General features: G+C 44.0%; 1 protein-coding gene, 1 long non-coding RNA gene and 1 other non-coding gene across 3 annotated transcripts; 1 reads left to right on the forward strand and 2 right to left on the reverse strand.

The window, feature by feature from the left end:
* Positions 1-32079: 32079 nt before the first annotated feature.
* On the reverse strand, positions 32080-79666 carry LOC125097831 (uncharacterized). Its single transcript, XR_007126628.1, has 4 exons — positions 79094-79666; positions 76914-77042; positions 33413-33496; positions 32080-32477 (listed from the first exon to the last, which is right to left on the reverse strand). It is a non-coding gene; the product is annotated as an uncharacterized LOC125097831 (long non-coding RNA).
* Positions 79667-79704: 38 nt separating this feature from the next.
* On the forward strand, positions 79705-93650 carry ERRFI1 (ERBB receptor feedback inhibitor 1). The gene is made up of 4 exons (XM_047725909.1): positions 79705-79862; positions 89657-89848; positions 89958-90034; positions 90970-93650. Exons 2-4 carry the CDS (start codon positions 89727-89729, stop codon positions 92127-92129), a joined length of 1359 nt encoding a protein of 452 aa, XP_047581865.1. The 5' UTR covers positions 79705-79862; positions 89657-89726; the 3' UTR covers positions 92130-93650.
* Positions 93651-107079: 13429 nt separating this feature from the next.
* LOC125099481 (U6 spliceosomal RNA) lies at positions 107080-107183 on the reverse strand. Its single transcript, XR_007127207.1, has one exon. It is a non-coding gene; the product is annotated as a U6 spliceosomal RNA (small nuclear RNA).
* Between the last annotated feature and the right edge of the window lie 5836 nt (positions 107184-113019).

Raw genomic sequence — 113019 nt, forward strand, 5'->3', positions numbered from 1 at the left:
GGATAAAGTAGTGCTACATCATGAAAGCAAAGAACTTCCAGAAATTCCTGGCAGATTTCCCAAACAACTCAGAATCATGTCACCTGATGGCCACCCCTTGCTCCAGGGGCCTCGAGAAAGGTGGGTATCCTACCAGGGTAGCCATGCTAGCATGAACAGAACTGAGCTTCTAGTAATTAGGGAAGAGGGGAGAATGGCTATCAAGTAGGCAAGTAGCTGTGTCAGCCACACTCAAGCACCAAGACGTGAGTGACTCCTAGGAAGGCTTGGTCTTGGCCTAATGGGTCACACAAGAGATGGAGTGGCCCATGAATCATGCCTGGGGGACTGTGTCCACGGGAAGGCCAAGGTTCTAATCAACCTGTACGTGGAACCTGGGATAGGGCTCAGACCATCAACAAGAGACCATCCCAGAACCCTGCTCAGAGCAGCTACAGAGGGAAGAGGCAAATGGTCCAAGGCACAAAGCTCCCAAAATTGTTCTAGAAGGTGATATGGCAACTCATGTCAAAAGTTTTGAGAAATAGTAACTTCTGCTTTGGAAGAGGCTGCCCATTTGTCTCTGCTCCCCAGGGAGTCCCTGGAGCTGCTCTGAGACCTGGTGACTCAGCTTTTCCTCCATCCTTGATCCCCCAAGACCACCAGAAATGTTCTTTTGTGCCTTCCTCAGTCAGAACTGGCTTCAGTGGCAGCCTTAGAATTTTCACGCCGAGGGCCTGAGGGGCAGTGTTCTGGTAGAGATTGCAGGATGTGCACAGCAAGATGGTGGCATTTTCAGATTATGGATTATTTCGGTTGTCTGGGGTGAGCGTGGGTCAAGAATCAAAGTCCGACTCCCGCACTGGCTCTCACTGTTGCAATGGGTTGATTTCTATGGCAACCCCAAAACCCAACTTATGTAAAAATATTTATTTCGACTTTACCATATTTAAGGCGAGACATATACTATTTTACTTAAACTAATCACATTAGGGAAAGTATGATTTATCAACGAATTTTAAAGTGATCTATTTTGTGATAAATGTAGGCTCAAATGTAGATTAGAAGATACCTATGTATTACGGCATCAAAAAACCCCCACACCTATGTTCTATGAACTGCTTGGAATTTTTACGCTTCTTAAAAAGAGTTTTAATAACTGAGGTTTTTTTGGTGTACATAAGTCTCCTATTTTGCTTCTAAATGACAAGACAGAAAGTTCCAGACAGCTTGTGGAAAGCGCTCTGCTGCAAAAACAGAACGTGGGCGTGGGTCATCTTTATTCCTGAAGAGTGACGGACAACACTCGATGTCATTGTGTTATTACATTTTTAGCTTCTCATATTGACGCATTTAATTTTGATCCAATGAAAATGACTAAGAGATGTGGGAAAATTCACATGGGGGCCCATCTATAGAAATGTTAGCATTCTGTTCTCTTCGCCAGCCCTCATTTCCAGCATCATGTTCCTCATGTCTGCTTTCAATGGGTGTCATTTTCACAACTGAAATGGTTTCCTGGTGTCTGCTAGGTGCCCTGAGGGCTGACTCAAGACCCAGCTGGAGGGCATGATGGGTCAGCACCACTGACTGCTCCCGCCACTTGAAGGTTAAAAGAACTCTAATAATTGTTTGAAAAATAGAATCTGGAACACTTTTGTACCTTCAAGGATATGATCCTCTTGGGGTCCACTTTGACAAACTTCATTCTGCCCCAAATCTCTGTTCACTAGTCCCAGCTTGAGGAGCCTCTCTCTACAGCCAATGCTGGTCAGACATGGCGAACAAGGAAAGCCATCCCTTCCAGCCGGAGAGAAGCATCCCGCCGTGCTGGCCCCCAGTCAGAATGAACTCAGCCTTCGGTCCCCAGGGACCTGGTAAGTCAGCAGCTGTAGAAACATACGGTTCTGTGTTTCAAAATGCAGATGACCACATTTCCCTGACCTGGGTGTTCTCTGAAACATTCCCTACCAATGACTGTAAATCCTGCTCTTGGAATGTGGTAAATTGAGGAATTTAACACAAATACACCAAGCAGATAACCTTCCTTCTGGCTTTTCCCAGTATTGTTCCTGGAGATAGATTTTAGAAAATGAGTTCCTTTAGGTTGGAGGTTTTAGGACTTTTTTTTTTTTTAAGCCAGAAACTGTAAATTTTTGCGTAAGAGGATTCTTCTCTTCCCTGAGGTCAAGGGACTACAGATCAGTGTTGGGTTTCAGCTGTCCTATAACCAGTCTTCTGCACTGATAGCACCTAGATTTCCTTTTATGGGATAGCTTCTTCCCCTTTGGGGCAATCTGATGGAATGAAAATCCCAGCACACTCCTCTCACTGAGGGTGTGGAAGGAACTAGATTGTTTCCACTTCCAAGCCCCCCACCTCCACCTCACGTCCCATCCTAGAGGTCCTGAGACCCTTCCAATACAGTCCCTTTTGCTTAAACTAGACTCTAGGATCCTGGTGTCTATCCTAGGAGTTCACCCCTATTTGCTCTGAACCAGTTTCCTGGGCAGAACCTCGTTCTATCTCAAATGTATGTTCTTCAGTCAAAATGCCAGAGTTTCTCAGACTTGGTGGAACATGGGCCCATTGTTGCATTCTCAAGAACCCACAAGGTCTTTTTTAGTTTTTCAAGATTATATATTTATTTATTTGAGAGAGAGAGAGAGCACAAGAGAGAGAGAGCAGAAAGCACAAGCGGGAAGGTGGGGATACAAGGGGCAGAAGGAAAGGGAGAAGCAGAATCCCTGCCGGGCAGGTAGACCCACACTGGGCTCAATCCCAGGACCCCAAGGTCATGACCTGAGCCAAAGGCAGATGCTTAACAGACTGAGCCACCCAGGTGCCCCCAGTGAGATCTTTACAAAAATACTTTACAGGTTTGCTTTTCTATGAAAAACTTCAAAGGATCAAAACAGTCATCTCATGCTGGGTTGATGTTGCTCCCCAGCACTCTGGCTCAAACATTCGCATTACACGGTTCTGACACAGAATTGCAGAGACAACTGCTGGGACACTGACTTTCCAGAACAGTAGGGATCTGGAGGCAGCAACGGAGCTTGGAGAAGCCCAGATTTCCAAAGTCTCTTCCCCCCTAAGGAATTGCCCTTGCTGAAGCTGAGTTTGGTTGGAGAAAGAGGAGAGCACAATGTTGGGTCAACCTTGTCTTCAACAACAGCCAACGATTGCTAGAGCAAATTCTCCTTGAATTGTGATAGTAAGCGCAGCGCATAGAAGTTCAAGGGCATTGCAGTACTCATGGATAATGATGATTCGCCCCCATTGGGGAAACCAGGGGGGGCCTCCAGGGCTGGTCCCTGGGGAGCAAGCTTCTTCGTGCTTCTAGGAGCCTCAGTACCTGCGCTGAAATAAATAGGGAATTTAATCTACAGGGATTAGTGGTCTCTTCCTACTGGACATTGATTCTCGTGACTTACTACAGCTGGTACCACTGTGCTCACAGTAGTTAAGAAGCTGAGGAAAGATGTAGCGAAGTCAGTGTTGCTGAGAGAGACTGGCCAGCCCTCGGTATGAGGCCAAGGAGTGGGAAGGAGTTACACCAGTGGATTCATCCGGTTTTCCTGCCTGGAACCTTCAGGCTCTGTGATGAGGACAGCTGTGGTGGGGGTAGCATAGCCTGAGGGCTGTTTCCTGGCTTCTCCCAACCCCATCAGCCTAGGACCAAAGGATAGGTTAGTTATCCTAACCTATCCTATTAGTTAGCTCCCACAAGGGAGCCGAGAGGGAAGGAAATGCAGGCTTTCTTGCCAAATGACAATGACTACCACCACCACCACAACAAAAACGAAACCCTGAATCTTATCAAGCCTCTAGAGGTCATTTCCATCATACCAGGAAGATAGAATGGGCCAGATTCAGAACGTGGGGAATTTTCTACCAGACCCACAGCCAGGTTTCTTTGTCATGGGAAAAAATAATTTTTTTAAATTATAATGTGATTGTTTTTATTATTGATTTATAACTTCTATTTTATATAAAATGTTTTATAAAATTGACTTATACATGTTATTTATTTATTAAAAAGTGTGTGTATGTGAGAGAGAGAGAGAGAGAGAGAGATTCATAAATCAAAGACACCTAAGAGAAGGAACAGTCAAAGGCAACCTGTGCGTGTTTTGGGGACCCCCGTGTGAACAAATCAACTGTAAAAACCCATTATTGAGGCACAGGGGGGGCATTTGAACACCGGTGGGGAATTAGATGATCGCATGGTGTGTACTGTGTCATCTTGGCTAAGCTGGACCTAGATGTGCTGAGCCCCTTTCCTGGGGTCACTCTAAGCTAGCAGCGGCCAGAAGAGGAAGTCCCATGGGACTTGGTGGGGAAGGGAGAACTGCCATTACTCTCCAAGACTGTTATGATCCGATGCAGGACAGACAGACCCAAAGGGGTCAGTGAATTGCAGCTTGCCCTCCCTCTCCTGTGTCCCCACTCAGCCCTTGTCCCTGACCACCAGCTCTGCTGACCATCTGGGCCGGAGCCAATCTCCAGCTGTTTGGCTGAGTCCACTGGGGCCCAACTAGTCAGTATGAAAGGATTCTTGTGAATTGCTTAGGTTGATAATGGCATTGCACTCGCGTTGGAAGAAAGAGAAAGTCCTCATCTGTTCCAGGCACATACTGAAGTACTTAGCGGTAAGATTATGTCCCATGTAGAATCAACTGGAAAATGGCGCTGGGAAACAAGAAGAAAGGTTGGGTTTTCACCACACACACCCCACACGGAGCGATGGGAAAGACTGGGGCAGCTGGGGGGCTGGCAGGGTCGGGGGACTGCTGCCCTCGCTGCCCCCGCTGCCCCGCCCATCTGCTGTATTTCTGTGTGTTCGCCAGGGAAAACGGGGAGGCAGGAGGGTGTGGAAGAAATGCAAAAGATCCTCAATGCCCCCTGAAGAAACCCCCACCCCAAATAGCAAACTTGCTCGATTGGCCCAAGTGTGAGATAAGAGGGGGTTGGGAGGGAGAGGAGGAGGGACTGGAAAATCCTTCCAGGCTCCCTGAGCACGTGGGTTAAAAGTGGGGAGGAAAATCTAGGGGACGCAGGAGGCAGATTAACAGGCTCCCACCCAGAAGGGAAAAGAGAACCAACAAAGCCTCATGGCTGTTTTCAACCCGGAGTGATACATCTGAACGTGTGTGAGCTGGTCTTGTGGTTCTTCCACAGGAGGGGATAGAATCTGGGACCTTGGGATCCTGACACGAGTTCAGGCTACTGAGTTTTTTAAAAATGATGTTTGGAGGGCTGGGTTTTAGACCAAAGGATGCACTTTTTAAAAGGTACCTTCGAAATTGAGTTTTTTACATATTTAATTGAGAGACAGAAGCTTTTTTGCTTTTTTTTTTTTTTTTTTTTCTTCCAGGAAATAATGCAGAAATCCTCACTCTCCCAGGCACTGTTTTGGTGAGGGCAGAAGAGGACGGTGCAGGACTGGCCCTGCCAGCAGCAGGGAAGATGGCGAGGGGCCCGCCCTTTGCACAGGCTCAGCTTCCTGGAAAGGGATTTCGTTTATACTACACCTCCCCCCACCCCCATCCCCCCACCCTCCATCCCCCCACCCTCGCCAGTTTCCACTTTTGGGTCATTTTAGGATCTCAGCTGGTGAGGATCTCAGAGCATCCTCAGGCTTCTGAGCCAAACTCCTTCTTTTGAAACAGTGAGCATTAGTTAGAATGGGAACTGCTTTCTAAATGGGAATTATTCACCTAGAGGAACGTTAGAGGGACAGGATGAAGCAGAAGGGAATTTTTTTGTGTTGGAAAAATAAATGATGGGTGCGCATCCCCTGGGTAAGGTCCGTGAATTCAGACAAAACGTGAACCCCATGGAAACAAAGTCAAGAGGAAAACTACCACGTGAAGTTTTAAAAGAGTTATTCTGAGGGCCCTATCTCAGGATAGGAAGTGGGAAAAGTGGACGGCAGGTGGGGTCCCCAAGGCAAGAGAGAGGGAGGTGCGTGGGGGCTCGCAGACGGAAGGAGGAGAGACTGAGACTGTGAAAGGCCAGGCCTGAGAGGAGGGCCAGGTCAGTCCTCCAGGGCTCTAACTTCCGTAGGGCAGTCCGGTGCGGAGCAGGGATACCAAGTCTTCTAAAAGGTTTAATTGCTGATGGTTTTCCCTGTGAAAGGGGATCACAATACACCACCCCCACACTTGCCTCCTTAGCATAAAGTATTATTTTGAGTTGAAAGCCGCTGAGAATCAACAGGGGCAGAGAGAGTTCTCTGATCTCCTGTCAACTGCCTAAAAGCAGGGCACAAATTTCCCTTTGCAAAGGTGTCTCCTAGTCTCCCCTGCTCCAAACTGGCCAAATTCCATCCCTCCCCCACCCCTCCACTCCCTCCCACCCGTACCAGGAAGAGGAGAGAACTCTTATCACCAGAGACGGAGACAAACAAGTTTGCAGAAACAGACTTTGCTAAAAGAACCCTGATCTTTCATTCATTTCATCTTTCATTCAAACTATGTTTTCTAGTTACCTCCTCATGATTCATCATCTTCTAAAACCCAAACTCTTTCCTTTGTTAAAATGGTATAGAAGTCCCCAAGTCAACTGCTTCTTAGAATTTCACTTTTTTTTCCTGCGAACTCTATGTACAGAAATGTTAATAAGAATTGTGTGCCTTTCTCCTGTTAAACTGTTGTTTTGTTTTAATTTAACTTGCAGGCCCTCAGGACTGAACCAAAGAGGGTAGATGAAAAATATTCTTCTTTGACAAATGTATGCAAACTCGTTAAACACACAAAATGGAGACCACTGGGTTAATTACCAGTCCCCATGAAAACAATTCATCTAAGGTAATTAAGGTCCTTGAGGCCACCCATGTCCTCCTGACAGCAGGTAGAAATACCGGCCCAAGCCCTTTCCAAGTCCAAACAGAAAGTTTGATACTGGATGCCCAGGTGGCTCAGTCAGTTAGGCATCTGCCTTCCACTCGGATCATGATCTCAGGGTCCTGGGATTAAGCCCTGTGCCAGGCCTTCTGCTCAACTGGGAGTCTGTTTCTCTCTCTCTCTCTCTCTGTGCTCTTTCTCTCAAATAAATTAATAAAATATTTTTTTAAAAAAGGGAAGAAAGAAAGAAAGAAAGAAAGAAAGAAAGAAAAATTTGATACCAGGTTGACCTGTTTGGATTTTGACACAGCCAACAACAATAGTACTCATTTGAGTATTATTGGCACCATAATTTAAAAAAAAAAAAAACAGCTTTATTGAGGCATACAAAAACCAAACAAAATAAGCTGCACATTTAAAAGTATACAGTTAGAGAAGTTTCGACATATGGGTACACCCAGAAACCATCACCACAATCAAGATAGGGAACGTACAGGAGTCTCTGGGGCTCAGTGGGTCAAGACTCTGACTCTTGATCTCAGCTCAGGCCTTGATCTCAGGGTTGTGAGTTCAAGCCCCTTGTTGGGCTCCATGCTGGAGCCTGCTTAAAAAAGAAAAGAGAGAGTAAATGTACTTGTCAGGGCCTAAAAGTTTTCTCATGCCCTTTTGATACCATAGTATTGTTAGGTACCAAAATAGCGATATGTTTGTGGATATAAAACCATTGTTTTAGATGTTCATAGGCAATTTGCTTAGACTTCTGGCTCTCTCTTCAATCGCTTTCCCCTGTGGACCCTACCAACCCCCTCCCAAGCCTGACACACTCACCCCAAATCCTCCCAGCTGTCATCACCACTGGCCTCCTGAACCTCCCACAAAATCCCCTTGCCCTGTCCCACAAGGGCAGTGGCTACTCTGTGAGCTCATGTGGCTCTGAAGGTGCCCTGAGGAAGGTTCTGGGTGGGAAGGAGAACAGCAAAGCCAGGGTAAGCCAGACTCTGGGAGATGTAATATCTTTATGGAGGCTAGGTTTGATCTAGTGCCACAATTACATAAATTTGAAAGGTTTTAAATAGAATACTGATGTTACTAAAAATGGTGTTTTGATTTTACTTGAGAAAAACACTACAATGTCAGTGTTGTCGTTTTGGTATAATCCCAGCAAAAATGCATCTCATGAATAAGGTGCCTTTGATCTCTGAGCTGCTCATACACTTAGACTGGAATAAAAACTGGGGAATGAGACGTTGTAATCCACACAAGGATCTGGATATTTATAGTAGAATTTTCTGTGGTTGTCCTGGTCCTGCTTCTATTTCAAAAAAAATTCCTAAAATGTGCCACTTCCCAAACGGATATATTTAGGAAGGAGGTCCGTGTAATGTAAAATTCAAATTTCAACGGAAATATGTTAAGGATCCAATCATTCCAAGGGCTTTTTGGTTTTGTTGGTTTATTAATTCTAATGGAAACAGACAATACTGGCCCAAGCTTCCTTTTGCAATGTTACACTTAAAAGGAAGGGGCATACCCTTAACCCATAAGGTCTCTAAAAATTTTTACTATTAACTTTAGCATTTTTCTGGCATTCTTAATCAGTTTTAAGAAAGTTAAATGGATCCAATACTCAGGGGATGAAAACCTGATGAAACCATCTGAATTAAAAGAGAAACAATGGTGCTAATTCCCATTTTTAAAAACGGACAAAACCTTTAAAAAGATACACTTATCTGTATTTTTTTTTTCCTCTCAGAGATATGATCTCATAATTGCATGAAATTGCCTCGGAGATATCAGATGTCCCGTGCCTCTGTCCTTTGTGTTCTTCTGGAGGGATGTTAAAATTCTTCATGCTTTTCTGACATGAAAGGCTCCTCAGCAAAGCTGACAAACCGGATCTTCCGGAACTGCACACTCGGAGCGGATTCCAAGATGGCTGAGCCCAGGACAGATGGGTCTTCAGATACAAAAAGAGAGGTCGAGGGAGGGGCGCAGAGGTGGTTAAATCAGGACATCTGTGCCACATAAGCATAAGTTCTGAGACAACCACGTATCATTTAGTGCTCTGAATGCAAGAAAACGGAAGCTTAAAAAAAAAAAAAAGTAATTGGCCCTTCCTGTTCTCCTTCATGTTCCTCTCCAGTTCCTTTCCTTCCCCCTCCCCCTTCTCTCCTTCTGCTTTCCTTCTCTTCTTGTTCCTTTCCTCAGCAATTCTGCCCTAAAGTCCCCAAGGGTGGTAGAGCAAGGTTTTTGTCTGTGAGGACTCAGAGCCCAGAAGGGGCAGGAAAGGCCTGTGTGTGGGGCAGGCTGGGCTGGCAGAGCAGGGCAGGTCTGAGGAGGGGTCCACATGGTGGGGGGGAGGGGAACAGAGATTGGTTCCACACAGAAGCTTGATCAAAGAAATGCATATGCTCAGAAGAACGGGAGCTGGGCCTCTCACTTTGGAGAAAGGAGTTACAAATGTGGAAAGGGAGAAAACCAGAATGAACCCTGTGGTTGGGGGTCAGAGCTTAAGATATTGGTATAAGGTCAAGGATTTCAGTAAAAATATGGAAACAGATGTGTGTGTGTCGGTATATTTCTAGCTAACTCTGTGAAGGGGCCCTTGGAACAACAAGAACTCAATAGCAGTGAGCACATCTGATGCCCAGATCTTGGTTTCTAAATACCACTTGCCATGAGAAGCTCCTTGGAGAAGTCACTGACGCCAGGGCCAGTACGGAGAATGTAGAAGACAGGCCTGGAACATCCATCTGTGGTAGAAATAAAATGTGAATGCCAGGAGGGTGACTGGAACATGCAAAAAGGACACAGAAGTCAGCCTGCGGGGGTTGGCCACCTATCAAGTCTACCAAACATAGGATGTTTTGGGTATCAAAGAAAAGAGGGTGACAGATTACAATCCAGTGGATAAAGTAGGAAATCATGAAATCATACTGAATCAAGAGTCCAAAGAGAAGTGGGATGTTTCCCAGCACCTCTCTCAAAATACACATTAATTACAGAGGACAAAAGAGTAACTTCACTGTGAGGAAGACTAGCAGATGCAACCTAGTGAGATGATTGGTCATGAGAGAGGTTGAAATCCTGCCCCCATGTGAGGAGGCAGGGAGAACACCCCACCACTTCTGAGCTGTTTCTGCTACAAGTATGCACTGAAATCCGATCACGAGGGAGCCTCAAACAAATGACAACGGAGGGATGCTCTACAAAGCAACTGTCCAATTCTCTCCAAAAATTGCATGATCACCAGGGTCAAGGAAAAGGCCATGTTGACCATGAACTGGATCTTTTCTCCATGAAGGCCATTCTTGGGATGACTGGCAAAACTTGAGTGGGGTCCAAGGATTCAGGGGTGTGAATGGGTCACAGCCAGTCTCCAGAAGCTGATCGTCGTGTGTCAGTTACGCAGGAGAATGTCCTCGTTTGCAGAGAATGCACACTGAAGTCTTGGTTTGATGAGTCATCAGCTTGGCTCTGGGGGGTGAAAAAAAGTTTTTTGTAGTGTAATTGCAGCTTTTCTGTAGGTTGGTGGGGGTTAGTAAAAATATAACAAAAAATTAAATAAATAAGTCATCATGTTTTTTGTTTTGTTTTGTTTTGTTTTTTAGATGCATGTCTTGAAGAGAATCATTCACCACCTCACAGAAGTCAGCCTTGAAGGAGCCAGACAGTCAGAGGGAGACCTCCTCGGGTCTGGATGAATCATTCCCTCCATTTCCCCTTTCCTGACTCAAAGTCCAGGCAGAAACCTTCAGCAGTTTTTGCCTGACCCTCGACTTTGCCCATCACAGTATTTATCATACTGTAATTGTAACTGCCCGTTTGCCTATAAATTCCACGAGATTAGAGACATTGACTTGCTCACCACTGTATTCCTTAAGATCAGCACAATTTGTAGGTTGTCTAGGAAAACCACATTCTTTCTCTTCTCAATACGTCACTTCTCACCCCAGATGTGGGGAAGGGGCTTCCCACACCAAATAATTCTTCAACCCTCCTGCAGACACTAACTGGGCATCCTACCGTTTCTGACCCTATCAACCCGGAGGGAGCGTCAGATATCATGGGGGAAGAGTTCAGTCCCACAAGACCGAGCCCACGTCACAGGCCAACTGCCTATCCAGGTTCTCCCCTGTACTTCTGAGAGACGGGCCATAAAGCCTCCTCAGGTTCCATCATACCCTAGAACAGCCCACAGAACTCAGGACAACACTCGGAAGTTTATTATCTAATATTATCTAATAATAATATTATCTAGTAGAGGAAACAGATGAGAAGCCAAATGAGGAGGTGTATAGAGCAGAGTGTGGGAAGGGTCTCTAGTGCCACGGCTTGTGTCCCAGGGGCCTGTGGATGTGTTCACCAATCTAGACACTCTCCAAACCCTGTACTTTCAGGAATTTTAGGAAGGCTTCATCCCATAGGCATGATCATCCATTTAACTCCATTTCTTTAGCCCCTTCTCTCAAGAATGGGGCAGGGCAGGGGGCAATGCTGAAAGTTCCCAGCTTCTGAACATGGTTCGGCCTTTTTGGTGACCAGCCCCCATCCAGGAGCCATCCGGGAGTGCCCTCATCAGAACAGAAGACACTCCAATCACCCAGGAAATTACATGGGTTTTAGGAACTCTGTGTCAGGAACTAGGGTCAAAGACCAAATATTAGAACCTAGGGCAGAGATACACATGTCTGTTTCTTAGTATGTCCCACAGGTATTTTTTCCTTGCTGAATGAAGGGAAGAAGAGTTCCCATGGACCCCCAAGAAGTCTTTCCTGTCGTTTTAGAATATTTTTCATTTGAGAATTAAAAGGCAAAGACCAAGGGATCCAGCTGAATGATCAGCACGTTCCTCAGCGCCGAGGGGCCCTTTGCCTTCCATCACGGAACCATCATGAGATTTTACTCTCGGCTCGAGTCTTTGCAGAGGAGACTGGGCAAAGCCTGGTGTGAGTCACTGCCGTAGATCAACGTGACCTTGTTCTCTGGAGGGCTCACCGTGGGGAAACCTAAAAAGGAAAAAAATCAGAGCATCGCCAAACCTCCTGAGCAGAGCAAGGGCTCCAGCCCAAGTTCCGGACTCTTAATAAATACAGTTATCAAGGCTGCAAGCCCTCTCTCCCCACCCAAACCACCAAATCATGGCGGGCCTTCGGAAATATGCAGAATGAGTCTCTTTAAAGAAAAACTCCGCCGAATAACCCAAGGACAGACATTTCTGCCTAAGCCTCGAAAATGGCTGCAAGCTGCCCACAGAGCAAATCTCCCTGTATTTTCTCCCTGCAGGTCTGGGGAGCCTGGCCGGCCTTCGGAGACAGGGCTGGCTAGTTCTCTTCTGCTCAGCCTCTCCACCCGAGAGCCTAGGGGTGAAGAGGAAGAGAAGCCCGTGCTCTCCCCACAATAGGGGCAATTGTTCAGAGCTGCCACGGCCCATGAAATGTTTACCTTTTGTTTCACAACCTCACAGGAAGTGAGGGGCCCAGTCATTCTGATTCTCCTAGTCCCCTCTGGTCCAAAACAAAGGAGGCAGGTTGTTTCTCTGGTTGCTCCAAAAGGAAACGTTAACAGGTAGGAAGTTAGCACTTGGCCAAAGACTCTGGGTCATGACTTTGGGTTTCAACCCAATTCTCCTGCTATTGCATGAAACGCTTCCCAGGAATGACATCGAAACGAGCCTTGGTCCATGTTCTCCTAATTTGCATGTGCCTCGGGGACCTTGAGAGGGCAGGACTGAGCATTTTAACCATCTTTCTGTTTGGTCTATTGGATGCCATCCATGGTTAAGATCAAAGGTTGGGCAGAGCTCATGCTCTGAGGGTTTCACAGCGCTCAGCCCTCTGCGGCGGGTGTGCTCTTTCCATGCCAGAATGCCACCCCGCGTGGCTTCTGGGAGCGTCAGTGTTTGCTTCAAGTTGCATTTCCAGAATGGTCCAGCCAGAATGGGCATCGGAGATGGGGATGTTGTCACCGCCTCTGCCACTGAAAGGCAGAGCGAAACATCTCTAGGCTAACCATTCCTCCACACAGGTTTAAGCCATACTGCAGAATACCTTTGAGGGCACGCACAACTTTTTCATTGCCTTGAAAGATAGCGAAAGTTATTTCAAAAAAATTAAAAATTCATAATTCTGTCTCAAATGAGATTGTCATAACTAGAAACCTATGGTTTTTAATACTTTGATCTATTTCTAGATTCAAATCTCAGTCTCTGAACTTGGAAGGTTGGGGTTCAGATCCTGTCTCTCCCACTTCTTGGTTGTGCAACCCAGGAGAAACCACTTAACTTCCCTGTGCCTCAGTTTCCACATCTATAAAATGGGGAAGGAGGAATGAGAAGATGTTTCATCGGTTTTTGTGAGGATGAAAAACGTTAGTACATGTTAAGTAGTAACCAGCACGTAGCAAACACCCAAGAAATGCTGACACTCATCCTTATTGTATTGCTATGACGTTTTTAAGAATATTCTTTTTGAGAAAGAATGTGTTTATATAAAACAGAATGAAACTAAAATGAACAGATCTGCACACCAAGTGAAGACTCGCACTTTCAAATCTCAAATAACTTCTTACGAACATGAAAGTTCGATCTGATTTTTCAGACAATGGAGAATTCACTTTTGCCTTCCTGATGATGTCTGTCTTGTATTTTTAAGTCTCTTTCCATTGAAAATGAACTCAAACTAGCAAGAAGAGTTAGAGTGTGGGTGGGCCCAAAGAAATACATTGCAGGAAAGACAAGGACAGAGTTGGAATCAGGAGGTAGATGAGACCCGTGTCCCCTGAATGTCCCCTCGCTCTCATCTGCTGAGGACTGCAACTGGTGTTACTCGGAGTGCCTGGGTCTGATGCCGCTTAAATGTCATCCATCTGGAGACAGTCCCCCCCGCCCCACCACCACCACATGCAGGAGCCCTGACCAGAGGCAGCTCCCAGTGCCGTACCCTGCTGACTCTGGGAACATGGAGAGCATGGGTCTCCTTTCTCTCGGATCCAGCTTGAAAACTCTCAAGGAAGAACTCTGATTGGTGTCCTTTGGGTCATCTAGAACCTACACCAGATCCCAGAGCTGGTCCCTGGGGGAGAGGTGGGTGGACTGAGGAGGGAGATGGATCAAAATAATAGCAGAGAGGGAGGCAAACAAAACCGTCGGATTCCACTGATTCTCCGAGGACACCAGGCCCACTTTCGTAAGTGCTTTATGGATCAGAGTGCCTATGGATTAAATGGACTTTCCAGCCGGAAATCACATGGTCTACACCGCAGATTCGGCTGTCCCAGGGACACATTTCACGACCATCCATCCACTCATCCTTCACGGAGAGGCTCACAGGACATAACCTTTTGTTCATGCCCACGGGGCCCCAGACGAGCACTGGGCAGAAGAAACACCGACCAAGCCCTGCTCTCCCCAGGGATGCGTCTCAAGAGCTAGGGAGCCACTAACCCAGTCCTTGGGGGATGACTTCCTGACTAAATTGGGAATTGATGAAAACAAGCCGTGTTTCAGATACGCCTCAAACTGCCCGAGTTCCGTGGACTTCATGTTTATGTGATTTCCACTATCTAAATCAGTTATAAAGTTGGGTGAAATTTTTTTTTTCGTCTCGCCCTGCACTTTGACTTCCTCACACTTTCAAGTTCATCTCTGGTCCCTCAGGCCCGTCTGGAAGTTCTAAGAAAGACCTTTTTAAAAGATTTTGCTCAGCGCTGCAAAGGAACGGTTTGTTTTCATTCGTCATATACTGACACAGGCCCACCTCCAGGTCTCTAGGGAACCATATGAGGCATTTTCCAGAGTTATTTCCAGAATAAACAAGGCTTGAAAGGCTGGCCTTGCTTAACCACTCTCCACAGCTCTACTTCTCTGCTCCAGGCGGGAGGGAAACTCCTTGACCTTCTGTAAATATTTCAACGCAACCAATTCTCTAAGGAATTAGAATTTTTTTTTTTTTTTGGTTAACTCTGAAACATCCGCAGTAAAGACACCTTTTTTTTTTTAATCGCTATATGCATGTTATTGATGGTGAAAAGTTTCAACGCTGTATTTTTATGGCCGTTCACAGAGGAGTTTCACACTCCAAGACCCTCAGGCAAAAAGGGCACAGAAGAGTCTAGATAATCAGAAGGTAGGAGTTGCTTTTATCCATATGTTCCCATACACATGGGAAGAACTCAGACACACTCCATGCGCCTGAGAAACGTTTCTGGACACTGGCGTGGCCTGCTACATTGGAAATACCAGATACCCTGAAAATGGAACTGATTAATGACACACAAAGATGGCAAGAAGGCAGAATGTCATGTATTAAAAATATGTAAACAGCCCAATTTGTCACTTGCACATATACCCTGGGGATTATCTGTGGCTCGTGCTCAAAAAGAGATTCCTAACCCTTCCGCTGGTCCCCAAGCCCTCCACATGCTTGGGAAGGGGTCCTTAAATGGATCATCACAGGATAAGGGAAGCCTGAGGCATCTGGGGAGTAGAAGTAGTTCCATGTGTGGCAAAAGGTGGGAATTTGAACTTGCTTTTGCCGTCCACCCTCCTCAGTCTAGGGAACATTCGATGAATCTCGAGGTGTGCAGACCATGTGTCAATGACTTCAGCCTCATGGTGTCGGTAAGGCTCTGGGTTTGGAGGGGACCTCGGTGAGCTGAGAGGACATATCTGCCCCAAAAGACAGTCCTGCTGACCTCCAGACACTTGCTGGCAATGCATCATTTTGGCAGGCCCTTCTGATTTTTAAAGAGAAATCAGAAATCTCCGGGTTTTCAATATTGCCAGCTAATTAAAATTTAAAAGGCCGGGGACCAACACAGAAGAGTGCGATGACCAACAGAGTTCTGCTCTTCTCATGAGGACTCCTTAGTTACTTTTCCTGAAATCTCAAATACAAAGTTTCTTCCAAGAATGCTTTGGTACCCAGCCTGTTAGTCAGCTGCCTTATCCCCATGGTACTGGCCAAGGAGGAAGCAAAGATACCAGAAGGCACCTGTGGACTAATGTGAACTCTTTGGTCTTCTCCCCTGTTCCTGGAACACATAGCTCCTAAAACCCATGGAATTTCTTGAGTGATGGGAGTGTCTCATTATTCATAATGAGTCCCCTTTGATCACACCTGAGTTTATGCTAATGAGGTGGCAGGCTGGGGCCCCTACATGGCTTCTGTTGTGCTGGTCCCCAGAACGACCAAGAGATTAGAGGGTTGGAAGTTTCAGCCCTACCCACCGACCTCTGGGAAGAAGGAGGAGCTGTGGAGTGAGCGCCATAAAACCCTTGAACAAGAGTTGATGTGCTTCCCAGTGCATGAGCACTTAGAGTTGCCAATAGTGTATCTAGAGAGGGCATGGAAGCTCCCAGCAACCCACCACTCCCCCAGACCGTGCCCTATGCCTTTCTTCCATCCCCCTGTTCCTAACTTGTGTCCTTTATGCTTAACTGGTAAATGTATGTGCCTCCCTAGGAGTCCTATGAGCCATGTTAGCAAATGATGGACCCTTAGCAAGGGGTCTTGGGAACACACACTCTAGAGCCAGTCCATGAGAAGTGCAGGTGGCCCAGGACTTGCGACCGGCATCTGGGTGCAGACAGGCTTGGACTGAGTGTTTACCAGCGGGATCCGCACTAATTTGAGGCAGTTAGTGTCTGAATTTAATTGAACTGTTGAATGCCCAGTTGGTGTCAGAGAATCAGAGAGTTGGTGGTCCGTCTTGGAAAACACTCGAGAGCACCAAATCTCAAGCTCTGGCTTTGGGCTTTGTAAGTCAGTGCATCTCACATCCGGTTTGAAGCTCTTAGGGTCATTTTCTGTTATACCAAAGCTTCAGCCAGGGGTATGTGTGTGTGCACGCACGTGTGTGTGTGTTTGGTTCTGGTTTGGGGTTTGTTTTTAAGTAATCGTCTTTGCTCACCCTAGAAAGTTAAAAAGGCAGCTGGCGTAGACATCCAACCATGGCATGGGTGTCTACCTAGACGTGGTCTTCCCCTGGTTTTTGACTAGTCCGTGTCTTCTGTGGAGTCTGGAATTGGGACAATGGCTAGCTCAAGTGAATTTGTAGTTGAGTAAGCAGCCTGAGGAGAAGTAAGGAGGAGTAAGTAGCCTGAGGAGGAGGACCCGATAACAAATAATCTCCTGCAATCAGGCAGGTCATGAACGAGGCTGACTGTAATTCCATCATTAAAGAAAGGATAATGTCACAGGACAGCAAACTCCCCACATTTGGGTTACATGAAAAACATGAAGACACAGCTGTCCCTGGTCCCTGTCTGCATCTCCTGCCTTCCTTCTCTTTCCCAGCCTTGGCTCACCTGCCCAGGCTACGTAGCCTTCAGTCAGGCTCTGGGATATGTTACACATGCCGAGGAATAAAGATCGCCTCCCTGAATTACCTCAGGGCCCAGCAGTGGTCTAAAATGTATACCACTATTTACAGTTTCTGTGGGGTTTTTAATTTTAATTTTGTATTTATTTATTTTTAAACGAATAGACCTTATTTTTTTGAGCTACTTTAGGTTTACAGAAGAAATCATGTGAAAGGTCTGGAGTTCCCATGTACCCCCTTGGCTCTTCCAATTTATCCTCTTATTAATGTCTCTGTTAGTGTGTATTTATTGTAGTTGGTGAGTCAATGCAGACACATTGTTTTTAGCTAAAGCCCATTTACATTAGGGGTCACTTCTGGTGTTGTACATACCGTGGGCACATAATGACATGCACCCTCCATTCAGGCATCACGCAGAATAGTTTCAGTGCCCTAAAAACCCTTGTACTCCTCCCTTCCGCCCCCAGGGTCCTGGCAACCATTGAACTCTTTAGAGTCTCCATCGTTTTGCCTTCTCCAGAATGTCATAGAGTTAGAAGTCATCTGGTACATACACTCTTCAGATTGGTCTCCTTCACTTAACAACATGCATTTAAAATTCCTCCATGTCTTTTGCTGGTTTGATGGCTCGTTTCTTTTTTTTAAGAAAGTTTTTAACAAAATTCCATTGTATAAGTATACCAGTTTGTTTATTCATTTGCCCACTGAGGAACATCTTCGTTGCTTCCAAGTTCTGGCAATTACGATGGAGCTACTGTGAGCATCCGTGGTGGGATTTTGTGTGGACATAAGTTTTCAACTCATTTGGGTAGCTGCCAAGGGGTACGAGTACTGGATCATGAGTGAAGAGTATGTTTGGTTTGGGGAAAAAACTGCCAAAGTGTCATCCAAAGTGGTGGTACCATTTTGCATTCTTTCTGTGCACTTTTAAACCATATGTTTTGGACTTATAAAATCTACACATATCTATTTTCTCTGGTTTGTTTTTTTTCCCCCATATTCTAATATAGGGGACAGATTGACTTCCTTCAAAACTTCAATCTTGCAGAGAATTTCTTGACATCCCTCCAACACATCATCCTTATGGACCATGCCATCTGAGCTCATCTCCCGTTTCAGGAGTAGGGGCGGTGAAGGGATTTCCTCCTGGGCACCACCAGATCCACAAAGCCTCTCCCATCAAGGTTCTCTTTCCTCCCTGCCGTGCCCCTCCTCCCACGTGTCTGCCTAGATGTGCTCTTCCCCTGGTCTTTAATTATTCCATCTCTCTTCTGCCTTTTCTTCAAACTCTTCCTCTCTGTGGGATCATAGTTGTCAGCACTCCAGCCTTCTCCATCCTCCAACAAGAAGATGAGGAGCAAACAACCCAACGCCCTCCTTCATGACCTTCTCCCTCTGACAAGGTCATGTCCTCAAGAGTGGTCTGCACATCTCTCTTTGACAACTTCTTCTTAATATTTTTAAACTCTCTCTCCCCTAAAGTCAGTGTGCCTCCTCTCACCTCCAGCCCAAGCTTCTATTCCAGACAGCACCATGGATGAGTTTTTAACAAACATCTAATGACAGAAAGTCCCTCTTATGCAGATTGTTTCAGTAGAAAGAAAGAAAGAGAGAGAGAGCGAGGGAGGGGGGAGGAAGGAAGGAAGGAAGGAAGGGAAAGAGAGAAAGAGGAAGAAAGAAGGAAAGAAGGGAACAAGAAAAATAGAGGAAAAAATTGCCCAACTGGTTTAATGAGAAAAATATAACTCTGATTCCCAAACGGCAGACTGGACAAAAACATTAAAAGAAAAAACAAAAACCAGGCCAATTTCACTTATAAACAGAGATGAAAAATCTGGCAGTGAAGCTGGATATGCGAATTATAGAAGGAGATTCACTACCAGTCCGATAAACTGAGAGAATATTTAAATTTTATTTAATTTTAAATAATTTCAATAATAGTTATGCATTAAAACACTGTGTTCCATAAATGTACCAGTGGATTAACATCAGAAAATCCACATATGTAATTAACAACATTGACGATTTAATAGAGAAAAATAATATTATTTTAATAGACACAGAGAAAACATCAGATAAAGGTCAGCATTTATTTAGTGCAGCTCTACACCAAGAATAAAAAACAAATATTATGCTTAAGATAAAGAATTGTAGATACAAAAAAGGTCAATTGTAAGAACAACCGTGAAGACAGTTATAAAAGAACAATTGTGAAATACAGACAAGTACACACACACACACACACACACACACACACACCCATAATCTCACTGTGATTGGCAGAATTCTAAGAAGCAGTCCACAAAAGCTCCAGACCCCTGGTGCAGTAGCATCTTCTTCCCCTTATTCAATAAAGCACTAATCTAGGTACTACCCTGCAGAGGATTTGCAGACTGATTAAGGTAGCAAATCAGCCTAAATTAGGGAAAAGATTAAGTCAGACCTGATTTCATCACAAAGCCCCCCCCCCTTTTAAGTATTCTCTCTTTACCCAACTTGGAGCACAAGAGTCACGTGCTCTACCCACTGAGACAGCCAGGTGCCCCCCAACCCATGTATGCCTCTGAAAGCAGTTTTCTCTGGTCACAGAAAAAGAGTGAGTCCAGGATTTGGGGGTTTCATCACGTGAGTGCTGGCTTGAAGATAAAGCAGACCACGTTGGAAGGAACATGGGCAGCTTCGATGTGCTGAGACCAGTCCCTGGCTGACAGCCAGCAAGGAGACAGGACCTCAGTCCTCCAACCCCAGAGCTGAATTTCACCAACAGCAATGAACTTAGAAGCAGATTTTCCTGCTGAACCTCTAAACGAGATCGAAACTCAGTCCATACGTTGATTTCACCCTTGTGATATGCTGAACAGAAAACTCAGCTACCCCATACCCAACTTCTGACCTACAAAACTGTGAGCTAATAAACAGGGTTGTTTGAAACTGCTACGTTTGTGCTAATTTGTTACATAGCAATAGAAAACAATCCCTCCATCCACATTTTTTTCTCAGAGCATTAATGCATGTTGTGGATGTGCATATTTTCTTTTTACAAAATGAAATCTTATTGTATATAGTATTTTATAACCAGCGAATTAAAGATTCAGCTTGCCAGGTTCCAACAAAACACAAACAATTTGTTGACATTTTCACTGGAATAACAACCAATAAATCAGATAGAAGACAACTGACATGTTTAGGAGATTATGGAAATAAGTCAGACAAAGACAAAAACTGTACGGTATCACTTATACAGTGGAACCTAAAAAAGCCAAACTCATAGAGACAGAAAATGGGGGTTGCTGAGGGATGGGGGAGATGAGAAAATGTTGGTCAAAGAGTACGAACTTCCAGTTAAAAAAGTAAACAAGGTCTGGGGCTCTAACAACAGCATTGTGATTACAGATAACAGTACTGGGCAAGACAGGCTGGTAAGTTGCTAAGAGAGGAGATCTTAAATGTTCTTGCCACAAAGAATAAATGGTAATTGTGTGATGTGATGAAAGTGTTTGCTAACACTAAAGGTGGTAATCATATTACAAGAAGTAAGTGTAGCAAATCAACACTGTTCAGTTTAAAGTTACGCAATATCAGAGGTCACTTATATCTCCACAAAGTTGGGGAGTGTAAAAGAGGTTATGTCTTCAATGAGGTAACTCTCCATTTACTTAGGTCTTAAATATCTGTCCGGCAGATTTTATAATCTCCTCTCTAAAAGTCTTGCTCACTATCATTACGCTTATCCCAAAGCACTATTGCAAATGGTATCATTTTTATTATCTATTTTTCATTGATTGTTGTTGGTTTAGCAACACCGTAGCAATGTATTAGATTTTTGTTTTTTTTTTTTTAAAGATTTTATTTATTTATTTATTTGACAGACAGAGATCACAAGCAGGCAGAGAGGCAGGCAGAGAGAGAGGAGGAAGCAGGCTCCCTGCCAAGCAGAGAGCCCGATTTGGGGCTCGATCCCAGGACCCTGAGATCATGACCTGAGCCGAAGGCAGCGGCTTAACCCACTGAGCCACCCAGGCACCCCAGATTTTTGTATTTTGATTTTGCAGCAACCTTTCTTTTTTTTCCCCCCTAAAGATTGAGTAATTGATTTTAGAGAGAGAAAGAGACAGAGAGAACATGAGTTGGAGGGGGAGGGGTATAAGGAGAGAATCTTCAAGGAGACTCCCCACTGAGCAGGGGGACCAATGCAGGGCTCTTTCTCATGAGCCATGAGATCACGACCTAAGCAGAAGCCAAGAATTGGAGGCTTAACCTACTGAGCCACCCAGACACCCATCCAGCAAGCTTTCCAAATCCCCTATTAATGTATGTATACACTCTATAGGATTTTTCTAAGAAGCCAAATGCACCTCAGGATTTTTCTATAGGATTTTTCTAAGAAGCCAAATATATCTCAAACAGTTTCTGTTTTATTTTTCCTTTTCAATTCTAACGTTCCTTTTTCTCTTCGTCTTACCGCGCTGACTAGCACCTCCATCACCATGTGGAATGTAGACGAGCGGAGCTAGGACTTGGTGTCTTTGAGTTGTTCTGAATTTTAAAGAGAATGTTTTTAGTGTTCCAACATTAAGTTTGAGGTTTGTTATAGTTTTGTTTGTTTAAACCATCTTTATTATGTTAGGGATATTCTCACCTACTTGTAGTCTGCTACTTTTTTTGTTTGTTATAGATGAATGTTAAATATTATAATTTGCTTCTCTGCATTGATTGAGGCAATCCATAATTTTCATTCTTTAATCAAACTGAGAGGACAAATTACAATAGATTTTCCCAGACTCAACTTCGTCTTCCTCCTCCCTTCCTTGATTTTGTTTGTTAATATTTGGTTTAGGATACTTACAGCTACGGTCATAAGAGAAGTTCGTTAGGAATTCTCCTTCCTTGTACGATTCTTGCTGGTTTTGGTGTCATGGTTACACAAACGGATTTGAGTTTCAATCAATTAGTTAAGATGTGTTCTCTTCGTCCCTATTACTTGAAATAGTTTGTGCAATGTCAGAATTATTTCTTCCTTGAATGTTTGATAAAACTTATCTGCAGAATCACCTGGGCTTGACAGTTCCTCAAAAGAAGGTTTTAACTTATGTTTCTCTCTCTCTCTCTTTCTTTCTTTCTCTTATAAGATTTTATTTATTTATTTGTCAGAGAGAGAGAGTATAAGAAGGGGGAGCAGCAGGCAGAGGGAGAGCCCAATGTGGGACTTGACCCCATGACCCTGGGATCATGACCTGAGCAGAAGGCAGATGCTTAACCAACTGAGCCACCCAGGCGTCCCAGTTGTGTTTCAATTTCTTTAATGGGTTTACAACCAGTCAGGCTTTCTATTTCTTCCTGAGTCACTGTTGATAAGTTGTATCTTCCTAGGAACTGGTCAACTTGTAGTCCTTGAAGATGTTTATAATATCCTTTGCCCCATCTGTATTTATGTGTCCTTATCCATTCTTGGTACTGTTTATTTGCCTTCATCAATTTTATTGGGTTGTGTGCTTGGCACAGGGCATGTACAGTGCTTGGAACAAATAATGAATAATTCTCCTATTATAGCATGTTGTATACATTATGATTAGCTATGTTATATACAATATGGCTAATGTATTATTATATTTTGTACCAGTCATTAAGTTACACTGCTGTTTGGGCAGAAGGTAGGAGGGAGGTAGGATTGGCACATCTCCCTGGTGATGGTCAAAGCCAATAACCTAAGCCACAAAGGACCATATCAGTGACCAATTCTTGTCCCCTCATGGGCTAAGATCTAATTTCTGGATAAAAGACTAGAAAAATCTTTCATTTTACTACATACCAACTTTGGATCTTAACGATACAATTCCATTTTTTTTTTTTTTACAATGACTGAATAAATGTATTACTAAACACTAAGTATTAGTAAGTAATACTAAGTACTACTTAATATTAAGAAGATAATCTAAATTATAAAGTCTACATATATTCTATGGCTCTCAAATCTATTTTCATTTTAAATTGGAGAAAATCCCCCCAGAACATTTTCCTTTTTCCTTCCCTGACCTCACACAAAATGGGTTCTCACTGCTGGACTAAATAATCCATTTATTAGTCAATTATGGCCTTCCAATCAAGAAGCTTCACACTGGAAACCAAAATTTAAAAGACAGACTCCACATGCCCAAGAATCTTGGTTCAAGGAATAAGAGAAGGTATACATTTTAAGTAGAAAAGTTCTTTTGGGGTTTGTCCTGAGAGCCAGGAAGACAAGTAATTCATTAAATTTGTTCATTCATTCATTAATTCATCCATCCATTCATTATGTCTTCATTTAATGGCATGATAATATAATTTGTTTGTCTCCAACATCCCTACAAATGACCCCCAGCATTCTGTTTGACTCGATGACTATGATTTATAGATCTCCTTCCTGGGCTATAATCAACACCTTGAACTGCATCTTCCTCCTAAATATAGTTTAGGTTATATTTCCTTAAACATATGTACTACATACTTATCCACATGGTGCCCATCTACTATTTGTCCAATCACTCACGCTGCCCATGCAACTCGTCTCCTCTCCATTACCTTGAAATTTTAAGTAGCTGTGGCCACATGGTGTCTTTGTGCTGTTCCTTTATTTGGTAATCATAATAAGTGTTTATCACATTAGGGTCCTCAATAAACATTGAAATAATAACAGATTCCATCCTTGATAATCACTGACTTCACAAAGTTAACTAGGCATTGGCCTTTGTACCTCAATATATTCTAATACAAACTGTAATTACTTGCTGCTATGATATCTATGTGCCAATGACAGTATGAAATTGGATGATTTGGAACATGTGTCTTAGCTGCAAGTCAAGCTGTGAATTCAGGCTTATCAAGGTTTGTCTATAAAGGCAAATTGTCTGGCACAGGAAGTCAGTGTCCCTGGGGCCTCAGGCAGTGTCCTGATCCTGATCATAGTCTCCTTCCCTTTGACTTACTCTCTTCCGCTAATGAAAGGACTTTCACTTCTCCTTTCTGTCTAATAGAAATTCTCCTTACCTAATCTCTTCCTTCCTTCCTGCTCTTACACTTCATTATTCTGCGATCAGTTTTTTTTTAAGATTTTATTTATTTATTTGACAGACAGAGATCACAAGCAGGCAGAAAGGCAGGCAGAGAGATAGAGGAAGAAGCAGGCTCCCTGCTGAGCAGAGAGCCCGATACAGGGCTTGATCCCAGGACCCTGAGATCATGACCTGAGCCAAAGGCAGAGGCTTTAACCCACTGAGCCACCCAGGCGCCCCTGCAATCAGTTTTAAATCCCGTGAGGTGGGGGGTGTTGAGAAAACATGCCTACTGCAAGATGGTAGAGTTGTGATGGCGAAAAGCAAGAAATAACAGGAGTGATAGCAGGTACCACAAAGAGTGATGTCAACGCAGAAACTGGGACATGTCAGGTGAGAGGGCAATGGGGCAAAGAGGAAGGCTACTACGCACTACAGGAGATCACTGTAATGGCTCCTCAAAAATTATATTTGAATGGATGAACCTTGAGGACGTTATGCTAAGCAAAATGAGCCTGTCACAAAAGGAGAAATACTGTATGATTCCTCTTCCATCAAGTACCTAGAAGAGCCAAGTTCAAAGAGACAGAAAGTAGAATGGCGATTTCCGGGGCCAAGGGAAGGGGAGAATGGGAAGATGTTTAATGGGTGCTGAGTTTCAGTTTGGCAAGATGAAAAGAGCTCTGGAGATTTGAATTCTTACAGTACATACTCTTGTGCATCTGGCTTCTGTCAGTCAACATATTTTTAAAATTTATCCCTGTGAGTCATCAGTTGGTCCTTTGTATGGCAAAATAGTGTTTCATTGCATGGATGTATCATGATTTATTTATCCATTCCCTGTGGATGGACATTTTGGTTGTTTCTAGTTCTTTGACAATTATGAATAAAGATAGTATGAACATTTGTGCTCAAGTTATTATGTAGACATATATTTTCATTTATTTTGGGTAAATTCCTAGCAGTGGAATTGAATCATGTATATAGCTTTATAAGACACCACCAAACTGTTTTTCAAAGTGATTATACCATGTTATATTTCTACCAGTAATGTATGAGAATTCCAGTTGTTCCAAGTTCTTACCAACACTTGGTATTGTCATGTTTTTAAATTTTAGCCATTCAAGTGGGTAAGTGTGGATTTAGTTTGCATTTGCCTAAGGAGGTTGATGCTCATGTGCTTATTGTATTGCAAATACTGTCTTCCAATCTGTGACTTGCCTTTTCTTTTCTTAACAGCATCTTGCCAAGAGCAAAAGTTTTTCATTTTGATGAAGTCCATTTTTCAATTTTTTATGGTTCATATTTTTTTGTCTTTAGTTTATATTATAAGGTATGATCAATTTCAAGTTAATTTTGTATGGGATATAAGGTAAACATCAAGGTTCCTATTTTTCATGTGGATATCCAGTTTTTACTACAAATTTGTTGAAGAATCTTTCCTTTCCCCCTGGACACTTGGTCAAAAATCAATTGACTACCTATACATAGATCTATTTCTAGTACCTTTTAAGCTGTTCCACTGATCTCTAAGTCTATCTTTATACCAATACTACACTATGTCATCATGCACTGAAATAAAGTTCTCAGACACCAATCTGAGCAGCCATGCAGGGCTACTTCTGGAAGGGAGAGCAGCAGCAGCTGAATTCTGCACATAGCTTTTACTTTGTATTTTATCAGCAAAGCAAGGACAGATGTACCAAAGCATGGGGAAGGAATACAAAGAGATGACAGTTAAAGACCCAGAAAGCAGGCCTGTATCCTCCCCTATGCTCAGGCATGCAGGGAGGGAGTTATGGGATAAGGTAGGAACAGGATGTTCATGCTAGCAATTGCCTAAGGCAGGAAGGAGAATTGAGGGTTTCTTTCATAGCTCCTTATCTATGTCCCTCCCCAGGAGGTGATGGGATCCTGTTCTTTCCGGGCCATTGCATTTAACAGCCGGAGAAGAGGAATGCTGCTGCTGTTTCAGCTGCTTCCACAGTCACCCCTTAGGGCTTACAATATACTTTCTAGGAATAACCCCACACACTGTCTTGATTACTGTAGCTGAATAGTAAATGCTGAAATCAGATAATGTGAGTCTTCCAATTTTGTTCTTCGTTTTCAAAATCACTTTTGCTTTTTGTAGGTTCTTTGCCTTTCCATATAAATTTTAGGATCATTTTGCCAATTTCTGCAAAAACACTGCTGGAAGTTTATTGGGATCTATTGAATCTACAAACCAATTTGGAGATAATTAACATTTTTTTAAAAATAATTGAGTCTTCCCATCCATGAACATGGTCTATTACTTTGTATCTTTTAAAATTTCTCTCAGCGATATTTTGGAATTTTCTGTGTACAGGTTTTATATATGCTTTGTTAAGTTTATCCCTGAGTACTTTATGATTTTAGAAACCATCATAAATGGTATTTTTATTTGAATTTTCAGTTGTTCATTGTTAATATATGGAAATTCAATTGATTTTTATATATTGACCCTATATCCTGCAACCTTATTAGACTCAACTATACCTAATAACATTTTTTGTAGATCCTTAGGGTTTTCTACATATAGATCATGTTGTCCATGGATAAATGTTGTTCTACATCTTTCCAATTTGTATGTCTTTTATTTCCTTTTTTTTTTACTTATTGCACAGATTAGGACCTCCAGCACAATGTTGAATAGGAAAAATGAAAATGGACAACCTTCTTTGGTTCCTAGTCTTATGGGGAAAGTATTCAGTGTTTTGCCATTATAAGGACATTGTCGGTGCTAAGATTGTTGACATCCTTTATCGGGGTGAGATAGGTCTTTTCTATTCCTAACTTGTCAGCAGTTTATAAATAGGCATTTTTGCCAACAGTTTTGTTGTTGTTTTGTTTTATTTATGTGGGAAGGGAGTACATCAATGGAGATATTTTTTTTTTAAAGATTTTATTTATTATTTATTTGACAGACAGAGATCACAAGTAGGCAGAGAGGCAGGCAGAGAGAGAGAGAAGGGGAAGCAGGCTCCCCGCTGCCCAGAGAGCCCGACGTGGGGCTCGATCCCAGGACCCTGGGATCATGACCTGAGTTGAAGGCAGAGGCCTTAACTCACTGAGCCACCCAGGTGCCCCCATCAATGGAGATATTGCACAGAAAAGAGTTAACATAGCAGGTCTGAGCCTGCTACACTTTGGAAGTCCTGTTTGCTTTAGCTGCCTTCTAGGGACTTAGATTTCAGGCAGGTTCTCACCATACCCAGAGCTGGTAAGGTTGGCTTGCTGTGCCTGAACCAGTTGTACAAGCAATGTGGTTTATGCTAAACACCTGCATTCTTCCTTGGATCTGGAGTCTTGGTATATGCCACAGAGTGCCTGTGTGACCAGCCACCAAGAAAAACCTGGGCAGAGTCTCTAATGTTCTTCCTTGGAGGACAGCAACTCACAGGTGCTGTCATAACGTGTTGCTGGGAGAATTAAGCACAGAGAGGACCCCTGGAAGGCTAAACCTATTATTTTCCAGACTTCATCTCATTGCTGATTTTGCTTTACATCCTGTCACTGTGATAAATCTCATCCATGAGTATAACTATATGCTGAATACTGGGAGTCCTCAAAATCACAGGATCTGAAGGTGGATTGGGGATCACCTACACAAATACATAGTTTTTCTTCTTGGTTCTGTGAATTATATTAATTGAATTTGAAAATTTAGCCAATCTTGAATTCCTGGATATAAAATTAGATTTGATTTACTAATATGTTGTTAAGGAATTTGCCTCTTATTAATAAGGGATATTGGCCTATAATTTACCTAATTTATAATAATTCTGTCTGGTTTAGGTATCAGAGTAAGTGAGCCTCATGAAATGAGTGGGAAAAGTGTTATCTCTCCTCTTTTCTGAAAGTTTGTGTAGGAATACTATTAGTTCTTTATTAAATACATGGCAGAATTCTTTAATGGAGTCATCCGGGCCTGGTGTCATCTTTGTCAGCTGTTTTAAAATTACAAATTTAATATCTTTAATAGACATAAGCCTATTAAGAGTTTGTATTTCTTCTTGAGTCACTTTCAGTATTTGAATCTTTCAAAGAATTTGTCTCATTCAAGTTGTCGAATTTGTTGGCATTAATTATTCAAGATATTCCTTCATAATCCTTTTTAATATCTGCAGGGTTTATGATGATGTCATTCTTCCATTCCTGATATTGATAATTTGTGCTTTCTCTCTGTTCTCCTTGATGATTCTGGCTAGAGTTGTATCACTTTTATTTATTTATTTGTCAGAGAGAGAGAGAGGGAGAGAGAGCGAGCACAGGCAGACAGAATGGCAGGCAGAGGCAGAGGGAGAAGCAGGTTCCCTGACGAGCAAGGATCCCGATGTGGGACTCGATCCCAGGACGCTGGGATCATGACCTGAGCCGAAGGCAGCCGCTTAACCAACTGAGCCACCCAGGCGTCCCTTATTGATCTTTTTGAAGCCTTGACTCTTGCTTCAATTGATACTTCTCTGTGATTTCTATTTCATTAGTTTCCGCTTTTATTTTTACTTATGCAAATGTTTGGTTTAATTTGCCTTTTTTTTCCATTTAGTTTCATAAGTTGGAAACTTAGATTATTCATTTTAGATGCCTTTCCCCTCAATATATGTACTTAATTCAATAAATTTCCCCTTGAGCTCTGCTTTAGCTAAATGTCACAAATTTTTATATAATGTGTTTCCACCTTCCTTCAGTTCAAAATATTTTCTAATTTCCACTGTGATTTCTTCTTAGACTCATGGGTTATTTAGAAAGGGGTTGTTTATTTTCCTAATTATTTGGAGACTTTATAGAGATTTTTCTGTCCTTCGTTAAGCCTTTAATTTTAGCCAAGTCCCAGGTGGCAGGGGATTGGTGATAGTTGGTGCTGTTGCTTGGCTGAAGCTCTCAGACCCTTAAACTGTTTAATTTACTTAGCCAACAGTTTTTTTCCCAAGGCACCTGAAGAAGTAAATTTCAGACACATGTTCTGAAATAATGAAATCTTAATGTTGACATTTAGTATTTGATATTGTATACTTTAAGCAAAAAGCATTCATGATTTTAAACAACCATTAATTTTAAGCTAAACACTGAGTTCTTGTACATTTTTAAACTTCGAAATTTTACCCATATTTGGATCACTTAATTGGAAATTAAAAAAAATAAAATGTCTGAGTAAGCAGAGCACAGAGATTTTTAGGGCAGTGAAACCAACCTGTAAGCTACTACACTGGCAGATACATGTCCTTATCCATTCATCAAAACCCATAGAATGTACAATGTCAGGAGTGAACCCTAGTTTAAACTATGGACTTTGGGTCATTATGATGTGTCAGTGTGGGTTCATTGATTGTGACAAAGGTACCACTCTGGTGAGGGACTTTGATAGTGGAGGAGGCTGTGTGCATGTGTTGGGGGACGGGGGCAGGGGAATTCTGTACTTTCTACTCAGTGTTACTGCGGACCTAAAACTGTTCTAAAGTAAAAATAAATTCTATTTTTTTTTAAAGATTTTATTTATTTGACAGAGAGAGATCACAAGCAGGCAGAGAGAGAGGAGGAAGCAGGCTCCCCGCTGAGCAGAGAGCCCGATGCGGGGCTCGATCCCAGGACCCTGAGATCATGACCTGAGCCGAAGGCAGCGGCTTAACCCACTGAGCCACCCAGGCGCCCCAAATAAATTCTATTTTTTAAAGTAGTATCATAAGGGCATGTATTGCATGGAGCACTGGGTGTGGTGCATAAACAATGAATCTTGGAACACTGAAAAAAAACCTAAAAATTAAATAAATAAATAGATAAATAACTAAATAAAGTTGTCATAAGGTCTTCTGACAGGCTGAATATTTGATTAATGTTTCATAATTATTTTCACCTTTGTGACCACTACTAGATTAGATTCTCGAATCCCATAAGGTTTCAAGTGTGACTTTTAAGGATCCCCCTTAAGCTTTAATAAGCTTGACCATTTGACAGTAAAATAACTTAGATTCAGTTGTATTCTTTTAGAAATGAAGCATTTTGAGGACTCGGTCAAGTCCCTGGGATGTGAGTCAGCTATTAAACTAATTATGATCTTAAGGAAAAAGCATCCCTTTTACTACTCACTCATTTGCCTTCCCTGCTGAGTGTATAAGATTAGCATTACATGTGTTCTCGGGTTGCCTCTCCTAGGAGTCCAGTGGAACTTGGTAAATAATATCAGAACTGAGTCATTTATGGTTGAATGACACAGAATGAAAAATAAATGACTTTCAGGCAGTTCCTGTTGCCTAATATGGACTAAGAAGCAGACACTTTAAGTAAAGCGCCCCACCTGTGACCCACTTGAACCTTTCCCTATAAGGATATTGATGGGATTTCCTGATCAAAAGAAGGAATCCAGAAACGCAGTATATGATCTCTCTGGGCCTGAAAGCGGCCACTTTTCTCTTCCCAAAGGCCTCATCAGTGTAAATATGCCACATTTACGTCTCAACTAGCTGAAGGTATTTTGTCTTGTTTTTACAGTTAAAGCAGGCATTCCATCCTAGTGAAAGGTCATATCGCCCAGCAGTCGTCCAGGTGGTTCAAGTTTACTGCACTGGGAAGAAGAAGCAAGATGGCTGAAAAGAGACTTCCTATGTAGAACTTAGAAAACCAGGACTGGTATTTCTATAGGGTTTGTTTGTTTCTTTGTTTTTTTTCCGATGCAACCTCCATTCTGCAGGGACCCAGACGCCCAGAGCAGTGACATCTCACACAATTTACACCACTAGTCCCCAGCCTCTTACCTAGCAATAAAGTTGACGTTGGCATATAACATCCTCTTTCTCTGCGAGGTAGGGGACATGAGGCTACCTTGATAGCTTTCAGATAACTGAATCAAACTTCAGAAAACCATAAGGAAAAGGGAGCCCTTCTCTCTAAGGAAGTGACAGCAGATTCGTAAACCGAATGATTCATCAACTGCTTTCAAGTTGCAAAACTGATTATGAATCACCAAAGAAAAACTTCAAGTCTCACCAAATCTGAGTTTTCTTTTAAGAATCAACAAATGTAGTCTCTGCTCTTCATGAACATATCCTTATTCACCAACCTGAAATAACCTCCCGGGGTAAGCTAAAATAGGTCAAACTTGTACAACACACTCCTTAGAAATATTTGTTTAAAAACCTTGATTTGGCTCTGGATTTCTTTAGAATGAATCATAAGAGTCTGGATGATAAAAGGAATTATGTTTAGAGACATGTATTTGAAACAGGCACTGGATAAGAATATAGGAATTTCTTTTGGTAGGAATCTGTGGGTTTCTGAACCCTTCTCCAGAAGGGCTGTTCCCTTGAAAAAAGACTCTGGTTGAATAACAACCTGATAAAAGAGGAAGTGGCCTTGACAATCATGACTACCAGTCAAGAGGGGAAATGTTCAAAAGTGGAGATCTATGGGTGGTTCTTTATATAAAAACCATTCATGGGCGCCTGGGTGGCTCAGTGGGTTAAGCCGCTGCCTTCGGCTCAGGTCATGATCCCAGGTCCTGGGTTCGAGCCCCACATCGGGCTTTCTGCTCGGCAGGGAGCCTGCTTCCTCCTCTCTCTCTGCCTGCCTCTCTGCCTACTTGTGATTTCTCTCTGTCAAATAAATAAATAAAATCTTAAAAAAAAAAGAAAACCATTCATAACAGGTGAAATTCTCTCCAGATCAGAATCCATACTGCGCCATTTAAGAATCTACCTTATGCTGTTTCAGAACTGCACGCTAATGGATGACCCAAGAATGTTCCCAAGAAATGATGAATAATGTCCACTCGAATATTTTAATCATTAACTTTAGAGCAACCTTAGACTTACGTCCAGTGTCAGGAGCAGGTGCAGGAGGATGGTGGTCAGAAAGAGGACATCTTTTCCAACTGACTAGAAGCTTCGAGATAGGGAAGGTAGATAAAAGTAGTATTTGAGTGCTGGGAATTTCTTCTCATGTTTATATAAGGGCAGTTTTGCTATCGGCATTTAGGAAATTGAAATATAAATAGACAATAAAATTTTATCTAGACCATGTAAACATTATGGGTTTTACAATTTGGCCTGAAAATCTCCTAAGATTTGCTTGCTGGATTTCCATGTGATAACCTCGTTGAACATTAAACCCCAAAATGGAGAGGGTGGGTAGGTGACAAGAGATTCTGAAACCAAACAGCCCAGAGCTCTGAGGTCTGTTTATCAAGAGGATTTTTAATTCTGTTCACTTCAGGGTATAGGTACTTTGTTTCCATAGGCTCAGATGAGTCCGTTTCTGGTGTCTTTTCTCATGGGGCAGCCTTGGTAGGGTAGAAGAGAGGAGAATTTACAACCGGAGCACCTAGGCTTCAGTCCCCATTCTACCACTCACTAGTATGAAGCTGGGGAAGTTACTCAACCCGTCGGAGCCTCAGTGTCCTCATCTCTAAAATGGGGCTGATAAAACAGCCTCATAAAATTGTTGTGGTCCCCGAATTCTGTAAAATATTCCACTGCATGTTGTGGGCACCCCATGAAGTTTCAGCCTGAATAAATCTTAAAGCTCATGGGAGTCCTTATTTTATGTTTGTAGTATTTCCTGGTTAAAAGTATTTTAAGAATCACAGTTTTGGGAGCTGGGGGTAGGAGGGATACTTTCAGTGTCATTATCAACCAAGGATACTGGTTTCCAAGACTGCATTTGTGAAGGCTGCATCGCACACATACAGAGGATTCTAAGTTCTGTCCTTCAAATCCCTCTCACGACCTTAGAAATTACTCTATATCAATACATATATTTATCATAGCAAAGAGCAGAAATTCTCTTTTGTGCTGAAAACAATCTTCTAACCATAGCCACTACTCAACAAACACGTGTTGAGATGAGTGTATGCAGGAATTTGAAGGGATTCCAGTGTTTTCTTCTACCCTCCAGTTCACTGCCCTGTGGAAAGCATCCCTGGTGCTGGGCCACAGGACCAGCCACCAACCTCTCCTGATTTATAGCCTTGTCCTGTGAACTGCTTCTCTCAGAGCTAAAAGCAGGATATTACATTCCTATTTGTTTTACTTCTCTCCTCTCACCGGGCGTTTAAATCAACTTGGATTAAGAAACCAAAACGTCCACCATGCTTTTTGATCTTTGGTGCAAGGGGAATGAGTGAATTATTCTCACTAACTACGGACACTGTGCCCTGCTCTCCCCTCCAGCGGATGGTGTGGGTAGCGAGGTCCCATCTCAGTGAGGAATACAGACCCGCCCACTCTTGGGGAACCAATGTGTCTCCCTCCAAGTCCTTGGTGGCTCTCACGAGAGTGTGGCATCCAAACTTTTGGGTTCCTTTAAGAAAGAGAGAGGAAAAAAAAAAAGTCATTAAATCTCTGCCAAGACTTAAAAAGTGAAGTCGTTGAAGTGACTTCATGTTTGAAATAAAGAGGCAGTTCATGGGGTGGAGTTAATGAGGGCAGAGGTGAGTCATGGAGTCCTGAGTTGTGCATATAATTACAGCTCATTTAGAAATAAGCACGTATGTACATGACCTTTATTCTCCACCAAAGCTGCACAAACGTCCACTTCCATGCTGACACAGACAACCAATGGAAATAAATTCAAACAGCAGGAGCCCGACATCTGATCACGTTCCAGGAGATTAGATGGTGCTGAGCGGATGAGGCGTTGAGAAATACCACGCGTCCATTAATCACACACCTTCAGAGGTCAAGGTGCCCAACTGACGACGGCTGGTCTCCGCGACTCTGCAGGCTTGGGTTGATAATCGTCCTCCAGACTGACACGGCACCTTGAACTTCCCTATTCCGTGCCACTGTCTTCCAGGTTCCTGCACAACCAGCCCTTTAGAGGAATCTTTGCCTCTTCCTTCCCTTCCATAGTCCCTGATCTTGGGATTCCTTTTCATGATCCCCGGTCCCTGGTCCCCAAGTCGTTTTAGTCTTTTCTTCGTAAGGTTTCATCCTTGCCCATCTCTCTTGTTACTTCCTGTTCCCGCTGATCCTCTCCCCTCACCTCTAACTTCCTCCACCCTTCAGTTCATCCTCTATCTCACTGCAGATCTGTGTCCCTAGAATGCCTTTTGCAAAGGTCCCAGCTCAGCTGGGACAGAGATCACCCCTCCACTAGCCGCAAACATCTAACCTGACTTTCAAGTATAAAATCTGGCCCAGGGGCGCCTGGGTGGCTCAGTGGGTTGAGGCCTCTGCTTTCGGCTCGGGTCATGATTCCGGGGTCCTGGGATCGAGCCCCGCATCGGGCTCTCTGCTCAGCGGGGAACCTGCTTCCCTTCCTCTCTCTCTGCCTGCCTCTCTGCCTACTTGTGATCTCTGCCTGTCAAATAAATAAATAAAATCTTAAAAAAAAAAATCTGGCCCAAGTCTACTTTCCCAGCGTTTTCTCCCAGAGCACACCCCCCTACCCCCGTCCTAACTGGTGGCCACCCTTCTCTAACACACCCAGTGGGTTTCAGGTGGGGCACTTGGCCCCGTAATGTCCTCCTCTTGTCTCCCTTGTGCCTGTGAAGCCCTCGATGGCAGGTGTACCCCCTCTGAGAAGCCTTATCCAGCCATCGCTTGGCTTTTTTATCTCCTCTACTCGAATGCACCACAGCCCTCCCTCCCACTCATCCACCCCCAGTCATCGGCTCCTCCACAAAGCATTCCTGGTCTCTGAGCCAGAGGATTCTCCCCACTGTCACCTCCACAGCCCCCCCATGACTGCTCATGACCCATGACACATACTGCCTGGTTTTATAGTTCTTTCTCTGTTTGGTTATAAGCTCATTGGTGACAGGCACCATGTCTACTCATCCTTGAAGACTCTGGAGCACCCAACACAGTATATTATCAAAAGATATCTGTTGAATGAATTAAGAAAGCATTTAAAGAATCTTATCAGAGCAACAGACACCTTGACCCTAATGGACAGAGGTCCTCTAGTCCCGTCTTCCAGGCGACATCTGAACTAACCCTCCTGTATCTTTAAGGAGGATCCACCAGAGTCCGCCTCGTTTTCATCAAGAGTTGTGCCAACTTATTGGGGATTGCAGAGTTTTATTTGAAAAATTAATATGTAATGAAGAAAATAAGTATCTCGTACCTCTATATACCTACGACGAGCCATGGCATCTCTGCTAGAGGTCAACCCTGCCAGCCTTTCGAATACACAGCTCAAAACCACACATTATTCAAGTCAAATGCACCAGTGGAGTATGAATAAGGTAGAGAGGTGACACAGGCCCTGGTGCCAGATCCCGGGCCCGGGAGGCGATTTACCTTAACACGCACCCTCTTGGTCCCACATCCTGCTCAGGGACCGTCCCTTTTTAAAAAGCAGCATTGCAAAATCCTGGCCCGAAAACATCAAAAGGTCCTGAAGTTAAATGTCATTCTCCACACCACTCATCTTCCAGCTTCACACCAGTCACTCCCCATTGCCCACAGTTTTTCCTGTCCATGAGCCTTTTCGGGGCTAAAATGCCATGTGTTTCCTATAATAGTGACACTAATAGGTCATCACCACGGTTCTGTGTCATGCCTATTTCAAAGACACTCCGAGTATTTTATGACTGTCACACTATTAACATGTTATTAATTGACAAAATAATTCCATAAAGTAATTAACAATTACGCTCCCCACGGAGGAAACTAAAGCTCAAGATTTACGTAACCAACCCTAGGATATTACAAGGTCAAAGTCAGGACCCGAACTAGAAACAAGGCCTCCTAATTCGGTGCTATCCTTGGAAGGTCATGCTTGCTTTTCTTTACCCCATGTGTTCTCTAAAAGATACAAGAAACCAGGAGCAGGGCATTTAAAAAAAAAATGCCAAGTTCTAAAAATAACATCACACATTTAGTCCCCAACTGCTCAGTTATGTGAACGAGTGCTCTGCTCTCTTATTTTTCTTTGTCTGGGGAGACCTAGCCTGTCTTTAAACACTGGAAATGGGCTTTCCCTTCTTCACGAGAGTTTCTGTGCTACAGTCCCTGGTTTAACAGAGCCTCTCAACCGCCCTTTCTGCTTTGGGTGGGGAGACGCCCACCCAGAAGGTCAGTTTTCTTCTCAGTTCAAAACCTTCCAACGATTTCCCCATCCATCAGAGTAAAAGCCAAAGTCCTTCCTCTGAGGCCTTTCATGATGTGGCCCCTGTTCCCTCTCTATCCTTATTCCTCACTCCTCTCTCCCTCATTCACTACATTCCAGCCATGCCCTCCTGTTCCTCAGAAACACTCCTGCCTCAGGGCTTTTGCACGTGCTCGTCCCTTTGCCAGGAACACGCTTCCCCAGATGACTCAGATACCACTGAGGGCTTTACACAAATATCACCTCCCCAGCAACGCCTTCCCTGGCTACCCAATCTTTCATTTCAGCCTCTCTTCTTCCTCTACCCCAGCAGGTTCAAGATCTGCCTTTGCCCAACATTTTTCCCCCTTAATCCTTGACATTATCCAACATATTTTACTCATGGATCTTGTTTGTTGTCACTACCCAGTAGGGCAGCCTGGTGGACACAGTTGGGACGGAAACACATGTCTTTGTGTGAGGGATCTTGTGTGCGATGGTGACTAAGGCTGTCCTAATGGGCTGGCTTGCCTGCTCTTTATGCTACTGTGAAACGCTATGACAAAGTCACTGGTGGTTTGAATTACTTTAAGACTCAGAATACTATTAATTTCCGGTGAACAATTCCAAGAAACATGGTACTTGGGGAAGAATTAAGATGTTTTTGGAGCAGCACAAAGGGGCTGCCTGCTGTGAATCTAGGGGAAGAAGACCATCCTGCTGAAGTCATTTTCCTGTTTAGCAAACCACAGTGGGCAGTTCGGGGGATATTTTGAGATTTACTGTACTCTGATTCATTCAAAATGAGATTCCACATGATAATTTGTTTCTTTAAAGTGTTTTGGAAGAAAGTCGTTTCCATTCCATTTCATATTTTTGTTTTAAAAATAAAAAAGCATTTATCATGTCTAAGCCTAGAAGTTACTGAATTTATACCAAAAAGTTTTTTTTTTTACAGGTTACTCAGTAAGACTTTAAAAAGAGAGTGAGAGAGAGATTTTGGTTTTTAGTATTTATTTATTTTTTATTTGTGGGAGTGTGTGAGAGAGATTTCATTTTTTTTAAAGATTTTATTTATTTATTTATTTGACAGAGAGAGAGAGACAGAGAGAGAGAAAGCACAAGTAGGCAGAGAAGCAGACAGAGGAAGAGGGAGAAGCAGGCTCCCCGCTGAGCAGGGAACCCGATGTAGGACTTGATCCCAGGACCCTGGGATCATGACCTGAGCGGAAGGCAGACGCCCAACCCACTGAGCCACCCAGGCGCCCCTAGAGAGATTTTAAATGGATGCATCTTTTCAACTAAATTAGCGTTTGTCGAGTGCCTTCCAAGGTGTGTCCTGGAGCAAATTATTGAGCCACACTTTGCCTCATTTTGTGCATGACAAGGGGTGAAGGGTTCCTGTGGCCTTTTGTAAATGCTGACTGCAGGTGCCCCCTCCACCCGTCTCACTGTGGGGTGGAGGGATGGAGGCCTGTGTAGTGCTTGGTGGCCCAGGTCAGCGAGGTGCCCTGCTCCCACCTGTGTTTCAGGGGCTGCTGCCTGAGGTGAGACACACTTCCTGATGCTGTCCCCCATTTGGCAGCAGAGCTCCGGGCCTGCGGTAGCTCCTATTGTCTTCTCACATATTCCCTGATCCCTCTCCATGACCCTGAGCCCACACGACAGCTGCAAAAACCACGGTCAGCTTCTCTCCAAGGACTACTGGTTTTGAAGATTGCTGCATTTCTCATATGATTTGGAGCAAACAAATGGGATGATGATGGGGTTCTTCACAGGAAATCCCCTCTCTGATAGTGTCCCAGTGTTCCTTGAATGCCCGAAAACACCCACAGCCAGGCCTCTGTCTTCTTCATGCCTTTGTTCTCAAGTATCTAATGCAATAACTTGCAGGTAATAAATGTTCGATAAATAGGTACTGGACTAAGGCTTTTGTGGGATGAATTTTTCAATATTAAATGTCTTTTTTTTCTAATGTTAAAAGTCTTAAAGGACATTTCTCTGTCTATACAGAAAGCCTCTACTTGTGTTTTAACACTGAGCTTTTGAATGAAAAGCACTATGCGGGGCACCTGGGTGGCAAATCAGTTGAGCGTCTGCCTTTGGCTCAGGTCATGATCCCAGGATCCTGGGATCGGGCCCTGCACTGGGCTCCCTGCTGGGCAGGGAGCCTGCTTCTCCCTCTCCCTCTGCCTTTCCCCTCCACTTGCTCTCTTTCTCAAATAAATAAATAAAATCTTTAAAAAGAAAAGCACTATGCATATATGCACAAGGCAATGTGTTTAAAGCTGAATTATTTAAAATAATTTAAAATATATGAAGCACGGCATGGCAACACAACAACACCAGGAGATTCTGAACCATCAGATGGAGAAAGTCTCACTCCCTAGAAAGGGAACGCCTTCCCCGTTCATCCTGTGTACACTGGTATATTTACTGTTGTGTGTTAATGCAGTAGAAGGAGTGAACTAGGGATCCACACCATGACATGGATGTATTCCAAAGACAGGCCGAGTGAAAGAAGCTTCACACAAGAGTACACATTGTATAATTTCATGTATACAGAGTGTAGAACAGGCCAAAGCAATTGATGTCAGAAAAAAGAAATAGGATACCAGCTGTCTCAGAGCTAGAGCAGGAAGTAGCTGGGAAGGAGGACAATGGAACCTTACGAGGTTATGGTAACCCCCCCATGTTTTCTTAGGGATTTGCCTCACTCAAGTGTATACATTTGTGAAAATGTATCCAGTGGTACACTTGAGATTCATGAGTTTTACTGCATGTGACTTTTACCTTAAAAGAAACAAAAAGGGGGGAAATGCCTACAAATTGGAGTTTAGCTAATGACAGTTATGCTGAAGTGTTTAGGGTGAACACATACTGACAGTCGCCACTTACTGTGAAACGCACCATAAATAAGATGGATTCACAAAAAAGAGAAAAGGAGGGGATTGTGAATCTACTACCGTGTGCAAAAGAAGTGTAGGAAGGATAATCCAGACACAAATGAGATCGATCCCCTGCAAGGAGTAGATGGGAATGTGGAGGGAAGAATAGGGGAAAGGCAACACTTCCCTGGGGGGACATTCTGTATTACTCCAACTTTAGAATATTGGTCCCCCACACATCAAAAAAGTAAGTATAAATATTTTGAATCAACCAAGATGTGGAAGAAATCCAAAGCAGAACACAAGCAATAACAAGTGAACTTGACTGTATTACAAATGAATAACACAACCGTGAAGAGGGTAGGGAAGAAAGGAACGAAGCTAAACAACTTTTGGCTACAAACCATAGAGCTATAGACAAAAGGCTAGTGTACAAATATTGGACTCTGGTTAGCAAATTTGTCTCTCTGGCACGGACTATGAATTAGCAATTCTGAAACTACTTTATGTGTGTTTGAGTATCAGACAAATAAGTTAATACACTGTGGATGATGAGAACCATGTTTTCCCCTGCAGAGCTAAAAGTTGGTCTGTTATATGTGAATAGGAGTCTGTAAATAATATATGTACAGACATCTACTCACACACACAGATGGATAAATACAGAAATGCAGGTGGTACTCACTAATAACACACACACTTCTTATCTGCATCCATGGGCAGGGCGATGGGACTCCCGTAGCATTAAGCACACTTAGTGCCCAGATCTTGGTTTCTAAGCACCATTCTCTCATAAAAGAACCCAGGGCTCCTCGAAAAAAAAAAAATAGGGAAAATACAAAATAAGCCTTCAACATCTTATGTTGCCAGAAAGAAAGAAAGTGCTCCAAAGATGTCAGGACAGGTCAAAAGGATGCAGGAGTTCATCTGAAGGGAGCTTCCAATGACCCAACGGACAATTGGAGCAACAAAATAAATTGAGATAATACTGAATTATACCCAAAAAGTGAAAGAATGATCCTTGACTCCATCTTGATGTAAATAAATAATGGAACAGATAGAAAGATAAGTTAAATAAATAAATAAATATATAAATAAGAGGGGACACCTTTTCCTTAAGGTATAATCCCAGCCAATCAATGTAGAGAGAATGAGGGACATAGGAAATCACCATTAGAGAGCATAGGCAAAACCCCTCCAATGCCTGTTAAAATCAGTAGGTGAAATTTAAGGAGAAGCAGAATATTTGTGTAGTCTTGAAGTATCTCCTCCAAAACACTTATTATTTACAAAGTGAAAAATCATAAATTCATAGTGGAAGAGACTGGCACACAACCCCTTAACCAAGGGATGAAAGATACATCCGTGACAATTATATAGGGTGCCAAAATGCCTACCCCCACCATGTGATAAACAGAGAAGGGCATAATCTCATTTCTGTGGTCTTCTTGCAAAAAAAATGCATAGTCTCAATTTAATCACAAGAAAACTTCAGAGAAACCCAAATCGAAGGACCTTCAACAAAGTAAGTGGCTAGTACACATCAAAAGGGTCAAGGGTAAGATAAACAAAGACAGAGGGGCTTTCATTGATTGTAGGCTAAGGACACACAGCAACTACATGGAGGGTGGGGTCCAGGATTGCATTCTGCACCAGAGAAAGGACCTTCATGGGAAAATTGAGGCTCTTTGAATAAGATCTGTAGATTCGTTTAATAGTGTTGTAGTATTTTTTTCCAAGTTTTTATTTAAATTCCAGTCAGAAAAACAATTTTTTAAATAAAAAAAAAAAAAAGAACTCATGGGGCATCCCTGTGGCGCAGTCAGTTAAGTATCCAACTCTTGGTTTCAGCTCAAGTCCATGGGATTGAGCCCCACTTCCAGCTCCAAGGTCGGTATGGAGTCTTCTTGACCCTCTACCTCCTCTCCTTCTTCTCTTTTTCTCTCTCAAATAAATAAATAAATAAATAAATAAATAAATAAAATCCTTAAAAAATAAAAACTCACTATTAAATAGTGTAGTAATTTTAATTTTGTGTTGATTAATTCTAATGTTGATTTGGTCCTTGTATTATGGTTTTGTAACATGATAATCTTAGGGGAAGGTGACGAAGGGTATTTGGGAAGTGTATGTATTATTCATGGAACTTTTCTGGAAATCTAAAATTATTTCAACATTTCAAAAGCTAAAAGATACGATGGATGAATGGATGGATAGATGGGTGTATAGTAAATGCATATATGAAATTGACAACTGTAGACACTGAGCTGTGGGTACAAGGGTATTCGCTCTACAGTTCTTTCAACATTTCTGCATGTGGGAAGCTTTTAAAAATAAAACGGTGGACACATCCCTTTTTTTATAAAGTTTTCAAAATTTTAATTCCAGTGTAATGTACAGTGTTCTATCAGTTTCAGATGTACGATATAGTGTTTCCACAATTCTATACATTACTCAGTGCTCATCATTACAAGTGCAGTCTTTAATCCCCATCCCCTATGTCCCTCACCCCCCCACCCAGAAACACCCAATTTTTAATAAACATGGCTTAACTTTGATCCTTTGATAAGTGATAACTTACTTATTCCTAATTGAACATCAAGGGTTTTGTGACCAGTAATTTGAGGTCAGTGGAGTGGAACAAAATAACTCTGATCAGGATGACACAGGACAGGAGAACCTCGTTCTGGAGTTGGCATTCAGAACAATGTCATCCAAACAACAAAGGATCAAGTAAACAATAGCAAGAGGAGAATACTCAGACCTTAAAAGTGAAAATGAAATCATCAACCTGAAGACCACCTTTGTTTTCAGACGCATGGCGTCCTCTTGTTCTGGAAGTCCCTGAGTAGAGACAGCTGTCTCCATGACAGGCCCATCTCTGTGAGCATGATTGACCTTATCAAGCCACTGATTAGGAGAGGGCAGAGGTGGTGGACCCAGCGAAGCTAGGGCTGGTGTAAGTTGGTACAGTTGCCTTATTTAATATTCCCTCATTGCTAAATAAACTGATCGAGTGAATCAGCCCCACAGTAAAATGATGTAACAAGCAATAAATCCATTCTGGTAACCTTTGGTGTTGTATATGAATGTACATACTCTAACCCACATATTTATCACTGAACGCGGGAACCAGTGGAATTGTAATGAAACACACACATGCTCCTGAGAGACTGAGATCAGGAGATGATGAGGGGAAAACATGATCTTCATGCTCTCAAGATTCACAGATCAGGAAATGTCCTATGAGATAATTCAGAAAGCTTCTGGTTCCCAGTATAGAACAGGAAACGCCAAAGGTTCGATTCAGCCCTAGGAGAATAGACATTTAGGGAAAATTCCAAAACCTAGTTCTCCTGGGAACTCAGAAAGGAATCGACCGAGAAGGGGGAGAGACTGTTGGCTGCTAAACTTATCTGGTTCTACCAGCGAATTGTGAGCTGTGAGCACTTGAAACCTTGTAACACAGAAGCCCGTTTCAGAGCCGCCGTGCAACTGAAAAGCACTTTCCCAGCGGTGAATGGTCTCCTTGGAACTCATGTGGTATAAAACCTGGGTATGTCAGCCTAGAACCAAGAGACCATATGCATAGAGAAGGAAATGTGCTCCATAATCGTGACCCTTTGGGGGTACACATCGAGTCCTAGGAAGTGAATAACCCCAAATAATTATCATGTTTCAAAATAATAGCAAATATTCATCAAACACAACAAAGTGCTATGCTCAACAACTAGACGTTTAATAACTCACGTAGGAAGAGGAAGTTCTTCCCAGAGTGCTAACTGAACCTGGGCAGGACGCAGAGCTGACCTAGTGTTTACTGGCAATTCCAAGAGACAGAATAATGACCACTGAGTACAACCAGCCTTTGAGCTTCCTCCACAGGTTTGGGGGTGGGAGGGAAGGGTTGTGTACACTAAAGGCTTGCCAAGGGTTGAATCAAAAATTGAAATTATCCCAGCTGCATTTATTTCAAGATTGCCAAGCAGGCCCTCTGCTGTAGCCAGTTCTGCACTGCTCATTTCTAATCCAACATGGCGCCTTCATACCACGCATCTCCCTCTGACCTTCAGAGAAGACATGTCTTAGAGTGAAAAGCCATTTTTGTGACAAAGCTGTGCTCATGGAGGCTGGAAAAGACTACGAGTCCCCACAAATGCATAGATCCACTCAGAGATTCCATAACAAAGATCTGTTGTGTTGAAAAGAGTCCAACTTTCCCACAACTGTATCAAAAAAAGGTGGGGGGAAGAGATGCACATTAATCCTTCATAATTTTTTTAGAAGTCAACTGAAAACTCTAATTCTTTTTCTGAGCTAGGACATTAACTAAACACATTTGTTTGGAGACATGAGACACATGACGTCTCACTGCATCTGTTTTAGTAAACTGAAAATCGGCGTTGATTTTTAAAGATGGATTGAGTCCATTGGTGTCCCTACAGCTGGACTTAATTGGTAGTAGGAAACACAAGTGAACGTGCCTTTAGAAATTCAGACTTGTGTGGCTGTCTCGTCTGTAACACAATGATCCAGTTCTCCTGAGGAATAACTCGAGTGTCTGGGAAATGAGCTCTTCCTCACTGTACCACACCCACCCACCCAACCCCAATCCCAATCCCAGCTGTTGAACAAACCACCTCATGGATTTGGAGGAAAAAAGAATTTCTTAGTACAGCTCAAGAGAGACACTTTGGACATATTAAAATCCCCTGACTCTGTTTCCAATTATAAAACCCAAGGACTGATTTGGTGATAGAAGGATCAGGCAGTGTTTGTACACATATGCAGATGGCAACCATGTCCCCTCTGTGAACCATCTCGGAGCTTCTTGCTGTTCATCCTCCGCAGCCCAAGACTACCTTGTTATTTGGGAGGCTGCAGCCTCACCCCAAAACACATGCAGGCCCCCTTTTGTGGATCAAGTGTTCAAGCCTCAATTTGCCTCCTTTCTACCTATAACCACACCTGTATATTCACCGGCCCCGTCTTCTCAACCTAGAGAGCAGTATTTCTGATTTGAAGACCTGTATCTCCTCCACTGGTTAGTATTTCTTCAAGTTCTCTCTCTCTTCTGCTCTTTCTCTTTGCCTACAAATGAGCTTCAGTGTTCAGCCCCAAAGAAAAACTTAACCTTTTGCCGGTCCTCCCTAAATCTCGGTGTTCTGTCTCCTGCCTTCTGCGGCTGTGTGAGCTCCTGCATGATTCCTCAATCCCTCCTCTTCTCTTCGCCTTCATTGCCAGGAAGCTGGTCCAAGCTACCATCGTTTCTCCCCTGGATTCCTCTACGTTATTTCAAAATACAAAACTGTGTTTGACCCTCCACAAGTTGGCAGCTTCCTCAATGTTCTTAAACTCAGATCTTTATTGTCATTTAAAAGACCCAGCACGGGCTCCTGTCACTGGCCTTTCTCTCTCTACACTTTGCTTTGACTTCCCTCATTGCCTAGAATGTTCTGCTCTCTGCTCCCTTGCCCAGCCATTTCACTCCTGGTCCCCCTTGGGAGCTGATCAGGTCTGAGATCAATGATCATGTCCTCAGGGGTCCTTCTTGGACCCCAGATTGGGTTTCAGTGCTGGGCACCATGCTTTTCCCATCAAAGCCCTGACCCAGTTTGTGATGATACACTTACTTTGTGTCGTTATTTGATTAGTGCCTATCTCTCCCAAGAGACCCTAAGATCCATGAGAACAAAAGCCCATGTCACCTTGCTCACATTTATGTCTACAGTGAATGGCACGAGTTCCAGCCCTTCTCAGGAACTCCGTAAATATTCACTCTTGTCAAATGTTAACCTTCCAGAAAGAGAAAGCTAGACTTGCTCCCTTCTCCTGAATCCCGTTCTCCGCTTATCGCAATGTGCTTTCCATTCACACTGCTCTCCGGAAAGTCTCCAGTGACTTCCCAGCAGTCTATTGAACCTGTCCTTTTAATCCTATCTGACTTGAAGATACCATTGAACCTTGCGGCCCACACTCCCACGCGTTCCATTGCCTTCCACATCCTCCTGACTTCCGGGATAGATTTCTGCCTTCCTAATCTCTTTGGCCTCTTTCCATGGCTCCTCTCTGCTAACTCTTTCAATGCTGATTTCTCCTTAGGGCTCTGACCTTCTTGGACTCATCTTCCCATTCTACAGCAGAGATTTCTTAACCTTTGGATACCTCTAAGAACCTGACCAAAGTTACAGACACACTCCATCCCAGCATGCCAGGCAGAAACTCACAGAAAATATTGCTCACAATTTCCAGTGGTTATAGAGCCTTGAACTTCAATCACTGGACTCACCATGGACCAGAGCTAAAGACCCCCTTCCAGGGATGCTTCAGGCGTTAAGTGTCTGCCTTCAGCTCAGGTCATGATCCCAGGATCCTGGGATCGAGACCCGCATCGGGCTTCTTGCTCAGAAGGGAGCCTGCTTCTCCCTCTGCCTCTGCTTCTCCTCTGCTTGTGCTCTCTCTCACTCTCTCTCTCTGACAAATACATAAAATAAAATCTTAAAAAAAAAAAAGGACGCCATTCCACCTGCTCTCCCCGGGCACTGTCCCCTCACTTCTAACTACCATCTTTGCAGCTAAATCTCTTTCCAGTTCTGACTTCTTTTGAGCTTGAACCCTGATTCCAAATGGCAATTTCCAGCTCTTCCTTGAGGGCCAACACAGAAAGTCACTTACTTCCCCAAACCTGCTCTTTCTTCCTGCTTCCCCTGTCTCCAGCAGTTGCCCCAGCTAGATATCTTTCTGGTTTTACAGAATTCCCTTTCTTCATCTGTGGCCTCTCTCTAAAGTCATCCAGAGGCCCAGGAAAAACTGAAAAGAGAACAAAAAAAAAAAAAAAAAAAAGAGAAACTTTCATTTTCCCATTCCAGTTTTCAAATAGTTTTGCCAAATGCATTCAACCTCTTTCCTGAAAACCACCCAATTCCAGAGCAAACTAATTAAAAATAAAACATAAAGAAAGGAACTACGAATTCCTCCAAACACACCCCGCCCGCCCCCCAACACCACCAAGAACATAATGCACGCACTAACACAAATGAAGAGCATGTCCCCAGCACGAAATGGGGAGAGAAAAACAGGCTCATACGTGGGCGCATCCACCCGCCTCTGGAGGGCCCTGCTCTTAGAGCTGGCCACACTAACACCCCATCCAGAACAACGTCTTGGCTGGCCTCCTCCCTGACCCCATATTTCATCAACCTAACACTCCGCTCCACTGTAGCTCATTCCTCAACCTGGCATGTGTCTCCGCTCTGTTTTGACTTTGCAAGCCCTTCCTCAAGGCCCAGAACAAATGACTCATATATGGGCAGTATGTCACCACACCCCCCACGTCCCCCATTTCAAGCTGCGCCCAAGCTCTGCCTTCCCACAAAGACATCCCCCATTCAGTTATGTCAGCAAACACTGACCCAGCATGCGTTATGCATAAAGTGCTGGGTACCATGTGAGGGCCAGAATGTACTAGAATAAGGGAGGAGATACTCGGCAGAACGATTTCTGCAAAACAATGCTAATGGCAAATAAAATGGGAGGCTGGAAGACACAGGCTTTGGGGTATAGACTGACCCAAAAAATATTCTCACCTTCTCTGTAATGGCATCTTATTTGCACTCCCTGGTGAATCTAGGATTCTCACACTTTAATCTGTAGCCCTAGCCAGCTTGGAGGCTTTCTGAGGGCAGGTGCCTACTCTCCCTGTCTCTAGTGAAGCCTCGAGAACTGGCCTCAGGGTAGGGGAGCAGTATACCAGAGAGCAGAGGAGATGCAGCAAGAGGTCATCCTGTTTAAGAAACGAATTCCTATAAAGCTGGCTCACTTCACACTCATCATAATTATAGCAAAGACTAACCAAATTTCAAACTAAGCATAACCTTTATTCTTCAAGACAGTGGTCACTTATGCACCAGAGCACATGTGGTGGAATTTTTTTTTTTTTAAGATTTTAAAGAAAGAGAGAAAGTGCACAAGCAAGTGGCAGGGCAGAGGGAGAGGGAGAAGCAGACTCCCTGCTAAGCAGGGAGACTGAAGTGGGACTTGATCCCAGGGTCCTGGGATCACAGCCTGAGTCAAAGCCAGACACCCAACCGACTGAGCCACCCAGGCACTCCTCATGCAGTGGGATGTTGAATGATGACTGGCATCCTAGCCATCCTAAATTGAGTTGAGACTTCAAGATGACCTCCAAGATCTTAGAGTAGCAATGGAGAAATACAATTTAGGAGAAACGAGTAACAGTAGCCATGCATCTAAACCCCACCTTTGCTATTTCACCAAGGTGAGAGCTGCGGCCAACGGCAGGGTGCGGGGGTCAGGCCAAGCAGCTGCTGAGCTGCATCCGCCACGGTCTGGGTCCAGCTGTTACAGTAGGTGGTTTGCTCCCGTCTGTGAGTCACGCATGAGGGAAGCTGCAGTTCTGGACCAGTACTGTAGGTGCTAAGATCCGGTCTTTGCTTTTAGACCGTGGGAGCAAAGACTAATAAGGAAAATACACCAGAACAGCTGGGAAACCAATTCCCTTCTGACTGCAGAAGAAATCGCTACTGCCAAGGCATTTTCTGTCCTCGGGACAGGGGAGGTCTTCGAAGGATGTGTGGTTTTTTTTTTGGTCAAGTTCATTTCTTCGCCTTTCGCCCAGCCTCACTTATCCCTTTCCGTCCCATGCTTAAAGTGATACTAAGCTTCAACTCTGTTTTATAACATGAAGGATGGCAAACATGTATCATTGGAGAAGCAGCTACAAAAAAAAAAAAATCTTTTTAATGTATTTCTTTTATCCTTTCAAACACTGCATATTCAGCGACTTTGAGATTCTGGATATGGGCTATGTGAGTGTTTGTTTGCTTACTTGGGGCACCATTTTACCTCATCCTACCAAGACAATTTCATAACTTCATGCAGTCTTGTCTGTATGATGCAATTTTTTTTTTGTACAATGTAATTTTTAAAAAGATTTAATTACCTTATGTATTTGCAAAAGAGACAGAGAGTGAGCACTGGAGGGAGAGGGAGAGGGCCAGAGGGAGGAACAGAATCCCCGCTGACAAAGGCAGGGGTGGGGAGGTGTCTCTCTATCCCAGGACCCTGAGATCATGACTTGAGCCAAAAGCAGACACTTAACCCACTTAGTTGACTTGAGCCACCCCGGTGCCCCTAAGAGAATGCAAATTAATCACCCCCTTTCTTGGCTTCAAAAGCATGTGAACAGCTTCATCAGAAAACAATCAGTTCTCTTGAAAAACAACTCAGATTCCAGTGAAGACCCAAACAATCAGACTAAACCCGCTGCTGGAAGAATGTATCCATCTTAGGAACTATGGTTTCTCACTCAATGCTTAGAATTAAAAGTAATTTTTTGACCAGGCAATATTTTCTTTAAGTTCACTCAGTGATAAATCCATTTTTCTGGATACAAATATCTAGCAACATAGCTTAATTTTGAATATTTTTAAGATTTTATTTATTTATTTGACAGAGAGAGACACAGAGAGAGGGAAAACAGCAGAAGAGTGGGAGAGGGAGAAGCAGGCTTCCCACTGAGCAGGGAGCCCGATATGGGGCTCGATCCCAGGACCCTGGGATCATGACCTGAGTCAAAGGCAGACACTTAACGACTGAGCCACCCAGGTGCCCCAACATAGCTTAATTTTTAAAAAGGTTTTATTTATTTGAGAGAGAGAGAGAGAGAGAGAATCTTAAACAGACTATGCACTGAGCACAGAGCCCAACTCAGGGCTTGATCCCATGACCCCGAGATCATAAGCTGAGCTGAAACCAAGAGTCAGATGCTTAACTGATGAGGCACCCACAGGCCCCCCAATATATCCTACTTATATTAACATTAATTTTCATGGCATACACAGTCTTTTAGTTTCTTTTTTTTTAAGATTTTATTTATTTATTATTTGAGAGAGTGAGAGGTTGAGAGAATGGATGGGGGAGGGACAGAGAGAGAAGCAGACTCCCTGCAGAGCAGGGAGTCCGATGCAGGACTCGATCCCAGGACCCCAGGATCATGACCTGAGCTGAAGGCGGACGCCTCACCGACTGAGCCACCCAGGCACCTTCCCAGTCTTTTAGTTTCAAGAACACTTCCTCTGACCTGCCTCTTCCTGCCAGGTGTTGGCTATCAACACCAAGAATTGGGGCATCCTGTGTAAAGAGTACGATTCTTGGGGAGAGTACATAAAACTCTCTAGCTGAGGAGAAGGTCACAAACTAGTTATGTATAAACACAGTAACGAATACACTTTGGACACTCTGCATCCGGTCAGATCTGATCCACGAGTAGCTTCTCAGCCTCTTCAGGCTCCTTGGCCTGGAGTATGTTAAAAGGACCCCCAGGAGCTCATGCAAAGGGTAGTTGAAAGTTGCTGAAGGGAAAATGCAAAATGAGTAAGAGCACACTTGTCCCAGAATCACTTCTTGGGCAACCTCAGCTAGTTGGGACTCTGCTAGGAAAGACAGGAGAAGGGAGAGGGAAAGGAAAAGGTATCTCGACAGTAGAACAGAAGGGACAAAGCAGGTGCACTGAATCATCTCGGGGAGGAGCGGACGCAAGGAAAACAAGCGGGAAAGGTAGATGAGCCAGGGCCACAGCAAAAACTCCAACACGCTGGAGAGTCCTGCATACCGGTCGAGGTAATGGACTTGAAGAGCCACCAGCACACAGTAGGCCTTCAGCGTGCATGATGGATAGCTGCTTGTTCTGTGCTGACCCAAGGACCTTGGTCCTTAGAGAAATCGTACTTCATGTGGTTTTCCTCAGGCGCAGCGAGACGTAGAGTGAAGTTTTACTTTTTTTTTTTTTTTTTTTTTTAACCAACAAGCTTACTATAAAAATAAGTTTCTTTATATAATGAAGCAAACCTCAGCTATGGACAGCAGCTCTGTTGGTTCTAAAACAGAATCCGGGGGTGCCTGGGTGGCTCAGTTGGTTGGGCGACTGCCTTTGGCTCAGGTCATGATCCCGGAGTCCTGGGATCGAGTCCCGCATCGGGCTCCCAGCTCTGCGGGGAGTCTGCTTCTTCCTCTCATGCTCTCTCTCACTCTCACTCTCTAATATAAATAAATAAAATCTTTAAAAATAAATAAAACAGAATCTGGGTTGACATCCATTCCAAGAGAAATGGAATCCTGGTGTACCGCCCCCAGGAAAGGGCCGGGTGTAGAATCCTGTACAGGAGGGTGATGTTAGTCCCCTTCCTTTGGGGACATTGCATGAGATTTCTTTACTCCCGTGTACAGATTAAAGAAAATTGCCCTCTTAGATTCATTTCATTAGAACTCAAACACATGCTGGTGAACTAATAGACGTCTCAAGTATGAGACATACTTGAGACATACTTGTCTCAAGTATGAGACAGAGGTCCTCCTCTGTCCCCTGAAACCTTCTCTACCAGCCACCTGCCTGTCCTCTTCCTGGCGGCTCTATCCTCTGGTTACCCAGGCCGGAGCCCCGGGCAGCCTCCTGGGCTCCCTGCTTCCCCTCACATCCCACACTCAGCCCATCAGCAAATCCTCTTGGCCCTTCCTTCAAAACAGATCTAGACTCTAGCCATTTCTCGCCACCCCCACTAATAGCTACTAAGTCAAGTCACCCCTCTCCTTCCGCCTGGGTTTTTGCAAAGCTTAACTAGCCTCCTGGCTTCCCGTCTTGCCTCCCTCGAGTCAATTATCTATACAGAGGTTAGAGGGAGCCTTTTAAAACTTAAGTCAGGTTTACCCCACCTCCTCTGCTCAGACCCCCTTTGCCTGCGGAGTAAAGTTCAAAGTCCTCTCTCCCTTCCCACCCCGCTCCTGCTATACCCTAGCTTGCTGCGTTCCAGACCTCCGGGCTGTTCTTGAAAACACCCGCTCAGGCTTTCCCTCTGCCTGAGATGTTCTTCCCCAAATATCCCTCCAGCTCACTCCCTCACTTCCTGCAGATTTTGGCTCAAATGCCACCTCTGTGAAGCTTCTCTACTAACCTACTAACAACCGAAACATGCCCGCCACCTCATCCAGCATGCCCTATCCTCCTCTTCTGCTTTCTTGTTCTCCATCATCAAACATGCTATGGGTTTTACTTCCTTTATTATCTGTTTCTCCCTCCCAGGTTGTAAATCCCATGATGGCAAGGACCTATGGCAATGTGGTTCGCTGCTGTGTCCCCTGCCCCCAGAACCATGCCGAGCACAGAGGAGGGGGTCAACATCTGAATCAATGAGTATAATCATAGGAAAGTCAATGGTGTATCTTTGGCCAGTTGGCACTACCCTTTCTAGTAAAATGAACGTATAACAAGCATGTTCCTACGTGAGGCGCAGGGACAGAGGAAGAACTGGGAACAGAGATGACCAGGAAGAACGTCCCAAGGATGCTCGTTCCAGTCTCGGGGCTGGGCCTTTCCCGAGCCCAGAGGCTTTAACCCACTGAACCACCCAGGCACCCCAACAATTTCACCAATTATTTTAGAAGCATTGCCAAGCAGGGGACTGTTATCATTTTTCAAGAATTATTAAAACAAAACATTTCAGAGCATTTGCCAGATTAAAGGTGCCCTTAACAAAGAACATGATCTGGGTGGCTCAGTGGGTTAAAGCCTCTGCCTTCAGCTCAGGTCATGATCTCAGGGTCCTGGGATCGAGCCCCACATCGGGTTCTCTGCTCAGTGGGGAGCCTGCTTCCCCCTCTCTCTCTGCCTGCCTCTCTGCCTACTTGTGATCTCTCTCTGTCAAATTAATAAATAAAATCTTTCAAAAAAAAACCCAAAAACAAAGAACAAAAAAGGTTGCTTTAAGGACACCACTGAAGAAGAAACCGCCTGAAGGTGTTTTGACACAATTTTACAAGTGAGGACATTGACACCCGAAGAGGGTCCATCGCTCCCCCAGCTGAGAAGTGATCGCACACTTAGCAAAGTCGCAGTGATATCATAGTAATAACATAGCTCAGCAGCCATAGCACCGGGACTTAAACCTCACCTTTTAGAACCCAAACCTGGTTTCAATCCACTGACTTTCCCATCCAGCAGAAGTGTCCAGCAGTATCCTTTGACACAGGACCCCGTGTGATTGACTGTCTCATTCAGGACTTAGCTCACGAGTAACACTTCCACAATTGTCTACTCTGGGTACACAATGCCAGGTTCCGTGGACACAGCGATGGATAAGGCCAGGTCCTTAATCCATGACTTCCTCAAGCTCGCAGTCTTGTAAACGGACAATGACAATGCTACCCTTTCCTGCCTGGTTCATGTTTTCCTTCCAAAACGCTAATGCTTAGTGCTCTCAGAAAGAGCTTGAGCTTCTAAGGAATGTGCAGGATCTCTCCTGATTCCCACCCCCATCCTAGGGAAGCGGGCCATGTGGGTGTTAGAATTCCCATTCTACGAGTGAGGGAAGTGAGGACACAAGCGTTTCCATGAAATGGCACAGAATGGAGCTGAGCCTAGAGCCCCAGGGTTAGACTTCCGGTCCGTAGCTCTTTCCACTAAATCACAAATTTCGCGTTTAGTTTACATCCCAACCTCTCTACCCCTTTCTCTTCTTCCTGACAGGTTTCGTTTCCGACCCGTGGCTTCCCTACACGAGCCGTCCATGGATAAGGAAGATGCAGGGAGCCCAGGAGCGGGCTGGGGGGACATTTCCAGAATAATGGGCAACGAATGAAAATCCTCGCTCTAGATTCATGAAGAACTTTCCAGCATGTCTTTTGATGATAATTTTGCAGGAAAGGGAGAGATAAAGGATGACAGGAATGAACAGTGCAATTTACTCCCTTTTATCAGGCCTGGAACGAAATGTACTCCTGAATTCCAGGAGTATGTGTTGGTTTTATTTAACCAATTAGTCACAGGTTCGATGAAGTAACTTTTGGAAAAAATGGCGCAAGAAGGAATCCTCGTGCAGACACTGGTCAGTAGAGAAGCAGAAATGAATTTACTCCGAACGATGAAAAACAGGAAAACAAAACCACCTGAAATAAAGAAATGCAGGGTCAAGGTCGCTTTTAATAGAGCTAATCTCGAAATATGTGGGAAGGGAATCAAGGCTCTGAGCAAGGATCTGTAGAGTTAATCACCACCATGGGTGTCCCCGGGTGCCAGGCCCTGCAGGGTCTATTACCACGGCTGTCACCGTGCATAACCTCAGGGAATCAGGGACGCCCTCTTGCCCTCTCGTGCTCTCGGCTTCATTGGGTGAATTCTGTTCAGGGTACTGGAGAGCCACCTCACTTTCCTATGCTAGAAAGTTCTGGAATTCATTTTCACAAGTCCGAGACTGCAGCCAGATCTAATGCACTTTTTCTCTTGAACAAAGGAGCAGCCATTCCCAAAGCCCAGTCCAACCTGAAATACCAGATTTCCTAATGAGAAGTCAGCCCAGAGGCCTGTCCCAGCACCCTCCTGCCATGTTTAACTCCTTCCTTCCCTCCCATAGATCCCCAGAATTTTACTTTCAAATATCATGAAAGTTATTTGAGATTTGTATATAGATATATATTCTTCGTGTTAACTAATTTTTGGCTATAAATTTGCATCAACATTCCTTTATATATACATAATCATTCCAAAAGCACCTAACAAGAAAACTGGATGAGGTAATAAATAGTACCACCAATCATCACAAAGTTATGTATCAATCTTTCTAATTCATATACATTTTTGGATAAAAAAGAGAATGAAAGTATCAGTTCTTTTTTTTTTTTTTTAAGATTTTATTTATTTATTTGACAGAGAGAAATCACAAGTAAGCAGAGAGGCCGGCAGAGAGAGAGGAGGAAGCAGGCTCCCTGCTGAGCAGAAAGCCTGATGTGGGGCTCGAACCCAGGACCTGGGATCATGACCTGAGCCGAAGGCAGCGGCTTAACCCACTGAGCCACCCAGGCGCCCCGAAAGTATCAGTTCTGATCATTTTTCAAACAATGTCACCAAGAGATCTTGAGTTGGTCCGCAAACAGTATGTGCCAGATGTCTCTTAAATTATGTAAAGTCTCACTATTTTTAATTAAACTCTACACAGTCTCATTCCAGGCTGAGTTCCTTTGATCCCAATTGTTGGTATTCCTGTTGTCCTTTTTATTTTATTTTTATTTTCTTTAAAGTTCTTTTATTTATTTATTTGATAGAGAGAGACACAGTGACAGAGGGAACACAGGCAGGGCGAGTAGGAGAGGGAGAAGCAGGCTTCCCGCTGAACAGGGAGCCCAATGTAGGGCTCCCTCCCAGGACCCTGGGATCATGACCTGAGCTGAAGACAGATCCTGAACGACTGAGCCACCCAGGAGCCCCTCCTGTTGTCCTTTTGAAAAGTCAGTGTTTGGATTCTGAAGTTTAAAAGTCTTTGGGATTCTTCTTAATCATGCCTAATACATGCAATGGCAATATTAGCAGGTTTTTGGTTCTCTTGCATTTAATTTATGAAGATTTAAAAGGAACTTAGTGAATATGAAAAGTTTTGATTATTAAAAATCCTGTGACCGGAAAAATAATGGAATCTGAAGTATCAATCTTTTATTATAAAGGAATGAAGAGGGACACCTGGGTGGCTCAGTTGGTTAAGCCCCCAACTCTTGATTTCGGCTCAGGTCATGATCTCAGGGAGAGGTGGAACTTGAGGCGTGGCGTTCCGTGCTCAGCTCGGAGTATGCTTTGAGAGTCTCTCCCCACCCCACCCCTGCTTGAGCACACATACGTTCTCTCTCGCTTGCTCTCTAAAATAAATAAATAAATCTTTAAAAAAAAAAAAAAGAACAAATGAGGGTGAAGATTTCCTCCCTTAAACGAGCAAGGCACCTTCTTCATTTGTCTTTTCTTTCCTTTGGCTAATGAAGGTAGGAAAGATTAAAACAATAAGATAAATACTCAGTGGTAGCAAAAGTGTGGAGGAAATGGACATTTCCAAGCACTGCGGGTAGGAGCACAACTGAATAAACACTGTTTGAAAGGTAAGCTGGCCACTAATATCCAAAGACTTAATTATTTCCTTTGACTCAATCATTTTACTTTGATCAACTTGTTCTAAGGAAATAATTAAAGGTGCGCAAGAGTTTTGGGGTAGGTAAAGGATGTTCATTTCAGCATCATTTGTAATGGTGAAAGATGGAGTCACCCGTGGCGGACTGAGAAAGCGCACGGCCGTTCCCTGAGTCACGTGGTCGAGGAACAAACACCAGACGTCTTAACTTCCTACTCACGGTTCTGCTGCGTGGCTAGAGAAACTCCAAATGAGGCACTTAATCTACCCACTTGATTCTTCAGAAACCGAGTAAATGAGCTGAGGAAATCGGAGATAAGTTACCAAACAGCCGAGGCTCTGACTAAGATTACTAAAACCCAAGAACTGCCCTAAACTTCTCAGCCCAGGAATAAGACACTCTTTTATTTCAAAAGATTTTCCTTTTTCTAAGAACTCTAACAACAAAAAGCGATACGTTGCAATGGATTTTTAACATGATCTGCTTAGTTATCTTACAAATAAACACAACAACAAGAATAAAATGTTTTTAAAGTATTTTCTGAAATAAAGTCTATGCAATTCACAGAAGAGCTTCTTCATGGGATGAGTGAAACACTCTGCTTGTCCCAGCCTGTGCTCCAAGCACTTGACATGCATTAATTCACTGAATCTCCACTATAGTCCCAAGAAGTAGGGGCTGTCACTATCCCCGTTTCACAGATGAGTAAACCGAAGTAGAGAGAGCTTAAATAATTCGCCCACATAACCCAATGAGGGTTAGAATTAGAATCCAGATGTAGGTGGTCAGGATTCAGAGCCCAAGGTCTCAACCACCATGTACCCTGGTATTAAAATACAATAATTAGATTAAAATGTATGGAACCCACATCAATATTGGAAATGCATTGGGATTTTTATTAAATAGGAGGAGAGGAGAGCAGGAAGAGATTGTCAGAAGGCTTGTGGAGAAGATGATGATGCCAAAACCGTCACAGAACCTGAGGACGGGAGGCAGGCCATTGAAGAATTCTCTGGATCAAAGGACAGACCTAAGAGTCACTGGCTTGTCCCCGAGGCTAGAATACTAGGGGTGAGGAAGGCAAGGTGGGTAAGGATTATGAAGAAGGTTTCTGTGCTTCATCTTGTCTTTCTTTTTTTAAAATTATTTATTCAGTTATTTATACATCAACTTGACAAGTATTTGTTTTTGTTTTAAAGATTTTATTTATTTATTTGACAGAGATCACAAGCAGGAAGAGAGGCAGGCAGAGAGAGAGAAAGGGAAGCAGGCTCCCTGCCGAGCAGAGAGCCCAATGTGGGGCTCGATCCCAGGACCCTCGGATCATGACCTGAGCCGAAGGCAGAGGCTTTAACCCACTGAGCCACCCAGGCGCCCCAGGTCTATAGTTTAAAAATGATTATTATGTTTTAAAGAACAAGGGTACTAGGAAGTGTCTTCATTCAATGTGAGTTCATCTGTCCCTAAAGAATTCAAAGGGAATTTGATTATGGAAAGATGGCTGAGAAACTAGCCCTGTTTATATTTTGTTTATTTTGAGGTAATCTGCTCCTTAAAAGGGAAGACGGAATAATGGCGATTCAGGATGCTAATATAAAGATGGGAGATAGAAGGAAGAAAGTAAATTCCCCTTTCAGAACTCAAGTGGTCCGCTGAAAAGTCATCTACCCAGCATGGTTCCTCTAAAATGTAGGTGTATGGGTTTAAGTAATTTTTCCTTACCCAATTATCTCTGTCACATGGCTGTTCCTTTAATCCCTCCCATCTAATTGGTGATCAAAGCCTGAATTCTATCTGCTAAATGAAGCTCTTGACCTGCACCTTCCCCTCTAATCCAGCTGCCCTGTGGCTACTTTACCTCTTCTTCTCGACTTGGTCTTCCTTGACCCCAGGATCTTCCGTTCTCCGATCTGACTTTTGCCCTGCTGTCATGGTGGTGGCTCTTTCGAAAATATGTACCTGATCATATCACTCTACAATGGAGAATCCTTCATTTCTCACAGGAAGGCGGGGGAGGAGGAGAAAAAGAAGAGGAAGAAGGAGAAAAAGACAAGGCAGAACACAGAGACAAAGAAGACAAAGACAAGATGACATGATGCCTGGATGGCTCAGTCGTTAAGCCTCTGCCTTCAGCTCAGGTCATGATCCCACGGTCCTGGGATCAAGCCCCACGTCGGGTTCCCTGCTCAGCGGGAAGCCTGCTTCTCCCTCTCCCACTCCCCCTGCTTGTGTTCCCACTCTCACTGTCTCTCTCTGTCAAATAAATAAATAAATAAATAAATAAAATCTTAAAAAAAGAAGTTAGTAAAGTATAGACCCAGATTCTGCTTTAGAAATTCAAATACCATAAAAATAAATACAATAAAAATCTCTACTTCACCTCATTCAAACTTTACCCCAAAAATAGTCAGTTCTGTTTTCTAAAATACATCTAAAGGAATACAGTTATAAACCTAGGTCCTAGAGGATAATTAGATAACCAGGCTGAGTATCCCAGCCAACGGCAATCGTGCCCTTGTCTTGTCTACACCGCAGTTCAGTCTAACTCAGGAGAGCGAGTGGTTGAAACCATTTTCAGAGACCGATTAGATTATGAGCTGAGAATTATCCATTTAAATTAAATAATAAAAGACTTTTAAAACTACTAAAAACACACTAGAAAACAATTCTCCTGCAAAGAACCAGAAAGTGGCATCTGAAAAGCCCATATGGGACACAGTTCGATGACACACCACAGAGGCATGAAACCACTCTGCTGTCCCCAAAGACAGGACGCAGATCTCTGTGAAAGCTGCTTGCCCCGACCTCCGTGGCTAGGACACTAAATGATAGCTGAATCCAACCCCAGAAAGAAGGCTTTGTCTTTCTTCTCCCAGGAGGTGCAAAGATAAAGCTGGAATTGTCATTTGCTGGACAGCCTAGACTGAGCGTAGCCTCTGCACCACCCTCCCAAGTAAAAGCAAAGTATATAAAGGAAAAGCTTTAATGGAAATATGAGAACATTGCAACAATGACCAAACAAGCTCTTCTGGACAAATGATACTTAAAGTACATTTGAAGTGTTTTCTAAACCCAGTAACATTCCCTCTTAGCAATAAATGCTGTCACTAAGTAATAATGGGAGTAAGAAAAGTACGCAGGCTCTGAAGTCAGACAGACCACCACCGCTTCGTAGCTGTGCGACCTCAGGCAAGTTACTCAACCTCTCTGGTACCTCATTTCCTTCATCTGCAAAATGGTGGTAAGGATATCTACTTTCACAAGACGGCATAGAGATTAAATTAGATAATATGTGTAAATAAACACAGCCTCTAGCACAGCGCCTGGTATGTGAGAGGCTCCCATGAATGGTTATCACAATAGCATGCCTGAAGCTCCTTCCATGACTTTGTATTTCTAAAAAATAAGTTATGAGACATTGTTTTCCCCTTTTGCGCCAAGTGAGGCAAAGTCAGCCCTTCTTCTCCTGCCCGCCCAGCCCGCCTCATCTCCTGATTTGAATCGTGGCAAAAAACAAAACAAAACACTTGCATTCTTTTACTGTGTGCGGCCAGCATCTTGCTAAGTGCCGTGGCAGATTCGACAGAAAGGAAGGGACAAGCTGTGCCATCCTAGGTCTGGCAACACGAGCAAGGAGGTGAGACCTCCACAGATGAAACAACCAGAATCAAGTTTTTAAAAAAGCTCCAGTGCCAGATTACATGACACACGCCGCTGACTTGCCACAGTGAGTCACACCAGTGGGATTCTCGAACTCTCTGTGGTGAAGAACCATTCTTGTTTTCGTTTCCAATCCATCATGAACCAATAAGGGGTCCTACTGCCCATGCCTGCAACACAGCTCATGCTGCCTCCAGCTCACCCTCTGAGTCTGACAGCACCCGGAGGGGACTATGCCTTGTCACCAAGACTAACTCACGGACCACATCCTTAGACATTGTGGTGATGCCAAATTGCCCGAAGTCTCTCCATTTCCCACTCGACTTCCTGCAGACCCGTAACAGTTTTTGAAGCAGCTTTAAACCAGTAAATCTGTGGACCACTTTCTGAGTCATCCTGAGCCGGACCTAATGGGGTAGGGTTTCCATTTTTCCAGGGGCATCCCAGAAGGAGCAGTGGAAGACAGACAAAGGGAGCACCCAGAAGCTAGAATAAGCCCTCAGGTGCTTGGAATGAGTATTTTTATCACAACTCGGAACAAATCAGTAGACTTGGGGTCTAAAAAAAGAGTATCAAGAACTTCTATATCTCATGATGCGAGGGAAGAGTTCATTCAGGAGGGGTCCCAAAAGCAATATAAAGGAGAGAACCTTCATGAAGGTATTCTAAAACCATCGCCTAATTGGCTTGTCAGCTATTGAGGAACAGAATTCAGAAGTGCACTTTTTGGTAAGAACAGTCAACATCTCCTGCTTGTGCACACTTCTCAGGAATCCTCTTAGGCATCAAAGGGAAGGAGACGGGAGTGAGTCCAAAGCTTGGGTCAAGCCCTGCCTGGCATGAGCTAATGAGCTCAGGCTCCCAAGCCACGCTACCAGCCTTCAAATCCTGGCTCCTCCATTTACTAGCTGTGGATTCTTGGGCCACTGGCTTGATCTGTCTTCGTTTTGGCTCTCTCATCTAAGTGGGGACAGCAATCACACCTCCCTCAAAGGGTTGTCCAGAGAACCGAATGAGGTCACAGGTGTAAACCCCTTAGAACAGTGCCTCTATGGGCCACCTGGGGCAGCTTGGTGGGTTCAGCATCTGACTCTTGATTTCGGCTCAGGTTGGGATCTCAGGGTCATGGGTGGAGCCCCGCATCAGGCTCTGCACTCAGCGTGGAGTCTGCTTGAGGTTCTCTCTCCCTCTCCTTCTCTCCCTCCTGCTAATGCTCTCTCTCTCTCAAATAAATAAATCAATCTTCAAGAAAATAAAAAAAATTTAAAGAACAGTGCCTCTCACACTGCTGGGACCAGCTGCTGTTATTTCTCCTCCAGTAGGTTCATGTTCATCCTCAAGGCCAATGTAGAGGTATTTAGGATATGGGATGTTGTGGTCTGAGATCCTTTAACACAGGTGATGAGGCCCTGAGAGGCAAAAGCCCGGGGTCTAAGCAGAACCCATGGGAAGTGCTCCTTTCTGGGCCCCCTTTCTCAGTTAGTTGTCCTCGTACCCTTCAAAGCCCAGTTCAAATGCCACATCACAAGTAAGCTGTATGAATTAGGAGCTGCTTGTAGCAGAAACCCATCTCCTGTGGCTTTAATCAAATAAGGACTCATTGTTAGCACCTCATGAGGAGTCAGGATTGACACCCTGGGGCAGGTGCAGCAGGTCCCAGATATCATCAGTACCCCAGGCTCCTATCAAGGAGGAAGTACCCCCCTATCAAGGAGGAAGCGGAAGGAAACACTGAGTATGAAGGGGTGGGGGGTGTACCAGGAAAGCCATACTCAACAGGCACCATCCAGTCCACTCCCACCACGTGAATAATCAACGCCATGTCAGGCGGCCATCCCGAATTGCAAGAGAAGTACAGAAATGGATTCTTCACCAATCCAAACAAAATCAGGGTTCTGTTCATAACAAAAAGGAGAAGAATGTTGAATGGAGAGGCAACGAGCAAAGCTTTCCCTGACCCCTAAGACTAGCTCAGGCCCTACCGTAAGATGCTTTCATAGCGTCATATACTCCTTCTTTGTGTCACTTACATGTAAACCGTAATTCAATAATTTCTTATGAAAATAAGGTTTGGTATCTGCTTCATACCAGAACATAAGATTCAGAGGGCAAGACTCATGTCTCTCCTCCCCAGTTTATCTCAGGGACCACCCCCCCCACAGCCTAACACAATGTCTCCTAACCAGTAAGCTCACTATAAAAATATGTTGAATCGGTAAACAAACCACTTAATAAAAGCTCATTGATGGACTTACGAACTCTAGACAATTAGCTTCACTTTTTTCTTGTTTAAACTCAGACTAGAAATATTTTTATGCCTTATAAGGTTAACGTTATGAAGAATATGTGAAAAGAAAACCAAGAAACACTGGGAAAATATGTTGGGTAAAAACTTGATACGTGTGGCAAGAGAGAAAACAGAGCCCTTGAATTCATTAGGGATATGCTTTAAGGTCATGGGAATAGAAAAATGTCACACAGGAGAATGCCAAGAATATAACTGTATTATTTGGTGATAAATATGGGAGGTGGGGACATATTTAGATATGGCTACCTTTCTCCTTCTTCTCCTTTTCCTCTCCTCCCAGGAAAAGAGAAATGTGTTTCTTATAAACAGAATCAAACAACTCAGCAGAGCTCATTTACCAACAGAAGTTCTTCTCTATTCACTCACTCAACCAAACAAACCAATGCTTGCGGGAACATGCACCATCTTGGATCCCAGGAGAACAACAGTTACCAAATGGACATGGTCTTGACCTGCACAGCCCTTCTGTGCCAGTTGGGGCGGTGGGGCAAGACAATAAAGAAATAAATAGATTTACTGCTGGTGATGAACGCTATGAGATGCTGTGGCAATAGAATAATGAGAGGGAAGTGATATTTAAGCCACAACCCAAGAATGAGAAGACTACTATTAGAATAGCCAGGAAAAAACACGAGGTGACCAGAACATGGTGGGAAAGGGGAGAGCTGCTTGATATGGTTCCTTTCTCTGATCACCTCTCCTATTGCTCTCTTTCACTCACTGGCCAGTCCTGCTGTTACTTGAACGTGCCAAGCATGCTCTTGCTTCAGGCCCTTTGCACGTGCTATCTTCCTGCGCTCCACTTAAACATTCCCATGTATCTCCTTATTTACTCTGATTTAGATCTCCACCCAATAAAGGAATAAGGAAATGGATGAGACTAGAACTAGATTTATTCTCGCATTAATTCCACACACGTTGGTTGAACTGCTACCTGTGTGCCAGGTACTGTTCTAGGCCCTGGGGATATCTGGTTAGATGCAAGGTGAATCTCTTGCTCTTGTAGGTCCTCCATTGGACTTGGGGAAATGGACAAACAGAAAATGTCAGACAGTGACCCTTGTGGGAGTTTCTATTTGAGAGAGGGTGATCAGAAGAGGCCTCTTTGGGCGCCTGGGTGGCTCAGTTGGTTGAGCAACTGCCTTCGGCTCAGGTCATTGATCCTGGACTTCCAGGATTGAGTTCCGCATCAGGCTCCTAGCTCCTTGGGGAGTCCGCTTCTCCCTCTGACCTTCTCCTCTCTTATGCTCTCTCTCACTCATTCTCTCTCAAATAAATAAAATAAAATAAAGAAGAAGAGGCCTCTTTGAAGAAGTTTTGAGCAGAGAGCTGAATGATCTACGTAAGCCATGAGAAGACTGGGGCAAAGATACAACAAAGGCAAAGGTCTCAAGGCAGAAACTATCTCTAAAAACCACAAGAAGAGATCTCAACAATGCTGTCAAAAAATGATGTGAGGAGCGCCTGGGTGGCTCAGTGGGTTAAGCCCATGAGGTCATGATCTCAGGGTCCTGGGATTGAGCCCTAAATCGGGCTCTCTGCTCAGCAGGGAGCCTGCTTCCCCCTCTCTCTCTGCCTGCCTCTTTGCCTACTTGTGATCTTTCTCTCTGTCAAATAAATAAATAAAATCTTTTAAAAAAATGATGTGAAAGCTGTATTAAAATTTCGTGTCCTCCTCAAAAGATATGCTGAAGTCCCAACCCCCAGGACCTTACAATGTGATCTTACTTGCGGAAAGGGTCTTGCAGGGTCTTCCTGCATACATATACATACTGAATCCAATATGACCCATGTCCCTACAAGAAGGTCATTTGCAGATGAAGCAGAGATTGGAGAGATGGAACTTCGTGTCCAGGAATGCCAAGGGTGGGTGGGCACCACCACCAGCATGAGGAGTCAAGGAAGGATTCTCTTTAGGGTCTTAGAAGGGGTGTGGCCCTGCTGACACCTTGATTTTGGACTTCTGGCCTCCAAAGCTGGGTGACAATAGATTTCCATTGTTCCAAGCCTCATGGTTTGTCGTACCTTTGATGGCAGACCTGGGAAACAAATACAGATGCCTTTTAGACATCCAGGTTCTGGAGTTGAGGGGAGAATTTGAGGCCAAAAACATAAATTGGGAGATATAATTAGAACATGACGAGCAGAGGCTAGACTTTACTCTACAGCCAAATCCAACAATGTGCTGTCCACAGGGATGAGTGGACACCGGCCTTCGGAAGAGCAAGGTGGCCTACATTCTGAGACGCCTATAGAAATTTAAGAAAGCCAAGCAGATCGCCATCTTGGTGGATTAAATCAACGCCACAGCCATAGCAGATAAAATCCCCTGTAATGGTAGACCATTAAACAATAAAACCATAACACAGAATTCATGATCCAATAAATATAATAAAAATTTCTTAAATGGTGAAATGCAGCCAATAACCATTGGTAGTGGTAATCAATGACCTCAACAATTACCAAAGTGACAGAATTAAGTATCGAAGAACAGACAAGGAAGTAGCCCAGAACGATATAGTCAGTAGGACAGAATTAACTGATAGAAATGGGGAACAGGAAGGAGGAGAACGATAAACTTCCTTTGTGAGTAGACAGGTCTCTCCAATAAAATGTCATCAAATTTTAGAGCAGATGTTGGTCACATTCGTGACCAACAATAAGAAGAAACCACAATAAGAAGAAAAAAATGAACAGAAGGAAAAGGTACCTCGAAGTCACCCGAACTTCACAGAGCTTGAAACATCATGGGGGATGGGATAAAATTCAGAACATGGCAGACCATTCTTCTCGCAGTGATCGAGATAAATACGATACCTCATGTGGTAAAATAACATCTTAAATTAAAAATCATGTCCTTCGGGTTCTAGGGTGTGAGAAAAGACTGCATGGGAAGGACGTCACCTGTCTGAGTCTGATCGGCGGGGTCGTCTTGGCAGAATCCCTTACCCACCCCTCACCCCGGGAGCTCACGCCCCACCCGGAGGGAGCAGGCTGGGCTTTTTGTGGAGAAGCTGTTGCCTCTGCTTACAAAATATCTACTATGTTTTCTTTTGTCTTTCTCACAAGTCCCTCCAAGATGCCCATTTTTAAAGAAATCTCATTGCCTCTAAACTCCAAACTCCAGGTCCAAATTTTTCTTCCAGCAGCCTGATAATCAAATTAAAAACTGTGTAGAAGCCATTTTTAACAAATGAGGATCCTCAGACTCAAGAAGTGGGTGTCTGGCAGCTGCAGGGATTTCCTGCCTCTTGTGTTGGATGAAATCTCTAGTTATGACACTGTTATGTCACCAAGACACAGAGCTTGCCAAACCTCATCTTAGACATTTATGTGGGTTTTCCCGAATTCCCTTCAGCAATTTAAATCCTAGATGTTATTGCCAGCTACCAGGAAAATTAAATAGGGAATATTCAGGAAATATAAAGTGACTAACAGTTAGCGTTGCACAATTCTTTCTCATGGGCATTTTCCACGGCTGGGAAACAAACTTGAGGGGAGAGTGGAACACAGTAAAAGTTCACAGACATCCTGAGGTCCAGAGTCTACAGACATATGGAGAAATTTCTGGTCCTGTTCCTGGAAGGACTGAATGTTTTCACAGTAAACCTCCCTGCCTGGGGCTTGTTCGATCATATTTTAGTAGTCATGATTAAATACAGTCAGAATTGGGCATTAGCAAAACTCAAGATTTAAGTCTTAGGGACCTACAGTCGGCCCTCTCTCCAAAGGGTAAGGAATCTCTAATCACCTAAAGTTCCGAACTATTATTCGAAACACATTTAGACCTTCCCATTCAAACTAACATCCCACAATAGTTTGAGATTGTATTATTACACCTTCGTGAAGTAGTGCTAACTTGCTACCGAAACGAAGAATGGAGACCATGTTGAGAGATAAGTGAGTGTGGACCTTGCTCCCCAGTGTGACCACACTATAGAGACCAGCCCCAGGACGTGGGCACAATTCTTACAGCAGCAAAGAACGTGACCACTGTCAGCTAAGAGCATTCTCACGTGTATAAGATGGAACAACAAAGGACAGAAAACAAATGTGTGCCTGCTTGACATGGGCAAAAATGATACACTCCAAAAAATAGAAAATAGAGCATTTTGGCTAGGATCCCTTAGATCTGGAATTTCCTCTGTTTTCCAGTATAATAGGAATCAAAGCCTTCAGAGAAAACTTTACTTTTAAAACAGGCTTGTTTTATCTTGGACTTCTCTGAGGTGGTTGAGTTTAGTTGTGAAGGTCAGTGTTCATGTCTGAATGTACCCAACATGGGGAAGTCGTGAAAGGTGAGTAAGTTTTTCCTCTCGCTTGCTCTCCTCCTGCCCGTACATAAATGGAACAGTAAAACTATAAAAGCATCCTTGTTGTTTTCGCAAAACATGTTTATCTAAAGTAAAGGTCCGTGCCTTATATCCTAGAACAAGGAAATGCTTACCTCTGTACTAGATATCATTGGATAGGTAAATTTCTGATTTCCTTAGAAGAGAAGACATTTATCTACAATCTATTTTTGTGTATTCAATCCAAAATAAGTAGCATGTGCTTTCTTTGTCCCCATTCATCCTGTAGCTACCAAAAGCCGGGGTGGGAGTGGCAGAGGATGGAGGGGGTACTCAGAATCTATAAAATCCTGCTTCTGTGAAATGTTCTTTGTACCTCCTGGCCCCATCTCACAAACTAATAAACTGTCTAACCCCATGCTTCTCTGCCCTCCAGAATACACATCAGCGCCAGATGGAAATTCCACTGACCAAATTAAAACACACTAATTGGGCATCAAATTTCTTCTGAAAATGTTCCTTCCCAGCATCATAAATGAGGTATCGTGTGGGTGTTGGATGTACGACTAAGAGGAAATTCATTCTTTCTGTACAAATAAATCATTCAAATTCACTTTACTAAACTTTCTTATTGGCTCCTGGAAATGATCAAATGTAGGATGTGGGGAATTTTACTGCTCAAGTATTCAAAAGGTTTATTCAGTGAATGGACCTAAGAAGAGTGGAAACAAGACAGCTAAATCGTTTTTTAGATAATACATGTTTCTTTGCTAAAACAGTTCTAGAAAATCAAAGGCTACATCTGGGATACAGACATACAGATGTTCTTAGCTTCATATGGACACATGTAAAAATCTTTGCTGTTTAAATATGCTAAACGTTAAAAAAATTAAACTTAAGACTTTCTGTTGTAACAGTGACTCCTAGTTCATAGTATCACCAAAACACACCATAAATATAAAATTAACCTTACAGTTAGGGAATTCCCATCAACGTAGTCAGTTCCATGAATTGCAATGAACTTTCTGTCTATTGTACAATTTTCACAATGATTCAAAAATAATTGATCATCCCAAATTTTTTTCAGAATCGTCGGCCTGACTTAAATGGCACTGATTATGTTCACAGAGGCCTTAAATAACTCTTGTATTTCTCAGGTCAGGGTCAACATCCAACAGTGACAAATCATGTTAATAGCACATACCCTTGATATGATGTGATAAAAACGGCACTTTACCTCTATATGGTCTTCCTCTTTTAAACCAATAACATTATGAGAAAAACACACCTGACCAGTCAGTCTTCCTCAAAACTGTCAAGGTCATCGATAACAAGAAAAGTCTGAAATTGCCACGGTTAAGAGGAGCCGAAAGGAGACATGACAGCTATTATCTGCTGCTGTGGCTGGTCTCCTGGAACAGAAAAAGGACATCAGGTAAAATACTAAGGAAATCCAAATAAACAATGGAGGTTAGCTGATAATGCATCAATATGTATCAAGATGATACATATTGTATTATGATAATGTATCAATATGTATCAAAATGTATCAATATGGTCTCATTAATCGTAAGTAATATCCACCTGGGAGAAACTGGATGCAGAGTACAGATGAACTATGGACTGCTTTCTCAATTTTTCTCTAAATCTAAAACTGTCCTAAAAAATAATGTCAGTTTTTAAAATCTTTATGGCTATTGTTTAAAATGCCAGCTTCGTGTCTGCAACTTACTTGTAGATGGCTCAAATAAAAATAATATAGAAAGAAACAGGAAGAAAAGAATAAGATAAATGTAAAAAATGTTCGCTTACAAGGACTCTTTATGAAAGTGTCTAAGAATTCTTCATACGCATCTTGAAACTTTTCTGTAAATCTGAAACTATGTCAAAGTAAAAAAAACATGGGGCGCCAGGGTGGCTCAGTGGGTTAAAGCCTCTGCCTTCAGCTCGGGTCATGATCCCGGGGTCCTGGGATCGGGCCTCACATCGGGCTCTCTGCTCAGCAGGGAGCCTGTTTCCCAGGCTCTCTCTCTGCCTGCCTCTTCGCCTACTTGTGATCTCTTGTCTGTCAAATAAATAAAATCTTAAAAAAAAAAAGTAAAAAAACATGAAGGCAAAGAATTGCCATAAACCACCACAACAAAAGAGACATATACTAAACAGGGAAAATATTTGTAACATCTGTGATAGACAGTGAATTAATTCCTCCATGTATAAGTCATAGGAATAAGGCAATACCACAGTAGAAAAGATAAAGGAATAAATCACAAAAGAAGTATAAGGGCCAATCAACACGTATGTATGTGCATGTATATGTGTGCATACAGACACACACGTATATTCTCAACTTCAGTATCAATAAGAGAAATGTACATTTTCCTAAGATAAAATTTTGCCTAATAAATTGACCCTCAAAAACAAATAAAGAAAAAACCCTAAAACTAATCAAAAAATCCAAAGTTGGACAGGGTATCATTAAATGAGCACTGTACTGCTGGTGGGTGTCCCAACTGGTCCTGTAGTCTGGTTGTAATTTAGGAATCATGAAAGTTTCTAAAGATGTTCAATCCCTTTGATTCATTATTTCCTTTACTTGGTAGCATTTATCCTGAGGGAATAAGCAGAGAGGTAGAAAAATTACATGCAAGGCAGTTGATTATAACATTATTTGTAATAATATTATGTAAAAAGCTTAACAATTGGAACTGGTCAGGGGTGAATCACTCTATATCCATATGATAGATTACTAAGTAGCCGTGAGACTATCATATCGTGAAAGAGTGCTTATTGACAGTGGGAAATGTTAACAATATATCCACTGTTAACAGTAGTTATCTTTGGGTGGTGTCATTACTGAGCTGGCAGTAACCTCAGACACCATGGAAAGAGATTCTGCATGGGTTGTAGGACATAAGCCCGGGGGTGATTCTATTTCTGAGGGGATGCAATGGTGTCAGTAAGCAACTGATAAGCTTAAGGACCCAACTCTGGAAAATGACATGGACTTTACAATAAAATATCAAGTTTTACCAACTTAAAAAATGTTATGTATTCATTCATTTTGCAAATATTTAAGTACCCACCGTATTCAAAATATTATGCTAGGTGCTCTACAAGGAAAGGAGAGAAGTCTACCAAGTTTGATAAAGGAATCTCTCTGTCCTCTGTGAGCTTACAGTCTAACACGGGTGCTCCAAACAAGTTTACAAATGACTGTGATACAAAGCAGAACAACGGAGGAGGGAAGGAGCACGTCTGGTTATGATGACAACAGAGAAGACAGTGTCTGAGATGAAACGGAGTCATCTTTTAACCAGTTTCTATTGCCACAGGGAACACCGGGAATGAGACATGTAAGGATAGTGCAGGGAACAGCATGACCAAGGAGGAGAGATGATAAACAGAAGGCTTATTTGGGAAAGCATTAGTTTTCTAATTTGGCTGAAAGCGTGAAGTAGGGTGAGCTAAGAACTGGGAAAGATAGGCTAAAGACAGAGATCAAAAAGCCTTAAATACCCATCTGAGAAATCTGGACTTAATATGTTAGGCAAGTGTGGTTCTTAAAGGTCTCTGAGCAGTCTAGTCTGACAATCTGAGAAAATTTGTACTGACAAGATGAATCTGACTTTCATTATGGGAACAAGGTAGACTAGCTATCCAGAGAAACTCTTCTCATGGCAAAGCAACTCAGCTGCAAGCAAAATATTTGAGAACATCTTTATAAATACATAACTGGGTTGGCAAAATGGTAGGTGAAATCCTCAGCTATCTGACATAGGAAAAAGCATGACTCCAAATGGGTAAGAAAAGGATGAATTGTCATCTGCCAGCTCCTGATTGCCAAGGGCAGGAGGTCAGTAAACTACAGCTCATGGGCCACATCTAGCTAGCCACCTGCTTTGGTAAATAAGGTTTTATTGGAACACAGTCACATCCATTCATTTTGTGTATTGTCAATGGCTGATTTCAGGCTATGATGGCAGACATGAGTAGTTGTAACGGAGACCAGATGGCCTGCAAAGCCTGGAATATTGATAAAGAGTTTGTTGACTCCTGGCCTTGAGTTTTGATGGGTTGAGCCTGTGGGATTTGGGAGACAAAGCCAGATGTCTGCATAGAGTGGGATGCCATAGAAAAGATGAAAAAAAATTGGGACCCTAAAAGGCGACGCTTCCAGTAGATGGATTAGGAAAATGTTTGCTCTGAAGAGAGAGATGGAGAGGATACTTACTTGCCTGCCTTGGCTATGGTAGAAAGGAAGGGAAATTTTTCTTTACCATTAGCCCATCCTTGTACATGTCAGAACCCACAATATCTGCATGGGGGTCCAAAAAACTCTTAGCCAAAAATTTGGTTTATCCCAGTAATCCTGGCTCGGGAGTGCCTCTTGGTGTCTAAACAAACACCAATCTTTGAATTCTCACAGATGAAGTTCCAAAAAATATAAGCTTCAAATCAAAAAGCACAAGATACATGAGTAAACGCATTAGTAAAAGTAAAACAAAGCAGAAAAAAACAAACATCAGGATGAGACCCACAAAATAGATATTAGAATTATTAGATGCCAATATAAAATATTATGTTTCCTATACTGTACTATTTACTACAAGAAATAAGATATCACCAAAGAAAAGAGATTATCAAAAATGACCAACTATATTTAAGAACAACCAAATAGAACATTGAAAATGATAAATATAATAATTGATATTATAAAATCAATTAATGTTAAAGTAACATATACAGATAGAAACTAATAACAAACTGGAAGATAGATCTGAAAAAATTACACAAAATCCAACACATAGAGACAAAAATAGAAAGTTAAAAAGAGCGAAGAGACACAAAGGACAAAGGAAAAAAGGTCTATTATTCATCTAATCAAAGGTATAGAAAGTGAAAAAAGAACAGGGAATGTAAAATAGAGGTAACAGAAATAATACCCAACAATTTTCTAGAACTAATGAAATACAGCAGTCCTCAGATATAAATGAAAGACCTTCCACAGACCAATTATAAGTAAACTGCAATGCACCAACAAAAAGAAAGGCTTTAAGGGCGCCTGGGTGGCTCAGTCAGTTAAATATCTGTCTTTGGTTCAGGTCATGATCTCAGGGTCCTGGGATTGAGCCCTGCTCTGTGGGGAGTCTGCTTCTCCCCCTTCCTTTCCTTCTACCCCACCCCTGCCCATTTGTCCTCTCTCTTTCTCTCTCTCAAATAAATAAATAAAATATTTAAAAATAAAGAGAAAGTCTTCAAAGATAGAAAGAAAAGATAATACCTATAAGAATGGACAGTTAGACTGACAACTAGTTTTTCATCAGTCTTTCATAGAAGACAGGGGGATAATACTTTCAAAGTTCTGAGATAAAAATCAACAATTTAGAGTTGTACATACCCAAAATTATCTTCTAAGAAAGAGGATGGAAAAAAGACATTTTCAAGCAGATAAAAACTGACAGAATTTTCAAACAATGTGTCAATCCTAAAAGAACTTTCAAAACAAACATATTTTAGGAAGATAGAAGAGTAACCCTAAAAATAATATCTGAAAGACAAGAAGGAGTTATGATAAATGGTCAAGACTAAGTAAATACAGTTGACCCTTGAAAAACACAGGGGTTGTTCTGTGTATAACTTTTGACTCCCCAAAACTTAATTACTAATAGCCTGCTGTTGACTGGAAGACGTACTGGTAATGTAAATAGTCAATTAGCAAATGTTTTGTATGTTTTATATATATTATATGGCGTATTCTTACAATAAAGAAAGCTAGAGAAAAAAAAATGTTATTAAGAAAATCATAAGGAAGAGGGGGCCTGGGTGGCTCAGTTGGTTAAGCATCTGGCTCTTGGTTTTGGTTCAGGTCATGATCCTAGGGACGTGGGATTGAGCCCTACGTTGGGCTCTGCACTCAGCAAGGATTCTGCTTGTATCTCTCCCTCTGTTCCTCTTCCCACTCACACTCTCTCTCTCAAATCGATAAACAAAATCTTTTTTAAAAAGAAAGAAAAATCATGAGGAATATATATTTGCAGTACTGTATTTATCAAAAAAAGTCATGTATAAGTGGACTCGTGCACTTATATTTCCAAACTGTGTCGTTCAAGGGTCAATTGTATTGACATATAAGTAACATATAATAATAAATAATGTCCAATTAGTAGTGCTAAAGAAAGAGAGATTTGAATTCTAAGCAAGAAAATAAAAGTTGGAAGGCAGTGATATGAGTTAATGTGTTTTTTTTTTTAAGATTTTATTTATTTATCAGAGAGAGAGAGGAAGAGAGAGCGAGCACAGGCATACAGAGTGGCAGGCAGAGGCAGAGGGAGAAGCAGGCTCCCTGCCGAGCAAGGAGCCCGATGTGGGACTCGATCCCAGGACTCTGGGATCATGACCTGAGCCGAAGGCAGCTGCTTAACCAACTGAGCCACCCAGGCGTCCCGAGTTAATGTGTTTTAAATGTGTTCCTTGTATTTTTCAGAAGGATAAAGATATTACCTTTAGACTTTATTATGGTAAGTATGCATGTCATAGATAGATAACGACTAAAAAGGAGAACTAAAGAATATAATTTCTAAATTGGGGTATGGGATAAGAAAAAATGTAACAACTACCAAAAAAAAAAAAAGAAAGAAAGAAAGAAGAAAAAAGAAACTCCTTAGAGCAAGGCAAATAGAAGGTACAGAGTTGCATGATAAAAATAAAAGATAATTATCAGGAAATATGCTAGTAGTCACAATAGATATAAGTGAACTAAACTCTCTAGTTAGAAGACAATTCAAAACAAAACAAAAACCTAGCTCTGTGCTTTTTACAAGACACACCTAGAACTTAAGGAAACCCAAAGATTAAAAAGAAAATTTGGAAAAAAAAGTCACCAAAGTACAAACTAAAAGAAAGCCAGTGTGACTATAGCAATACTAAACAAAGCAAACTTCAAAGCAAAAGTTATTACTAGTAGAGGCTCAAGATATAGTAAGAGAATGTTCAATTTACCAGACAGGTTTAACAATTCTAAACTTGTATGCACCTGATAACATAGCCTCAAAATACCTAAGTAAAAATGTCAACAAAATTACTGGAATAGAGTGAAGGAGAATAGACAAACAGCCAGGGACAACAAAAGGAAGCCTCTATGGTGAGCTACCCAAATCCCCCTAGAGGGTTGAAAGTCTTACCTCTAGGATTAGAACCCATATTTGCTGCCAGAAAATAGCCCTTAGCTGTCAATCCTCTTCAGATAGGTGTCAACTGGAACAAAAAAACGAACAAAACAAAAAACTGCTTTGCTCCCAACATTACTCTTCCTCCCAAGGGCAACCCATATCCAATAACCGGCCAAGGGGGTGGAAGGAATAAAAAGACACAGCTCCCTTTCCCAAGCTGGAGGGCCAATCCAGCTCCGAATGTTTCCAGAGGCTCAGCTGAGGCCTATCATGGGCCTGCATCACAACTCTGCTTCTCCTTCTGCCCAAATCTGCTCCTTCCTCCTCCCTTCAGGAGATTCCAAAAGCACACTCTAATAAATCACCCTCCATCCCAAAGCCTGCTCCCCAAGGAAACCAATCTGCAACAAATACCCAAGGGGGAGGCACTTGTTAGAAACTGAAAGTGTGGAATTAAAAGTCAGGAAAGAAGGGGCGCCTGGGTGGCTCAGTGGGTTAAAGCCTCTGCCTTCAGCTCGGGTCATGATCCCAGGGCCCTGGGATCAAGCCCCACATCAGGCTCTCTGCTCAGCAGGGAGCCTGTTTCCCAGGCTCTCTCTCTGCCTGCCTCTCTGCCTACTTGTGATCTCTGTCAAATAAATAAATAAAATCTTAAAAAAGAAAAAAAAAGTCAGGAAAGAAGAGAGGGCTAAAAAGTAGTAGTAAATTGGATGCCCACAGTGAAGCATCCTAGAAAGACTAGAAGACTGAGGAGGACTGAAGGGGGACGCCAAAAGTGTGTGACACTATAGTGTCATCAAGGTCAAAGAAAAGAAAACTTCAAGGTACTTGTAAGTTACAGTGTTAAATGTTTATCCTATAGACAAGAAAATTGTTGCAGATACTCAATGTATACCAAAAACACCCATTTCCCTTTTCTCCTGGTCAATTGTCAATTTGATCAGAGGAGATCACCACCTCCTCTGCCTTTAGTGGACGTGCTTCAGGTGAGCTGATTCTACCCGTGGTTCTGACAGTGGCCTCATGCTCAGGCTTGGCCAAACAGAACACGCATTCCTTGCCCCTCGGTTTGAACTAATGAGAATCAGGCCCAGAGTTTTTGTTCAAGCCATTAAATAAGCTTCTCCTTCTTCTTCTTTTTTTTTCTTTTAATTAAACAACCCAGAGTTTGCTGGCAGCCATCTTGCCTCAGACCTGCTGGCAGCCATCATGTCACCAAAGAACCTCGAGAGAAAGTCACCACAAAATAGGACAAAGCCAAAAGTCAGAGAAAACCTTGATAGGGTTGACATTGAGCACCTGAAGAAAGCAGTTCCTGCAGACATGCCCCCTTAGACTTGTCCATGACTGAAGCACTGAATGCCCCCCCTTTTTAATGAATTTGAGTTGGATTTTTCTGTCACTAACACTGTAAAAAAAAGTCCCGAACCATGAGGATGAGTATTCCGTATATTCAACTTCATATTCCACTTTTTACACCAAGTGTGATTATGGAAGAATCTGTGGTGTTTGAAAGTAACCGCCTCAGTTTAAACCCACAGTGACCATCTTTGTAACCTTGGGCGTATTACTTCATCTTGGTCATAAACTGGGCGCAGTAACAGCAGGGACTTCACAGGGTTGTGTGAAGGCTTAATTAACGCATATAGGAAAAGCCCTAGGACAGAGCCCACTTCTTAGTAAATGCTATAAAAGCATTAGTTGTCATTAGTTATTATTATTCTTAATTACAAAATCTGCATACGCATCATTTTAATAGCTGAATAGATATTCGATAGTTTACGTGCTGATAGACCTACGAACAGGCCAGTTTTCACTATTATGAACAACACTGCCTCAAACAACTTTGGGAGGAAAGCTTTATGATTTTATTATTTCCTGAGTGTAGAGCTAATGAAAATACTGAGTCTCCAAGTTTTTGAAGGAGGCAGAATCTTACAGTCTCGTTATGAACTCTTTTGCATTTTTATATCAGTTAAGCTTCCTGTGTGCGTGTCTATAATCCCCACCACCCAACGTTCTGGGAATGTTTTTCTGGCTCACTGCTCAGTACCTAGCATGGACTGGCACACAGTAGGAGTTCAATAAATATTAATTGGTGAATGAATGAATGAATGGATGAATGTAGGTAGAACTGGAGAAGTGTTGGCATTTGCTGACTTCTCACAATGCTACTGTGCCTAATCACTGGGTATATCCCCTTGTCCTTGCATTACAGAGAAAATGGTAAAGCCATTCATGTTTAAGCGTTTCTCCCGGAATTTTAAGTTTATGTACAAACTAAATATATTTTTCAAAAGGACACATGCTGGGGTGCCTGGGTGGCTCACTTGGTTAAGCATCTGTCTTCGGCTCAGGTCATGATCTCAGGGTCCTGGAATCAAGTCCCATGTCAGGCTCCCTACTCATCGGGGAGTCTGCTTTTCCTGCTCCTTCTGCCCTTCCCCCTGCTAGTGTGTGTGCTCTCTCTCTAATAAATAAAAATCCAAAAAGAAAAAAAAAAGAAAAGACACATGCCTATGGATGTTTATGAGTATGGGTTTATAAGAAGATGCTCATAGATTTTTAGCAACTTGTTACCTTCCCTTCAGAGATGCTGAGATCCTTCCTGCCCCCAGTGTATCTCCCCAAGGATTTCTGGTGCCTGAAATTTCACTACGGCAGACCCTCTTCCTTGGCATAAGCTTTTATAGCCCCTTAAGTGGAAATACTGCAGATCAAGTAAGACATTTTATCTTCTAAATCGTTTACGCTCCTGGAATTTAACAAAATAACCTCCCAGACAAATTAAATCATGTACACTAATAAGCAATAGAGAATTTTGGACTCTTGCAAAGATTCCAAAGATATACTCAGTGAGTACACGACCAGCAATCACAATGAGAATAGAGCAATAAGGACAAAGACAGATATCGTTACTGAACGCTGATGTTCTAGGCTATGTTCTAAACACCTTCCCACATACAGTCTCATTTCTCTGGCCCAGGACCCTGTAGAGTAGGAACCACTGTTATCACCCTCCTACAAAAGTGAAGTAAGTGGTTGACTTTCTCACTCAGCTGGTGAGAAAGTTAGGATGTAAGCCCAGAGCCTGGGTTTTTCATGCCCCAGATTACTTATTCCCATTCTACCCGGAATAAAAGAAAATATCTGTCACTGAGGGATCTATCTGGTAAGATAATAGCAAATTATTTCAGAACTAAATCCAAAGAAGTAACTTCTCAAATTTTTCTTTTCCTGTGCAACAGCTTTGCTTCTCCATGTATGCTGTGCGTGCTGCGCGATTTGCTTGTGTCTATATCAACATGTCTCTTCTGTGTTGGTGGCAGTGAAGGAATGAAACGGATTTCTGAAATCTCTTAATGAAGGGTTTACATTAATATTTTTAATTAATTTATTAATTTATTTATCTGGCAAGGGACTAGAGCGCACCCTACTGGCCAGCTAATAGGAAATGCACCATTTGCTTGGAGGGAAACATAATGCTAAACTTTGAAGTTAAATCAGATTCATGTTTAAAAGAAACCTGAAAAACACTGTCTCGCAAAAATCCACATATTCAGTTAATGCACCTATTGGACACTAAAAAGTTTTAATAGTTCTAAGTTCCAGAAGTGGGCTAGAACTGGAAATACAATAATCACTAAAATAGCATCAAAAGTTCCTTAAGGGAGAATGAGGTCAATGAAAAGTGATTCAATTTAAAAATAAGCAACTATACAAATAGCCTCTCTAAAATTCATACTATGAAAAAGGCTGAGTTTACTGTTTACATGTTTTTCTTTTCTCTCTCTCTCTCTCTCTCTCTCTCTCTTTTTTTTAGGGGAAAAATCTAGGAAGGAAGAGGAGTATCCCTACCCACAGAAGGGAAAAATGGAAGTTGTAAAGAGATCTTTTTCTGCTCAATTTTTCAACTGGCTGATACCGTTGGAAGCGCCATGGAGACTTCCCTGGGCTGTGGTGGCCTTCATGAAGGAATCCTGGCTCTTACCAGCCTGGAGGTTTTGCAGTAACACACAAAGGTTATTGGATATATAAATATGTATCAGTGCCCGGATGTCCCTAACTCATAAAGGGGCCTACTAACAAATGACTCTTAAGAAATTCAATTCTTCCACTGTCGTGTATTTTTACTGCACACTTAGCTATAAATTAGTAAAAAAAAGAGAACTGCATAGTTACATTTAGATCATGAATAGACAAAAGTAAACAGTCTAGCACTAAGAGGGCGATTCAGAACGTGTCTCACTTAAAAGTATTTCTTTATAAACAACAAAGAAACATAAAACCGTCTACAATCAAGAAGAATAAACGCCAAAAGGTGTATCCTCTTCCGCAGGATTCAATATTTGAACATAAATTTGGAAAGCTTGTAAGGTCCCTGTTCAGTATGCTCCTGCTTACGTACGACTTGTGGTCTTGCTAGACAGGAGGAAAACGAACAATGTCTTTAGAAAAGCAGTGTCTGTGATTCTATGGTTTCTGAGCCAGAACCTCTCCTTGCTCTTACTCCAAGGACAGCTTCTTCTTACCCTGAAAAACGGGCACGTGCAAAGAGACAATTTAGGTCAGTGTGATGTAAGTCTAACATTTTAGATGTTATGTTTGGGTTTTTTTAAAATTAAAAAACAATCAGCTAATAAAAATTCCTTGGGAAGTACATCAAGATTAAATGGACTCTGAGAGATATTAAAAAAATTGTCTGACTTCAACCTTCTTATTGGAGACAATTTAAAACAAGTTAGGTTCTATACAAAGAGAATATTTTTACCCTAAACCTCTAGTCCAGTGTTCTAATCTGTTAAAAGTCAATGAATGATCACTTGATGAACACAATATGCTAATATTATTTCATGCTGCTTAGAATTTTCCTTGTAAACTCTTCCCAAAATAGTCTACAATATCATTGACATGACCACGTTATTACAAAATATCACTAACAGACTATTAGATAAAAGATTTGCGGGGTGTTAAGTCTATGCATGCAATTCAGCCACAGGTGAGCAAGCTATATTACATGAACATAATTGTAAGCAAAATTCAGTAAGCAATCAACTCTGCTTTTGTCCCCCAAAATGAATAAACCAAGATGTTGATTCTGCACGTTTAAAATAGATCGGAAGGAAAAAAATGGATTAATCATATATTACTCGTGTTTTTAATGATTTCTGATAATTTACCAAAACAGCACACCAGACAGTTCACAACCATATAACGATTATCCTGTTGATCTTTTCACTAAAGAAGGGGTGTGTTTGGTGGTTGCTCTGGTAATTATCACTGGTAATGAATAGGGGAATGTAAAAGCATGCCAATAAGGCCAAAGCACAAATTACAACTGTATTGTAGTGGCTTGAAATAGCGTAACGAGGGTTCCTTTTGGATGAAACTTGAGCTCATCTAGGTCCCCATTCAGAAAATGCTGCACTGTGAGGTCTGAAAAGATGTTCTCTGGCAAATTCTCAGGCTGGTCCTTTTGGCACACTGATAACAGCATATGGGTAAGTCTTAAACATAAATGAAAGCAAAATGCAGGGAAACAATCCGGGCAGATTTTCTGTGAATCAAAAAACTGAATTTGGTTAAGAAAATCAACAAGGAGTTGTGACTAATTTCCATCATCCTAAAATAATAATAAACGGAGGGCACTGAGAAACATCATAGATGGAATAATTGAATTATTGATAAGTAGCAGAGGCATGAAGATGACCCATGAGCCCCTGTAGGCCAGAGGAGCCCATCAGAAAGACCAGAAAGAGTAGAGCTCTCTGCTAAACATCTGTTTATCTTGCAACTGAAAAGGGCAAAGGAATCCTTCAGGTGTGTGTGTGTGTGTGAGTGAGGGGGGGGGGGCGGAGAGAAGGCATCGAATTCAAAATTGGGCCTTTGAATTAAATTTAAAGGAATGTAAGTAAACAGTGGGGGAGAAAAGGCAATCATTTCACGGAGTGCGTAAGTTAATAGTTAACCTGAAAATGAGGTCACAATCTCATTCCATATGTTAAACTACCCCAATTAGGTAGTGCTGAATGTGTAACTCTCAGGCACAACTGCCGAAACCGAGAAGGGGCTCTGCAAGACGGACGAGGTCAGCCGGAGGTCCGTGGCCTCTACTTAATAGAGAGGACCATTCAGGGGACTGTTCTAGCTAAAACTGGAGGGTTTCTGTCTGTTTGCTTTTTTTCTTACTTTAGTTACTCTTGGTTTGTTATCATTTGTATTATTTATTTTACGGTTAAACTGTAAGCCTAAGTTGCATCACCGTCGCAGGGAGAAGCCTCCTCCCGCAGGCTTTCCGGTGTTTCGTCCTTGGGCATCACTGGCCGCCCGGATGCCCAGAGATGCTGAGAGCGGCATGGGTCTAGTAAGTCAACACCGGACTGGAGACTGAAGGAGAGGCCGGGTAGGGTTGGGGGTGCTTTTTATGGAAGCCCATAGGGTGCCCCAGGCAGGTCAACTGCCACCAGAGACTGGCCTCGGTTTTCCGGCATGTGGTCCGAGGAAAGGGGGCTGGGCAGACCCGCGATCAGCGGTCCCAGCAAAGGCCCTCAGCAGGGTGGCCTCACTGCCCCTCAAGGTCTCACCCTGCCCTATGCTGTCCCACGCTGGGCAACTCTGTCTCTCGACGTCGCTTGCTTCCCACACTGTCCGTCAATGCTCCACTCTGTCCATGCTGACCCCCCCTACGCCTCGGCCCGCAGGCCTCCCGGTGTGCGCGGGCCTCCTGCCTGCAGAGGCTCCACTGGCCTTGGCCCGGGCGTCCCCCGCCACCCCGGCAGCGGCAACGGCCCGTGGACCCAGTTACACGCGCCGAACCCCGCCCCGCCGGGGCCAGAAAACGACGGGAAACCCCGAGCGACGCTCGGCGCCCCCTTTAGCCGGGTGGAACGCGAGCCGAGGACGAGCTGCCCGCACACATTCAGCGTCAGGATTCCGGGGCCTCGGCAGCTGCTGCTCGGCTCGCGCAGAGCTGAGACGCGGAGGCCGCCGCGGCCCAGAAACGGCCCCCTCGGAGACAAAGGCGCCATCCCCGGGGCCGCGCGACGCCGGTGGACCCCACGCCATCGCCTGGGCCGCGGCATCGCCCCTTTAAGCGGCGCGCGGCCGGGATTGGCTGAGCGGGGGAGGTGGGGCGCTGGATGTCTACGTCACGGCCCCGCCACTGGCATATATTGCGGCGTCGGCTGCCGCGCCGACGGCGGACGAGTGCGAGCGGGGAGTGCGAGCGGGGTGCGGCGGCCAGCGAGTGGCGAGGCGCCTGCGCGGTGTCCGGGCCCCTGAGCCCGCGGCGCTGAGCCAGCCGGGACGGACATGCGCGGGAGGGCGCCGTGGGGCAGCCGCGGCTCCGCGGGGGTAAGGGGCCTGCGGGCCGGGGGTGGGGGGGGTTAGGAGGGCGGCGCCGCCCCGCGCCCCCGCCCCTGCCGGGCCCCTGAGGCGGGCTGCGGGCGGCTCCCGACGCTGGGCGGGCCCCCGGGGTGCGGAGAGGGTCTCCGCGACGCGGAGTCTCCAGAGACAGACGGACGGACGGACGGGGGGTGGGGGGGCGCGCCAGCGGTAGGGGCCGGTCCGGGGACGCTGCGCGAGGGCCCGGGCTTCGAGGGCGGCCGGCCGGGGTCCTGCGCTGGTGAGGCTGGCGGCGGCCTCGGCGTCCCCCCTTCCACAATGGGGCTGCGCTGCCCCGGCGCGCACCGTGTGCGGGTCAGCCCCGTCCCGAAGGCTGTGCTGGGGGGTGGCCGGCCCGCGGCCCCTCTGCTCGGTCTCTCGACGACGACGGTCGTCCCTAGGGCCCTTGAGTAATTCCGAGCCCCCCCTCCTCCTGTCTCAGAAACGCGATCCTTTGGTCGGAGCGTCCTAATTACTGTTTCCGAAGGAATGGGAGTGCAGAATTCTGTGTTCGGAACGTGACTGCTCATTGGGTGTTTTTCGTGTGTCTGTGCGTGTGTATTTATATGTATATCACAGCCTCGTACAAATTAGATGACTTCTTAACCATGATTGGTGCTGTATCGGTGCTTCCTAAGTCTTTATTAGGATTTCGTCATTGCTTGAAAGGAACCAGTCTCTTACCTGATAAAAAATATATATATATGAATAGATTGTTAGTCATAAACTTAAGTGCAGTCAGAATAGACTGTAGCTTTAAAAGAGATGTGTTGGTGACTTTAGGTACACCTGCAACACAGGTAGGGCCGGACTGGTTTCTAAGCAACTGTCAGAGGTGAAGAAAGGTGAAGTTAAAATGCGTTGTGGTTTTTTTTTTTTTTTTTTTTTTTTTACCCCCCTGAAGAACAGTATTCTGCACGTTTTCCAGCTTTTATAAATCTGTAAGAATGCGAAGGGTATGTGTTTGTTGAGGATACTGAAACATTCGCCATACCAAGTCTTGCTTTTTTTTTTTTTATTCCCCATTTCTGTAATATGGTTTTCAGCAAAGTTTTACTTAAACAGAGACAGGAGGCCACCTACCCATTTCAAAAACTGACCAAATTTTGCTAAGCAAAGTAAAAGTTGGCTTCTTGTTAATTGTGCTGTGATTGGTTACCAGTAGGTACTGCTGTCTTTCCCAGTTATTAGCAGATTTGAAGAGAAGTACATACAGCTTTTAGCCTGAACTTCAGACACTATTTGTCAGCTCCTTCCCTCCACACAGAGGCTTATTTTCAGCTGCCTGTCTCCGTGATAGTAGGGGCTAGAGGTCCTGGGCTAAGGATTTTAACCTGGCATGTATTAGATTGTGAACTCCTTCAGGGCAGGAACTCTTCTGTACAGCTTCTATCTCACGCAGCCTTGCACATAGTCGATGGTTGATAAATAATTGCATGGAAGCATATTTTACGTCTCAGCAGGATTGGACCAGTCACTGATAAGGGTGGGAAGCAAATCTTTTTTTATGGCTGTTATGAAATGTCTGAGTTACTCATATTTTCGACAGATACATAAAACTACTGTTTCGATGAATTGTGTCTCCTCCTTTCAGTTCACAGTAGGCGCTGGTCACTCTTGCTCTGAGATTTAATTATACTGTAGTCTTGAGTTTTTGTGTGAAAATGACTCTTAACTGCTGCTCCACAGAAGGTGAACCAGATAATACTCCCTTTCAGCTAATACTAATGGTAGCTTTTAAAAGCAAGTTGCCTAAATTACAGGTACAATCTAACATGCTTGAAACTGACCTGAATGTCTGCATACCATCAGGTTGCTTTAGAAAGGTGAGCAGAGGAGGGAAAGGTGGTGCCAAGGGTAATTCCAGGAATTTGAATGTCATCAGCTCCCTCTGCCAGAGAAACAGCTCTGCTTTTAACCTCAATAAATTTGAATTGGTACCTCATCATCGGGATTCCTTTTGCATCTTTTGGTGCTGGTGTTTGGCCATGCTTCAGAAAAGCTAACGAATAACCTCCTGGGTACTGGGTAAACAAGATCAGCTGTGGCATTCGGGCATAATTCGCACAGCATAAATGCATGCTCTGTAAAGGTAGATAAAACTGGTGAGTTTCAGGGTTCTGAATGTTAGCTAGCATAATAGAGAAATTTGCTTTAAGACAGGGAAAAGTTAGTGTGAGACTCAGACTTCAGGAGGGGAAAAGGATTCTGTAATTTGGAATCATTGTTGATAGTTTAATCCAATTCCTCATACTATAAAATGGGGCAGTTGAATCCTCCAAGCCTCAGTGGACATATTTGTAAAATATGAGGCTCTGGCTACGTGAGTTTTATTCCTTTTCCGCTCCACAGTGCCATGATTCAACATTTCAGGGGAAGCAGTAGGAGGGTAAGGATGAGAAGACATTGAAGTTCTCCTTGAAGACCCACAGAATATGAAACCTGGCCAGGTACAGATTATTTAAAATAATCTGTATTTTATATCCTCTTCGTGGAATGTTCTTCTCATTCTTCTCATGGCTGCCTCTTTCTCATCATTAAATTTCAGTTTAAAAAGTCACCTAGAGAGGCCTGCCCTAACTGCCCTTGTCAATCCAGCCTCCCCACCCTGTCCTCCTGGGGAAGTTCTCACAGTCTGAGACTGCTTGTTGTCAGAGACTGAGGCTTTCCCAGACAGCAGCCACGTCTCCTTCACTACCATAGCATCTACTCCAGAATAAGCACTTGAGAACCACTTGTGGAAAGAACTCATCCTTGCCCTCTAAGAATTTGTGAGTGAGACCCCGTGCGTGGAACTCCCATTCCCATCTTAACAGGTGACTCGCACTGAGGTCTTGAGCATTTTGCTTAGCCATCCCTGCATCAGTTTCCCCACTGATAAAGGAGAACATTAGAAAGAGAAGTGAGGTTGGGGTGCCTGGGTGCCTCAGTCAGGAAAGCGTCTGACTCCTGATTTGGGGTCAGGGTCGTGAGATTGAGTCTCGAGTCTCCCCCTCCTCCCATCGGGCTCCACACTCAGAGGGAAATCTGCTTGAGATTCTGTCTCTCCTCTGCCCCGCCTCTTACTCATGCTCTCTCTCTCAAATAAATAAAATCTCTAAATAAAAAAAAAAAGGAAAGAAAGAAAGAAAAGGAAAAGGAAGAACTGGGGTTTCTGCCTAGAATGAAGAGACCGTGGAGAGGAAAGGAGTGAAAGTGTAGCGGGGGAGTGCTGGATTAGAGGGCGGAAGAGCCTTGCTGGCCTTGCTGCTGACAGGAAGGTGTTTGGCCTCACTTCCTCATCTGCAGGCACAGAGTGTAATCCCTGCCTCCTCTGACAGGGATGTTGTGGGGATCGGGTGAGATGATGTGTCGGAAAGTACTTTGTAATTTATAGAGTGCTTTGCAAAGATAGGATATTCCATCATTAGATTCCAGACTAAAATGGAGCCTGATTGTAATGGCATTACCGGGATCCATGCTGTGAGAGGGTGTTAAAAGGAGGCCCCTTGGGTATCTGTAGGGATACCTGGGTAAAGACAGACCTTCGTGATACCAGGTATCGTGTTGTAATGGGGTGTGTAGTGCTGGGGCATCAGTGTGTCCTCAAAGATTGAGGGCTTGGAAAGAATTGTTCCAAGTAGTCACAGAGTGTAAAATTGATACCTCGACCACCCTTCCAGAGGATACACAGGCTAAATCTGCAATTTACAACTTTCACAGGAGGATGTGATGGAGCTGAAATAAAATAGGAACTTTCATAGTCTAAGGGTTACCCAAGAAACACTATTACCAAGCAGCAAATCCCCAGAAAAGTCTGTCTGAGCCACCCTGAACACGGGCCTTGTAGTGGGTCAGATCTTATTCCCAGTTAAGAGCCTGAGGGGCTTGGAGAGGCCAGGTGGTGTGCACAGCAAGAGCCTGGCTTAAGTCTCTGGGCCCCACCGTTGACCTGGAGCGAGTTACTTAACTTGATGTGCCTGCAGTTCCTCAGCTGTAAATGAGGGTCATAATAGTAACCTGCCCCACAGGGTTGTTGAGAGGATTAAATAAGTTATACATCACTTAGAACAATGCCTGCCAGATAAGTTCCCAAGAATTAGTTTATTTTTTGTACTGGTTTTATGTTCCTTGTAACAACCTGGTGTTACCCCATTGGGTGACTCCAGTGCTCATTAAGTACATTTCAAGTTTCAAAGACTCCCTTCCCATCATTGGATTATTGTGCTCCTTGTTAAGATTAGAATAGAACCCACGTATTTTTTCCATTTGGAAATCTATTATGTGTATGTCTAAAAGGAATAATATTTTGCAATCTCGTGCGTGTGTTGCTCCTGACCGTAGCATCTGTAGGAAGAGCACAAAGGACAAGAGCCTGCGTCCCTGCCGTGGTATCCTTCTGCCTCTGCGCGAAGGCCGCGTAGGACACCAAGTGAATCAAAAGGCTATTGATGACGATGGCCGTGGAACGAATAGGTTTTTTGTTAGTTTGCTGTTTCTTAAAATACTCAGCTAGAAAATACTCTGAATTATTCCACAAATTATGTCACTCAGCTTTGCTTTTGACAGTCGGAAGATAAATTATTTTTCTTGTTGCCCCAGTTTTTACCACCTACAAGTGGACTGTTCCGTGCTGGCCCACTGAAGGGCGGATGGATGCTGCCGGACACGAGATGTCCATCCTCACCCTGCAGAGCGGTGTTGCCCTGGGTCCTGAAACCCTCATGTTTACCTTGAATTCATGCAGGAGCATTTCAGTGACCTTTTTTCCTGTAACTTAACATGAAAGATGTGAAGTCCTCTTTGCTCTTCATGTGAAGGCCATGCATGTGGAGGATGTAATGTAATGTAGCAGGGGATTGTGAAGGAAATTTCTGCCTGCCTCCTCCTCTCTTCCCCCAAATCATGGTCTGTTAGGGTGAAATCCAAGAAAAACCCTGAATTTGGGCCTTGGATTGTGAAGAGTCCTTTAATCAGTAAGTCTTCTCATGCTATTAGTCAAAGCGAAAACACTAGATGTTCAGTGTGTCAAACAGCTGAGCTGCTAAAGCTTTAGACATGAATCACAGTAAAAATGATGGGATTTTGGTTTTGTTTTAATATTCTCAAAGGTGATTATTTTAGGCATTTTCAGTCTGAAGGTAAATGTGCAGGTGGTGGTTTCTGTGGGGAGGATCTAAAATCATGGAATTAAAAAAAGTTTTTTTAAAATAAAAAATAAAATCATGGAATTTGTCACATTCCAAAATCAGTTTTTAGCTTTTTGTTTTTGGTTTTTGTTTTTTAACAAATCTTGGCTCTGAATAGGATTATCTTCTATCTCTTTTGGTAAGGAAATAGTCATGTAGGTGGTTGTTAAATAAGGTTGAAAAGACCATTTATCACCCTGAATAAACAGAAATCAGGTTCTAAAACCAGATTGAAAGAAGGAAATTACATCACACTTTTAAATAAGGAAGCACCAGGCAGAACTGGGTGAGTTGTATGACAAAAATGTGCCCCTCCTCCTCTTGGGGATTGCTTTTGAGATTTATTAATGAGATCTGCTGGAAGGTAAGCACATCTAGGTTACAGTCTTAAGGTAGCCTGGTTTAAAAAAAAAAACAAAAAAAACATTTCAAAGTGACTTTCCTCAATGTAAAGGCATGTGATTTCACTTTAATAAAGCATCTGTGGTATGCTTTTTGGTGTAGCCTTTTTTGGTTTTGTTTAAGGAAAGTGACCTTAGCAACTTTAGCAACAAGAACAGTAGGTGAAGGAATAGTGTGGAAGAGAAGGTGAAATTCATTATTTTCAGAAAGCCCCCCCCCCCCCCCCCCCCCCCCCCCGCCCCGGGCTTAGGTGAATGTATAGTAATAGAAACCAACTGAGAAAGTTACATTGTCAATCACTTAAGCTTAGAGTTTTCACCCAGTCTGTATACTGTCCACTTCAGATTTTGGAAGTCAATGTAATGAGAATCCCTTGCCTGCTTCTTACCTAAATTTGTCACATTGTCAGGAGGTGTCAGCCCATGTTAGGTTTATCCCTTAGTTCTTCACTGATTTACAGGAAACATGAGTCTGTCATGTCATTTTTTTTAGAAGTGAGATGACTTTTTTCTCAATATCCGTTTAGTAAATATTTATCAGAAATGAGTGACGCCAGGATCTACACAGGAGGTGGGGAAAGTCCCCAAAGATTTGGAGGATGGGCAAGAAGACACAAAATAACCCAAGAACATGTGCATCTGTCCTGGCTCGGGTTCTGAAAAATGGTGCCTGTGGGAGAAGCGGCATCCTTGCAGACCCTGAACTGGTTTGGGAAGGGGCCGGGGCCGTGAAGTAAGTGACAGGAGTTTGGTTTGTAGCGTTGCAGATGCCAGAGGGCCATCCAAGTGGAAAGATAATCACCAGACAATAGGAAATGCAAAGTGGAAGCTTGAATCAGGGCTGGAGTCAAGAGTCAGGAGATGGAGGAGTTGTCTCGCAGTCGCAGAAGTAGATCCAAACCCCAAGAGCGGGGTGCAGGGGGCAGTTGCAGGGAGAGCAAAGCAGAGGATGGCTGCAAGAAACAGATGGTTTCAGGGGTACTACTTTTTGTCTTGAAGTTGAAAAAAAAAGTGAGGTCAGTAGGAAACAGTAGTTCACATCTGGGATTGGTATTTAACTGCACTTCTGACACACCGAAAAGGCTAAAGATTAGTTGATGAATTTTAGGGAAGTTCTTTTGCCCAAGGTCATTCCGATCCTGTTGGACACCGCGCTGCCTCGGTTCACATCCGCTCTCATAGTTTGCATTTCATAACAGAATGCCGTCTTGTGCTGAGAGATGCCGATGTCCCCACATAGGGCTGTTTTTGCAGTTGCTTGCCTCCTGAGCTGTCACGGAGAGCTGGCCTTATGGTTGACACAAAAACAAAATTTGAAACACTTGAGCATTAGTGAAATGTCACTGGACCTGTGGGTTTCTTTTTAACTTGAGCTTGGCCAGGCTGATCCCCCCCAGCACCCCCCGCAAACCCAGGAGGTTATGTACTGCAGACTTGGGGAGCTTTGAGAGAGGCGTGGAAGAGTTGTAGGTAGCTGGCGTTCCCAGGAACGTGCCAAAAATATTTGCTTCCAAACCTACGGCAGGTCACCCTTCCTGGGCCTATAGTTGGAAGTTATTTTCTGAACGAGAACATGCAGTTATGTTTCCCTCCTGGCTTCTCCCAAGCAAGCAAGTAGGAAGTTCGGACAGTTTCATAACACGTCCCATTCACAATTCCCCATTGAAATGTAGAGGCAGGTCACCTTCTATGAATACACAAAGACACTATTGTGGTCAGAAGTGAGCTGGCTTAGTGAACACAATTCTTTTTATACTAAAAAAAATTTTTTTTCTTAAGAAAGCTAACAAGTAGGTGATGGAAACAATGAATTAAAAAATGACTTTCTAGAACGTATACATAATTCGGAGGGGCTGCCGAAATGTGAGTTTAGAATTCCGAGGCCATTCCAGCAGAGGCGATAGTTACACAATCATTCTGTTGAAAGCTAAGATTTAGATGGCATTAGGAGGCTGACACACAGTAATTACGAGGAGCACTTGCTGGCCTGCAGACAGGTGGGGGTTGGGCCTCCAGAAACCCCCGCAGCATTTTCCTGTAATCTGGATGAGCGATCTCCAAACGTGTGCTTTCAAACTACTTAAATACCATATTCTTCTTCCTATCTTGGCCTTTCATTTTTACTTCACCACAGATACTTTCCCTGTGGTCTTGCCTGAGCTTGTAGGGTGCTGGGGGGCGGGGAAGCATCACATGCCACCAGGCCAGGCGCCCAGAGGGAGTACCGAGCAGTGTGTTCTAAAAAATGTTGTTAATTTTCTATAGCTCTCCTTAATCCAGGTAAAATAAATGTGTGTTTCATTTCAAGCCTCTGAAGACCAAAAACAAAAAATAAGGTCTCTCAATAACTTAGGTTTCTTAAAGGATGGGGCTCCCCCCCCCCCCCGTTCTTCTTAACAGTATGTCTTTGAGAGACTCATCACAGGAAAAGAAAGCTTGACTATTTGAAATAATATTTGAAAGCTACTTAAGTCGCTGCCTCATGTATCAGAGCAGCTGGCTTTGGGAGAGTAAAAAGCCGAGGATCAGTAATGGCCCCATCTTCACTTTGTTTCCGAAACATTACTGTCTTTCCATTTCTTTTTGCATGAACAACAGTAAGCACTTGCAGAGTGTTTTTTAGATCTGTAGCTTAAAAAAAAAAAAAAAAAAAAAAAAAGAGGGACACCTGGGTGGCTCAGTTGGTTAAGCAGCTGCCTTCGGCTCAGGTCATGATCCCAGCATCCTGGGATCGAGTCCCACATCGGGCTCCTTGCTCATCAGGGAGCCTGCTTCTCCCTCTGCCTCTGCCTGCCATTCTGTCTGCCTGTGCTCGCTCTCTCTCCCTCTCTCTCTCTGACAAATAAATAAATAAAATCTTAAAAAAAAAAAGACCCCCTTGTACATTCCTTGTACAGGAACCCACATATCCCTGTACGTTCAGTTGACTCTGACCGTGGTAATAAGGAGATGGTAGGGTCTGGTCATTCCTGCAGCTAGCAGTCACTTGCTTATGTTCCATGTAGTGATGAGTGATGATTGCGACCTAGCCTCTTTCCTGGACTCCCAGTCTAGTGGGTGACAGATCTGTCCCTGAAACAGATAACCTGTGAACCTCCTCCTCCATCCCCCAGAACGCCCCCAGTCCTCTGCAAACCACCAGGCTCTGGGCAGCTGTGCGTATGCTCCGGGAGAGCACTAGAGTGTTAGGAAGCGTCTGTGCTCATCCCAGAAGGGGTCAGTGTTACACAGAGTTGACAGATCATATCCTAGTGTCTCAAAGGAAAAAAAGCCTCAACTTAACTCTAAGGAAGCATGAAGATGCCAAGAAAGCAGAGCCAGATGCTAGAAGACTCCACCAGCAAGAAGGTGTGGGGGGAGCTACTGGTTGACCCCAGACACGGCGCATCTGATGAGGGACATTGAGGAACTGCTAAATCAAGAAAAGGCACTTACTTAGCCTCTGTCATCCTTGCCTTGCAGGAGGCAAGGCATGAAGCAGAAGGCACTTGGTACAGGAGAATGTGAAGAATGTGCCTTTAAGTTTGTCTTTCAAAGGGAGGAGGAAGCTGTCCCAGGCCTCTGCTGAAACCCTTAACCTTGCAGAACTTAATTTTTACAGGATAATGGAAATTAGGATGCTCCTATCTAGCGATTTCTTTACTCTCAAAGAGGTGGTAACTGGAGAATTTGTCCTCCCGGGGCCAACCCTGAACTACAGAATCCAAACAAATGCTAGGTCGTGGGGAGGTCTGCTGCCACCATAGGATCTCTTGTTCATTTGAAGCCTTGGGTTTTAGTGAATGTCGGTTCTGTAGGACTGAATACAGTGATTTCTGAAATGACCCTGTTGGCTTGGGGGACAGGGAGCTCCTCTCGCTTCGGCAAGCAAGCAGGACTTATCATGCAGCTGTTGGGCTGCGGTGGGAGATGGGCTTTTGCTCGCCATGGATTATTCCTCACTTTGCCAAAGCATGCAGAGCTTTGATTAGTATCCCCATCCCCCCTCCCCTCCCCAGTTGCTCAAAGTGTCCACGTTTAAGTAGTGCCATGACCTTGAGAAGTAAGGATGAGTTTGTGCCAAGAGGTCGGGCTTGAGTGAACGTCTATACAGTTTTCTGTCCCAAATGCTCAGGGATATCAGAGGATATTAGCTTTCTATGGGTATTTCTGAATTGTTTGTTCACCCGGCTCTTCTCTGTCTGCCTCTGCGCAGGGAATGCAGGCTACTGGTTGACTACAGATCCCTCGGCCTCAAGCGTGGAGACCTCCCAGAGTAAGACACCATGTCCACGGCAGGAGTTGCTGCTCAGGAGATTAGAGTCCCATTAAAAACTGGATTTCTGCACGATGGTCAAGCCATGAGGACCGTGAGGACCTGCTGGGGCGGCCACAATGAGTTTGAAAAGTAAGCGCAGGACAGAACGGCCTGAGAAGTCTAAGCCCTGGTGTTCGGGTGAGCTGGAGACTAGGACGGCTCCTTGTTAATGACCAAGATGTTTTTCCTTTCCTTTCAGTCACTTTTTGAACATTGACCCGATCACGATGGCCTACAGCCTCAACTCCACGGCCCAGGAGCACCTCGCGTCTCTCGGTACGTGTCCCCAAAACGCGGTGGGGGCGCGGGGGCGACGGGTACTTGGGGTGGGGTGGGGGGGCGGGAGGGCGGGGATGGGCCCGCTGGTCCTGCAGCTCCGTGCCGGAGCGTGGAAGCCGCCCGAGCCCTAGTGGCAGCCGGCTCTGAAGAGAGCCGCCCCGCTCTCCAGCCCCCTGCCTTCCTCCTGAGTCGGCGGGGCCCTGACGGGACCCGTTTGTGGAAGCGGGACCTTCCACAGTCGCCGACGTGGCCCCAGCTCTGGTCCACACGTAGCTTGCAGAGACCTCGGAGGAGATCTGTCCTCTCCCTCACAAGTGTCGGGCACGCATCCGTGGGCGAGCAATAGTGTCCGTGGCGACAAGAGACTGAGGAAAGTGTGTGACCTGCCGCCCGGCACTTGTGACGCGGACACTGCGCTCCTTAGATTGCTGTCAGGGGCCCCAGCACACCACGTGCAGGTCCGCGTGCCCCTGACGTCCCGCTGGGCTGCTGGTGTGGGCCCCCGTGTCCCCCGACGCGTCCCTCGCCTGCCTCGCGTCGCCGCCGCTCTTCCCGTGGCCGGGCCGGTGTGGCGCGGTCGTCCGGAAAGGACACGCTGCTCGTGGTCTGCGAGGCTCGCGCGCGTCACCAAACCTGCCGCGGGGCGTGGGGTGTGTGGCTGTGCCCCCGCGCACGTCCGGGGCAGATGGACCAGATGACGTGCCCTTTGAAGCAGGTCCCGGGCGGCCGCCATCTTCTGGCGCCTGGTCGGCCGGTGGCTGTCCCCGGGTGTTCTCAGCTGGCACCGTCGCGCATGCGCTGCCTCAGCAGAGAGCCCTGAGCGCAGGGGGGTGGGGTGGGGGGGGGGGGGCGGTCCTCGGCCTGGAGCGGCGGGGGTGGGGCAGCACTACGCACATGCGCGCCCCTTCCTGACCCCCTCTCGTTGGCTGCAGGGCACGCGGCGACGCCTGCGGCGAGGGACGGCCCCGCTCAGAAGCCCAGCCTGGCCCCTCTCGTCATTCCCCCGGGCGAAGACGGCACGCAGCGAGGAGAGGAGCGCGTGCTGTGCGGTTTGCGGCGGCTCTCGGTGAACGGGCTGTGCGCGTCCCCTCCACTCACCCCCGGGAGGAGCCCCCCGTCCCCCTTCCCCTGCGCGGCCCTCTGCGACCGGGGTTCGCGGCCGCTCCCGCCGCTGCCCATCTCGGAGGACCTGTCCCTGGACGAGGCCGACTGCGAGGTGGAATACCTCACCAGCTCGGACACCGACCTGCTCCTGCGAGACTGCGCGCTCTCCGGCTTCAGATACGACGTCCCCGGCCGGCGCAGCTTCCGCGGGTGTGGACAGATCAACTACGCGTACTTCGACACCCCGGCGGTCTCCGCAGCCGACCTCAGCCAGGCGCCCGAGCCGCACGGCGCGGTGCAGAGTTCAAATCCTCCCCCGCCCCAGAGCCACCGGAGACTGCGACGGTCGCATTCGGGACCGGCCGGGTCCTTCAACAAGCCCGCCATAAGGGTGTCCAGCTACATACACAGAGCTTCTCCCAACTCGGACGAAGACAAACCCGAGGTGCCCCCCAGGGTCCCCATACCTCCCCGGCCCGTGAAGCCTGATTACAGAAGGTGGTCAGCAGAGGTTACTTCCAGCACCTACAGTGACGAAGACAGGCCTCCCAAAGTACCGCCGAGAGAACCTTTATCCCGCAGTAACTCGCGCACACCCAGCCCCAAGAGCCTCCCGTCTTACCTCAACGGGGTCATGCCTCCCACGCAGAGCTTCGCCCCCGACCCCAAGTACGTCAGCAGCAAGGCTCTGCAGAGACAGAACAGCGAAGGATCTGCCAATAAGGTTCCCTGCATTCTGCCCATTATCGAAAATGGGAAGAAGGTCAGCTCCACGCATTATTACCTACTACCTGAGAGACCCCCGTACCTGGACAAATATGAAAAGTTTTTTCGGGAAGCAGAAGAAACACCCACAGGCCCCCAGCCCCAGCCCCTGTCTGCTGACTGCGGTGTTGTCCCAGCCGCAGACAAGCCGGACCCAAAAACAAAACTGGACCTGGGTGGCCACATGAAGCGCAAACACTTGTCCTATGTGGTTTCTCCTTAGGCTCTGCTGTTGTGGTTCAGCAGGGGCTCCCTGGGAGCAGATGGTTCGCAAGCCACTCTCCTGTTCAGTGGAGGTTCACAGGGGAGTGTTCCAGAACGCAGAGCAGAATAGCTGAACCCTCCGTCTTAGAGAGAGGGTCAGAGCAGCCACCAGGGGCCCTCAGGCTGGGAAGCCCTGATTTTGTTGGCGTTGCAGGAAAGTCTGTTCCAGCCTGGAATGTAAAGCTGTGCGGGCGGGGAGGGAAGGCTGGGGAACCTTCGATGTGTGTATACATTAGAGACCTATAGAAGCCTGTGTGGCAGCCGCGGGCCGTAGTCGCGGGATAACCAATTAGTTGCTACCTTAGAGTAACATGTATTCAGAATGTTAAAACAAGCTGGAGGACGACTCCTGACTGAAAATTGAGCAAATGGAAGAAAACACAGTATTGTTTAGATCAGAATCATTAAAAAAACAAACAAAAAACAGTAAACAACCAAAAAAACAAAAACCATTTTTGCTTAGTTTGAAAGGATCTGGCTCTCGGGCCCATGAAGTTCTGTCTCCTTTATTTCTGCAAACAGTCTGTGCCATTGAGGGCGGGGCCCCCGTCTGTCCCATGGCCCTACCTGCCCAGTTTAAAAATCGTCCCGAGGCCTGGGTCCCTCCAGTTTGCCTTCTGCTCCATTGAGGGGAGGTTGGCAGTGTGCTTGGCAGCCATGTTCTCACCTGTGCACGCATGTCTCACACCTTGACAAATGAGAAGGTACCAGAATCCATAAACCATTTTTCCCGACAGTTCCTGCTCCGTTCTGCCCACTAGCCTGGCCCATTGTAGCACGGGCCTCGCGGCTGCGGGAGGAGGGCAGGTTCAGGTCCTGTGGAGAAGCAGACTGTTCGCCTGTGGTCAGGATGTCAGTTTTAAGCAATCGTGAAACAGCTGTGTGAGAGTCACTGGGAGCATGTGTTGTGGTTTTGTGTTGGTGTTTTGTTTTTTTTTTTTTTAAGATTGTATTAATACACAAATACAGCACAAGCTGGCCTTGTGTTGCTGGTTCCTATTCAGTATTTCCCGGGGATTGTTTGCTTTTTGAGTGAAACACTTGTGACCAAGAGCACAGTATGTCTTAATGGCACAGGTCACATCAGCATCTTCCTGCTTCTGGGACCATCCTGGTTGGCTGCTTCACCCGGACTCAGTGAGACCCGTCACGTGCGCTGGGGCTTCCACACGCTTCAACGTGTGGATCTTGTAGAGACAAGCACAAAAGAGAAGGTGCTCACTAACAGAGGTACATTACTACAATGTTCTCTTAACAGTTCAACAAGCTGTTTACAGTTTAAACTGCTGAATGATACGATTTGAGCTATTTAAAGCTTATATTTTAGTATGAACTAAATGAAGGTTAAGACATGCTTTAGAAAAAATGCACTGATTTCTGCATTATGTGTACAGTGTTGGACAAAGGATTTTATTCATTTCTGTTGCATTATTTTGAATATTGTCTTTTCATTTTAATAAAGTTATAATACTATTTATGACACCGTTAACAATGTTTCTTGCCTAAAGTCTTATAAAAGTTGATGTCTCAAGTACGTTGACAAGCATTGCCATCTCTAAGCACAGAGAAGCTTTTTCATGGCTTCCTAAGTGCTTGAACTTTACCGTCATTCCCTGAAATAAAAGTAATTTGAGCGACTGATAATGAATCTTAGAGACACGCATGGTGCAAGCGGGCTGTTTGTTTTCACCTTTCACAGTTCAGAGAGGGGGCTTGGGCTGATGCTGGGCCTGCTGGGGAGGGGCCTGCCCATCACGGGGCACATACAGACGAAGTCACCTCTTACAGACTTGATGTGACTCACAATGAGTTTCAGGATTAGGTCCGGATCATTGTGGGTCCTTTGGGAAGCTCTGCTTCCTGTCTGACATGAGGCCACCAGAGAAACCCTAACCTGCCCAGGCCTCTCGGAGAGGACAGCCATGCTTCTCCCGGCTTCTCGGCACAGGAGGAAGCTAGGCCACTGGGTGTGTGAGGGCACCTCTCCAGCTCCGTGGGGCCCTATGCTCAGCTCTCCCCTCTCCTGGGCCCTGTAGCCAAAACCCAGTCACTCTCACCCCTCCATGGCTCCTGGGCAATGGTGAAGCTCTCCGTGACCTTGACTGAGCCCCTGCATGTGCTGGTATCCTCCAGAGTACCAGGGCTCCGAGGTCAGTGAGCCGGGCTGGGAGTCCACCTCTACCTCTGCCTAATTATGTGTCGGGAAGATTCTTAACGTCTCTGTCCTTGGGTAAAATTAGCATCCTGATACCCGTGATAGGGAATTATCTGTGGCAACCGTGTATGAACCCTTGGCAGCCGGTAGGTGCATGGCCTTCGTAGTCATTGGTTACTGTGCCCTGATGGGTTATTTCTGACACTTTACAGACCAGCAGGAAATGGGCTGGGGGAGTTGGTTCAACAGACACTGGCTAGGAAATCCCAACCACATTCTGGGTCCTGGGAGGTGGGCATATCCTCTGCCCTCTAGAATTTTTTTTTTTTTTTTTTTTTTAAGATTTTGAGAGAGAGGGGTGCCTGGGTAGCTCGGGTCTTGATCCCAGGGTTCTGGGATCAAGCCCCACATCAGGCTCCCTGCTTGACAGGAAGCCTGCTTTTCCCTCTCCCATTCTTTGCTATATCTCTCTGTCATAAATAAATAAAATCTTAAAAAAAAAAAAAGATTTTGAGAGAGAGTGCATGCATGAGAGGGGAGAGGGGGAGAGGGAGAAGCAGACTCCCTGCTGAGCAGGGAGCTGGATGCGGGCGTGATCCCAGGACCATGCAGGGATCATGACCTGAGCCGAAGGCTGATGCTCACCGGCTGAGCCCCCAGGCTTCTAGAATTTAGAAGCCTGCCTTCTAGAATTTAAAGCAGTCCCTAATTATGGTTTGCGGTGAGCGCCACCAAGGAGTGAACAGTGTGGTAGGTAACAAAGGGGCTGTACTCTAATGTGATAAGATGGAAGGGTCGGACTCTAAGCCGAAGGAGGTGGAGGGAACAGGGAGGAAAGGCCGAGGAAACACGTTACCTGTGAGCCCCTGAGGCTGGAAAGAAAAGGCTGGCATCTTCCATAAGCCAGAAGTTGTGGCCGCAGGAGGATGGACGCTGGGCAAGGTAGTGACCACTTAAAGATCTAGGTAAGGGAGCGACGGGATCTGACTTATCTTAAGAAGATGACAGTGGGGGGCGCCTAGGTGGCTCAGTGGGTTAAATAAAGCTTCTGCCTTCGGCTCAGGTCATAATCCCAGGGTCCTGGTATCGAGCCCAGCATCAGGCTCTCTGCTCAGCGAGGAGCCTGCTTCCCCCCCTCTGTCTCTGCCTGCCTCTCTGCCTACTTGTGATCTCTGTCAAATAAATAAAACCTTAAAAAAAAAAAAAAAAAGATGACAGTGGCTATTGTATGGGGAACAGATTGAAGAGAAGCCAAGGGGAATATGGGGCTGTCAGGACCGGGAGGTGTCGGGACCTGGAGAGACAAGGGGCCAGGGGAGATGTCAGGCCTGGAGATGGAGAAAACCTGCTTTGAGAGATCCTTTGAGGTAGAAGCAGCAGCTTGAAGACCTTGGGTGGGATGAGCTCAGGGCGTGTGGCTCCAGCACCCCCGCCCCCCACTCCCACCCTTACCCCCTCCATGAGCTCCACCAGCCCCCAGTGGTGCCAGGATGACCCAGGAGAGGTAAATAGAGCACTCCCACTGATCTTTGCTGACATCTCCTATTTTTTGCCTCTTTTCTCCCCCCTTCCATTGCCTTTCCTTGTATTGTGGTCAAGACCATCTTTTTTTTTTTTTTTAAGATTTTATTTATTTATTTGACAGACATGGATCACAAGTAGGCAGAGAGGCAGGCAGAGAGAGGGGAGGAAGCAGGCTCCCTGCTGAGCAGAGAGCCCAATGCAGGGCTCCATCCCAGGACCCTGGGATCATGACCTGAGCCAAAGGCAGAGGTTTTAACCCACTGAGCCACCCAGGCGCCCCCCTTCTTTTTTTAAGATTTATTTTATTTTAGAGAGGGAATGTGGGCATGGAGAGGGGAGGGGGGGTGGGAGAGGGAGAGAACCTCAAGCAGACTCCCTGCTGAGCGCAGAGCCTAAGGTGGGGCTCAATCTCACAACCCCAGACCATGACCTGAGCCGAAATCAAGAGTCGGCCACTCAGCGGACTGAGCCACCCACGCGCCCCAAGCATCCACATTTGCTTCCCTCTGAACCTTCGCATTTTTCCTTGGTTTTGCAAGAATGCTTTTCCCTACTTTCCGTGGCCGACCAAATGCGTATGCAACTGAAACTCGGTCAGAGCAGAAGCTCAGTCCTCCCGCCGCGCCCCGAGCCAGCCGAGCTCCGACAGTTCTCCCGGCCCCGGCTGGCCCCGGCTGACCCTGGCCTGCGCTCTGAGCTGTTGCCACAGCCCAGCAGGAGCAATGAGCTGGCAGCGACCGCTGGACACACTGTGATCGGGCAGGTACTACTATCTTAGCAACAAAGTATGACCGTAAAGTTGGGAAACGGGGGCTCCGGTCAACCTCCCACCTCCGATGCGAAGGATTCCCTCAGCTTCCCCGAGCCCCGCTGTCCCCTCAACGTGAGACCAGGCCCCAGCAGGCCCAATACCACACAAACCGCAAGGATTTATTATTAGGGACTGTCTCATGGCAGAGAGCAGATGCTAAGGTCGAGAGGACCCGTTTGTTGGTCAGCACCAAACGCGGATAATATTAGATGGGAGGTCTCCCCAGGCGGCCGTAATCGATCATGAGTTCCTTATCTTTTTTAAAATGCCACGTGCTGGGGCGCCTGAGTGGCTCAGTGGGTTAAGCCGCTGCCTTTGGCTCAGGTCATGATCTCAGGGTCCTGGGATCGAGCCCCGCATCGGGCTCTCTGCTCAGTGGGGAGCCTGCTTACCCCCTTCTCTCTGCCTGCTTGTGATCTCTCTCTCTCTGTCAAATAAATAAAATCTTTTAAAAAATAAAAAAAATAAAAAAAAATAAAATGCCACGTGCTTGTTGACATGTTGCTTACTTCTCCCTAGGTCTCTAGGGATATCTTAACTATGTAATGAAAAGAACGTTCCTTAAGAGGGTGTCTCTTCGCGGCGAGGGGCCCTGTTCCAAAAAAAGAGGCCGACAGATTCTTGCAGAGCATTTCAGAGTCGAAGGAGGGAGAACTGCATCCCTCTGTCCATCGGCTCAAGTATCAAAATAGGAGTTCAATTAGTCTCTCCTGTCGTTCCTAATTTCATCACCTGATTTGTAGTTTTGAGGTACATGGAGATTTTCTCTTGAAAACAAGCTCCTTGCAGGGGTATTTCATACCTGGTTTCTTTGCTTTTATATTTTGTGGGAATTACAGACTCCCGAGAAGTTTCAAACGTGCACAGAAAGACGTCCTGGACCCATCACCCAGACTCCCCCAAAGATAACATCTTTCAAAATTATAGTCCATCATCAAAACCGGGTAATGGACATTGTCCCAATACACAGACGCACTATTTTGTTCGGAAAGAGCTCCTGTCGAGATGGACTTGTGTCCCACTTCTTAAAATTAATTCAGAAAGTAATCCTGGCATTCTGTTAGGCGTTTTATGAAAAGCTAATAAAGCTTTAAAAATACATTACCATGTAAATATTTATACAGTATGCTAATGGTAATTGAGGAGATAAAGCTGATGGGTGTTGACTCTGATCGGCCAAGATTTTCTGCAAGACTAATTTGCAGAAGCTCTAGTAAAGCTAACCCCTCAAACCTGGAGGGTTCAGGAATGGTTTCCCAGAGCCTAGAGGTGCCACAACTTCGAAATGTGTAACAAAGCAAGAGGCAAACTGAATTTCTAAGCTGGTACTAAAGCTTTGAGCTAACCTTGTCTTTGGAAAAGTCTGGGGCAAATGACAGTACAGAGACAAGTTTTCTTTGCAGACTAGACTCTTGAACAAAGGTTTGGGTTCTTCTCCCCTCCACATGCGAATTATACACCTTTCAAGAGACATTTTTGGGTCTTATTTAGGGGAAAGCAGAGAGGGGAGAGGGGAGGAGAACAGGGAAGAAGCTCCGAATGTGCCTGAACTTGGTGAGCCTTGCCTTTTATTCCTTGTCACCGAGCGGAATAACATGATGTAGGCATGTCTAAGGCAATTGGAGGGTGTGAATTTTCATGCTTGCTTTTCCCTTGAATGTATCGAACTTCAAGAACCTTCTGCCTAAGCCGTGGAGAATCTGTCAGGGGAGCATGTTTAAACAAGCTCACCCCCGCTTTCATGTTACCTGCCCAGAACTCAGAGTGGCAAACGTACTTGGTGTGTCTGACTTTCTGTATGTGAAGAAACCCTTCATATCAGAGCGGTCCTGGGAACCGTCCCTCAATGTCCCCAGCTGCCAGGCCGCAGAGGGGGTTTGAGACCGGGGAGCGAGCTGGAGATGTTCGGAAAGGACTCTTCTGGGTCCTGGTTTCAGCTTCTAGAGAGAGAGCTGCTCTCGGGCTGTTGGGCTTAACACGTGCCTCCCCAGTGCGCCCAGCCCTCGCCCGGTGATTCCTGAAAACTGCCAGAAACACTCCACAGGTCAACCTGTAGCAAGTTCACTAACACAACATCCGTGACCATGCATAAATCTGCTTCCCCAATACACACACACACACACACACACACACACACACAAAGTAAAAAGGCCCCAGGGAGGAGGCCGTTTGTTGTAACCAGGGACCAGTCTTTGGGGGTGCATCGTGTCCCTCAACTTGACTTTGTGCCCTTACGGAGAAAGGCAGCCACTCCGGTCGTTGGAAGTAACTTTAGATCCATGTCAAATAAACGTCTTAACCACATGCTTCGTGCATATTTCTTCATTTTTACAGTCATGAGGGTTGAGCCCAGTGCCTCCCCCCGGGACTGCATGACTTTTGTACCCTCCCCTCTTGTGTAAGGCGGGATGAGTCTGTCTTTCTGGCTTGAGCCCCAGGCAGCCTCAGGCACCACAGCTCACAGGAAGCTGAGTGCTGTGTGCGCCCCATCGCCAGCCGCCCTGGAGTGCCCGCGTGAACTCTCATCTTTGTCTACACTGCTTCTGTTCAGTGATCGATCAAAGTTCTCGGCTGAGCAGAAGCTCGGACAGTCCCCATGGCTCGGGGAGGCCCAGGGGCCGGCTTACTAGCTCAGAGCTGCAGAGGGAACTCATGCACCCACAGCAGCCCAGACACATGATAAGACTTGTCTGCGCATCATCTCGGCCTGGGAGCCTCTAATTACACGTCTGGGGCTTGCAGGAGCCCAGGTGGCCGGGCTCACATGATCCCAGAACTGTGAAGATAGCGCGGGCTGGGTTCTCACTGCCTGTGCTGCCGCGTGGGGGAGGCACCTCGGAGCCCCGTGCGTCATTTCAATACAAATTATAATAACTGCATTCCAAAGACAACACAGACAAAGAGTTCACTTAACCGGGCAGTCCTTCTTCCCAAAGCATCGCCACGGTTTTATCTTCTCATCGACCTTCTCAGCTGTTCCATCTTCACCCTTCCTCCTGCCCCTTGACTTGGGACAGCTACTTAGCGCCCCAGCAGAATCCGTGTCCAAGAGAGCCCAGCGTCGGGCGGGTCCCCAGGCCGCATGGTCTGCTCCATGCAGCATAGCTCGGGCCTACGGGCTGTCTCTCGTGTTGCAGCATTCGGGCTGATCTAACTGGGCAGCTGTCCTTAACAGTATGCACAGCCCCCAGTCATCAGACACTTGTCACGTGCCGGGTGCTGCACTGGGCACGCCAAGTGTGCGGAGTTTGGGATCCCACTGGGATCAGCCTTAGTACCCAGAGCCCCGGCTCAAAAGGAAACACACCTGTCCAGAGCCAAGTGAGAAAGTCACCGTCATCGGGGCCCGGCAGTGGCTCTCGGAGGAAAGCCGTGCTGTGGGAGTGTGGAACACAACAGTTGCTGATCCTGCGTTAATCAGCTGTGTAGGAGGATCTGGAGGACCGCAGCCAGCAATCTGTTTTTGTTTTTTTGTTTTTGAAGACACATTTTTTTTTCTGCCAAGCTCCAAGTGGATGCTGAATCCGTCCAATTGTTCCCTTTGCAAGAATCCCCTCATTTAACAGCAGTAAATAGATTGTCATTTGTCATCTCGTCATTGGTAAGGATCTCCTAAAGAAATTGATTCACCAAACTGCTATGCTTATTCAAAATGTTTTTCTCCAAAACCTTCTCTGTGAGTCTGTAGAAAACTTCTATCCATGTCTTTTTTTTTTCTCTTAAATCATAGTCCTAGGGATTCTATGTTTGCATTAATTACAAAAAGTTTTCTGGATACAGAACAAGAATAGGCAAAAAGAGGTGTTACCACCCACCGGCATGCATTATAATTCTGTCCTTGCTTAATCCCCACCCAAATGCCCATTTCCATCTATACAAAAACTCATATTATTCTTTCTGAATCATACCTACGTGCCACACCCTGAGTTGCATATAAAACTTGGCCATATTATTTATACACCAGTGTGTACTCACACAGCTGTGGCTGACTTGGAGGGCCACTTATATTTTTCTGGGATTATTTATCACCTCACTTCTCCATTACTGGTACCAGGTGGGAAATTCCCAAAAAGGTTTTCTTCTAAAATCTGGTAGCCTAATCTTAAGGATGTATTCTCCACTCCTTTTCCAGTTACAAATCCTGATGTTGGCAGGTCTCTTTTTTTAAGTTTAAACCTCAGCCGAGACAAACTGCAGGAATAATGCAGACCAGTATCCTATCTTATAGCTCACAACCAGGAATGCTGTGTAATAAAGTTTCGGAGAGTCCACAGAGAGCCAAACCCATGGGGGCCTCCTGCCACCCTGCTCAGTGTCTCCTGAAATCAAGGATCAATCTGTAAGACACAGAACTGTCTCTTGGCATACCAGACTATTTCAGGCAGATTGTGATATGATAGAAAAATTGGGATCAAAGGAAAAGAAAGACTGAAATAGTCAGAGGACGCGACTTTGGTGACAGCCCCTCTGAGAGTTCTGAGAAAACTCTGCCTTTTGGATACGGAACAGGAAAGAGCCCTGGGGTGGGCGTCAGGGTGATTATCTGGGGAACCCCTTCTGGAGTATTTGCCAGCCAGCTTCTCCCCCTCTCCCCTTGTGGGAAGCTTTGTCAGGGAGTGTGTGCCTACAAGCTGGGGCCTTGGTGACAGAGATACGGCAAGGCCCTGGGTAACCAGAAATGTCTAGGTGGCAAGCACCAGCCAGACCACACATTCTGTCTGGAAGCATAGCCCTTCCACTTCTAAGCTCACGCAATCAGAACCTGGATCTATGGACAGGAACATGGTGATTTTCAAACACAAATATAAGCATAAAATCAAAAATCACCAAGCATTTGAGAAAAATTAACATCGAGAAAAGAGCACAAGTCAATAAACAGAGACCAGCACCCATGCATGCATTTCACAAAGCAAACAGATGTTAAAATAATCCTCAGAGATTAGACAGAATATTACATCTACAAAAACTGCCTACTGTGAAAAAGAGCCAAGGGACAGAAAATAGGAAGAAAAGTTAAGAGCCATTTAGTATCTGAGAAGACAAAAATGAAGAGTAGCATAAAAGAAATGCTTAAAACATGTATATTGTGATGTATATAATCATCAGATCACTGTGTTGTACACCTGAAACTGACAAAATGTTGTATGTCGACCATATATCAAGAATTTAAAAAATAGTAATAGGGAAAAATTTCCCATCTGAAGACATAGGTCTTCATACAGAAAGAACCCTCTCATACCAAATAATTTACTTGAAAATAAGACACACCTGGGGTGCCTGGGTGGCTCAGTAGGTTAAGTGGCTACCTTCAGCTCAGGTCATGACCTTGGGATCCTGGGATTGAGCCCCATGTCAGGCTCCTTGCTCAATGGAGAGCCTGCTTCTCCCTTTGCGCCTCCCCTGCTTCAAATAAACAAAATCTTTAAAAAAAAAAAAGAAAGAGGAAGAGAAAAGAAAGAAAGAGAGAAAGAAGGAAAGAAAGAAAGAAAGAAAAAGAAAAAGAAAAGAAAAGAAAGAGAAAAGCAAGAAAATAAGAGACACCCAGATACATTTCCCAAAACAGCAGAATACCAAGGATGGGGCAGTGGGGAGACAACATTCCAAAGAGAAAAACAAGCAGGAAGTTACCCACAAAGGAGCAAAAATTCTATAAGCCCCAGCAACACAGGATACTGGAAGAAAATGGAGCCATATTATCAAGGTTCTAAGAAACAGTGATTCTGAATCCACAGTCTTATACTCAGCCAAATTAGCATTCAAGTGGAAGGTCAGAATGAAATATTTTGGACATACAAACCTCAGAAAGTCTGTCATTCGCAGATTGGCTTTCTGAAAGAATTTCTCAAGAATTGCAACACAGCAAAACAAAAGGAACCTAAAGAGGAGGAAGACATATCCAAGTGGCAATGGTGAGAAAAGCCATTATAACTTTCAGAAAAGTTTAACTAATTTTTTACACATAACTAAAAAAAAAAAATAATGGCGAACGAAGATCCCAGGTTATTCCCAGGAGGAAGAGAAAGAGAAGGAAACTGAAAACAGGTGAAGATTTGGGTCTTTGGGAGGAGAGGATACCATTGATTAATTCTGGATATTATTGGATACCATTAAATGTACATAAAAAATTTAAAGGCTAAGTTCCACTTCAGGTAGTAGCAAAAAAACTTGCATCAGATTAATCACCTGCCTATGACAATTATAAAGTCAGGATAAAATATTTTTAAAAACAACTATATGAAGGTAGTAGAGAGCAACCCATGCCCTAGAAGAAAAGGAAACAAACTAGTGCAGATCCATGTGTAAACAGCTTTCCCCCAAGACAGTTCCTTAATTCTCTCAGCATACAAGGAATAGAGTTCAAACTGAAAGTGGCAGTTTTACTGGGTTAAAAAGACAGAAGTTAGAGTTCAGGGTTTCCTGGCAGAGTAAATGGGAATTGAGGGAGGGCAGATCCTGGAAAGGAGGACGTCCCCAGATCTATGGAAAAACATCCCCAAATCCTTGGCTGAATCCTGGACTGCATGGGCAGGTCACATCTCCAAGGGATCTAGTGGAAAGCAGCAACCAAAAGGCCAAAGGAACTGAGCAGGAATTTCAGCAGAACTATGCCCAACTATGGAGACAGAGTTTGGATATCAAGTCCAGCCAAGTTCAAGGTGCCTGGTAAACCCATTGGGCTTTCTACTAAAACCCCAGAAAGGCCATATTTTATTTTATTTTATTTTATTTTTTTAAAAGATTTTATTTATTTATTTGTCATAGAGAGAGAAGCGAGAGTGAGCACAGGCAGACAGAGTGGCAGGCAGAGGCAGAGGGAGAAGCAGGCTCGCTGCCAAGCAAGGAGCCCGATGTGGGACTCGATCCCAGGACGCCGGGATCATGACCTGAGCCGAAGGCAGCTGCTTAACCAACTGAGCCACCCAGGGTCCCCAGAAAGGCCATATTTTAGAAGTGAGGGCCACATCCCAGATTGATGGCAAAACTGAAATAAACACCCTAACGAAGCCTATAACCAAACCACCCCAGGATCAAGGTTACCAGGTGGTAATTTATTTGCTTTCTAAAACAAAATTTATCACTTTTCAGAGGAAGATGACAGAAACCATTGTACTGTACTGTATCATCTGCAATATTCATTATATGATAAAAACTTACAAGACATGAAAAGAAGCAGGAGAATCTGTTTCATAATCAAGAGGAAAAATCAGTCTATAGAAGCAGACCCACAGATAACCTGATGCTGAATCAACAAAGATGCCAAAATAATTATCACAAAGATTTCACGGGAAAAGTGGATAGAATGGGTGAAGATATAGTGAATTTTTAGAAGTAATATAGAAAATATAACAAAGAACCAAATGGAATTCTTAGACCTGAAAAATGCTATATCAAAATTTTTGTTTTGTTTTAGAGGATTGACAGCAGATTGGATAAAAGAAAAAATCATAACATGAATATAAAGACAGATGAGTAGAGAGTATTCAACCTACAGAACACAAAAAGAAAAAATGATCAGAAAATTGTCTCTGTTGGGATACTAGAAATTAGATATACAACTTCTAAATCTTTTGAAGGAAAAGAAAATGAAAACTTAAAAAAAATGGTGAATCTAACAAATGGAAAGAAAATGGGGGAAATTTAACATTTAAAAAATCATGGGAGGGGCACCTGGCTGGCTCAGTCAGTAGCCCATGCAACTCTTGATCTCAATGTTGTGAGTTCGAGCCCCACACTCGGTGTAGAGATAACTTAAATATAAAATATTTTTAAAAGAATGATGGTAAAAAGTAAGTGAAATAAGTTTGCAGGAATAAGTCAAAACATATCAGCAGTCACAAAAGAAGAATGAATTAAATCCCCATTTTAAATATGGAGATTCTCAGATTAGTTAATAACAATAACAAAATCTATATGTTATTTACAGAAGACACACATAAAAAGAAAGTTATGTGTTGGTCTGAACTACTTTGGAATATGTATAACAGAAACAACACCTAACAATTGCTGACAAAGTGGGGTTATTTTTCTTGTAGAAGTTTGTGAGAGTGTGGCTGCCGGTCTTTGTTCAGCAGCGTAGAGATGGTGTCTCAATATTTTTATTTTATTTTTAAATAATCTCTACACCAATGTGGGGCTCCAACCTACAACCTGGAGATTGAGGGTTGCAGGCTCCACCAACTGAGACAGCCAGGCACCTCTAAGAAGTTTGATTTAATGAATATATAAGTATTGTGCCCAGCAACGAAAGAATACATGTTCTTTTTTTTTTTTTTTAGCTGAAAAATTTTTTAAAGATTTATTTATTTGAGAGAGAGTGTGTACATGCATGCACACAAGGAGGGGAGAGGGAGAAAGAGAATCCTCAAGCAGATTCTCCCAGAACTCCCCACTGAGTAAGGAGCCTGACTCAGGGCTCCATCCCAGGACCCCAAGATCACGACCTGAACTGAAATCAAGAGTCAGGTGCTTAAGCAACTGAGCCACCATGCAACCCTTAACTGAACTTTTTTTTTTTTTTTAAGATTTTATTTATTTATTTGTCAGAGCGAGAGAGGGAGAGAGAGCGAGCACAGGCAGACAGAATGGCAGACAGAGGCAGAGGGAGAAGCAGGCTCCCTGCCAAGCAAGGAGTCTGATGTGGGACTCGATCCCAGGACGCTGGGGTCATGACCTGGGCCGAAGGCAGCTGCTCAACCAACTGAGCCACCCAGGCGTCCCTTAACTGAACTTTTTTAAATTGAACAATAACATATATGGAGAAGAGTATGCGAATCAAAAATATATGACCTATGAATTCTCATGAAGTTGACACACTTCAGATCCAGGACTTGGATTAGATCAGGAAATAGAACTTTATGACACCCTCAAACCATTTTTCTTGCTACTGCACAACCCCCAGTCACAGTCCATGCTACACGAAACCACCACTCTGACTTCAAATGTTTAAATGATTAATTATGCCCATATTTACTTATTATAAATGACAGCATAGAGTAGTACTCTTCTGTGCTCTTTACTCAGTATTATGTTTGTGAGATTTATGTGTGTAGAAATATCTTTTTCATTTTTATTTCATTGTATGAATAAATCACATTTATCCATTCTTTTGTTGTTGTTTGAAGATTTTATTTATTTATCCAAGAGAGATAGAGAGAGATCATGAGCCAGGGAGGGAAGGGTTGGGAAAAGCAGACTCCCCGCTGAGCAGGGAGCCCGATGCAGGACTCAATACCAGGACTGTGGGATCATGACCTGAGCCGAAGGCAGACACTTAACCAACTGAGCCACCGAGGCTCCCTCCATTCTTCTGTTGATGGACATTTAGATTGTTGCCTCCTCGCAAGTAGCACAAATGGTGCTAGGATGAACTTTTTTTTAACCTTTATTATTATTTTTCTTTTAGTAATCTCCACACCCAATTTGGAGATTGAACTCATGACCCCGACATCAAGAGTCATGTGCTCTACTAATGGAGCCAGTTGGGTGTCCCAGGATGAACATTCTGATAGGTGTCTTCTGATGATCATGTGTACGAGTTTCTGCTGGGCACGTTTAGCTTATGTTTAACCTTTGCAGACATTGCCCAAAGGGTTTCCAAATGGTGTAGCATTTACATTCCCATGAGCAGTATGTGAGTGTTCCAGTTGTCCCACACCTCGTCAATGGTCGGTAGTATTCTACCTCTTCATTTTAGCCATTCTGTTGGACGTGAGAAGACCCATTCTCTTCAGTCACACATGAAATATTTACAAAAGTTGACCAATGGTTGGATTTCACATATTTCTCGGGATTGGTACCATACAGACTGGGCTCTCTGACCACACTACAATTAAGTTAGAAATCAGTGACAAAATATAGCCAGATAAACTGGGGAAAAAAGCATATGCTTGGAAGTAATCAGAACTGGATGCTGACACAAACTGACATCAGTATATAGAAACAATGTTTAATTTTGGATATGTATGTTGTAAAAGAGGAAAATCTTAAATAAATGAACCAAGCACTCAATTTCAGAATTTAAAAAGTCTGGAAAGGAAAGAATAATAGTAGAAATTTCTGAAAAGCAAGGAAAACATGAAATAAGGAGTATTGTCAGGGTGCCTGGGTGGCTCAGCCAGTTAAGCTTCCAACTCTTCACTTGGGCTCAGGTCATGATCTCAGGGTGGTGGGATCAAGCCCTGCATTGGGCTCCATCCATGCTGGGCAAGGAGCCCGCAAAGACTCTCTCTCTCCCTTTTCCTCTGCCTCTCCCCACCCCTCTCTACCTCTTAAAAAAAAAAAAGTATTATCAAAGTTAATACCAACATTTATCCCAATACATTTGAAAACTTAAAGAAAGTAGTAGGTACCTTTCTGGAGAAAAACACAACTTACCAAAGAACTGAATAATCCTACTACCGGAAAAGATTTTTTTTTTTTTTTAATATGGAATGCTTCATGAATTTGTGTGTTATCCTTGTGCAGGGGCCCTGTTCATATTCTCTGTATCATTCCAATTTTAGGACATGGGCTGCCAAAACTACTTGAAAAGAATTTGAATGGTGGTGTCCCAAAAAGTTAAACATAGAATTACCATAGGGCCCAGGATTCCCCTCTTAGGTATGCACACAAAAGAAGTGAAAATAGGTACTCAAAAAAAAAAAATGGTTGTCCATGAATATTCACAGCAATACCATTCACAACTGCCAGAAGGTGGAAACAACCCAAGTGACTATCAATGGATGAACAAAATATGGTAGATCCATACAATAGAAAATCATTCAAGCTTAAAAATGAAATTCTGACACCTGCTGCAATGTTGATGAACCTTGAAACATTCTGCTAAGTGAAAGAAGCCAGACTCAAAAGGTCACACCAGCATAAGTCCATTTATGTGAGATATCCAGAATAGGTAAATCCATAGAGACAGAATGTGGAGGAGAGATTACCGGGGCCTAAGGGAAGGGGAAGGAGTGACTGCTAAGGGGGACAGTCTCCTTGGGGAACGCTGAAATGTTTTGGAATTGGATAGAGGTAGGTGATGCTTGCACACCACTGTGAATTTCTAAATGCCACTGAATTATATGCTCTAAAGTGGATAATTTTATGTTATATGAATTTTAGCTCAATTAAAACAAAAATCTCACCACAAAGAAAACACCAGACCCAGATGGCTTCAGAGGCAAATTGTATTAAATATTCACATAAATAAACACATATATATTTATGATTAAAATTATATACATATGTAACTTTCATCATTCACAAATGTTTCTGTAGGAAAGAAGGACACTTTCCCACTCCAGGTATGACTTTAGCATAACCTTGACACAAAAATCATACAAGAAAGGAAAATACAAGTTCAAACTCCCATATGAGATGCAAAAATTCCTAGATTCAATACTTGCCAAACAGAATTTAGTAACATATAAAAAAGATAAAACATGATAACCAAGTTGGTTTATCTCAGGCATGTAAGACTAATTCACTAGAGGGCGCCTGGGTGGCTCAGTGGGTTAAGCCGCTGCCTTCGGCTCAGGTCATGATCTCGGAGTCCTGGGATCGAGTCCCGCATCGGGCTCTCTGCTCGGCAGGGAGCCTGCTTCCTCCTGTCTCTCTGCCTGCCTCTCTGCCTGCTTGTGATCTCTCTCTGTCAAATAAATAAATAAAATCTTTAAAAAAAAAAAAAAAGACTAATTCACTAGAAAATGTACTAATATAATTCATCATACTAATGGATTAAAGAAGAAAAGCCATAGGATCTTAACTGAGAAACTTAGGACATTCATTTAATAAATTTCAATATCTACTTATGACAAAAACTTCACAATCAAAGAATGGAAGTGTATTTCCCTAACCTAGTAAATAATATTATGATGGTCGTTAGATGGGGAAACTAAAGGGACCCCATGGAAATGATTTTTTGCTCCTTTCCTGCTTCGGTTCTTGCTGGGACCCACCCCCACCTTACATACACCTTTTCGAACAGATAATGTATGTCCTCCTTGTGGAGGTCAAGGACTTAACAATTCTTTACAGGCTTCCAGCACAATAGATAACGTCCAAGGAGTGACCAGGAGGGGTTGTCATGAGTGTTTCCTAGACCACTGGCTCACCAAGACCCCTGGCTCCAAGGCATAAGTGACTTATGGAGAATGCCTAAACACTCGCCTTCATTTTAACCAGTTCCTGGGTGCTGGAGAAAACACATCAACCGATTACAATCCTCAATAAAAACCCCAAAGCCCGAGCAAAGATGAGACTCACTCTCCTTTCCTTTCCAAGTCTCCCGGATGCTCTGTCCATTTCTGCATTCTCTGTCTTCAACAAACTCTGCTCCCACTTTGTCTCAGCTCCCATTTGATTTCCACCCTGTGAGAGGCCAGGGACCTTCTTGGCTGATCTTTGTGGGACTCCGTCTGGGTCCTTGGACCCAGCCAGCCTACATGGATTGGAACAATGCCCTCCGGAACCCACCCCCAAAGATGTTCCGTTCTTATCTCCAAAACCTGTACATTACTATTCATGGCAAAAAAAAAAAGACTCTGAAGACATGATTAGGGTTCAGGACCTTGAAATGGGAGATTATCTTGGATTATGCAGGTGTCCCATCTGATCCCATGAATCCTTTAATGTGGAGCACCTTTCCTGGCTGCAGTCTGTCAGAGGAAGATGCGGCTACAGAAGGATCAGTGATGCAACATCAGTGACTTTGAAGTTGGAGGGCGGGGTCACAACCAAAGAATGTGGGTGACTCTAGAAGCTGGAGATATCAAGGAAGTGGATACTTCCCTAGTATGTCCGGAAAGAAGAACAACCCTGTCCACACCTTGATTTTTACCCAGTGAGACCCCTGTCAGATATCTACCCTCCAGGGCTGTAAGATAACATATTTGTGTTGTTAAACCACTAAAATCATAGTATTTTGTAACAACAATAAAGACGGAATCAAGTATATAACAAAAATGGCAACTCTACAACAAATGTCATATTTAATTCCCTTTAAAATCCAATGCGACGTAAGTTGCCCGTTTTGATCATTTGAATTTAGCATTATACTAATGATCCTAACCAGGATAGAATGGCAAGAAAAAGAAATAAAACATTTAAGGATTGGAAAGAAAGGAATAAATTGTCATTCTTTGCTACTGATATGAATAGATATAAGAAAGTTTTAAAATAATGTATGGTTACCTTGTATTAGAATAAGAGAATTTTTAAAGGCTGGATACACAATCAATATATGAAAGTATAGGGACGCCTGGGTGGCTCAGTTGGTTAAGCAGCTGCCTTCGGCTCAGGTCATGATCCCGGCGTCCTGGGATCGAGTCCCACATCGGGCTCCTTGCTTGGCAGTGAGCCTGCTTCTCCCTTTGCCTCTGCCTGCCACTCTGTCTGCCTGTGCTCACTCTCGCTTCTCTCTCTATGACAAATAAATAAATAAAATCTTTAAAATATATATATATATATATGAAAGTATATATCTGCATTTCTATATACCAGCAACAATCAGAAAACAAATTTTAAAAGGTCTTTATAGTATCAGAAATAAAAAAAGAAGAAATGAAAGGTGGGGGGAAAGGAAGAACTAATAATAAATCTAACAAAAGATATGCAAGCCTTTGCTGGAGAAATTAACAAAACTTTATTGAAAAGACATTAGATGTTAAAGAAGACCTAAATGAATGGAAAGCAGACTATTTTCTTGGATAAGACTCAATAACCAAAGGATGTCAACTTACCACAAATTGCTCTACAAATTCAATGTGATCCCAATTACGAATCCCTTTCCTTTTTCTTCCTTCCTTCCTTCCTTCCTTCCTTCCTTCCTTCCTTCCTTCCTTCTATTTTTTGTGAGATTTGGCAATCCAATTCTAACATTTCTCTGGAAGATCTGAGGCTGTCAAAAGCCAGGGTATGTCTTAAGAAAATGGAAGAACTTGGGGTGCCTGGATGGCTCAGTGGGTTAAGCCTCTGCCTTCCGCTCAGGTCATGATCTCAGGATTCTGGGATCGAGTCCCGCATCGGGCTCTCTGCTCAGAAGGGAGCCTGCTTCCTCCTCTCTCTCTCCCTGACTGCCTCTCTGCCTACTTGTGATCTGTGTCTGTCAAATAAATAAATAAAATCTTAAAAAAAAAATAGAAAATAGGAGACTTGCCTCTACCAGGTAAAGAAATTCAGCTGTGTGGTATTGATGCCAGCAAGGAATAATAGATTGTTGAAACAGGATAGAGCCCAGAAAAAAGCCCTTATGGAAGTTTGATTTCATACAGAACTGGAACTGCAGATTAGTGGGGACTTAACGGATTCACCAACCGATGCTGGGACAACTAATTAAGCATGTGGGAAAATAATGAAATCAGCTCCCTACCTCAACATACACAAAATTAATTCCAGCTGGCATACATGTAAAATACAAACCTGTAAATAATTTAGAAAACAAAACTGGAAGTCTTCATGATCTTGAGATAGAAAAGAATTTACCACAAACTATAAAGACAAAAATTGATAGATTCTACTATATTAAAATTAAGAATTTCCATTTATCACAGATACCATAAAGGATAAAAAGGGCAAGCCACAATCCAGAAGAAGATACTTGCAACATATACAAATAATAGGATTTTTCGGTTTTTTTCTTTATTCTTTATTTTTTTTTTAAGATTTTATTTATTTGACAGACAGAGATCACAAGTAGGCGGAGAGGCAGAGAGAGAGAGAGGGAAGCAGGGTCCCTGCTGAGCAGAGAGCCCAATGTGGGACTCGATCCCAGGACCCTGAGATCATGACCTGAGCTGAAGGCAGAGGCTTAACCCACAGAGACACCCAGGCACCCTTCTTTATTCTTTATATAAACAAAAGCAAAATCACTTCACCCATTTCTCACCCATTTCTTCTCATATAAAGAATTCCTACAAATCAAAAGAAACAAAAACCCAGCAGGAAAATGAGCAAAAGACAGTCATTACACAGAAGAAAAAGACACATGGAAAGATGGTTCATGAATAATCAGAAAAATGCAAATTGAAGTCTCAAGGAGATACTATTTCACACCCACCATATTGGCACTAATTTGAAAGCTGGCCCGTAGCTAGTGCTGTCAGGACGTGAGACAGCAGTCATTCACCATGCACAGAGTATAAAGCACCATAAACACTTGGGAGATGGGTTTGCATTTCTTAATGGGATTCTTAAGCTGGGGTTGACAGCTGGAACTTGGGGCTCTGTAAACTTCACTGAGAAAAAAAGGAAAAACTACATATTTTTGATAATTTCTAGCTGAAACTTGGCATTTTCTTCTATTAGCAACCAAACCAAAGTAGTATTAGTCATGCCTGTGACTTCCACCAAAAGAATATAGATTACTACATTATCACATTAAACTTGTTGCTGATACCTCAAAATATCATTTATGTTCATCATGACTTCAAAATTAGGGTAGGTATGGGGCACCTGGGTGACTTGGTTGTTTAAGCATCTGACTCTTAATTTCAGCTCAGGTCTTGATCTCAGAGTTGTGAGTTCAAGCCCTGCATTCGGCTCCATACTGGGTGTGAAGCCCACGTTAAAAAAAAAATTGGGGTAGGTATGAGATTGATGACTAAATATTACCATTTAATGGTAGGAGGACATATATTTTATCACGAGTTTGTTTCTTAGTATTTTGAAAATTATATTCTAATATAATTGGTTTTCTTTGTAATCCTATATGTATTTGATTTATATATTTTTAAATGTTGTTCTAAGAAAGTGTCCAATGGCTTCACTAGTGAGCAAAAGGGGTCCATGAAACAAAAGCACTTAAGAGACCCTGTCAGTCTTACAATAAAGCATGAGTGGTCCACTGCAAAATGTTTGCCCTGGAAATGCTCCTGCATGTAGATATCAGGAGACATGTGCACAGCATTGGAAGTGACCCAAATGTTCATCATTGTACAATGGACAAATCGTGGAATATTCATCCCGTGAATTCAGGAAAGTGGTTACCTTTGGGTCTTAGGTTGGGGGTTATGACTGGGAAGAATCATCCAATAAAACACTGGTAATTTCCTCTTCCTAATTTGAATGGTGTGTAAACAACCGTTCACTTAAAACTATAATCTGCCTTTTCCTTTTTTATTATTTTTAATTTTTTAAAAAGATTATTTATTTATTTATTTGACAGACAGAGATCACAAGTAGGCAGAGAGACAGGCAGAGAGAGGAGGAAGCAGGCTCCCTGCTGAGCAGAGAGCCCGATGCGGGGCTCGATCCCAGCACCCTGGGACCATGACCTGAGCTGAAGGCAGAGGCTTTAACCCCCTGAGCCACCCAGGCGCCCCTTAATTTTTAATTTTAATTTTTTTTAAGGATTTTATTTATTTATTTGACAGACAGAAA

The sequence above is a fragment of the Lutra lutra genome, chromosome 4, assembly GCF_902655055.1.
Source record: "Lutra lutra chromosome 4, mLutLut1.2, whole genome shotgun sequence".
In the NCBI taxonomy this organism is placed as follows: domain Eukaryota; kingdom Metazoa; phylum Chordata; class Mammalia; order Carnivora; family Mustelidae; genus Lutra; species Lutra lutra.

Bases quoted from the DNA above. Each gene is read 5' to 3' on its own strand.
- ERRFI1 (XM_047725909.1), top strand. From the start codon at position 89,727: ATGTCCACGGCAGGAGTTGCTGCTCAGGAGATTAGAGTCCCATTAAAA. The intron at 89,849-89,957 runs GTAAGCGCAGGA...CTTTCCTTTCAG, and splicing joins GGCCACAATGAGTTTGAAAA to TCACTTTTTGAACATTGACC. The intron at 90,035-90,969 runs GTACGTGTCCCC...CGTTGGCTGCAG, and splicing joins GGAGCACCTCGCGTCTCTCG to GGCACGCGGCGACGCCTGCG.